The sequence below is a fragment of the Oxyura jamaicensis genome, chromosome 5 (assembly GCF_011077185.1).
Source record: "Oxyura jamaicensis isolate SHBP4307 breed ruddy duck chromosome 5, BPBGC_Ojam_1.0, whole genome shotgun sequence".
Classification (NCBI taxonomy): Eukaryota; Metazoa; Chordata; class Aves; order Anseriformes; family Anatidae; genus Oxyura; species Oxyura jamaicensis.
The window spans coordinates 9,561,700-9,674,298 of NC_048897.1; the positions used below are offsets into that span (position 1 = coordinate 9,561,700).

Below are 112,599 nucleotides of genomic sequence, written 5' to 3' on the forward strand. Positions count from 1 at the left end.
AGCGCAGGGGCCCCCTCTCCAGCCCTTCAGATGTCATTTTGCCACCACATCAGCTGCTATTTCAGAGGGACAGAGCTGGCACCCTCCTAGAGCGCTGCCAGCAGTTGCAGTCCCCGTCACAAGAGCTTAGCCCAGTGGCCTCATATTTTGGGTCGTTGTTTCCTAACACGCAGAGCACTGCATCCCTGAATGGGCAGCAAGAAATCAAAGTGTATAAAGCGATGTGAGGGAAAAAAACAGGCAATAAAAGCTGCTTGGGAAGGTTACAGGAGGATTAACCAGGCAGCTCTCTGAGGAAAGAGAGGAGGTTTTATCGCAGCTGAGATATGTGCCGGGACTACAGCAGGGGACAGCAGCATGGATGCACCCACCTCCTGTCACCAGCGAGGTGCAATTAGGGGCCGGCTAATTTGTTTGCAGCTGAACAGTCACGGGGCAGCTCCAGGTTAATGAGGCTGCCTTGGTCCCTAGCTAATCCCAGGCTGGGGAGCTCGCAAAGCCTCTGAAGGTGACGTGGAGGCACCAAGGGACATCTCTGCTGGGAAGGGAGAGGGCCCTGGCTCTGGAGGGACCGAGCATGTTTGCACTTCTGGGCTCATCCCTAAAGGTGCCGCAGGATTTCTGAGCCAAGAAGTAGAAACCTGTGTCCCTGTGGGTGGCGTGAGGATGGAGGCACTCAGCCTGCAGCTGCCCAGGCATCCCCCAAGAGGACAGGGCAACTCCAAATATCCTGGAGCTGCTCCACAGCCCTGCAAGCATCTGCCCCACGTCCTCTGATGCCCACCAACACTCACCAGTCAGGAGCTGAGGAGCAGCTTCGAGCCCACCTGGGGCCCCTCCTGTTGCCATTTGTGGGGCTCCGATGTTTTTCTACTGCTGCAGGATCAGTCCCTGCCAGGGCACGGGGCTCTGCAGAGGCAGGACTTGTAAGACAGGTCACCACTCAAAAAAGAACAGAAAAAAGCCTGGAAATGCCTGATGCCCAGCAGCCCCTTTCCTGCAGGGGGAGGCTGTAAGTCAGACAGCTGCTGGCCCCAATGGCCTCAGCGCATGCAGCACCCTTTGGGCTGAGGCAGGCAGCTGGGAAAGCAAGCCGCCTTTGCAGCAAGGACTCCAAACGCCCAGCACACTTCCCGAGCTGCTGTGACTGAGCGATTCACTCACCGGATTTGCTGGGCACTGGCATCCCTGTTGTCTGTATGGTTATAGCTCATTTAAGAGCATCGCCCTCCCCGCAAGTTTAACTTTTCCAGAGGCACCACATAAATCTCCTCCCTGTTGCTGCCTCCTCTCCAGCCTCTGCCCTGGCTTTTTCGGCACACCCATGCCTCGGTTCAGCATCGTGCCGCCTGAGGCATCTCTTGTCACTGCTGTGACAGCAGCAGAGCTCCCAGGGGTGCGGAGTAGCCGGCGTCTTCTCCCAGGGGTGCAGGCACCCGCCACCACGGCAGCACAAAGCAACCCCGTGTGGGATGGGGGACGTGCTGCGATGGTTTAAAAGCGGGATGGGAGCTCGCAGCCTCCTGCACCTCCCAGGCAAAGGGGGGGGCTGTTGGGAGCCCTGGGTTTTGGGGAGCAGGCACCAGGGGTCAGAGCTCAGCAGCGAGCTCAACACCGGCACGAGAGCACTCAGGACTGCGAGGTCCTTCCTGCACCAAGGGCGACTGAAGCAGGGCTGTACCCATTAGGCTCGTTTTGTTCTGCTGAGGGGGCCGCTAAGTGGAGGAAGCAAGCAGGGAAGAAGGGGAACAAATCTGCGGGCTCCCAGCAAGGAGCGTGGTTTAGTGCGTGTCCTTCTGGGGAGGCTTCACAGCAGGAAAGGGGAGATCATTCGGTCCTCTTTGCCATTTCCCAAGCACAGCGTGTCTGTCGCATCCTGTGATGGAGGATATTATCATTGCCTGTCCTCCGCTCCCTCTTCACCACTGCAGCCTTGGTCAGCCCGAGCCTGGCAGGGAAACAAGGACATCACAACCCCCACCAAAGGGAAGCTTTTGAAACAGCAAGATAACATGGCACCAAGACTTTTCTGGGGGAAAATTCCTCCCTGTTAAGTGGAAGAAACAGAAAGGGCACATTTGTGAACTGGTTTGGGGTTAGATGCAGCCCTGCAGGGGAGCATGAAATAACTCAGGCTTTCTTGAAAGCGTGCAGAAATGGAGTGACTGCTCCTAAGCTGAACCTTTACAGAAATTGTTGTATCTGTTTTCCCCTTTACCCTCAGCACATTGCGCTGGCCCCCACATCACACTGGGAGAGCAGAGCGCCAGCTGAGCTAATTGCTGTGAGCAGCAAAGTTGTGCAGCCCCAGTCTCCAGGAAGGAAAGAGAAACGGGAGCTCGTGCCTCAAGAGGTGGCAGCACCCAGGGGCCCGAGGCTGCACAGCCCGGGGGGAGGCTGTGAAGTGGTGGCTGCAGCCCCACCACAGACATTGCAGAAGCCAATTCAAACAAGAACACACGAAATGGCTTTCAAGCAACTGCTTTGTGCTGAAAGACACCATGCTGCAGCCTTCCTAGGAGCCTCCCCACAACAGCCCTGCAGAAGGGGGGCTTCAGTTCCCCTTGGGGGAAAAGAGGTGGTTCCTGCTTCAAGCCAAGTGCATTCAGCAGGGCTCTGCCTCGCCGCCCGTCCCAGGGGCAGCCCAGTTAGCCAGGGGCCAGCAGCGACAAGGCTGAGGCTTGGAGCATGAAGGTAAGCAAGAGGCTCGGTGGCACAGGGCTGGGCGACACCGAGGGAAGCAGCCTGAATCAGAGCCACCTGAATCACAGGAGCTGAAATCACAGCTGAGCCCTGAGAGCCACCGAGTGGCCGTGCCCATCCGCTGCAGGCAGACATTTCCACCTGGCTGGATACAGCTACTTTTCAAAGGTGCAACGAGTAATTCAACCTTACATCCCAAAGGACAGCCCAGGGCAGCTCTACTCCCTTTTTCACACATCTGTCGTGCAGGGTAGGTACAGACAACACCACACCGTGGAGGGCAAACACCCAGCAGCACGGAGCACAGCACACCCAGACATATCGTTCATCCCGCAGCCAGGTCCTTGAGGAACTGAGGAACCCACAAAACCCACACGGCACACATTGTCCCCTTCATTTTGCTACACGGAGTAAGTACAGAATCGTAAGCTTTATTTTCCTATTGGCCAGCAACTTAAACTGGGTTAAAAAAAAAAAAAAAGCAATGAATATTATTACACAGAGAAAAAGTATAAAACGACTCAGTAGACACACGCCAACTTGCTGTTTCTATCTCATTCTTCCTGGCCTCTCCCAGCCCTGTACAATGTATTTCAAGGGAACAGGCAAAGGCAGCTAAGAAGATATGCTTAAGAAACTAGAAATATTGCTTCAAGCAACATGCTCAATATTCTCCTTGTAGTTAGTAGTCAATACTTGTCAGGAACCTGAATATAAAACAAGAAATAATTTAGAGGTTTCTCCTTTAGATCATTACACAATAATTTAGATTTCTTTCCCCTCTTTCCCACTGCTGTGGGACCAAGGATACAGCTCAGCTCCTCCACTTCTCTTTTTGCATTAGTGTTAAGGATTTCACGGTGCCAATGTTGATGGGGGAGTTTCAGATTTACCTGCTCAGAATTTTAACTTGTCACCCTTCGCCCCCCTGCAGGAGCCAGTCCTGGATTTCTGCTCTGTGAATCAAAACCCCCAGAACGCTGCATGACCCTTTAGGGGTCTGGGTGATTTTGCAGGTGTTAACTGCCTGCTGCCAAGGGACAGGGCACCACCAAAAGGCCAAGAGAGTGAATAAATTACTTTGCTCATAAAAGGGCTTGTCTTCAGTGCCTAAAAACCTCAAATCCCTGCAGCCTTTTCTGCTTCACGGCTGTACCAGGCCTATTGGGATGGTGAAAACAAGACACTGCTGCTTTACCAAGCAGACTTCCCGATGAGAACCCTTTCCAGGACAATTAGGAAGAAAACAACCCAAGCCCCAGGACAGGGGAGACACAGAAGACCCTATGAATTCAGGCTAAGACCCTGCTGGCATGACAGTGGCACTAAGTCAATGGCAAGTCATGTCTATGTCCTGTATGCATCCAGGATCCCAGTGCAAAAATAATAGTTAAATGTATTTAATTAATCAGACAGTTAAACCCAGCACTACCAATTTACCAAATACACTGGGGTGACTGGGTGAAGCTGACTCTAATGGTTGCTGCTGAGATGGTCTGGAAAGCTGGCTTCTAGATCTCATTACAGCCAGAAAACCCTCATCTGATTAATGAGCTCCTTGGAGGCTGCTACAACATTTGTATATATTCATTTCCCACCCAAGAGAGAACAAGCCTGGAGGTTTTAATTAGACCGTCGAGCCCAGGGTGTGTCTCAACATGCAAGAGACGCGATAAGGTCTTTGCACTAACCAAACAGGCCAAGTGGTAGCAAGACACCTCAGTTCCACAGACAGACCAGTTCTTCACCAAATCTCGCAGGGGGTAGGCAAGAAACAACCGTGAGTTTTCTCGTTCACGCTGGAAGCCATTACCTAAACCAGACTAGACCTAAAAGAATTAGAAAGCAGTCCAACATCTTTGATCTAGAAGCACAAGGAGGCAGCAGGCTTCTTGTGGTTCCCGATGGCAATGTGTTGCAGGGAAGCTTCAAGGAAGAGAAGGAAGGATTGCTGAGAAATCCTAAGGCACCCACATTGTGGCAGCATTGGAGTTGTGACAACATTTCAGCCGCACCAGGTTGTGTTCCCGAGCAGCAGGGAGCGCAGTTCCTGCCCCAGGCAACCAGACGGGCATCCTCTCATATGGAGATCAGCTGTGTTAGGACTTCAGCACACACGCAAGGGGGGAGAGAGAAATCTTCAGTGTATGAGAGACTCAGCTCTGGCTCCAGCACAGCGCAGAAACATCATCTGTCTCCTCATAGTCAATGCCCGGTGCTGCTGAGCCACTTCTCAGAGAGCAAACCGTGGTTCTTGCGTAGCATCCCGATACCTTCGTGTTGGCTCAGGAAGAGCCCCAAGAGAAATGGCCCTAGATAAATCTTGCTTTGTAGTTATAATCAAGGGACTGTTTTGCTAAAGCTTCCAGCAGAAGACCCGCAGCTCTTTTGTTTCTTGACAATGAAGAGGACCCGCTGCACTCCCGGCTGCCTTGTACACAACGAGGAGGGTGACTTTCCCCTGAAGGGGCAAGTAAGGCTGTTCGAGAGGCATTTAATGGTAGAGCCAAGTCCTCATGTTGCAGACTCTTCTGTGGTGATGGTGGAGGGTAGTGAGGTTGGCAGGCACTAAGGGAGTGGCAGAGGGGGAGCTGACAGAGTTCCCACAGCTATTAATATGGTTCTGGCTTCAAACTCCGGTACAAGCAGCAGGTGAAAATCATCCCAAAGATCTACAGGGTAGAAGGAGGAGAGAGGGACGCATGAGAAAACAGAATGGATGCAGTGGAGGCAGCAGCTTGCAAGCAGTCTGGCCCCGGACTGGAGTGGCAACCTAGCTCTGGCCTAGGGATACAGCTCTCCAGCTTGCAATGAACAGGAGAGAACATAATTGGTGCTAATTCTCATAATTAATCACCAGTAGCTTTTCTAGGATGTAATTTGGCTACTTGCCAGGACAGAAAGGAAGATGAGCAACTCCCAGACACATCTGCATCTGGAAGAAGATAATATTCTGGCTGCCTTCCCCCCCTCAAACGGAGTGGCAGCATCCATGTCCTACCCCCTTGTCCTTCACCTTCTCCCTAATCATTCACTGACCCACAGTGCCACTCCTCAATACCACAAAGCCAAGGGAGGAACTCTGGATTACTTAACAAGAGCTAATGAACTGGGGTAGGAAACTCCTCCAGCTCTTTAGCTGCACGGGCAATCATGGCACATCCCCACAAGAGGTCTCTCTCAGGCTGCCAAAGCACCAGCCACAGCCAGCACTACATTTCTCACAGCCCTGGAGCAGAAATCAGTCTCTCCTGTGCCAGAAGTATCACAGACAGGCAGAAGAGGCTCTTGCTTTGGAGCTACTGAATCCTGGGGTCACTGAAGTACCTGGCAACTTCTCACATGGCAGCTTCTTTTTGCCAGGCAAGGAAAAACCTGAAATGTTCAATTTTATTTTTTTTTCCTTCCCTCAGTTCTAGGGTTCCTTTAACTTCAGCCCAGCGACCCCAAAACTCCATGCGATCCTTTTACCTGCACACAAGCGATGCTGATCCCCACTGCACCGATAATTTTCAGATGCTCTTGAATGAAGTTTTCCAGCTTGGTAATACAACCGCTCTGCGAGGAGAGAGAGGAGGAGGGACAGGGAAAATCATCTTTAATTTAACTTTTTGTGCCTCACTTTAAGATAGCAGTTGCAGCCCTTGAAAAGCACCCTAATTCCTCCTGCTGTTATTTGTGAGAGCCATGAGTTTTAGCGTGGAGCTGGAAAGCCGGCGCTGCCTGCCTCTGCCTTTCACTTGCATCCTTGGCTGGCAGCGTGGTCTTACCCTCCCAGTTTAGCCCAAGTTTTTGTTGTCATAAGGCAAAAATAAAGCAGTAAGAGATTTTTCTGGAAGAGTTCCCTTTAAATAATTAAACTGTTTAATCTAATGAGGCAGGTTTTCCATGGTAACATCAGGGGGATTTATTGTGTAGGCTGCAGCAGTGCCCCAAGGGTGCTGGGGGCCCTCCAGCCCCAGGAGTTTACACTGAACACGGACACCTACACACGCACAGGCAGAAAGGGAAGGAGCGAGCATGCAGCTCTCCGGGGAGGGATGGCAAAGGCCTCTCTTTTCCCATGCCTGTATTAGGTCAAGAGTCAGCCCCAGCTGCCCTGATCTGAAACAATCGCTCCTGCGTCCTGATCTGACCCTCTTCTTCTTCCCCAAAATAAAATCCGTTCTGAGCTCTGACTTAGACATTGAGCTGCCTGGCTTAATGGCAGATGTTGTTCACCCTCCTAACTTCCGAGCCATGCTCAGAGCACAGACTGTGAGAAGAAATACCTGCTCTGAAGGGACCATCTCTTCACCCACAGCCCTCCTCAACTGTAGGGAGAAGCTACTCAGCTCCTCTGGGATTCAGTTTGCTTCTTCTGGAAGAGAAACAAGCCCCTCCAGCCCAGCTCCAGCCTCTTTTCAGTCCTGACTGCAGTCCACTGGAACTGGCCTGATTTGTCTGCTAGGGAGCCCTCTTCCTTCCTCACATCCCGTTCCTGCATGCTGTAGGTCATATCCCTGTCACATTCAGGGAGCAGAACTATCTCCATTTGCCCTGACCAAGTAGCCGCTGTACCAAATGGAGGGCTCAAATCCAAGTCTCCTGCCAGAAGCAACAACCTCTCCCAGTCCCCTGTCACCAGCATACTCTGTAATAACAAATACAATCTACTATTTTTCTCTTTATCTAATAAAGCGGTGCAGAACATATCCTTGCTTTCTTTCCCAATTCCCAAAGTCTCTTTTCTACTGCCTTTGAAATCCTCTCTTACAAATTAGGTTCCCTGCAAAAGCCAAAAGCAGTCCTGAGACAGATTTGAAATATTTCCCCTGCCCAGCCCACGGCCCCGCCTGTGAAATGCAGACCATTTATCCCGTACCATATTTACTGGGCATTGGCTCTGATCCCATGCTGGCAGCCATGAACACACATTTCTCTAGGAGCAGCCTGCATGCAGGAACCCAGACACTCTGACTCCTCTATTTTATTTTCCTCTTCCCTGAAGCTTTTCAGATTGAGCCTGGAAGGCTGAATGCTCAGCCGGAGAAACAAATCACCAGTGGAGTGCAGCATCAACCCAACGCCCTCGCTTCCAGCCCACCACCTTCGTGTACTCTGTGACAGGAGGCTCTGAAGCCCCTTTTGATTTTTACCTCTTTGTAGATGTTGGAAGGATGGTCTCTTCGGCCACACAGGTCGGTTATCGTCTTACAGCAGCTGTCTGGGACTTTCCGTCCACTGGCCTCGGAAGATCTGATCCACACGCTGTCAGCCCAGTCCGTGTAGTTGTTGCTCCCACAGCATTTGAACTGCAAGCACACAGAGCACAGGCTGAGCCTGCGAGCACTGCAGCCTCCTCCTCCCTTCAGCCTCCCCACATCAAGCCCTGGGCTTCATCCTTCTTTGTAGACTTTGCTGGAGCCTCCAACAACCTCACTGGCATGGGTTCTTTCAGACTGCCGTAATTATCAGCGGCCTTTGTTTTAACTGTTGCCCAAATGGCCATTAAATAGCAGCTTCATCCATCTTTCAGTAGCTGTGACTTTTTGTTGCTGCTGGGATGTAACCAGAGGGCACCTGCAGCTGCCTCAGCTCCTAACTACCCGACTGGAGAGTGCCAGCAGTGACAACAGGGCAAGTTTAGTTACCAGTTACTATCTCATATGCACCTGGTCACAGGGCGTCGTGCACAGCAGGCCCCACACTTTGAAACTGCTGCACCCATGCCTGCCCACAAGCATCCTTTGTGTGAAAAAGCCTGTCAGACCTGTGACAGCCCTAACCTGAGCCACCCCTGAGCCAGGCACAGCTAGCAACAGCAGCAGGAATGCTCTTCTTTCATTACATCTTGTTCTCTGGGGTACTGAAGAGCTTAATGAAAAATGTCAGCAATTTTTCCAAAGCTTTAATGTGGGAAGTCGAAACAGCTGTCAGAGTGACTTGGCAGCTCCAGTTCACTCTGGGAGCAATTCAAGTGTAGCTTACATCCTAGTGGGGGTCCAATTCAGAGATTTCCCCCATGCAATTCTGCTGGTAGGGCAGCCCAGGCTCTGCACCGCACCCAACCTGTCTTCAGGCAGAGGCAGCAGCCTGTGTGCTGGATAACGAGAGCTCACAACACTTTCTGTGGATTTGGTTTGAAGCCCTGCAAATGCACTCATTCTCCCCACCCCTAGCGACACCCACCTCCTGCTGCAGTTTGTCCACTGCGCTGGTAACGCTCTCTTCTCCCTCTTTGCGGTACTTCTGGGTCATGGTGTTCTTCAGATTTTGCTTCAGCTCCATACTCAGCTGAACAGAAGAGACAAGTGGGATAAAATCACCAGGCAAGCTCAGCACCCCTCAGAGAGACCCAGAGCCCTGCACGTTTCATTGCCTCTGGTCCAGGAGAGCAGAAAGCCTCAGGGAAGCTACAGCTTCCTTCAGGGTCATCCTCAAAGGTCGGACTGGACTGGTTTCCAGGAAGCACATGAGCTTCTTTCCAGTGGATTAAAGATCATGCCTCCATTTTTGTGACTGGAAGGAGGTGCCTCTGGGACAAATTTCAGCCTGTGCTACACATCACCATACAGGTCCTCACCTTGCATACGCAAGAGAGATTGCCAAGACCTGCTTGCATCGGAACAGAATACAAAACTGTGCCTGCTTGAATACAAATGTGCCCGTGAGATCCACGTGCAGTCTTGTCTCTGAAGCTTGTGACAAAATACTAAAACCTAATCTGTCTATTCAGGAGCAGGAAGAAAGAGTCCTGGGCAGATTGGACTGAAGCCATGTAGTCTGAATAGCTCTTGCATTGACATCAAAAGGGATAGCACAGGAGGGGATTAAGGGTGTGATTGCAAGAGTATTCCAAGGCATTTCTTGATAACAGTGTCCAATTTGTAAAGCCAGACAGATGAAGTCTGATTTTTATTTTTTTTTAAGTGCACCATTTCTGAAAACACTCCTATCATAAACCACAGGCATGTTCAGGGGATTGGATTCAAACACTTCTTCCCGTGGAGGCTCTTAACCTAGCTAAATTCTTCTTTACAGAGATAGCTTCTCTATACACCTTTTATGCTCTATGGTAAGTAGTAAATGAAAGGTCAGGCATCTCGTTATGCTGAACCACGCAAAATACAGTCTGAAGTTTATTTTCCTTTGGAAACACTGTTTTTTCCAACCCCATGTGTCAAGTGGGGACAACACCTACCTCACAGAGATGATATGAGGCTTCATTCATTAACATTTGCAAAATGCTTTGAGATCCTGGGCTGGGAAGCTCTACAGAAGTGCAAAGGACTTAATGTAATAAAGAGAAAGCAAGAGGTTCAGCGGCTGGAAGGCATCAGAAGCAAATAAAGAGGAGAGTCCATTAGCAGAATTATTACTTGGGAGAAAAGTGGTTACCTGCAGGCTCACAGGGAAGAACTGCAGCATGGAACAGAAACAACAAAAGAAAGGGAGTTTAGACACACACACGCAAGCCTTAGATACCAAAGCAAGGGCTAAAATAAAAACAGTGGCAAACAGCAAGCAGCCTGCAACCAGGAAAAAAGAGGCATTTGTCAGCCAGAGGGCAAGGGGAAAGTGCAGCTATTGATCAGAGATGCCCCTGAGTGAATTAAAGCACTCAAGGCTACAGCTCTGAATGTCATCCCTTATTTCAGCCTAACAAGGAGGATCAGCTCCTCTTCATCCTTTGGCATACATGAACCTAGTGGCTTTGCATAGACCCTGGCTTCCTGCCATGCCCACAGGATTGATCTTTCCCAGTTAAATACGTACACCTGCTCCACTGCTCCTTCTTGGCTACCATCAAACAAGCGAACCTACAGCTCCCTTTTGCTTCTCACAAAGTGCCAGTGCCCATCTTGGTGACACAAAGCACAGGAGTCCCAAAATAAAAAGGAAAGGCACGGAACCTAACAGCAAAGCCAGTAAGATGGCATGTCCAGCTGCTTTTCAGACAGCCACTTGACAGCAGTCCTAATTCACCCTTTCCAATCAATTTCCAGACATGAGAGCGATTTCCCAGGCTGTTTGTGTCCTGGTGGCTAAACCCCCTTTGAAACTGAACTGATGATTTAAGCCTCTGCTCTCTGCAACTGCAACGCTGCCAAGTCAGAACTGCAGCTGCTGGGAGTCCATGCTGTTCTCCAGCCCCTCAGCTGGGCTGGTGAAGTAAGGCTCTCCAAAACTTCATGACCTGAAAGGACCCATCAGCTGGACCACCTCTGCCAGTTCAGGAAGGAGCTGAGCAGCAAGGCTGAGCAGCCTCCCAAGTATAACCACGACTACTTTGTCAGAAGCAGTAAATAATCCAAGGCCATCTTTTGTATGGGGTGGTAAGTGAGTACAGACAGGTAGAAAGATGAACCCCAGTCAGACCCTAGGTCCCAAGCCCCCAAGCCCAGTTCTGGCTGGAGAAATGGGACGATGATCAGCTCTTTTCTGTCCCTACTCTGAGTCTCCATGACCCGTGCCCACTCACCTGCTGGTAGTAGATATAAGCCAGGATTCCAGCAATGATCTCCAGGAGAAAGATGCACAGCAACAATATGAAATACTGTAAAATAACAGGAAAAGCAAGACGTTAGAACAGAACGTGAGGAGAATCTTGGAGCTGGCTTATCACTAGCTGGCAAAATGCATGACACTGTCTTTGTTGGTGCTTTTCTGCAGGAGCTCTCAAAGGCACCAGCTGGGACTAGGACCTCAGTAGGGTAGAAAGGCGACAATCCCACAGATGAAAAGAAAAAAAACCAAACACATGATAACTGAAGACAGGCAGAAGCAAGCGCGAGTTGAACTCGTGCAGCCAGAGGGATGCAGAGAATGGAAAAGTGCAGGCAACTGAGATAAGATCACTGGACAGAAGAGAGTGGTTGCTGGATAACCTGATGCATATATTCAATGTCACAGAAAATATCTGCTTCAGACATCAGCACAAAAAAATCTGAAACTTCTGCTTGTTTTGATACTGTTTAGGGCATTTCATTAAGTTACCATGGAGAAGCGTACGTTACAATGGTGATTCAATAAGCCAACAAAGGGCCCATTTCACCAAGGATAAGGCAGACCGAGTAAGCACAAGTTTAAACCATGGATTTGTGTTCCAAGTGACTTCTGTGAGACTCAAGCACTGGCTGAAGTGCACTATCGAAGTGGATGGATTTATGCTAGAACTAGGCAGTCACTTTACAGATCCAGGCTGTTCTAGGACTGCCACTAAATTCATCATTTTGAAGATGAAGCTAAAGGGGCACCAGTTCCAGCCATAACGAGGACCTCGTGCAAAGTGCCTGTAAGACTTGTCCCGTTCAGGACGGACCAAACACATCTCCCATTTTCTGTTTTACCCTGAGCTTAGGAAATGGTTCTTCCCAAGGGGTGAGGCAAACAGCTCCCCATAAGTGTAGCTAGGTGTGAAACTGTCTCTCCCTAGCACACAGAAAGGCAGCTAAGTCCTGGTCACTGCAAGGTAGATTTTTGTCACACAAGGGTTACTCTCTGCACTGCGTGCCCCTCTTCACCTGGTAGAGGCAGGTATTTCTGAGCTCCTTTGCAGGAGTGAAATGACAGACAAACGCAGCTCAGGTTTCCTCTTTCACCCCTGCTGGGATTCCGCAGCTGCAGAGGAAGGCCAGCTGGGTTTTATCTGCAGGCCAGGCTTTAATCTGAGCACACAATCTCGAGCTTTCACTCCCCAGCCCCGCTCTGCCCGCGCTGAACACTGAAAGTCTCTGCATACCCTCGTACAAGGTACCCATTCATACCAGGGGAATGAGTCACCCAGCAGCGTGTGGGATAGCTAAAAGCTGGTCCCAGCACTCACAGGAGGCTGGAAGGGGCAAGAAAGGATCGGGGTGCTTGTCACAAAGGCTTCCTTTCTTTTGTTGGGACATGGTTATGCCCTCCTGCCCTGACATCATCTCTCTGCCATGGAAGGAGGGCGGCAGGGTGCTGAGCACCACCAATGAACTGCAAAGCTTCTTTTAGATATTCCTGCCTACTCTGTGTCGTCACGTCAGTGGCATTCAGGTGGAGCCGAGCTGCGGCACCACAGCTCAGCTCATCGTGCTGGCTTACCCTGGATAGGAACAAACGCATATCCAGCAGACCTTAGAGAATTTGAGTCACGAGGCCCCTGCAAACCCTTGTGAGGGAGGGCAGTGCATCTGCCACCCACACATCCAACCTGTCTCTGCTGATACACTACATCATTAGCCTTATCTCAGCCCCGTCTCTCCCTCAGGGCCCCTTTCAGGTATCTATTACACTGTGTCATGCTGACATAAGGGAGCGGCAGCTTTCACTCTGGGGACACACACACGCAGCACAGGGCTGATCTCCCTGCTCCTCACCAGGGATCACGGGGCTTTCCTTACCAAGGGCTGCTCTGACAGGAGAAGTACGCCTGCTCTGGTGGGGCGCTGCAGGGACATGCCCTGCTCCCTTCCCAAGAAGCTGGGAAGCCAGTAAGAAAAGTGGGATCACCCAAAGGCCTGTAGTAGACCTGGCTGGAACCTGGTTTTTGCCTAACAAAGCTGCTGAAACGGCAGGGCAGCAGCTGAAGTTTGAGCAGGTCTGAAGATCACTGCTGCCTCTGCCACCTGGGAAACCTCAGCGTGAGGAACTCCCTGTCTGCTGCCCGAGCCTCAATGCATCACCTGGCTGAGGAGGGACACGAGGAAGAAAAATGAGCAATGACAAAGAAGTAGCACAGCTGTGAGTGATGAGTAATGAAATGCTCTGAAAAGCTTTTAAGCGAGCCCTTAAAACTCCGTGTTAGGTAGAAAGGCAGCTAACAAAATCCCAGGTTGCTGAGGCTCCAGCAGAACAACGAACCAACAACCAGACGCACATTTCACACGCAGCAGCCAGAGCTGTCAATTGATGTTAAAAGCACTGAGGAGGCACTGGGGAGAGGAGAGCCACTTACAGCATTCCCTCCTGCATTTACATGGGCCGCTGGTACCGAGAGAAATTGGGACAGGCTGGCACAGCCCCCGGAGCACTGAGCGTGAAGCTGTCAGGATTGCTGTCTGAGCTCAGAGCTGGCACAGGCCCCCAGCCAGGCTCACCCAGCCCTGGCAAGCACGGCCCTAATTCTTGTGCACATTACTCACTGGCAACCAAAGCAGAGCGCGAGCAGGAAGAGACAATAGGCCTGTCAGAGACAATAGGCCTGTCGCGACCAGCCACTCTGAAAGGACGCGTGGTGTGAGGACTCAGAGTGACCTTTTGTTCTCGAGAGACAAGTATTAGTTTTCTGGGGCAGAGTAACAAAGAAAACCCCACCGGATTTTCATCTGCAGCTTCTGGCTGAGGCAAAAAAAAAAAAAAAAAAAAAAAAGACAAAGGGAAATCTCTGGCATGGAAAGTAAGCAACGAAAGGCCAAAACGGACTGCTACAGACCAGGAGCCCAACGAACAAGCACCAGCAAAGCACTCCCTGTGTCCTTCTCCATGTTTTGTTTTCCATTCCTGGCTCTACTGTGCCTCTCGCAGGAATTACTAAGCCTTCAAAGCAGCGGTACAAGTGTCAGGATTTCTCATGGCTCTTCTTTTTGCTCCTCTTCCAAACTAAAGAGGGGAAATGGGACGGTCAGGTAAACAGGGACGTGCAAAGCTGAAGGAGCTGGTGAAGGGTTACTGCAGCATCCTCTCATTACTGTGAAACCAAAGAGTCACTGACTGTTATTTCAGTCGCTGCGCTCACCGCTGTAGCTCAGCTACTACAGAATGCTGCATGCTTCAGACTGAAAAGGAGATTTGTGAGGAAGGAAGCAGAACAGAAACCCTAGGGCTGGTAAAAACTTTTGTGTAGGTGGGTGAGCAGGGAGCCGAGAAGTAACACAAGGAAGGGCATAAAAAAGAGCCAGATTATCAAAACGTTATGGCTTTTTTTGAGGAAGCGAAACTAAAGACTTTTTTTTTTTTTTTGCCACTACAGAAAATTTTCAATTAATACTTTCTTATTTTTGGCAACACAATGAAAAAGCATGTTAATTTTGTTTGAGTTCAGTGTCATGAAAGTCAGTTTTCTTACAGGTCCCTCATCTTTTCCTTTTCTTTAGGAAAATGGGAAGAGAATATTGGAACAGGCAGGGAAGAAGGAAGAGACAAAAGCCACACTATTTGAAATTGGCCAAATCCAAACAGACTTTCTCACATACAGTATAGGCATTGTGGCTACGCTTTGTACTTCTGAAGCACGTAGTGGTAACTGCATTCTTTGGGTTGATGAAAGGAAAGGCTCTGGCAGTAGACCCCGCCACCTGTGACACAGGCAGCAGTGCCATTAGGAGCTGGAAACCTTACTGGCATTTGGACAAATGAAGAGGGTTAGGGAAGAACACAACCAAGGTGTTTCCCCACCCTCCCAGCACTGCTCAAGAGAAAACGAGGAGCACCTTCCACCCCAGCCCCCAAAAGCAAAACTTACCACTCTTAGCAAATTCCGACGCTCTTTGAAGGTGGCACAGCAGCCAAGGATGCCAGTAACCATCACAACCACCCCTGCCACCACCAGAATATAAGCAGTTGCTGAATACGTGCTGGAGGAGAGCAAGCTGATGTAGTCACTCTTCTCAGCCAGGGTCCAGGTGCCCACTGCCATCACAGCCCCACCAGCCAGCTGCGTAAAAACAGAGGCAAGAGAATGAGGGGCATCCAGTGCATGAACTTCCTCGCCTCCAGAAGCGACTGAGATTTCAGAATGTGCCCCAGCTCTGCGACCTGAGCCAAAGACAACCCACAGCAAAGGAAGGACCCCCCAGAGGTCTCCCTGGGATGGTGAGCAGTGCCCCGGTGAGGGCAGAGCTTCAGGGAGGCCAGTTGTGCACCCCAGGCAGGAGCAGGAGGTGCAAGCTCTCTGGAGCACTTGCCCATGCGCAGACTTGAGCCTTCCCAAACAGAGCTACACTGCTCTGGGCAAACACGAAAAGGTGCCACATCTTTTGGTGTGACCTACTAGCAAGCTTTCCACTGCTCAGCAAGGAGCAATATTGACCTCCACTAAATGACAACTGCACCCCACAGCTCTTTCATACGTTATTCATCTAGGGAGAAAGCAGGCAAGGAGCTCTGAGCCCAGCTGGTTAAACTCTGACCCTTGCAGGGAGTGAAGACGGAGAAACCAACCCAACTGTTAGCAGTTATTTTCTCCCTTTGCAAGTGTCATGTTTTTGCAGGGTTTTATGTTGCTTCTGGTGAGCTCAGCCAATTCTACAAATGCTAGCTAGGTGAGAAGAAAGCAGGGAGATGGTAACTTTCAGGCATTATTTTCTATACTTTGTAAGGAAACCTATAAACAGCCAGAGGCCCTGGTGTCACACCACAACTTCTGCAGCTTGGGCTGGCAAGTCCAAGGGATGAGATTTCATCCCACCAGAAGAAGCGTGGGTGCCACTGATGTCAGAGCTTTTTGCCAAAGACTTCAAAGCCAAAGATTCTGCACTCTTGCCACCAAAACCGCAGCGCCTCCAAAACAGGCTGGGGCTTCTTACCCAGAAAAAGAAGTTGAAGATGAAGAGCAAGTACTTGAGACAGATGGTCCCGCATGTTTCCTTCTTTTCAGTGTACTCACGCATCTTTCTGTCTTAGATAGCTCCTGGGAAGAAAAAAAAAAAGTTTGAGAAGCCAGTGCCAGTCAGTCATCGTGCCCCTCCTCCCAAAAGGGCAGCGTTATTCTCCTTCTGCAGAGACCTCACACTTCCAGCCTTTAGCTGAACTAACACAGCGAGCGAGCCGTTCAAGTGACTTCAGGGATGCTGGGCAGTGCTCACTCAGATGAAGAGCTCTTGTATCCATCTGAGTGACCTACGCAGCACGAGCCCTCACAGAGTGTGAAAGAGAGGCAGATGGTACCAGCATGTGGCCTTCCTGTGCTGCCGTCCTCCTCCTTCTGTCTCCCTGTTCTGCTGTCACTTCTGGAGATTCATTTTCCTTAAGATTAATACTTGTGGGGGAAGGATCGGACCTACCGCGGTGCAAGCCCAGCACTTGCTGCGACCAAGCCAAAACCATGACTGGGTCTTTAGCAATTCTGATCACGGTTACTGTAAGGGAAGGTCACTGTAGTCCATGCTCACTTCCTCCTACTTAAAGTAAATGAAATCCCAGAGCTGTTACCCAGCACGCCCCAGCACCGGCCTGACTGCAGCATCGCACTGTTACTTCTGAAGGGGGGGACAGAAACTCTGTCTTTGGCATTTACGGAATAATCCATCTCCACAGAATTGCTTTTCCTCACTAATGCTCGTTACAGTTGCCTTAAATAGATCCCCCTCTAAGTTCTGGGTATTTTTAACCTTTACGACTGTGACTGGGAATGTTCTTGTTGTCCACCCCAACGCCCTACCCTTTTTGAACCCCAGCTATACGTTGGGGTAATTAATCTCCATCTTCTCTCTGCTCATTTCTCAGTGCCCTGCTCACCAACCAGCAGACTCCTGGGGTAACACTCCTGGCTGCTCAAGAGGAAGCAAAACAACCACCGGCTTCAGATGATCTGAGTGTATAAAACAGCACTGCAGGTACCAAACCACCCCCAGTCTGTGGTGGGGCAGTCCCCAGGCAAAACGACACAGAGGTGCTGTGCTCTGAGCTGGTTTTGCCTAAGGAGGTCTGCAGCAAGTGCAGCTCCACGTCCCTCCGCTGCCTCCTGTTGATGCAAAAACAAATAAATAAAAAAGCTAACCTCCCCTTGCCTGACTGGGCATCCAGGACAGAGGCACTGCCCAGAGCATCGGTGTCAGCTCTGTGAAGCCTGAAGAAGTACAGGCGTATACTCACCACCTCTCCCTTCCCAAGAGCAGCGTTCAATCCAAAAAACCATCCTCTTCCTCCCCTCCCAGCCAGTGGGGAATGATACGGACACGTTGCTTTCTCTCTTTTTGAAGGCCCTGCACCCCTACCAGAGTAAAAGGCTGTCCTGGAGCAGAGCTCCCCGGAAGCAGGCAGGCACAGAGCCGGGCTCCGCGTGAGCCCCGCTGCTGCGTTCCTAACATCTGGCTTTACAGCCTGGCTTGCTGCTAGGAAGAGCAGCTGCCAATTCTGCAGCATAATTGTATTTTGTCTGCAGGAAATTGTTTCCTTCTGCTTCACTCCAGCCCACTCAGGTCTGTGCTTTAGAAACTGCTAAAGCTAGCAGGGAGCGTGAGGGTGAGAACATGCCCGGCGGTCCCACCTGTGCCCCCTCGCCCTCCGCAAGGAAACATTTTTCTCTAGGACGGTGTCTGACAAACCAGTTGGCAACAGAAAGGACTTTCACTGGTGAAGAGAGCAGCTCTGAGCTGGTGGCACATATCAAGGCGAATAACTCCCGGTCCTCTGGAAGGATCAGGAACTCCAGCAATGCTCCGATTAATTACCACGTTGATTAATTACCACGTTGCAGCACAGAAGCCTGGGGCAGGGGGAAGGAATGGATGCTGGTGGCACCGTGTGCTCTGAACAGACTTGTAATTCTCAATGAGAAGCTGCCTTGTTCATGAAAGGCGACAGATTTACAGCTCCCAGAGGCTCCATTTAGCCACGGAACAGGAACGGCAGCAGCCAGACAAGCTCCCACAGCTACGCGCACCTCCACAGCCCAAAACAGGTACCCCTCAAAGTATATGCCCCCCCAAAAGAAGTCAGCACAGGTATTTTCATGTATGATCACACAGCAGGTGCTGGGCGCTAGTAAGGAACAGAAACTTGCACCTCTTCCTGATCTGAGACCTCAGAAATCTGACCGAGCAGCATCTCGCTCTGGGCGAGGACTGGGCAGGCTGACAGCTCAGGTTATACTTGTAGGCAGATGACAGCAAGCCTGAAATTTGCCTCCACACCGCAGGTCCTGCTCCACTGAGCACTGCACACGGTGCCTTTCAGGTGGCTCAGCATCGCTGCTGGGAGGAGGGGATCGATCTGCTTCCAGCATGCTGGCAGGGAACAGCTGCAGGTTTACAGAGTGCAGCGATTCACACAGGGAGGGCAGGCCGTGAGTCAGAGAGCAATCAGGGCTGCCTCCTGTTGGATCTATCCTTCCCAGCCCCGAGCAGAGCTGCTGGCACTGGCTGTCCCTAGCAAGCTCACCGACTCTCCTGGCGAGCTGCTCCCTCACCACGCTCTCCAGTTACAGCTGGGGTAAGGCTACAGGCGCTGAGACCCAAAAAGCACCCTGGTGAACACAGGGGGCTCCGGGCCCCGTGCAGCATTCAGTGGTCTCGGTCGTCCTGGTAACAGACCCTTGGAAGTGATACGGAGCACTCTTGAAAGCGGACAAGAGCAAGCAATGTTAATTAACACACACAGCTGCGTTCTATTTCAAAACACAGAGGCAAAGGTCTGTTCTGAATCACCCAGATCATTACAAACGAGCTCTCCAGTGAACAGAAAACAGTGAGGCTTGCCACAGGGGTGTATTTACAGATGCATAAAAACATATTAATTAGACATGAGCTTGATAACAGGAAATGTTTTCTAATTGAAAAAGTGGCTAAAAGACCAAAAGCACTTCCATAATGAAGTCCATTTGCTCCAATCCAACAGATAGTAGCTTCATCAGGAAGCTAAACTTAAAAAGAACTCAGGGAAAAACACACAGTGTAATTTAGTCACACAACAAAAAGAGGCATTTTGACGTTTATTTGCCAGAAATCAAGAGCAAGTTCCTACTACACACATCACAACGTAACTGTCAATGAGAAATAATGCTCTAAAACAAAATGCACAAAGGTGGGAGGAAAAATAAAACAAGGAAAAAACTCAGCGTGCCAGAAACCGCCCATGAAACAGAGGGAAGATTAGCTCAGAAACCTAGGGGCTGAACAGCTCAAATGCAATTCTCTGCTCTGCCTCCTGCACAACCTCAGGCAAGGCCCTCAGCCTGTCCCTTGCCTCTGCTCTTCCTCCCCAGTGCAGGAGGCCCAAACTTCTCTAAACCCAGAGATGTAAGGAGGTGAGAACCCCCACAGCCAGAGGAATGCCAGCTGTGAGCACGACAGGCTCCAGGCAACCGGCGTAGTGCCAAAAGACCTACTTGCTTCAGAGTGCTTTTGCCAGTATAGATTATGTTGGGCAGTGAACAGAAACCACCTCTTCTGGAGCTAGTAAAATACATACTTACAATAAGACTGTATGACCATCTTAAAAAGCAAGAAGAATTAAAAAAAAAAGAAGAAAACAAGAGTATGTGCTCAGCCTGCCCTGTCTGACCGCAAGCCACAGCCTCCCAGGTGGGTTAAGACCATGCGGTGCACAAGGGCAGGGGGCACTTCAAAAGTTAAACCCTTCCAGGGCCTGATTTTCTTGGGCTCTCACCTTACTGATCCCGACAGTAAGGACAGCAGTTCTCCCTTAGGACAGACGGGACAACAGGAACGCACCAGAAGCTGAGCACGTCGCCTCCAGCTCTGGGTGCTGAGCTCTGCACAACACAAGCACCGCACAAACGGCTGTTCGGCTGCACTGAGACACCCAAAATCTCAACGGCAGGGGTTGCTCTGCTGTCCCACGTCAGAGCACTGTATTTTTACTCGCAGACCCAAAGGCATATACAGGCACGCACCTCCATCTCAGCTCAGCAAGCACGTGGCAGGCACACACGCACACTCCTGCTGGCTAGACAATCATTTAGTCATCGCAGACTCTGCTCGGTACATCTGCCTCAACTTGCACAGGTACAGCACTTAATTAAACAGCAAAGAAATCCAGGGCTGCAGGCTTCTTCTGCAGACCCTGCCCTACAGCAGCATCTGATGGATGGTAAAGAAACGATGCCAAAGCAAATGAAATAGCTCACAGGCCATTAAAAGCAACCAAAAAGAAAAAAGAAAAGAGAAAAAAAGTGAAAAGTAAATCAATACTTAGAAATAATGAAGAAAAATGGTATCTGATGCATCAGTGCTGTCTCTTTTATAGGTAATTGTTATGAACTGGCGCAAAACAGAAGGTCCTACACCTCGCACTGCACTCATCCCCATAACCAAATGCCAGCAGTAAGCCAAGGTGAAGCGTAGCCCATCGCGCAAGAAAGATGTGCTGAAGGAAATCCTGCTGCACCTACACTGTTACAAAAGCGCAGCTCCCAGATGGCTGCAAATCCAGTATTGTCTGCCTCCTGCAAGCACAGCCACTTACAGGCACGCTGCTGGCCTGGAGGGCAAGGTACAACTGCCCTGAAATCTATCTGAGCTGGGCCAGATAACTCTGGCCTTGAGGCAGCTCTCGGGAACAGAACAAGCATGCGCTCCTCAGTGCGTGCAATGCAGCTGTGGGCCAGCAACCTACTGTCTTCAGCAAACTGACTGAAGACCTCATTCTCCAGCAAGGCTGTGCTCCAACTGTTGAAAACATGACCTCTCCACCCAAGTTCCCTCTCCAAAAACAAAATTATTACCACTGCAGCTTCACCTACCCGACGGGAACATCTTTAGAAAAGGCCTCCAGCTGCTTATCATCTTGCCAGCTCATCTCGCTCAGCCCAGAGAGCAGCAAGAAGCCATTAGATCAAACCTTCCCCGCGGAGGAACTCCAAAGCTTTTAGTGAAGCGCTCCGATTTACACAACCGGTCAGGGCCATTACCCACCCCAGACTGGCCAACAGGGGACAACAGCCTTGACACTGACCTCTCCCCACTGAAGCAACACACAGCTCAGTGTAAATCTTCAGTTCTCTTCAAGTCCTTTTTCCCCCGCCCACTGGCTGGCTCTGGTCCTCTGCCGGATCTGGGAAAGCTGAAAAAGAGAGGAAGAGAGATGGAGAATCATGAATTACGTGAAGGATTATTATGGGAATTGATGTGTGGTGAGATGCTTTGCCATTAGGCACTCCTTTGAACACAGAGCATATGGTTTCGGAGTACACCTTATGAACGCAATTGATTAAACTGGCAAGCGTGCACTGGCAAATGGGGAAGAGCCAGACTGCACCGTGAAGACCTTCTGATGGTAGGAAGCTGCCAGAATGGGTCTATGTTCGTGTCTGCTGCATCCTGTAAATGCTGCCACTGCTTCTGTCAAGGCTGTGTAGGCACCACGGTGACAGCTCGCTCTGGTCCAAAAGGCCCAGGAGAAACTCCACACGAAAGCTCAGGAAGAAGACCCGAAGGGAGAAGAGGGTGATCTAGCTGGGGTGAAGTGCTTTTAAGTGATCCCTCCTAGCCCTGGCACCGGAGGCGTTTCTGAACTGCCTGGGAAGAGGAAAGAGGTGGGCAAACAGCGCCAGACTTCACTGCACCCATCGGCACTCTGCTCCCAGGGCTCAGGAGCCCCAGAAAATGCGTCAGGAACCACAACTGGGCCCCTACAGAGAAAAAGGGTGCTGAGAAGACACTTGTTTTCTTCTGCTTCACTCCATGAAACGTTATCAAAACGGGCTCTGCTGGAAACAGCTCCCCCAAATTCCTCCACCACTGCCAACCCTCCCAGAGCACGGCTTCCCCCTCGCAGTGTGAATGCACAGTGCCTCCCTCAGAATGGATGAGCAATAAGCTTCAGGAAGGTGCTTTCAAACCTAGCAGAGTTATTTCTCTACAGCCTTACCATGTTTCTGGTGGGCAGCTAGGCGGCATGTGCCTGCTGCACTGGAAAACGGCCTCTAATTGTGGGCAGCAGGATGGAGAGGAGAAGCAAACAGCAATTCGTCTGCTAGCCTCTCTATCTGGATCCTGAATTAATGATCTTTTGACCTACAGCCTGACAGTAACTCACTTCACAGCCTAAGGCTTCAAGTCTTTCATCTGTTGCCCCTCTGGGAAACGGAAGCAGTAATATTACCTGACTTGCCTGGGTGGGATAATGAAGTGTTTGCAAACCATCTGGGAAGAGAAAAAGGTTGCTTATTATCAGCTCACACAACTCATAACCATTTTAACTTATTATTATCTTCAAGGGAGCTTCCTGCAGGCCTTTTTCTGAAGTAGCACAGACAGCACACGCTCACTTATGATCAGCTTGGTTTACGCCTGCTTCCATTCCCTAGGAACAGCAACGCTCTGGTAAAAGCTAGAAACATGCTAATTCACTTTGCCTCTAGACCACGGGAAAATCTCTGGAGAGAAATAAATAGATAAGGCTATCTGGTCCTAGAAGAACACCTACAGCTAGCCTCAGAAAGGCTGTGCAGGTCACTGCTCCCAGAATTTGATAACCTGGAGAAAAAATTAAAATAAAATAATAAAAAAACCCAACCCCTCCAAATGCACAGGCCCTGGCAGGAGCTGGAAGGCAGGCCAGAGGCCGGCACCCAGCGCGTGATTAATGGGAACTCCTCCTGTGCCCGACAACATCATCGTGTGCCCAATAAGGCCCCCTTTATCCCAGAGGATCCCCAAACACTTCACGCTATTTATACGCAGGAACCACTTCACCCGTCATTGAGCTGAGGAGAGGAACAATAGCCCTCTCTTTGCTTCCTCGCGCCAAGTGCCAGAAGCGAGCGCCTGGTGCGTGCCAGCAGAGAGCTGCCCACAAGGAGGGCCTGCTGGGACGAGGAGCAGCAGCTCAGACAGGTCGGGGAGAGCCACGACAAGGCAAACCGTGCTCCATACAGCCTGCTGGTCTTACGAATTCTGTTCTCCCATCTCTGTTCACGGTGCTTTGCTTTGTTTTCAAAAGCAGGGCTTTGTCTGCACCAGAGAATTTACCAGTAGCATTCAGCCACGTTTCTGAACAGAACAGTTTGTGCAGAATCAGCCCTCCTCCTGATCCCTGCCTATTAATTACGCCGGCACTTTCAGCTCGGCTCTCAGAAGCAAAGCCACCGGGTCCTCGGTGTTTTCATGCAACACGCTCAGAACCTGCCCTCCCTGCAGCCACGCCGGTGCTAGGACCAACAGCACGCAAGTTATAATCCTCCCAGCTCCCACGAAGCGAGGCAGGCAATTCTGTACATGAATTCAAAGCGATTTCCAAATAATGCAGTGATCATACCCATTTGTTCTCTCTATAAATAGGTGTATTTTTCAAACGGGTTCAGTGCAAAGACTAACCTGAGGACATGTCCCACGCTGCAGCTAGCACACGGTTGCTCAACACTTGGCTGCAGTCCCTTTGCAGAGGTGCTTTCAGTTTTATTCCCTACAAATCTCAGCAGTGAGAGGGCAAGTAGCTAGAAGCCAGTAGATTTTCTACCCACCCAGAGTACTGTCACCTTCACCTGACTTGGCTCACAAATGAATGCTTGGGTTTTAAATCCCACCACCAGAGGTCTGTTTGGCCCTTTTTGGTGGCTGGCGTCACCGTGGGGCAGGTTTCTAGCCTCTCCATGAGATGAAGTTCAGTAACCTCACAGCCTGAAAGGCCCTTTACCTCCTCAAGGCAACTCACCAAAGAAAAAGGGCAGCACAACAGGAGCACAGAGAGACTTTTGGGGAAGCGGCTTCCCCAGAGTCAGACGGGACACTGGCAGCAGAGAAAAGCCGTGCGTTTGCTCTCCTCGCATCTCTAGATTCATCCTCCATGTGCCAGGCTGTTCTGTCCCCTAAGAGACCTCTGCAGAACATGAAGCTGTAGAACACAAAGCCTCACAGCTACCTGAGAGCACTTCCATGCCTGAGACACCTGACTGCAGACAGCGCAGCAGCAGACAAGAGGCGCAGGAAAAGCTGGCCACCTTTAATTCCTGTGCAAAACTTGTTCTGCTTTAACCAGGCTGTTCCTGTTTGCACGTTGTGGTGGAAACGAGCAAAGCCAAAGTCCTTGACATCAAAGCACGGATCTGTCCCAGGCAGCCAGCCGCAGTTGCAGCTGCACAAAGGCTGTATTTTAAAAGCAGCCGAGAAGGGCTTTGACAATGGCAGCTGGGGTAACAGCCTTGCCACTTCAGACAGGTTGCCAATTAGCTCGGTGCCGGTGCCAGCTGTGCCGGAGCCAAGCTCTGTGTGTCGGCGATGGGTCCGGTACCTGCAGCACCAGGCATGGGGCGATGCTCCCCGCACTGTGCTGAGGGAAAAGGGAGCAGCACGAAGCCAGGGCCACAGAGACTCTCACCTCGTTCCAGGGCTGCTGGTGAGACCTGCAGGAGCTTCCCCTCGTGCCCACGACAGCCACCTCATGCAGCAACACCCTCGCACCTGGAATTACCCTCTTCTCTACAGGCACCAGCAGGAACGGCCGAGATGTCTCTTCTGACCACCAGCCCTTACACATCCCCCGTGTCCCTGTCTCCGAGGGGAATGCTTTGCAGCGACCATTAAATGCTTTCAGGAGCTGTGTTCCTCTCCAGAGCTACAGACGCTGTAGTAGAAGCTGGATCAAATAGCAAGCACAGTCAAGGCAAATTAAGTGACATTTCATTTTCTGGAGCTGCGAGGCCGGTCCATCGGAGCCGTCTCCCTCTTGCTGCTACAGGAGCAATACCGAAACCCACACCCAAGCTGTGCTGCACGGGGACGCCTTGGAAAGGATCGTCCTTGCTAAACAACCCCCAGCCAAAAATAAAACGTTCCTCCCCCTTCCTCAGACTGTAGTGATCCCACCAGAACCATTTAGGCAGCTGTTTTTAGACCAGCCTGCAAGCTTGACAGGAAGGCATCAGCATGTGAATAAGTAACTGGAAGGCAAGGGCTGGCCTCAAGGCAATTACTCGCTGGCCCTTTGCCAATGCTGCGGGCAGGGGAAAGAGCAGTCCCTGACCCCAAAGCACACTCCGACAGGCTCTAAGGAAAGCCCCCAGTGACCAACCGCTTCCCAGAAACACCTCGCTCCAGCGGTCTCTGCTGGCAGAGCTGCCCCCAGCAGCACCAGGAGCAGGGCTCGCACGGGTGCTCCTCGCTGCTTGGAGCAAGTCACAGGCGAAGGGCACGAGCCGCGGCTCTCCGTAAATGGGAGTGAGCTACCAGCAACACAGATGTGTGCCAGGCTTCCCCGGGGCTCTCTCAGAGCTCACCTGCTTCATTTGGAGCAGGCAGGAGTAAGAAAATGGAAAAGGGTTGCTCTGACAGACGCCAGCACAAACCAGCTAGACTCCAGATGCAGCTGAAAAATCCCACGATGGATTTCTTCATCGATGCACTTTCATGTTATCCAAGCACTGTATGAACAAGCCTCACTACAGGAAAGCTTAAAAAGAGTTTGTAACTTCCTCCCACCCCAAACCCCGAGCCATTTTTCAAGTCAGTGGGGACCATATAATCTCATTTAATCTCCTGCTATTTAAAAGGTTAACATTGTAAAAGCTTAAAGTAGCCCATTCTTCTTGTCTGGGACACCCCAGATTAACTCCCAAATACCAGGAAGTCTCAAAATAGACTGCAAGAGATGGGAGTAACCACGATTTCCTTCCCTCGGGAGCCTCTCCAAATGTTACCAGCACATGCTCAGCATGCAGATAACCACTGTGAGCTCAGCAAAACACACCAGGGCATTTTCCTCCCTGTGTAAAAGATGGGCCAGTGCTGGGCAGACTCATTAGCCATCTCTCAAGGCACCATTAGCGAGCCGAAGGGGAACAGCCATCCACAGCAGGGTTCACTTGCAGGTTACTTAAGACCCTTCATCAATCCTTAATCATCGAAAGCAAGAAAGACAGAGAAAAGCAAGGAGCCGCAAGGTTATTTGATCAGCGTGCTAGATGGAGAAGGGACCTGGGCTAGCCAGACACAGTTACTGAAGTCAAAAATCATCAGGATATTGCTGATCTGCAGCAGTTAGGCCCTTCGTAACAGGAAAACAGCTTCCCACGCACACACCTATAAATATCTTGATAAGAGTTATGTTGATTAACCACATTGGGATCTTCTCACTGCTCTTATCTCAGTAAGCAGGCTTTGTTCTCTCATTTTGCTTAAGAACTTGTTCATATTCCTGATGAGTTAGTGAACAATAAACACGTTTACACGTAGAGACGGATGCAGTGCTGGATGCCCTATGGCAGCTACGCTGAATTTAGCTCCAGTCCCAGAGGACAGCTTGTGAAAGCAGAATTTTCTCCTCTAGCTGTGTCTGCTTTTCCCTTTCATAGCTGTGCTGTCAGAAGCCTGGAGAGCCATGAACCACGTTTCCCAATGCCCTGACCAACTCTGAGTGCAGATGGGAAGTTAACAGCCAGGATTTTTAACAGCCTGGTCTAAGTGCGGTGGCTTAAATTCCCTTTTTTTTCCCAGTCTGGGGACACATCCCACAGCAGGGGAAAGCCCTGGGGGGTGCGCAATGCACACAGCAGGCTTTGCTTAGGCTCATACTCCAGGCATAGCACAGGAGCTCAGCAGCAGGCTTGGATCCCTCCCCTGCTCAGCAGGAGGAACGAGACAGCAAAACTCAAAGGTGAAGAAGCCAGCCTGGTGGTTCCTCTTACCTCAAACACAGAGAGAGGTCCTGCTGATGAAAAACAACAACAACAAAAAATTGGACAAAGGAAATTGGAGACTACATGAGGCTGTGGCAAGTAATCTCTTCTCTAGCAGACCTCTCAGGGCAACACTGGGGGCACACAGGACAAGAATTCCTCCCCTCCGGACTCCACTAGAGCTAAGAAGAGATGCTGACATTCACGAGCCGTGACTCACGCCGGCCCCCTCCAGCACCCCACGCTCCCTGGCTGGCATGCCGGACATGCCGGCACGGCTGGCATCTGCAGGCTGGCTCAGGCAGTGTGTAAGGTTCACTCAAACTGTGCTTCCCCCATGTTTTTCTCGAATGTTTCAGCGTTGTGGTCACCGAGGATCAGAGCACTCCCTGAAAACCACCACGCTGGCACCACCGCTCCGGCACATTAGCAGGTAACAGGTCAGCAAAGCCCAAAACGTGATCCACTCGACACACCACAGAAACGCCTTCCCTGACGTTCCTACCTCGGACCTCTCTCGGCTGCAGTTTTTAGTGGGGTTCGTCAGTGACAGAGCCAAAGAGCCAAAGCTTTTCGCAGCCCAGCTGCGTCCGCGAGTGACCAGCCTGCTGGGTGCTGGACGGAGCCGCGAACCTCAGCGCACAGAGCTCAGCCTAAATAAACAGCAAAGAGTCAGTGCAGGTCGAAACCTCTGCAAACAAGGGTCCTAAATCATCGTGTGTCTCTAATGAGCTGCCAAGGACCCCCTGTTACCCTTCCTGATGCCCCCTCCTCACCCTGCCAGGCCAGCATCCCTCTCACAGCCCTGTAAGGAGCCGCCTGCACCTCGCACGTGTCCGGCTCATTTCACTGCTCCCTGTAACTCACCCACAGCCCTGCACCAGACTTCTCCAGCAAGTAGAGAGCCATAAGCACCCGACCAGACTGAGGAATTTTGCTTAGAAGCATAGACCAAGCTGGTCATAGCCAAACTTGGTCCAGACCCCAAAACACATCCCTCTACCTGACACACGATACCTGAAGTGAAAACTAGGAACCCTCCTCCTGGCCCTTCTCCTGTATATTTCTCCACCACGAGGGGGGAAGCATTCCGGGGTGAGGGACCAGACCTAATTTCACCTCACCCATTTGTAAAGCACAGCCAGATCTTTCTCCTGCAGCATCTCCAGGTGTTTCTTCCTCTCAACCTCTCCCTCTGCTAAGGGGGCAAAACCACTTGGGAAACTTGCTGCAGGCTTAGGAGATGCTAGGAGCACGCACCTCTCCCTTGTAGCTACAGGGACAAACTCCATCCGAGCACAGGCACCTGGGCAAAGCCTCACAGCTCTTGCCCCAGCTCCCCACAGGAACCCAGGCTGGAAACGTGAACTTTGCTCCTGTGTTCAGATCTGCCTCTAGCAGTCGATAAGAAACAAGGCTCAGTGCCAAACGTTTGATGTCGCCTGCTTCTGGCCCAGCAATAATGAGTCTTTGTTGGGAGAACCAGGAGCGACCCGTGGGCCCGAGCAACATCTCTTTTCGCACCTCCCACAGTTCTCTTTGCCGGCCTTTCCCAAGATTGTTTTGTCTCCTCTCACCTTGCTGCTTCCCACATGCTCCGTCCAGAAGTTTCCAAGACCCGTTTTATACTACTCCCAGCTAATGAAAGCTGCAGCACAGATCTGCAGGTAGGAAAAGCACCCGGGTGGCAGCCCACCGAGGGGCAGGCGACTGGCACTGCGTGGTTAAAGCTCTACTCGGCTGCCTGCTCCCTGCTGCCAGAGGCTGTGGGTCAACACCCCACTGAATTTGAAGACCTACCAAGTACCCTTCCACTCATTTCCATTAATTCCTGCTGCTCTGCCTTACCCCACTAGGCCAACAGCATACACGTGCCTCCAGCATACACCTGCATGCATACAAAACAGAGATACCTCTAGCTTCAGGAGGACCCCAGCACGTGAAGTGGCAGCTACTTATGTTCATCTTCTTCTTACCTCCAGCACTTCTCCATGAAGAACCCACCTAGCAAGAGGAATTTAGGTGAAAAGCATGGACCCAGCCAGTCGTACTGGCCCTGACCCCTCTTATTCTGCCATGAAGTGCAAGCCAGCAATTATCCTGCTGCTCCTTCTGCCGGGAATTTTATTACCCTGCAGCAGCCAGGGCTAGGGACTAATAGGACTGATTGAATTCCCTCCCCGGGATGCCAGGCTGTTGAGATCACAGGCAGAGGAGTCTGGCAGGCGGGACGGAGCAGAGCAGTGGCAAGGGGAGACGCTCATCTGCAGTGCTGCTATCACAACGCTGGTATTTGCCAAGAGGGCCTGGCAGCAAATGGCTTTGTGCCGTAGGGAGGGATGGCATGAGGCTCTCTGCAGACCTGGCAGATCATCTGCATCCTGCAGCCCTGCCGCTCGCCTCTCCCTTTGCACTAACAAAGTGCACGTGGAAGGAAGAATGGGAAAACGGGGGAAATTTCACAGTTTACAAATGGTGACACCATTCGTTTCACTCCAGCTTGGCTGCCAGAGGAAATCGGTGTCCAGACTTTGAAAGGAAGGAGGAGCAAGTGGGATGGAAGGAGGCCTGGCCTTCACCTTCGGGATCTGGAGGTTTTCCAACAAGCAGGAAGACTAGGTTTCTATTCCTCGCAGCCAAGGAAGCTGGGATGTGCTGTCATTTCCAGGAGTCACACTCCCTCCGGCTTTCCGTGATCTCAGCTGCTGGTGCACACGCTCAGGAAGCAGCTGGAGATAACCTAGGGTCAAGCCCAGGAGCAGAGGGGAGAGGGGAGAGGTACAAGAGGGTCTTTTCTTGAGCTTTAAAGGGCAGGACTGACAAGGCCACTGGGGACAGCAGCAGTACACTGGGACACGAAATAGCACAACTCCCCTTTTTGTTTTTTCAGGGTCAGTACACCCACCTTTTATCTTTCTAAGCTTCCTCCTTAGATGGAAGGCACAAGAAAAGCACAGGGACAGTACAATTGCTTTACAAGGGACCTGGAAACGCCAGACAAAATAATTCGTCACATGCGGGTATACACAGTGATTATAAAGATGTTGAGTCCCACCTCAAAACTCCTTGAGTCCCCCAGCAGTTTTTGTGCAGTGCCACAGAAACACACAAACATACCTCGCCCTCCTATGCATAAAAAGTAGAGAAATGCATTCCTTAGCACAGAAGCCAAACTTCATAGGAACAAGTGAATTTACCCATGGGATGACCCAACTGAGAGACAGAGCTCACAAGTCAGCCCCTTCAGGGTTGTCTCAAGAGCAAGAGAATCGTTGGTATGGGCCATGTAGGCAGCTGCAGATTTGTGCCACAACTTCTATTAGATGGGAATAATATAAAATGTGTCTTGGAAACTTCTTGACATTTAGCTAGCATGCCATCAGCCACCCCCACCTAGCATTTTTGCTTGACAAAGGGATACAAGCAGCTTTTTTCCACCCCCTTGCTGAAGAATGTCTCACGCCCAATAGCTCAAACTTGAGGAGGCCACACCAAAAATACCTTCTGCAGAGCCCAGATTTGGCTGTGCAAACCTTACTGTGCTGAAAGAGAAGCAACATCAAGCGTAAGGCAGAACAGTGGGAGACTGGCAGAGCAGCGCACGAGCACTCACGTAGGCTGGGTTCATCATTTGCAGTCTGGAGGAAGAGAAGGGCAGCGGGAGAAGAGAGGAACACAGCAATCCTGCAAAAAGTGCCAGACTGCACTAGCAGGGCTCACAGCCCCGAGTCCTCGCGTTGGTCAGCAAAGCTGCTGACACCACGCAGGCTGCGAGGGCTCAGCAGCCAGCAGGAATGAGGCAAGGCAGTTCATCTCTCCCGTGCCATGCTGCAGCCTGGCAAAACGAGCCTTGTTTTATATCTCGTAGTACCACCTGGCAGCAGCAGGATGAGCAGTGCCACAAAGGGCTGCTGCTCTTCATCTTAGCCAGCACTAATGACAGCACAAGTCATTGTGTGAAGCCCTGGAGGGCAGGAAATGTAGTCATGTTTATCTCAAACACAGACCTACAGCAAACCACTCTGACTCCGTTTCCTGACCACTTTCAGACTGGCACGGCACCTCCCTACTGCACAAGGGTGGGAAGCTAAAGCTTCTGTGAAATACCATTTAGGCTGGTATGCCTTGCTAACTCCGAAGATGGGTTGTGCATTAGGTCCAAAAGGAGGGCCACAGTCCCAACTGGGCTATCAAACTTTCTCTTACTCAGTGCTCTTGGCAATGTCCCTAAGAGCAAGCCCTCCTATTACACACCTGCCTTGAGACAGGAGGAAAACATTGCTGTTAAGCACCCAGAAAACATACAGCAGGAAGGACTAACCACCTCGGACTCCGGAGTGAAACGAGAACAGCTGTCATACACGGGACATGGCCTCCAGCTAACAGAAAAGGTACGGTCTTATCGGGCAACATAGCGGAGGGACTGCCAGGACTTTCACCAGGCAGCTGAGGGCTGGGATTCTCCTCCATTGCAGGAGTCTACCAAGAAACTTTAAAAGAAGCCATCAGCCGCCCAACATATGTGGCGGTTTTGGAACAAAACATGCTTTTTGCAGAAATATAGCACATGGACAGAAAGATGTTCAGATCAGGAAGTCAAGGACATCATCAGGACACTACAGAGCAAGGGTGTAAGGTACACACAGGAGCCCTGAGCCTGCTGCCTTCTCCTCCTGACAACCCAAGCTCTCAGGAAGGATACCAGGCTTAAAATGCTGGAGCTTTTGAGCAGCTGTAATGAGCCTGAGCAGACACTCATACACGCAGGGCACTGTTAAGTCTTTGACCTGTCACCAGATGCCTCGGGTAAAACAAGTGATGCTGCCCCAAACATTGCCCAGCTTCCAACAGCGTTCAAATCGGGCTCTTCTCATCCTAGACACACAAACGCTTGGCAAAGAGTGCAGATGAATGACAGGCTGCGTCAAACAAAGATGTAGCTGTACTTTCCTTAAAGTCATGGCTTTTATTCATACAAGTCTGAGGTTATACTAGGAATTTTGACCCAAGTTTACGTGAAAGACCATTAGGCTTTTACAAAATCTGCTTTACATGAATTCAACCGCTTCCCATGCGTGCTAAGCCCTGCTTACCCAGCAGTTGTCACACTGGCACCTATTATCGTCCGTGGTCACAGTCAACATCCCAACTGGTGGGATGCAGAGACGTTTTACACAGCTCCTTTTCTCTCCATCTCAGCCCACAGCAGCGCAGAAGAGACGGATGCTATGCTCTCCCCATCACAAGTCGTTATCTTTGGCAGCAGACAGAGTCGAACAGGACCAGGATGGACTTTTTTCTGAGTGACAACACGCTACTGACACCCAGGCAGCATCCGACACACCAAAAGATCCCCTAAGAACCCAGGCAACAGCCTCACAGACGGCAAAGGAAACCTATTTTGGCAAAAGGGACTTGTTTCAAAACTGGTTCAACAAAATGGCAGCCCCTGGGCATTACCTCTGATGGGTGATGACATTTAAATTAACCCCTGCTCTAGCAGACACAGCCCATGCTCTCAGAGCAAAAAAGAAAGCAGTTCAGAGGGATGGAGGTAGCACAGCAAGGTACTTTAAGGGATGCTATAGAGTAGCCTGAAATAAAAGGTAAATAACTTTAAAGTCCAGCAGGATACTGCAACAGGTTAATCACTCAAGACCTTGAGAAGTCAGATTTTAATTTCACATTAAATTTACAGCAGTTCACATTCTTCATAAGATGACCTGGAGCAAAAGGCTAGTGGCAAAGACCCCTCACGGCAAAGATCCCTCACTGCAAGCAGCGCTACGGGACAACAATAACCCACCGCTGGCGCTGGTTCAGCTTCTGCAGGAAAGCAGTGGAACAGTGCCTGGGTTTTCCAGTAAGCCTCTCTCCCCCTCTTCTGCCTCCCACAGCCCTGCAAGTTTAACCTAAAGTCCAAGCCCCATTTTCACAAAAGGGTACCTTAACTAGAGAAATAAGTATTGTTTCACAAGGTTACAGCAATGTTGAGCACCGTTCCTAACGCACAGACCGTGCAAAGCTCCTGAAGCCCTCCGCAGTGAACAAAAAAAAAAGAAAGCACCTTGTGAAACACTGCGGAGCACAGCGTGCGGGAAGCCCCGCAGGGCTGCTCCGCGCTCAAGCAGCAAGCGAAGCAGCCCCGTGCCTAGCGCTGACTTTTGGCGACCACCGGCACGGCACACAAGCCACCTCCCCGCCTGGTGGCCCGAAAACTCTGCCCCAATTCCCCCTCGTCCCCGTCCCCACCGCGCCGCCCGCCTCCCCTCAGCCCGCCGGCCGCCATTTCGGGCCGCCCCGCCTCACCCCTCAGCGCCGGGCCGCGGAGCTCCGCGGCGCCTCACGGAGCGGGCAGGGAGGGAAGGGACGGCGGCAGGAAGGAGGGAAGGAGGAGGCAGAGAGGGCGGCCCGGCCCGGCACGGCTCTGCCCGGCCCAGCCCCGGGACACCCAGCGGGCGCCGGCGCCCTAACAGGCTGTAACACCGTGCTCTGGTAGCAGCGACCTCTGCCTCTCGCCGCCTTTACCTCAGCCGCCGTTCCCATTGCCGCAGGCACCACGTTGCAGCGAACTCCAGCTCTTCCTCAGATTTTGATTTTTTTTTTTTTTTTTTTTTTTTTTTTTTTTTAAGGCGTCAGAGCTGCTCGTTAAAGAGTTTTCCGTGAGACATCCTGTACATCAAGCCCTGACTGGCACATTGCCTCATCCTCCCATTACCTCACTTCAACTTCAGTCCAAATACTTCTCCAGTAACAGTCCCAGAAGATCACCCCCAGTAACAGCCCTTCTGGGACCCCTCCCAGATCCTCACCGCTCCCTCGGTGGCCGAGGGGTCTCACGTTTTTTTAGGGGTGGGTGGGAAGAGAGGGAGAAGAGGCCAGGTTCGGGCCTCCTTGGGTGCTGGTCTGTAAGCTAGAGACCCGTGTGCCCGACTAAACAATTGCTTCATCCCTCCCAACAAGTAAAGCAATTAATAAACTGATACCACACTTCTTCTAAGGCATGAGAACAAGACAGCCAGCTGAAGAAGCCCTGTACAGACCACTGCGAGAGACTTACTCCACTGTGGTTTTGTTCAGCATTACTTAGCATCATCCAATTTACAGTGAATCAGAGGGTAGGGACGGGTTTAAAGAATAGGGATCATGTCACACCAAAACCAGCAGAGAACAGCCTGCTTCACACAGAGGAAAATATACAGGGATGGGTTTTTCCATGCCTCCGAAAGTGCAAACAAAATAGCGTGAGAGTTACGTGTGAAGTACAAGCAGCATTATAAAAAGACTGCCAGAGGGGGGAAAAAAAAAAAATCTCCCATCTCCCCTCTGCCCACGGGATCCTAAGCTTTAGTTTAGAGCTCCTGGAGAGCCAAGTGATTAAACAGAGCCCCAGGGGATGAGCTCACGCTCCGACATCAACATTTCTTGCAGAGGGTGTGCAGCAGAGGCAGGAGGCAGCAACACAAGCACAGGCACCGACCGCAGCCCCCAGCCCTCCTCGGTGGGGTGCTGAGCGTTCCTGCTCTTGGCTGCTGCCTTCTCCCCGTGTTCCTGGAGATTTCATGTGCAAACAAGAAAGAGATCAGCCTCCCACCCTGGCAGATTTGGGTCAGCAAGTGGGCATGATTAGATACAACTGCTGTCTGTGTGGCAGTGGCGTGCTTGAGGAAGCCTGCCCGTAAAGGCAGAATCCCCCACAGAATCCCCTTTTCCCCCGGTTCCTCAGTTCATTATGGGAATGTGCAGGAGCCCAGCAGCAAGGTCACATGCAGGGAACAGCACTGCGGTGCTTTTCTGTAGCAATTTGCCATTTCAGCGCTCGCTGTGGTTGCTGCTGTCTCACCTGTAGGACCCACCACCGCTACCTCTACCCAGAATTGCACAAATATAATCCCTGTAAACATTTAATTATATATTACCCTTGATAAGAAAACTTATTTTACTGTGATTTTCCTAGTTCTTCCATAGCCTAGTCACTTCAGAAGAAGCAGGCAGCTACTCTTGTGCTTGCAGGATCAGGGCCTTATTAAACTGCTTGGCTTGATACGCACATAAAGCATGCCTTGCGGGGCTGGGGAGTCTGGAGCCGGATTACTCCAACTGCACCAACTGAAAATTCACCGCGCCTCATAAAGAGGTAAGTAACGAGCAGGCTGAGCGAGCTAACCAAGCTCTGAGCTGCAGCACTGTGGATCTTACTGGGGCTGAGCAGATTTACAAATAGAGTATTTAAAGGTAGATAGCACAAGCTACAAGATACATTTAAACCCAAAGCTTAAGTATTTGTTCTATATATATACGTATATATATGCATGCACTAAGCAATTAGGAAGTAAAGAGTGTGAAAGTATGTGAACAGCAGATGGTCAGAAAATAATCCAGGAAGAGACTGCATGGTCCCCATAAGAACAGATTAAATGTGTTTAGGTGGAAACTATCTCTTGGAGTTCAAGCTGCTGGAATAAAGCAGTTCTACAGCGGCTGGTGAGCCAGTGTGAGCAGTTGCACCTGGCATGCCTCGGGGTGCCAGCAGCACCCCAGGAACAAGCTGCCTGAAAGGAGCAGAGGCACTCCACAAAGCCAGCTGCATGTGCTTAATCGCCGATGGATGGTGCAAGCCTTTGCAAGGGGAGCCCTGCATTGCTCAGTTTCTTTTCACCCTGGTCAGCCCCCCAAAGGCCTCCAGTCCCGAGACAAAGGCATGTGAGGTGGGTGGAAGCTGCTGCATGTCTCCTGTTTGTTCAAGTGGAGGTGACAGCAGAGAATCAGGATCCTCATGTGCCCTCGTGTTTTTTTGTTTTGTTTTGATTTGATTTTTTTGTTTTGTTTTTATTTTTTTGTTGTTTTCTAGCAATGCCCTTTATCATTCCCCAAGCTGAGTACATTTCCCATTTCCCCCCAATATCTTACCCCATCACAGACATAGGCAGAAGAAAGCAAACATCCCAAGCCTTTGGGATTCCTGCATTTGTCCCATGGGAAGGCTTTAAGCCTAGTCCCAGGGCTTAGTGCGCTCTCTTCAGCCCTGTTTTGGCTTTTGAAATAGATGCTGTCAGGCTAATCCTGTTATGCTTATCCTTAGCATATGAACACAAAAGAGAAAAGTGAAACACAAGGCAGAGCAGGGTCCCTTTGCCTGCGTGCAGGGCTTTGTGGGACTGTGGCTGCTTATCAGAGCAGCTGTTTTTTTCTCCTTTGCTCCTAGCTCTGATTGTATACACAGCTGCACTGCTGTTTGTGCCAGGATAGGCTTCTCGGGCTGTGAGCGTATTTTCTTGTGATAGGATTCCAAAATGCTTTACAGATTATGTGCAAAAAGTCACCTGTCCACTAAGAGACCGCAGCCAATGCAGTGCAGGAATAAGCCCCCAGGCAGAGTCTATTTTTCATCCTCCCTTGTCTCATACCACCTTAGGGTATCACTATTACTTGCTTTTTGTTTATGTTGGAGTTTCCATCAGTCACCTGCAGAGTGTGGCTGCTCCCAGGGCTTCCGTTCAGAGGCAGGAGAGATTCTGATGAAAGCCTGTTTTTGGCTGGGATCGAGTTAATTTTCTTCATAGTAGGTATGGCACTGTGCTTTGGATTTAGGATGAGAATAATGCTTATAACATGCTGATGTTTTCATTGTTGCAGAGTAATGCTTACATAGAGCCAAGGACTTCCCTGCTTCTCATGCTGCCCTGCCAATGAGGAGGCTGGGGGTGCACCAGGAGATGGGAGGGGACACAGCCAGCACAGCTGCGCTGGAGTGACCAAGGACCTGTTCCATACGGCATCATGCTCACCAATAAAAGCTTGAGAAAGGAAGGAGGAAAGGTGACACATTAGGAGTGATGCTGTTTATCTTCCCAAGAAACCGTTACGTGTGATGAGTCCTGCGTTCCTGGAAGTGGCTGAACATCTGCTGCTGATGGGAGATAGCATGGGTCTGGTATCACAAAGGTTTAAAAACTAACAACGTGCACCTCCAGAATGTAAGGATCTAGGTCTTCCAACAAGAAATTTAAACATTGTCCAGAAAAGCAACAGAACAGCATCCAAAATAAACCCCACCCTGGTGCTTACTGTTGTCCAAGGGCAACCTGCTCAGCCTCTGTGCCACTTTGTCATGGGTGAAACAAAACTGCACCTTGTCCCCACTAAAAAAAGTTATAGTTAACTACTCCCTGTGCTGGTTGTAGCAGGAGAAACAAGTACTAATTGCTTTGGCCAAAGCTACAGGTAGACAGTTCTGTAAATACACAAATGTATCGAAACAAACATAGGGCACAGGGATTAAGAACTATGAAATTCCTAACTCTGGTGAACAGGATGTATGGGATATTACCAAATACATCTAGTTCTACAAGTATGGATGCAAGGAGACAATGTGCCCTCTCAGAAGGCTCTGCAATGGCCCCAGTTCTCCCAGTTCCCTCTTCCCTGCTCTGCCTTCCCAGCAGCCAGGCTCTGGCTGCTTTAAAGAGAAAAAAAAAAAAAACAAGACAGGAGACAAATTGTTCCTGTGCTGCCTCTGAAACAAGGGGTTCAGATCAACTCTCTCCCTGCTTTTATAACTTATAAACCTCCTGTGGGTGCCACCACCGGGGACAGAGCGCTCAGCACTTCCTGAGCGCTGTATGCTACAGTGGGCAACTAAAAAAGGCAACCGAATCTCCTGCAGCTCCTGAAAAAAACCTCTTTCAACACAACCATTTGCAAGACAGCATTTCTTTATTGTCTGCACTCTGCTTGCACACTAAGAAAACATACTTAAGGTTGTACACCAAAAAAAAGGGGCGTAGTTCTTTGTTTTTACTGTAGTATGACAACACCGATGACAGTAATACACAGTGTCCCATACTCGTGTGCCAGCTATATTTCTACTCCTTTATCTTTCATGTGCTTTGCATGCAGTGTGGGAGGTGCACATTCAGACCACGTTAGCAGCCTGGATACTGCTCTCTTCCTTCTAGCAGCTTCCCAAATCCTGCCCAGGATGCAGCTGCAGGTAAGTAAATGTTAGCGTTATTGGTGTGCCTGGACCAAAGACACCAGTTCTCGGTGCTGCTCCTTAGTAACCTGCGACTGGAGCATGATGCAGATGGATCACTGACAGCAGCTCCTCCAAGTCAGGCAGTGGGTTTGACCCATTTAACAGGGGATAATATCTATGCTTCTTCACGGCCACATCAGCTAGAACACAGCAAGTCCACAACTGCACTGTCAGGCAGTCTAAATATTACAGGTGATTTCTCAGATTAGATTTCCCTTCCCAAACATCCTTTCTCACAAACACAAGCAGTTCCACTGTGCTACCCTAAGCTCCAAACCAGCAGCTTCGGTTCCTTCAGGCCTCCCCTAACTCACTGCTTCCCGGTCCCTGCAAGGCATTTGTGCAGTTAAACCCACCAGCTCTACAACAGCATGAGCCCCAGCCAGCCCGCAGCAAGGACTGAGCAGAAACAATACATGTAGCTACTCCTTTTAATCAGGAATCCGGCTCTTTGGAGAGAATCTCCCTCTTTCCTATCAGGATTAAATGGCACAGGGAGGAACCATGGAAGTTCTTTGTAATGCTGATGGGCTGTAGATGACTCAGAGCACATCCCTGCCTGGGATATTCCCAGAGAAAATTGTGCCATAAACAGACATTCGGAGTCAGAGTCAATGCCTTATCCCCAGAGAGGAAAGTCAGTGGATATAGATAGGCCTTCCCTACGCTGCGAGGTTGGGGACCTGTTTCATAGCTGCGTTATCATGTCGTGTGCCCAAGATTTCACAGTCACATGCAGAAACGGGTTCAAGGAGAAACTCACACGGCATTAAGAGCAACCGAGCTGTGAACAGAGAAAGCGTCACACCCCAAAGGACACAGGGGCTCCGTGCCCAGGCACAGCAGCAGCTACGCAGCGTCCTGCAGAGCCAGAGCAGCCGAGAGGGGCACATTTAGGGCCAGATCCTACCTCAGCCCTTCTCTTGCTTGGGCCCTTCATAAGGAAAAGGAGGAAAAGTTCCAGTAGGTACGTTTCACAGCTGAGGCAGCTGCCTCGTGATTCCAGGCCATGTATGTACTGCGGATATGTCAGCTCCTAACTGCTGGAGACCTTTCAGGAAAGAGTAAGAGAATGGGAGGAAGCAGGCGGCACGCAGCCTTGAAACAGGCTGTGTATGGCCCCCGGTAGGTACAGCACAGCGCCTGCAATAGGTGCCAGCACCATGGTCACCCGCGAGTCTCGGGGCAATGCTCTGTGTCCTGTAAACAGCACGAGAAGGAGGGTAACAAAGTGAGGAACGGCGTGGGGATGAATGGTTTTATCAGTATGTCCACATATAGAATCAGTTAACTGCAGTGTTGGCAAGTTAAAGCAAATTTCCCAGCAAGTGCAGGGCCCGATTCAGATCTTACAGGGACTGACGGAGGCTTTCCCGTTGAGAGCAAGCTGTCAGCTGGGCTCTGCTCTACAGAACCGAGAGGAGGAGGATGCGCTTTGAGACAGAAGGATTACTACCTGGAGATAGCCCAAATTTAAAATTCTCTCTTTATTTCTTACACTAAAATAATGTATTTAACACAGCTCCCACTGCATCCTCCGTGGTGTTGCTAGGCCACTGTGCCAGAAACAAAAGGAAACGGCATTTCACAAGGAAGTGACCACTCCGGACAGAAGACGTAGTTTGTGCCAGACTAGCCCAATTCCCCCAAGAAAGCAGAGACCAGGGCTGTGTGAGAGGTGGGAAATGGAGCAGTACAGATCACACGTACATTTTGGCCCGATTTAGTGCCTTGAAGTTCCCAGATGGGGAAAAGCTGCGGCTTCCCTAAGTCTCTGCAGACCCGATACCATCGGATTCAGCTTGCTTCAAAGGAATCCCAGCTTCACGAACTGGTGCTGACAGGCGTCTCTTGCTGACACATCGATGTGCCTTACGTGCAGCACCCTTTCCTCCTGCTGACATCTTCCAGCTGCAGGGCATTCTCCCTCTGCCTGTCTTCTTGTGCTGTCAGCAACCTGGAACAAGCAGCACAGATCGAGAACACAAATCAAACTACTCAGCTACTCCTGCTGTGGCACCTGACTGCGCTCTTTGTTCTCCCATCATCCAGGGCCAGTCAGGATTGTAAGAAGAGAGTGGACCCAAGACTGGGCTTCTCTGGGAGCTGGGCTAGATAAACCACACACACAAAATGAGCACGAAGGTGTGCGCTACGGGACACATCATTTATCTAAGTAAATCATCCCAGTTAATAAACAGCCACGTCCTGCTGTGAACTTAACAGAGGTGTTATAGCAGGAGAGGAAGGGATAAAAGAAAACAAAAGGATATTTTTCTCGCAAGATTTCAAAGAATTTTTCAAAAACACTTGCTTTTTTAAAAATGATTAGTGCAAACCTCCTTCGGCCTTACAAAGTGTCCCCCCTTATCCTTAGCAAGAAAAATATTACTCCCAAAATATCACAGTCTCTGTAACGCTTAGTAGGGAAGAACCCCTCCACCCCCCCAGAAGCACGTGTAGCTTGCAAATTGAAAATGCCAACTTAAAATCTGGGATAGCACACCCAGTTCTTGTGATGCAATGGTCAAATTCAGCTCCTGATTTTTCAACAGACAGCTCCACCAGAGGAAGATGTGCATGCGACGATGTCCAGTCTATGCCTGGTGCTCTCCAGCCACAGAAGATTAGGGCCCTGGAGTCAGTGGGGAAGAACCCATTGCTCCAGGTGTTTTTAGTGACATGGCAAAGTCCGTCTGACAGCGCCTCTTCTTGCCCATTCCCTAGGAGAGCCCACGCCAGTGACCTACAGCTGGGGATATTTCCTGCTCCCGTTACTGACCTGGCCATGTGCAGCATGGGCTCCATGATGTTGTAGCCGGTCATCGCACTGCACTCATAGAAGACAGCCTTGTATTCCTGCCAGAGAGCACAGCACGCACCCACCTCAGCTGCCAGCTCACCCCACCACCCACCCACACCCCTGGGAGCTGGCCCACCCTCACCACCAGGATGCATCGTGTGGGTCCTTGAGTGGGAAAGCAGACCTGTGCTCTCCCCTCAGAAAAAAAACTAAGCATCCTTGCAGGCAAGGAGGCATCGAGCCTCCAGAGCAATGCATGAGCATGCCCCCAGGGCTGTTGTCTGCCACGTGCTGGTCCCCACCTCATCTTCCCTGGTACCACGGGGACCTCGGTACGTGTTGGTGTTGGGGTGGGGAGGGAAGGTACCACACTGGGAAATGGCTCCAGGTTGCTCTGCTCCCAGCTGGAGGGAGGCTGCTGGGCAGGTGGAGCAGGGGAGCAGAGGCACACCTTCGCCAGCCTTTCCCCCTCTGCCCTGGGGACATGCCGGGTCTCTCTCTGCGCGGCATCCATTTTATTTCCAAGCAGAAAGACCACAGCTCCATCCTCGATACCTTCCTGCAAAAGAAACAGAGCAAAGCACCCTAGGGACTCAGCTGAGGGACAGAAATATCTCAAAGCAGATCCTGTTCCAACTCATGCAAACAAGAGCTCTGCCACTGATTTCAGTGGCAGCAGGATTAGGGTCCCTCAAGAAGCTGCCAAAATATTCCCTTCAAGTACATTAAAGGGCTGTTCCTCAAATAGCCCGAGGGGTTTGTGGAAGGAAGCTTAAACCATGGGAATATATTTCAAATGTCTGGTGTGTGCAGCTGGGATGCTGAGAGAGGGGAGGCAGGGAATAAATTCTTCTCTGGGAAATACAAAGCCCAAAGAAAAGTCCAGCAGCCTATAGGGCACACTGCATTTAAAACCAGGCAGGACTTGAGTTCTAATTTTTTTTTGCTGTCTGTGTAGTACTATTTGTCTAAGGTGCTGTTCTAAACTGCGCCATCCCTTACTGAAGACCCTCTGGACAAGTTGTAAGAGGCCGAGTAGCTTCCAGCTCTTACAGTCTCTGCAGTAACTTATTTCTAGGCAATTCCTGGAGCCCACTACCTTTGGTAAAACTCCCTACAGCTCCACTAGAGCATCACCAGAGTAAGACTGCAGGATGGGGATGGAAATTATTTCCAAACTTGACTGCCCCGGATGACTTACAGTACCTGAAGAGTTTAGGTTTCAAAGCAAAAAAAAACAAAAAACAAAAAACAAAACAAAACAAAACAAAACAAAAACTAAGATGCGAGAAAGAAAAGAAGGGAGATTATTAAAGGTTACAGATCTGGGGTGCTTTGATTTTCTGCATGCTCAGTTTAACCTTCCTGAAAGAAGCCTGATTTTTAGAGGCTAGTTTTGAAAATCTTAACCTTTGATTTTTTAAAATCCAAAGAAATAGATTTTTTTTTCTCCCCCAACAGGCCTCCAACCTATATTTATTGCATTTAGGACTTGGTTTTTGAGACTCAACATGGTGGAAAAAAAAAAAAAAAAAAAAAAAACTCTTGACTGTTTCCCATCAACTTTGAGCCATCTGCACACAACATATTTAACTTATACAGAGGTACTTTTGTCTCTGCTTGCAGAGACGAGCCACAGATGAATGCTTCTTGATGAGAGTTTGCAGGTAAAAATGGGTGGGATTACCAGAGTACTGAAACACAAGCTGCCACTAGATTTGTGGTACCTTCAACAAGCCCCTGGTCCCACACTCACCACCGCAGTCAGCACCTGTAACATCTGCTTCCACAATTCCTCTTCCCAAGGCCACCAGGACCTCCCGAGGCCCCCAGAACATCGCTCCCTCCCTCGCTGGAGCAAGAACAGCGCCAGGCAGAGGCAGCACCGCCAGCAGGTGAAAGCCAAGGCCCTGCTCTCACCTGGACGCTGCTCATCCAGTTGCGCACCGCGGTGAAGGAGCACTCGGCCGTGACGTCGTACATCACCAGAATGCCATCCGCCTTCCGGAAATACTGCTTGGTGACGCTCCGGAACCTGAGCCCCAACAGAACCAGAGGCACCCTCAGAACCACGAGGCGTGCAACGACAGGAAACAGAAGGAGATTATCTGACGTTCAGCACAGGCTCCCTGCACGGGCTGGCAGCTCCTGCACGTGCGATGTGTCCCCGTCCCCTGGGGCTGGCGCACACGGACTGGTGACAAATAGGTCAAATCCGCGGGCCTTTGAGACCCCAACTGTGCAGCAGGCCAGGCAGCCACGAATAGCAGGAGTCTTTCCAAACACGCTGTGCTGAGAAAGCAGGAAGGAAGGCCTTTCCAGATTGGGAAAAGAAACATGGAAGAGTCTGTTTAGGTGGGATAAGAAGAGGTAATAACCTGTAAAAAGGGAACTGGGTGGAAAAAAACGTGATCTTTCTCTGAAGTCTGGAAGAATCTGCAGACTAAGCTGTGCCATAGAATAAACTAGGCGTGCATAGTGTCTGCCCCAGTGTTGCCAAAACAGCAATTAAGATCTCAGCATCAGTACAGTCTGTTTCCAGTTTTAAACCTACAAAGCGATGCTGCCATACATAAACTCCGCAGTTAGACACAATTTCCAGGAGAAACTCCCACCAGACATCTACTTGGTCCTGTGGGTACCTGTTAGAACAACAGACTTGTATTTTGGGAATAAACTCCAATAATAAATAATAATAATAAAAATGCCTAAAACCTGCAAGCAGTTTGTGATAGGCCATGACATAACATCACATTGCATGGAAACGGATGGAACTGAACACAGCGCAAGTATGGGATCTCAGCAGGCAGCTGTGTATTTCTGCCCTGCACAGGATAACAAGCTCTCCTATTCTATTAAGAGCCAAGAAAATGCACAGCAAGTAGTGACCCTCCTGAACCCTTCAGCCGATTGCCTGAAGCCTGTCCTGTCTCCCTCCGCTAAGGGCATGGCATTCTGGCAGCTGCCCCAGCTGAGAAAGCGCAGCCTGTGTCTTTGGCAGCCAAGGTGCACCTCTGCAGCTAGAGGATAGGTTAAGTGCTCCAGAAGAAACATAAAATGCAGCATGAACCAGTTTCAGGGGAGTCACCAAGGAGCTCTCTCCTGCCCGCTCTGAGGAGTTCTTCTGTCTCATCCGTAGGATACTCAGTCAGGCCCCTCCAGTTAGAAGTAATCTGTATTTCTCTAGAGGTAAGGAAAGCTTTGGCTTCTTTCCAAACCTCCTCTTCAGTATCAGCGCTGAGCCAAGTTCTTTCCTGCAAGCACACATCTAAGACCTGCTAACGCTTCAGGGGCATACTCTAATGGTTCTTCTGCAGAGCCAATATATTGAGTTTGGCCTCTGACGCAACCTGGCCTCAGCAAACAGCCACGTTTCATGTCCTAACAACTTCCTGCTCCGCTTCAGCACCGAAAAACCCCACAGTAGTCCCCTTAAATAGAAATCTTGATCTCTTCAGTGTGAACCTTGAGTTTGGAAGAAGGAGTTCACTTTTCAATAGAGCATCCTACTGGTCTAGCTGGCTGAGGCAGACAGCATCGCTATTCTGTCGGCACAGCTCAGGATTGCCACATTCCCCTGACTTTAGCTGCCTCCCAAAGGCCTGGTCCATCTTTAGCATGGAACACCCAACACTTCTTTTTGCTAGGCTCTGAGGTTAGCAGCCCCCTTGCAAAAGCTTTTGATCTTAAGCTTCAAAGTACATCCTAAATAAAGTATAATTTACACAGAGGTAGTGGTGGGCCTGCATGTCTAGCAGGTGAGAGTGAAGCGTGTCCTCTACTACTCTGACCCTCTCCAACAGTGCTGGTGACATCTTCTAGTGATGACCTATGCTTTTGAAATCATTTCTGTCCTATGCTACAGCCCTGTCCTGCAGCTCTTTCCAGAAGCAGGCTGACACAGGAGAGCTTTGTGGACTGGAGGAGCTCTGAGTCCTACCACACAGTGATTTATGGGCAGACTACCTGAAGCCACAGCACATATGGAAAATGATTCTTCTGTCAGTCCCTAAAGCCATCTCTCCAGGCCTGCTTTGCAGCCACAACTTCGAGTGTCTCTGAAGAGACCTTTGCTGCAGGTCCAGCACTGAAACAGCTGCTGGGCACTCCCTGGTCCTGAAGCTAGTAATTTTCCTAGGGACTGAATCCAGGCGCACACATTCCTTTCCCTTTCATCCTCTTTTCTACTCTGAGCCTGGCAGTGGGGAACCCTCACAGTTTGCTTACCTTTCTTGTCCAGCTGTATCCCACAGCTGTAAAGCAACTTGGGTGTTATCCACCATCAGGCTCTTCACCTGGTAATCAATACCTGTCAGGGAGGTAACAACAGTCATAAGACCGGATGGGGAGAGAGCTGCTTGTCGTTGTAAGGCCAATAAGCAAGATCAATACTAGTTCAGGGAAACTGCCAGTTTGACTCAAAACTGGGAGTGGCACCACCCTTACTTTTAAGGTTAGAAGTTGTCTGGGCTAAAATGATGGAAAAGAAGACCATCTCCAGGCCAACTTCCCCATCCTTCTTACTCAGATGAGGCAGGAACTCTATTACTTACCGATGGTTGCGTTGAGCTCAGCCAAGAACCTGTCATAGCAGAAGCGGTGGATGAAGGAGCTCTTGCCAACGCCGGAGTTCCCTACAAACACCACTTTGAAGATGCGATCTGGGGAGCAACTGGCTGGTTCCAGCACCTGGAGCTACAACAGAAGAAAGGGATGCACTTTTGAAAAGCCCAGCTACGGACTGTGCTTTGGTTTAGGCATTAAATCACAAAAAACGTGAACTGTACTGCAAATTTACAGAGGCTGAACCCCAAGTAATCAGACTCACCCTGGTTTCAGTGCCAACGGGCTGTCCTCTAGGAGGCAATGGAGCATCATCCAAGCCATCGGCATTTTTTCTACATTCAGCATCACCCTTCAAAGTCACCTTCAACCTCTCAGCATCTGCTGCCGCTGGCCACCTCTCCTTGGCTCTGCTGTTCTCCCCAAAGTTTGTGCTGCCTCCTTCTCCTGTCTTCAGCCACGACTCGCTGCCTGGGAAGTATTTACAGCTCTTCCTGTTGGGTTCTTCCATGGCCATATCCGCTGGGAAGGCGATAGGAAGGTCCGCAGAGGCCAGTTGTCTGCATTAAAGCCCAAAGGCACCAGAAACGGGGTTTGGAGGGGAGGGAAGAGAAGGAGGGGGGGGGGGGCTGCAAATTCCCCAAACAACCAGTACGATCCAATTAGTGCACACACTGCTTCCAGAAACTCTGCTTCACACACACACACACACACCACTTTCCCTGGGACTAAGGCACCAGCAGCACCCCTGGGGGAAAGAGGCACAGCTCACTTGAGCTATGCTATGCTCAGATGTGCTGACATATATTTCATTAATTTTAATAAAAAATCCCCACCTTCTGGATTTTTCAAGGATCCCCCAGTACTGAAAAATGAGGCAAAGTATACAGAGGTGGCAGCAGAAGAAAGGCTTAAACACAAACATAGAAACAAACCAAAAGCTCTTTGTACACACGTTACTGCCCTCTGCTGAAGGCCCACAGCCGTGCTCCACAAAGCGAAGCTCCAGGACTTCCAAACACTGCTGAAGCAGAGCCGTGCTGAGGCCAGGCAGCAGCAGAGCACACTCAAACTGTTCCCATGTCGCTCCACCTGGCATTGGAGTGCCATCAGGGAGCCAAGATCCACCTCCCCCCCATTTTTTTTCTTTTTTTAAAGCTTCCTGCCAGCCATGCTGTGCTCTCAACAGCAACAAACGCCCAGGGCTCCCCTGCCCAAGAGGTGGTGCTGGGGAATAGGTGCTGTGCCCGTGCCTACACAAGGGCAGGCTGATGTCACGCAGTGGGGGCAGAGACATGGTAAGGGGAGGGACAGCCTTCAAATCACAGCTAGGAATTGCAGACCTAAACTACTGCAATCATTGCCAAGGAGCGAGGAAGCATCTTCACTCAGCCTTGGCTTTCTGTGGTTAAAGGACTAGAAGGGAGCGAGAAGACTCAGAACTCAAAGGCTTTATCCACCAGAGATCTCCGTTACCTTTGCTGGACACCAGACTGCACTTGGAAGCAAAGAAGAGAGAGCCCAAAGGCTTACTGCAGCCAGTCTGTAAGAGAGGCAGCACATCCCACTTCTATCTGCAACATTTCCCCCTTCCTGCTGGTACAGAAATCAAGGCAACAACTCCCTTCTCATGCCTGTGCCCACACCTCACCAGGGCTGCAATATTCAGCCTGGTCTTTAATGGAGCTCACGTCCCTGGTCATCCTCCCTGCATCTCCCCAAATCTGGAGCTGGGCAGCTGGAACCTCTGCCCATGGAGAACAGACACATCCTCCTGGGCTCAGGCTCCGGGGAACGGTCCCTATCTTCCAGGCCCAGCTGGAGAAGCAGCAATGAGAGGCTGAGACTCCAAAGCCTCTTCAGGGAAGAAAGGAAAAAAAAGAAAAAGCGTGTCTGGTCCCACAGACAGCACGCCTGCCAGCCGCCCAGCTATGAAGGAGCTCTGCCTCAGACCGAGCCCAGCAGCTCCCAGCCAGGAGCCCGCTCCACAGTTCACCTGGCTTGCCATCAATCCATGAGCCTGAAGCTCAGTTCTTACAGAACTGCAAGCACTGAGGGTGAGTTAAAGCTGGGAGAAATTCTGAGCCTTGACCCGTGTCTCTGGCTGGCACCAGGAGCAACTGGGAAGGGACGGGAGCTGTCTGCAGAGACCTGGTACGAAGGAGGGAAGCGTGCCACCTTCAAATCCTGTTTGGGGCTGCCAGATGCAGGGGAGATCCAGCTCCAAGCCAGGCTCTCTCTTGCAAACCAGGCTTTTGGCCAAACCAGGCGTGCTTGGCACACGCGGCTCACGAGGGCTGGTGGTTAATGCCGGCACAGCTGAGGTGACGCTTGGTGCTTGAAGTGCTCCGAGTGCTGCCCTGTGCCATGCCCCAGTGGGCAGGGTTTCTGCCTGAGGAGGAGCAGGCACGCCAGCGAGATGATCCAATTTTAATGCATCCACCCGACTCGGAAGCAGCCCCCTTGATTCCCATCCCACAAACACTCCCATAGCTTCTGGAGGAGTTAGAGGCTGCCCCCACTGCTGCGTGCAGAAGCGGCCACCACCACGTGTTTGTGTTCACTGACAGCACCCTCAGCTTCGTGCCGGGCCCACAGCACCTCGTGCCAGGAGCCGGGCCGCGTCTCCCCCATGCTCCCACAGACAGACAGCGCCGGGCCGTGGGGCCAGACAGGGCACACGGACGGACCGACAGGGTGCTCCAGCGGGCACAGGGCGACACCACGAACACGACACAGAGAGGCCCCTCTAACCGTTTGACCGGCTTGTCGTCCTGCAGGTAGCTGCCTAGCACTGACCCGTTCTTCAAGAGGGGCTTTTTGCTCTGAGGCGCCTGGAAGTTGAAAAGAGAAGGGGTGAGGAATGTCACTGCGGCCCAGCAACCTGGGCGGCCCCAGTTTAACCAGTTGCTGCAGCTGCAGGCCGCTTCGGGAGCGCAGGGCTGGAACAGACACAAGCACAGGGTTCACTCCACTCAGCTCAGCTCACTTAACTCATGCCAGAAAGCACCACTTTCCCCTTCGCAACAAAGTCCATCAGAAAATGACGGTGCCTCAAGCTGTAGTTTTCCTCTGCCAGCCAGAGCTTTCCTTTCTGTGGCTCGCTCACCCCTGTGCATCACGGCTGATTCTCTCTTTCCCCACCTGCCTTTTTATAATGCCGGCATTTTGTGGGACAGACCAGCCCCCTGCTCCACGGGTACTCACCCACAGCCACACAAGTACCACAGGAAAGAAAGGAGACTGCTCTGCCAAGGGCAACGCACGTGCTCTGCCTCACGCACACATCGCCACGCTTCCCTCCTACTTACCTCCTCTCGTCCCTACAGCCGGCGCTCAGCACCTTCCCCGAGGAGGGGAAAGCAGAACAGCTCTCACAGCCCTCGCCTCCCAGCTACAGCAGCTTTCTCTTTCCCAGGGTCAAAGAGGAGCGATTTGCTGAGATCACACAGGGGAGCCTGTGGCGGAGTGAGGGCTGACCCACCAGCTCTCCCCAGAGCCACGGGAAAGCCTTGTCCCCTCCCTCATGCTCTGTCTGAATTGCTCTGTATACCCAAAAAAACACCAAGCAAGAGACAGTGCGACAGGGTGCCACCACCCTGGCACCAGGAGCAGGGAGAAGTACTCCCTCTGGAAGCCTGGACACATCCTACCAAGTTATTTTGGGGTAAAGGTGGGGAAAAAAAGAGGAGTCAACAGCCTGCCGGATCTGCAGCAGTTCTGAGGCGACCAAACGCTGCAGGCAGCTCCTGCCAGGCCTGCCTTTGTGCTGCCTGCAGCCCAGGGGAGGACTACAGAGATTATTTCTTCAATAATCCCAGGTTCATTTTGTAAGGCAAAAACTGAAGAAGCTGCTTTGTGGGCTAGAACCCCCAAGGCACCTTTACCAGAGTCCAATTCAACAAGAGGAGGCACTCCGGACTCCCCAGAGGGCCTCACCCAACTGGGAACTTAAAGGAAAAAGAAAACATTACATATAAAACTGGTGTTTAGGAACAGCTTGAGCCACAGGAGCGATCCAGCACAGAGAGCCACTGCTCTGCAATGGTGTTTCTGGTCCAGCCAGCCAGTGGTTCCCCAGCAGGGATGGAGGAGGAACTTTTCAGGGTCTGTGCTGGGAACAGCAGGTGTGCTCAAGGGCACTCTACACCCATGGAAATGAGGAAATTGCATTATGGCCCACTTGAGGTTCGGCTGAGTTGCAGTCTTCAAGCCACCTACAGAGCAAAGGGACACCCAGGCACCTGCTACTGCACTGCCCTACCGAGAGGGGAAGCAGCCGCCTGCGGAGTACGTACCTGGGGAAGAAAGGAGAAACAACGGGGGGTGTTTTGCCACTGGTTCTGCCATGCTTTATTGGCCTGCCAGCTTTATGGAACATTTGGCTTTTCACAGTGATGGTACAGGGACAGGCGCAACATCACAGCTGTACAGCACACAGAGCGGGGATTCCACAATGGAACAGCACACATGAAAGCATTTTGGATGGGAAAGAAAAAAAAAAAAAAGGCATCTTCTGGTTTATCAGTGAAATACAAACGTATGTCCAGTGCAGTCAAAGTTCCAAAACACTCCTCGCGATGAGCAGACATGGAATTTGCTCATTCAGGGCAAGACATCTGTGAACATGCAGCACGCGAGGGTAACTCCATAGCTGGGTGGGGGCAAAACAGAACCTGGGTCTTAAAAGCACCCAGCAGCGGTTTGCACACAGGCAGAAATAGCCACACGTTGCTATCTGTGACCTAGCCACTGGGGCGAAACCGTGCCTCACCATGCTGTGGGGCCAGGTCTGCCCACCCCAGCAAGGCCAGAAACTCTTATGAAGAGCAAGGTATTAAGCTGGGCACTGAGAAGTGCAAAGGAGCAGCAGCTGGGTTGCTGTCAGCCACGTGCAGCCCAACGCCTCCTTCCAACCACTTCAAAGTCATTGCTATGAAAGAACCACTGTCATACCTTCATCTCAGAGAAATAACATAGCTCTTTGCAGCACTAAGAAAGGATATTAAAGACCTTATGTTTCTTTTTAGCTCGTGAAAGCACCAATACTCTGTGCCAGAGAGTCACGCACTAGGGATCCACAGCAGAAGGCTGGACTCTCCTTTTTGCTGCTGCAAGAAGGATTGCTATTTCCTCTCCCTCTGACAGCGGGACAGGCTGGACAGCGGATCTTCTGCAGGTGCGTGACAACAACAGCATCTCTGCAATCCCCTGGAGCCCTGCTTTCCTGCAGACTGAAACGAGAATGGCCAACGAGATGTCCTGGCTGACAAAGGAAAAAACCTTATTCCAGTACAGGCTTCGTCTGCCCAGCATGACACAGCCATGCAAGATGAGCAAAGGTGGTAGCAGGAGTTCACCCTGCTGCTGCATCCCTAGTGCCAGCAGAGGAAGGAGAAGGTGGTTCCTCTACACCACAACTCTCTGCATGGCCCTCTCTTGGGTCCGCCTGCAGCTGTCGTGTTTCAGAGCAGCCCCAGGTGGGGCATAGCAGGAAAGCAGAGAAGAAAAGAGAAGCAGACAAACTTGGCACACACAGGCACGTACCTGAACCATGGTCTCCATGGGGCACCCACGCACCCACGGGAACCCAGAAGCTGCTGAAGCATTATACATGGCAAGAGGAAGCCCTGGCACAAACATACACATCACACACACTCATATATGCTTACTTAGCAGCTTTAAAAATGAAGAAAGAAAAAAATTCTTCCCTCAGATTTCAGAAACACACACAGGCACATGCACACACACCTCACCTCCATCCAAAACAGTTACTGGAGTTATTTTCTACAGGCGCTTCTCTACTTGGAGGTGAACTCCAGCCTCTCCCCCAGCAGCTTCCCCTCTGCAGCGTACTGTCTCCTATCCAGGCACTCTCCCTGTGCTTCCTTTCTCGTTCCCTCGCACACCAGCCAGAAAAGTCTCTCAGCCTGCTGCTGCCTCTCATCACTGCAAGACAGCTACTTCCAGGTCTTCAAGTGCAGCATGGTGGCACAGCCAGGAAAGGCGCACGGCAGCAGGGAGGGGTCCAAGATGGGCACAGAGCAGCCTCAGCAATGACATTTGTGAACAACAAGACTTTTTTCATGAAAAACTAATAATTCAAAACAGATCATGTATTTGTACTCGTCTTGGAGTCTAGGAAAGGCCAGAGATGGCACTGCCGCTCCAGATGTTCCCCAGGGCTCAGAGGCCCCCTGCTTTCTCCTAGCCCTCTGATACAAGGCTCGTTGCTGCACCTCCACCACAGGGCCGGGGAGCTGCCACCGAGGAACATCTGAACACATCTACTACGAACTCAAAGAGTCAGAGAAATTCTGAAACCCTCCCGTGCCCCTCCACCCCGGGTCAGCAGGCAGCACACCTGGGCATCCATCTTCTTCCTCACCACCCAGCTCCAGGAACGCATGCAGCTTCGCTCCCCTCCTTGCACGTGCCCAAATCCTGCCCAAAAGCACAGGCCCAGCACGTGCAGCAGGCAGCACGCGTTCAGCCCTGCCCGCGGCTGCGTTACAGTCACAAGCTGACATGCCTTGGGTTACACCCGGGCAGCTGGAAAGAGCAACCAGCAGAGCTTGTCTCCAGAGGTGCCAGAAGTCTGTATAAGCACCACACCAAGACTCGTGAGGTCAGGTCATTGTCCCCCGTGGAAGGGATAGGCCCCCATATGGTGACAGCAACAGCAGCAGATGAAAGGAGGGTGGTTGGGAATTGGGGTTTTCTTTCTTAGACTAACCGGCTTCTTGGCTTCGAAAGTGTCTCGCTCATCTCGAAGCTTCTTGTTCATCTCTCTGCTCCAAAGAAAGACACACGAGAGAGACAATGAAGCACTCACCAACAATGCAGTAAAGGCTGACATTTGAAAGCTAAATGGGAAGGGAAGTTGGGGCACAAATACAGATGCTCTTTATTGCTGAGTATGTTGGGATTTCCAAGTATCCCAGCTCAGGTAACAGGCTCTGCATGCTACCCTTTAGTCAGCAGGGAAAACTAAATTCCTCAACTGGAGGGATTACTCAGTAAAATAACACAGCCCATGCCCTGCTGGTGCTGACCAGATTCCAACTGCTCTGTCTGGGCCTAGAAAAACAAGCAGTGTGAGCACTATTTGAGTACACTCCCATAGCTTTCTGTGGGAGAAACAAGCCCTCAGCACTGCCAGTGAAGCAGGCAATGAACTTCACAAGAAAGGTCAACCCTCCACTCCTACCCCCAAGCTGGCCATCAACCATGCCAGCCGTTTGGGCTCCCCCAAGGAAGGAAGCAGGGTCTGGTCTGAGTCCCTGACGTGCACGAGAGCTCGACATCTGTCTCTAGTTCTTACCTGAGGAGCTCCAGCTGCCGAAGGAGGCTTTGTTTCTCTTTCTGCATGTTCTTGGAGACTCTGAACACATCCCTGGGTGAAGCGAATTTAAAAGAGATAAATCAATAGGACAGGAGATGCAAAGATCCCTTTCTCAGGGACACACGTGATGTTCACAAAGATAAGGGCCTGTCCAATGCCTGGATGACTCAGAGGAAGCAGCACTGCCGTGGGAGCTGAGACCACAGTTCTCCCACTCTCCTCCAGCATGAGGGCAGGGAACCCATCTCGCCCTTCACACTCCAGGTTCCCCAGCTGTTAGGGATGGGAAGGATGCTCACTGCCAGCTGGAAGCGAGACATGCCAGTGTTGCAGCTGAGTATTATTACATTAAGCCCGGAAACAGGAACACAACTGGTCAGCATAGGATCTGTAGGAACTTTACAGAGGCAATAATGAACCTCTCTGCCTCAGGAAGAAACAGACAGTCTTCTGGCAAGGCCAAAGCTTCTAATTAGACATCCTTATTCTTTAACTACTTGCACACCTTTCCTTCTCTGCCTGGGTTCCTGCTCAGGCAGCCCACACAGCCCCTTCCCTGCCCACTCCTACCTGTCCTTCTGCTCTTGCTCAAGCTGGGCCTCTTTCTGGAGCTTCTGTAGTTGCCCCTTCACAGCCTCCAGCTCCCATTTGCTTTTCTCCAGCTCCTCCAGCAGGTTTTCGTTCAGGTGCCGGAGCCTTTCATTCTGCACACGGGTCTCCAGCTGCTCCGAGTTCAGAGACTGCAGCTGGTGTTCCAGCTGTAATGGGAGAGGAGGAGGAAGAGGTGTTAGATACAGAGAGGAAGGGCTCTGTGCTGCAGTCGTGACTGTAAAAATAACCTGAAAGAGCAGACGTAAACAAGGCAGAAGGGATTAAAACACAGCTCAGGTCTACAACACCACCAGGGGTATCAAGAAGGTGAACTGGAAGCAATTATGTCTCATCAGTGCCAGCACTGGGGAGCAAGCAGCACAATTAGTTGGGCACAGCTGAGGAAGTGCTTCAGGGTGAGGAACTTGCTGCTATTGGGCACTGCAGAAATCAGAGTGCAAATGGGGGCCAAAGGAGGACTGGCAAAATAAGGGTGGAAGCAGGGGTTACTGAGGGAAGCATAGTTGTTGAAATGCATCATCTCGTTTAAGGATTTCCTAAGCCAAAAAGGGGATACATTGAGGTGTTGGGGCATGTCACGCTGCTGACATAGGGGAAGTTAAGTGACTGGGTGCCCTTTTCTACTGTTGGAGACAGAACCTCGGGCTAGAGGTGTTGTTGAAGTGCCACTGGGGCACAGTTCCACTCCAGACAGCACAACACACCAGCACAAATAACAGGTCTGACTTGGGAAGTTCAAAGCCTGCTGCCTCTAGTGATGTGCTTCCTCACAAATGGCTGGTATAGTCTGGGAGAGAGTCCAGGATGGATGCAGCAGTCAAATTCTCTCGTCTCAGATGAGTACGGCATCACTAGGAGGAGCATACTGACACGTCAATATCCAGTCAACCACACCAGCTAAACAGGGCCCTCTGCTGAAGCTGGTGCTACGCAGGAATTGTGGTACCCACCACCTGAACTGAATGTTCTGCTTCCATGCTCACAGTTACCCAGGCTGCACAAGCTGTCTGTTACTAAATGTTTTGCCCTCGCACACAAACAAGTTTAGCCCTTTGAACACCATCTGTGACAACTTCTTACCACATAGACAGAAAGTCAGGCACAGTGAGATGCGATCTCACCACAGAGCAGGTACTCTTACGGAAACAGAAATCCATGCGTGCTTTAAAGCCTGCCTTTTCTGCACCTTCAGCTAGGCTCTCTGAGGGAAAGGAAAGCAGCACACTGTGGACAAGATAAAGTGCTCTTTTCCTTCCTGCTGCTCTCTGCAAATGCGTATATACAACAGTCATGATCAGAGCTCACCTTTCCTATGTTCCTTGAAACACAAGCCCCACATCTCTCCCCACCGAGGCTTCAAGCACAAGTCATGCCCAGCTTTGTCTGGAGAGTTCCAGTCCTTTGGACATCATGGAAAATTTGAGCCCAGCCACATATGCTGAGCAGTCAAGTTCAGAGTAAGAAACAGCAACACCAGCCCACGGCCTCTGGGTCTTTCAATAAGCCAGAGGACAGGCTTTAATTAAAAAACCTGCCCCTCCCTAAGAATTCTCTGTCAGAAAGAACTCTCTGGCTTTATGTTGTCTGTACTCAAACAGTAATGCAGAAGAGCATGATCACAATACTGGCCATACACCACAAGAGGGACCTGATTATCCATGTAGCTTGGTATGAGCCTTGGAGTTAAAGGCATCAGAAATGCTCATTTGAGTAAGAAAGTCTCCACATAGTCCCACATTCTGCCTTCATCCATAACACAAGGAGATACTATTTAGGAAGAACATGCCTAGACAGCCACTACGATCTCCATCCCCAGCACCTACAGTACCTGGACTAGGGATGATGAGAATCTCCATCCCTGATTATTTCTCCTTTTCATGTTTACAGACTCCTATCCATTAGTTTGTCCAATCCATTTTTGGACTGCTGATACTGCTTTCCTCTACAACCTCCTGTGGCAAAAAAATGCAGTTTGCTAGTGACTTGTAAAGAAGTACGTTCTTCTCGACCAGTCTCATACTAGTCTCACTGAGTGTCCTTCACTTCTGCTGTTGTGGGATTTAGGGAGTAATAGTTCCACGTGGATCTTATGTTTTATATATAATTATGTAACAATATGTAATTATATATAATACTAACATGTTTTATACACTGCATTATACAATATAACATAGAGTAATAATAATTATATATAATAATATGTAACACCATCCTGAGTCCGTAAAGCTGTTATACCTTCCCTCAGCCTCCTTCTCTCCAAAATTAGATTTAAGTTTTCCTAGTTTCTCTTCTTAAGGCAAATGCTCCATTTCCTTAATCCTATTAGCAATTGTACCTTTGTGTCTCAAGATTAATTCTCAGGGGCCTGTCTCGGGACTGGTGCTGTTTCATGTCTTTGTCAATGACATGGACAGTGGGACCAAGCACTCCCTCAGCAAGTTTGCAGATGACACCAAGCTGAGTGGTGCAGGAGATCCAACGGAAGGAAGGCATGCCATCCAGGGGGACCTGGACAGGATGGAGAAGTGGGCCCAAGTGAACCTAATGAGGTTCAACAAGGCCCAGTGCAAGGGTTAGGGTTAAGGTCAAGTCATTGAGAGCAGCCCTGCAGAGAAGGACCTGGGGGTTCTGGTGGACAAAAAGCTCAACACGAGCCAGCAGTGAGTGCTTGCAGCCCAGAAGGGCAACTGCATCCTGGGCTGCATCAACAGAGGGGTGGCAGCAGGGGAGGGACGTGATTGTCCCCCTCTGCTCTGCCTTTGTGAAGTCCTCCTGGGAGTGCTGCGTCCAGGTCTGGGGTCCCCAGCACAAGAAGGATGTGGAGGTGTTAGAGCGGGCCCAGATGAGGCCACGAGGATGCTCAGAGGCTGGAGCACCTCTCCTATGAAGAAAGGCTCAGAGAGCTGGGGATGTTCAGCCTACAGAAGAGAAGGCTCCGGGGGGACCTTTTTGCAGCTTTTCCATACTTAAAGGAGGCTCATCAAAAACACTGGAGAGCGACTTTTTGGTCGGGCAGGGAGAGACAGGACAAGAGGGGTGGTTTTAGACTACAAGAAGGGAGATTTAGATTAGAAGTTAGGAGCAAATTCTTCACTCAGAGGATGGTGAGGCCCTGGCACAGGCTGCCCAGAGAAGCTGCAGATGCCCCAGCCCTGGAGGTGTTCAAGGCCAGATATCCAACTTGGATTCCTCCAATCACCAGCACCTTCCAGGTACCTCCCATGACTTGTTTCTGCAGGGTTCTGTTTTTCAAGGAAAGGAAAGTCATCCAGAACAGACCATCACATACAAATGTACATAGCAGGGACAGAAAGCCAATGGAAAGTTTCTGCTTTGATCTTTTCATTGACTGATTAATCAGTACGTCATCAGATGCTGAAGTGCAAGCATGCAGTACAAACAACTCAAAGCATCACAGAACTGTTCTCTCTGGGTTATTCTGGAGCAGAAGAAAAACTGTAGAAATCTGGCTCTTGCATGTGCATACACAGCTTTCTTACACACTACAAAAGGCTCCAAACTCAAAATTTCCAAATCTTTACCCCATTTTCCTTGCCAAATAAAGGCAAGGCAAAGTACAAGAGAAACCCAACCAGATAAGAAGCTGAGCAGCCAAGATGTCACAGGATGACACTTCAGCTGAGGACAAACCAATCCACTTCAACACTTTCAGGGACAGGCGACGACTAGCTAACGCTAAGTGTCAGCTGATGAAAACCACCCTCAGACAGAAAAGGTCTCAACAGAAAGACAGTAGAAGGGGATATGCTTTAGAAAGGCTTCGGGTCCTGTTACCTTCTTCTGACGGTAGAGAATTTTCTCCAGCTCCTGCTCTTTGCTACGCAGTTCCTTTTGGAGCAGGTTACTCCTGTCATGTCTCAGTGCTTCCTGCAGAGGTAAAGACACACATCTGCTGATGTAACACCCAGCACAGTTAAGAGCTGCTCTTTGGCCAGATGAGCCACCACCCCTGCTTCAGACCACAGAAAGACCAGACTTCAGCCAAGAAAGATGAGGTACCTGGCATATTATCCGCTCCCTTTCTGCTTTGATCTGTTGCTCCATTTCTTCATAAAGGCACCTGACTTCTCGGTCATGGTCTGTCTCCTTCCTACAAAAGGAAGGGTACACTGTCAGGAGAGAGAAAGAGAATGCAGAAAGAAAATAGGAGAGGTGGTGGAAAGAGTTCTACTAACAGCTGTGTAGCATTGCCAAAAAGTTATTTGAGTGGGATTTTAACCAGACCAAACATTATGGGTGTGCACCAATGCAAAACAAACCTGTGGCAATTAAGTCGAGATAAAGAGTCATTTTATTACAGCAAGAAAAGAACCCAAGTCCTGTAACCCAGTCTACCCTTGTACTTGAGGAAGAACATAACACACAAAATTGCATCCAAGTACCAGCTGGTTCCTGACAGCAGCTGGCCATGATGTTCTCCTTACCGCTTCAATGCCTGCTCCATAGACTCCTTCTCATGATTCACCTCCTTGATGTACGATGAAACACGCAACAGAAACTCCTCAAAACTGGCTAAGAGCTCCGGGCGCTCCTTTCGTAGCCGAGCCCAAAGGTCCCGAACCTCACTTGGACTGGAGCAAGCACACAAGAGAGAAGGAAAGCAAATTAATTTTTGTCATCTTCTGGATTGTTACTCCAACTCTGATGCACACTCAGGGGCTGACAGCCTGCCATCCTCCTGTGACCTCCTCCATTACACCATACAGCAAAGAAGAAGGGCAGACAGTTTCTGAGTGTGCACAGGGACTGAGATCTACTGCGACGTTAAAATGAAAGAGGTCAGCTGAAAGAGCAAAGGAGTTGCCTAGAAAGCAGCTCTGGAATGATTATTTTCCCAGTACTCAGTCATAACACATTCAGTGTTTAAACGAAGATTGAAAGAGATAAACATTCAGCAAATTTGCTGTCAGCTGTGATCAAGCAGCAAACTCTTACAGCCAGCACACATCACATTGGTTTTATCACACCATGACTGTACTGGTGGATGCTGCTGCCCTTGTTTGTTTGCTTATTCAACAAATTTGGGAGCTGAGGCACAAACAAAAGAAGCAAGTTTTCCAAGGTGTTGCACTAGGATTATGGAGGAAGCCCCGGAAATCCAAAGTTTTATTTTTCTGAACCTGCAATAACCATTACATTGTTTTGGCATTTAGCTCATCGCAACTAGTATAGAGCACTTAGAAACTAAATCTTTCTCAAAGAGTCTCATAAGTCTCATGTTTGTTTTGGGAAATAGGTTTTTTTTTTCTTGTTTTTTTTTTTTCTTTTTCAAATCCATGGATTACTTTGGAGAAACTACCTTGAAATGTACAAAACAAACATAGACATTATCCAAATAGAATTTTTCTTTGTCTATGTATTTGTCTTCCTTAGTATTCTTCATGGAAAAAAAAAATACCAAAAAGCCCTTGATTCCCTCTGCCACCATCACAAGATAGCCTCCCACTTTTGTCTCAAGTTGAAAAAACTGAAGAACTGACAGTTCTTCAAAACTTCACATTTTAGATAACTGAAAATATTCAGCTCCATTAACACACAAAGCCATTTATTTATCTGTAGCAAAACCAGTGAAGATAGTTCAGATTCCTAATCTATCCCCAATTAAGTTCTGGTTTTTGTTAATTCCTTACAACTGGCTCAGCACAAAGGTATGATATGAAGTAGCTGTTGGACTCATTGCACAAAACTACAAGTAAGTGGTCAAAACAAAACTCAAGGTAAGTCCTAACACACTTTAAGACCAGATGCTTCACAAACAGCCATAGACAGCAGAAGCTACTCATCCAAAACAATAATACAGCCTTTCACAGTGTCATCCCATTGCTTGAGGCATAAAAGCTTCCCAGAAGTTTTCTTGAGAAGCTGTTTAGCATTAAAAAAAAAACAGGTAGATGTTCTGTATCACAATGAAAATGAAACAAAACAATCTGTTTCACGACAGACGATGCTCTACAAGCAGCAAAATCCTTTGCTCTCAGCTTCTGTCTCCAATCCCATCTGTCTCCTGTCCCTACTGGGAGCACATCTGCTCCCAGCAAACTGCTGACAACTGCTGTACTGTGATGTCTGAAAAAATCAAAGCCTGCCATGGATGCTGTCGGGCCACCCCAGCTCCAGCAAGTGTGCATCAGTACGAAGCATTTATAGAGAATGTTTCACTTGGGAAGGCCCTAAAAAAAATCTCTTGTGGTATAGCAGCTGGATGACACTGGGGTCAGCAGACTCTACCACTGCATGAGCGTTGATATCAATTTTTAAGGCACAGGTTTTAATCCCTCGCCCATTTTAGCCTCTCACCATTTTCAAGATCAGCCCAGTCCCAAGTGGCCCCTTCAGCACAGATCCTTCAGGCATGCTCTCAGAGCTAAGATTCTCTGAACATGTGTGAACAATCACACCCCCTTTTGGAAGAGACAGCACACACATCCTCCTTACCTTGTCTAACCCTCACAGGCTTCTTTTCATTTGCTGCGTGCAGATGAGTTTCCACATCAATTGCTACATTTTACAGCTGTGGTATTGAACTTGCAGTTTGGGAAACTGAGAAAAGCACTGCACTGAAAGTAATTTAGAACTGATGAGAAAGCCCAGACTTCACTGCATTTGTTACCAAGCATATACAAACACAAGAGAGCAATAGAGAAAACCTGAAGTGAGCAAGCTTCACCTCTTTGGTGTTCACTGGTACTTTTAAGTGTCAGTACTGCAAGTTGAAAACAGGGCAGAAGTAAGGCCATGAGGTTCTCCTACTTACTCTTCAAACACTTGGGCTGCTCCAAGCTGCTCCATCATGGAGCAGAAGCGTTTCTCTTCATCATCTGCCGGGTCCATATCATCTGACCAGCCTGACTCAAAGGTCTCCTCGTGACTGGAGCGATCTGTCCTTCCGCCCCCCTGACACACGTCAATCCCTATCAACTTTCCTGATGGAAGGAGAAGGGAAGAAGGAGAAAAAAGAAAGTCAAATTGGATGTCATTCAAGGAGTTGTTTTTCAAATGGCAGCTCAACACATCTCCCCATGAAGCTGCGTGCATGCTACTCTTGTACAAGACAGCTCCTGGTCAGTAAAGAGCCTCCGCTCGGATGTCCTGAACCATGTGTCCAGTGTCCAGTCTTCGATGCTGGGACTGAAGCTGGCTTCCAGCCTGACAAAGGGCTGCTATGGCTCTGCTCACATCTGTGCTAAGATGATCTACCACCCGCAGCCTTGGATCCTCTGCACGTGGAAGATGGCACTTGGTGATCTCACTCCTGCAGAGCGGTGCTGTGGGTGCATTTGTCAGTGGTGCCACAAACTCCCTCTGGGACTGCAAGCCAGGCACCAAATAGCTCTGTGCCTCGATTTCTCAGCTTATAAAAAGTGGTGGTGGGAGAGCATTACCCTTCCCTTCTCATGTGCTACATCTGTTCTGATTCAAGTGCTACAGGACGAGGACTGCCTCTTGCTAGGATTGCGTGGCGTGTCTGAACAAAACAAGCTTAACCTCTCAGCACCCCTTCCGGCCCCATCCCACGTATGTAAGGCTCCCAGCTTTCCAGATCCTGTTTCACGCTGAGACACTAATGCCATGAGAATTTCATGCTATGCAAGGCATGTGACAGGAACTGGTGCTGGGAACAAATTCTTAAAGAAACAAATCGAGTGAGCCTGTCCAGAACTCAGGCCCTCATCCTGCACACCAAGGTCAGGCCTCCCTTAGCAGCTATCCTTCCATCCCAGGACACATCTGCTTGGATCCAAAGGCAGAACTGACATCCCAGCCACAGGGCCAGGAGCCAAGGATGTTCAGAGCATGGCTAAGAACATGAAGCTGCTCTAAGGGGAAAACATCCAAAATCTGTGTACCTCACGTCATTTAACTCTACCATGTCTTGGCTCCCAATGTCTTCACCACATCCTCTCCGCTAACTACGTATAATAATACTGTGCGAATCTGTAAAAAAGAGTGCTGAGGTTCTGATGCAAGCTTCTTTTCCCTGTTGTCCCTCTGTGCTTGGGTGCCAGGGACTGTGTCCAACACATGGCAGCTTGCCCCACTGCACTTCCTCCTCCTCTTCCCAGGTGGTCACAGCTCCACTGCACCCTGGGCATCTGCTAGAAACCTGCCAAGCTTGGGGCCACTCCAGCCCAGCATAACACACATGTTGCTGGGGTCTGCAACACGTTTTTCTCCACGCTGTGAGCAATGCAGAGGGATGCAGAACCTAGGAGCTTCTCTCCCACTCTTAAAATGTGTAAAAAAACCTACAGCACGGACAGGCAGGCCCCACTCCAGCTTAAAGCTTTGGACAGTTAGTAAGGAGGTGAGCTTAGATTAGGCACTTTGGATGTCTACTTTAAAGAAAGAATCATTATCTCTCATTATCGGTCTCTTCGAGCTGGGAAAATTGAGGTACGGAATGATCGGAAGATTGTTTTGACACCCCAGAAGGATCTCACAGTGCTTTAAATTGAACACTTTAAATTGATGTTCTTTTTGTCGGCTGTGCAGAAACACCCCGTAACCTCTCAGACGCCCTCTGAAGAAGCAGAGCTGATGGCTGCACAGTTCCCAGCTGGAGGTCTTTCCCTTGATCTCCCCCCTGGACGTTCTGGAAGGACGACAGCAGTATGCCAGGGCAAATTCCTGAGTTAGAGGTCAGCCTGAAAAGGATCTCAGCGAGGCCAGCCCCAGGGAATGACCATAAGGAGAAGAAATGGAGAAATGAAGTGTTTTGCAATTAAGTGTTGAGCCCGGACTGGAGCAAGTGCCAGGGAGCCAGGCTGCCAAGACAGGGTGGAACCTGACAACCTGCTCTGTTCCAGGCTGAGCCACAGCAACCAGCCAGGGTGGCCCAAAGGAAAATCTGGCCTGCTCTACCAGCACTGAGGCAGGTACCCTCATGATGTCCACCAGCACCCCCAACCCAAAAAAAGCCCTGCTCAATCAGGATACAGCTACTCCTCCAACACTTCTGAAAAGCCTAGACCACCTATGTCCATTCCCTTTGACCTGATGCCAAGGCCAGCAGCACCTCCACATGTCCCAGCAACCCAAGGAAGGGGCTAACAGGATGTAGATGTTCTGGGAGCTTACAACCAGCTAAAGCAGCTGAGCACACACAGCAGGGGCAATTAGTGCCACGCTCCATCCCTCCTCCTTAACACACGTACAGGCTGCAGGATGTACCATCTCCAGTAAGAGAAGCTCAGAAGCTAGCTCTACCAGGTAGGCAGATGACAGCAGTCTTGTAAGAAGGGGACACAAAGCCTCAGGAAGGGGTCAGCAGTCCTGTACACACACCTGCTCCAGTGATATTCAGGTAGACATGGGGCATTGCCACGCATAACTGGTACAGCTTCAGCAGAAGCACTGCACTTACAGCTTTCTTGCCAGCGTAAAAAAATCTGCAACAGATTTTTCCTTCCTCTTTCTCTGTGCAGTCCTTACCCAGCCCCATGCTGAACTCCACAGGCGTCAGGTATCCATTGTTGTTCTGCTCCAAGCTGTCAAAAACAGTCTCCAGCTGCTCAAGCGTTAGGGGGAGTTCACTCTGAAGCCGCTGCAGAGAGACAAAGAGCGAAGAAAATGAAGGCATGACTCAAGTCTTCCCCATGACCTGCTCTGTCTCTGGTGTACCCAGCTTTCTGTGCTCCAGCTGGGATGAGACAGTCTGGGGGTACACCTGAGTCACACCACAAACGCCTGTTTGAGACCACTGATAAAGCTTTCCACCACCTGATGATCCAACCAGGACTGTAGAGAGTGAGCTTCAGGTTCTTTTCTTTGAAGGGAGCTCAACCCTCTTCCAGCCCCACTTCAGCCTCCAGCTCACCGCCTGCCTCCACCCAGCCCTGCCCAGGCTCTACCCAACAGTGGCTGTGTCCTGGGGCACCGCCAGCCTCCTGCGGCCACTGCTGCTCCCAGGGGAGCTCCGTGGGCACATCAGGTACCAGCCCCACCTCTTCAGCCAGAAAGGGAGGACAGACTGGTGATCTAGGACTCAGAGTGTCTGCGTTCAGTTCCTCGCTCCTGCAGGAAACCTTGCAGATCATAAGCAAAATGTTTAGTCTGTAACAGAGAGTTAGCTTCCTTCTGTCATCTTCTGTCTGTTGGCATTGCATCTTATTCCTGCTACACAGACAAGGAACAGAGATTTCCCTCTGTAATACATGTGCGGAGTACACAGTGCCAAGGGGTTTCCAAAGAAGCTTCCAAATAACATGAGGTCTGGGCCAAAAACCCATCACCATTCGTTCAAAACTCAGCTCTAGATAAAGCTTAAAAAATATTTATTAATGTGAGTATACAAAATGAGGCATCATGCAACCCAGGAGTCAACAATTAAACCAGGGATTGTTTACTAAACTGGACTTGCCAAATGTTAATCATAGACTGAGAAAGAGATGGGACAGGAGAAAAACAGTCCACATGTAATCTTCCTGATAAAACATTAAAGCAAAAAGCACAAAGAAAACGAGATTCTGTTAACACATGCTGCTTTGAACGAAAAGCAGGAAAATGTATTATACCAGAGCAAAAAATATTCAGGCCTAAAGAGAATGCTTGAGATAAGGCTTCAGCTATGACTGAGACCAAAACAAGCAAACAAAAAGTTACAGAGTTGGTTTTGTTTGTTTGTTTGTTTTTTTGTTAAAGGACTGGTGGGGTTGTTGTTGTTTATAGTGGTGTTATTTTGTTTTTTAAATAAACCAAAGATTTTTTCCCCAGATTTCCCATCCATCGCATGCTTAACGTTTGTAGGATCTGTTGCAAAATTTTAATTTTATGCATTCCTTATAAATCTGGGATTGCAGTCCCCGCCTTGTCCCAGGAATTCCCAAGGGGCACACGGCTTTCCCAGGAGTTTTGGCAGCCGGCTGTGGCAGTCTGGCTTGCAGGGAGACAGACACGTGCACGCCCATGCTGGCCAAAGGATAAGATATGCCACATTCTCCCCTCTTCTGGCCCCCCGTGCCTTTACAGCTCCTCCCAGGAAATGGGATGGATTTCTTTCCCCTCACCTGCATGTCCAGCTTGGTGATAAAGCCCTTCTCATCCTTGTCACACAGCTGGAAGAGCTCCCTTGCCTTTTTGAGCATCTCCACCTCCACGTCTTCCAGTTCAGTCATTCGGCTGGAAGGAGAAGCACCAGGAGTCACCTCACCCTCCTCATCCCCCTCCTCGTCTGCTTCCCAGTGGACGTATCTCAAGCACGAACCCCTCTGCTTCTCCATCTCTGCAGAGCTTTCTCCCCCAGGGCAGGGGCAAATGGAAGAGCTGCGGGGCAGGAAAGAGAAAGCCCAGTCAAACGTCACCCTCCGCTTCTTACCACCGCATCACCTGGTTACACGCCTTGTTGGTCTGATGGTTGATATTCAGCATCTGTGTCTGCTACCGAGCGGAAAGCTGGGCTTCGGGACACAGAGAGGCTGGCAGAGGTACGTGCTGTACACGACACGGGCACAACCGGGCTTGCCACACAGCTGTAACCCTCCATGCTGTGTGCTGAGAGCAGGGCCGGCTCCCTGCACGCCCTGCCCGCGATGCTTCCCTCCGCTCCGGGTTCCTCTGGTATCACCACGAGCTCTTCCTCCTCCTGCTGCTTTTTTGTGCAGACCTGCACCACAGCTGCAAGAGCCCAGAGCGGGACAAAGGCAGCGAGGAGGAAGATCTGTGCAGGTGATGGAGGAAAGAGGAAAAGGATCACCTCTCCTACCCAGACCCCACGTCTGACTTCCCAGCGCTGGCATTTTCTTGTTAACACTTCCCCATTAGTAACTCCATCTTCTTTCGTGTTATCACAGCACAAAAAGAAAGGTCTGAACATTCCTGTACTGGGATATACGACGGGAAAAAAATAATAAGCTGGGCACTCCTGCCCTTTTTACCTCTGTTTTGAGAGCTCATAAGCTGCCAAACAGAATTTTAATCTGAAATGTTCACCTTTGTAGGAAGGAAACCACACAATTATGGAGACATTTCAGATGCCAAAGAAAATAATTCCCATTATTTACACGAACATGAAACAAAAAGGCTAAGAAAGAGAGCACCCCTGTAAGCACAGGAGGGCGATTGTAAAGATGCATACAACACATCCCTACCCCAACCCACCTTCCGACGCGCTGATCCCACCACGTAACACTCTCCAGACAGCTTTTCTTCAGCACCACCGCCACATTTTTAAGCCTTGTTGCACCAATTGCTTAAGGCTTCTCCCGAGGCAGCTCTGTGCTCCGCACTGCAGGGCAGAAGGGAGCTGTGCAAGCAGGCTGACAGCAGATTTAAACGGTGCTGGCCACGAGGGCTTGGGCTTTCTGTTTGTGAAACCTCCAAGAAATTAAAAGCCGCATACAGATGCAACGATAACGAGCGACTCGATTCTGTTTGTATCCTCAGTACGTTGGGACGATAAAGAACTTGATGGCCTGGAAGAATGTCACCACGCAAGAACTGTATGAAAGCAATACAAAAGGAGAAGGCGATTATGCACCCTGCTATTTGACTCCATTCATTACTGCCGCTTCGTGAGCCAGAGGGTTGTTCTGCTTCAAAGAACGAGCAGAATGCTTTGCTCCCTCCTTCAAATCGGTATTTTTTCAGGGCATCTCTGCTTGGTGTCACTTGAAACAATGTTTATTTGAAACCCTGCAGAAGACTGCCTACAGACTGGTAACATTAAATGTTTCTGGTCAAGCGGTCATCCCTGGCAAGCAGGGGACACGGAGCTGGACTCGAGCTTTGGGGAGCAGTGTTGGAGAAAGAAAGCATGAAAAGTTAGACCTGTAAGAGAAAAAAACTGGCCTAAGTATCTTCAGCTGCATGGATTTTACAGGTGACTACGGTGAGAAGTCAGAGAGCCACACTGATGAACTGTAATTGCTGGTGGCTACAAGCCACCTCCCTGAAACTTTTTGCCAGACCCATTTCTTCCACAAGGAAGTTCAAAGCAAGGGCCCTAACAGGACTGAGGGAAAGAAGGAAAAAGGAACAGAATATGGAAAAGCACAAATAAGAAATACATTTTCTAAAACTTCCCACTAGCTACCTAAGAGACACTGATGCCACCAAAAGTAAAAGGTTTTACTTTTTTGCTAGCAGCGCCGTGGTTTGTGTTTCAACACCAACCCAGAGCAACACAGCCAGACGACGTCTGCCCAGCCCTGCTGCAGCCAACAAAGGCCGCACAAGGAGGATGTTCTGCTCTCTCTCCGAGACTTGTCTGCAAGCTGAAATCAGAAACGTTACATCCCTACCTCCAGCATCTCCCTATTTTATCAAAAGCCCAGCTGTATTGTGGCTCCCAACTCCCAGTGGAGCTAAAAGCCTCTTCATTAGAAGAGCATGGACAAGAGTCTGGAAGGATTTGAGTCATACATGTGAAAAACCAAGCCCATTAATTCAACACTGAGAGGACAGAGTCTCTTGATCAAACTCTTTCAAGTGGCTTGAAGCCAGACGAGGCTCTCCATGTCGAGATGGCATTTGCAGAGGAAGAAGGCAGCAAATAAAAGAGTCCCAGCATGCAAAACACAGCGCAGCTCTCTGACGGACTTCTTTCCCTGAGGCCTCTGAGTTGTTCTTCATCTCCGTCCCATCTGTGAGGGCACCGCACAGTATAAATGCAGAAGAGGCTCGCGGCAGATCTCAGTCTAAGAAGTGCTGTCAGCCCTTCCTCAGCTACAGATCGTTGCTGCAAACTGCTGGGGAAGCAGCTTTACCAGCAAGATGCAGAGCATCAGCAATGGAGAACTCTGAAGGAGGCTGAGGTCACCAGAGCAGAAAACCTGGGTACCGGTGTCCAAAAGCCAGATTCATTTCTCTAGGTCTCATCTCTCAGGGCAAGACAGTCATCGAGACAACACCAGTCAAGCATTAATTTCCACACCTAGCTTCACATCGGGATAATCTCTGCATTTAGATAGATGATAAGAAGAGATAAGAACATCTGCAATGGCTCGCAGCAAAGTTCATCTAGCCCAGACCACCACCAGCTCCCCCAGAAGATGGAAGCGTTGGGGACCTGATGGCACCAACAACCTCCAGCCGCCCTGGCCAGCTGGTAACCACCTCTGCGTGTCACGTCCTGCAGCTTCCTCTTCCCTCCCCCACGGGGTTTGAGGTAGTCCTCAGGATCTGTGGATTACACCTGGAAAGCAAACACGGGTCAGCTCAGAGAAAGCACGGGAGAACCTCGGCTGACAGTACGGAAAACGAACACTGGGTGCTTTTCCACACACAGGCAACTCAGACCAGCCTTACACACATATTTTAACCACTCGAGGCATAAACTGCAGTTTGTCTCGTACAAAGCCGTGCCAGAAAATCAGCTGGGTCTGCTGAGCAAGGCCTCCTCTTGGGAAGTCACAGGACCTGAGTCTCAGTCCTGACTCAGCCTGCCATATGGCCCTGGGTAAGTCGTGTCACCTGCCCGTGCCTGCAGCACTGCCCTCCCCTCCGCTGCGAGGCCGCTGCTGGTGCTTTATTTTAAGACTGTTCCTGGAGATCGATGATTACACATGAAACTCAAGCAGCAGAACAGTTCCAAAGCCTCGTAGCTGAAGAAAAAAAAAAATGAACATAAAACTGGGGGGCCTTCAACAAACAGAAGAACAAACCCAAGGTGCTTTTCCTGGAGGGGGGAGATGCTCCTTTCAGGATATTTTTACAAGGTCCTGGTTTCCCATTTATTCTCTTGGAAAGCCTTTTTTTTTGTAGCAGTAAGCAGTGTTACAGAGGTAAAGAAAAGTCATTACTCAAACACCGTCGACAGCCAAGCCCTTATCTATGTGGCCATGAGGACCGCGCGCACATGACAATTCTGTTCGTTTTTCTCAGCCCGATGACAAGGAGGAAAGGAAAAGGGGGAGCACAGCCAAATTCCCCACAGCTGGTCCTCAGCTGACCTCCACCACCGGCAGGGCATTGTGCAGACACTGAACACGCAGCTTTCCTAGCAGCCCTGCCAGAATGCAGCGCAATGAATCAACAGTTAACAAAGGGAACGCTAAGGGCAACTGGGTAAGTGGCTTACCCAGGATTACAGAGCAAGTCCAGTGCTTGGGCCTGTGGAGCTATAAAGGAAAGCAGGGTTTTGTGTTCCTATACCACCGTGTTTCTTGGTGACACTGTGGCAGAAGGGAATTTTAAAGGAGATTCTTTATAGGTATGCAGTAGGCACCCAAGGTGTACAACAAAACAAGGCGTTCAGATACTTGCTGGGAAGTTTCTGAGAGGAGATCCTGTGTTCTCTGCCTAAAACAATATTATTGGAAACAAAAAACCCACCCTCATACTAAAGCCAAATAGCTACGCCAGTTACTGAAACAGGTCAGAAGAACACACACCCTTTCATTTCCACTCCTCATGCAGACAAAGAGCCCAGCAACTTTAAAGGAAGCCCAGCACCAGAAATGCCAGAAAAGTGATGTCAGGAGCAGCGAGGTGCTGGGGCAACGGCGTGCCACAGGCAGACCGCCTGTTCTCCAAGCACAGCCCACAAGAAGATGCTTTGCAGGATCAGGCCCATGCGAGGAGCCCACCCAGCAGCACACGCAGGCTTGTGCACGAGCACCCCAGCAATTCAGCCTCGCCCTTCTCCGGCTGCTCAGACGGGCACCGATCGCGCTTCCGATGCGTACGCTGGGTGAGATGGGCTTGCTCCCATGTCCTCGAGGACACTGCACAGAGAGAAGGAGGCGATGGGCCAAGGTAAGGGTCCCTGCAGCAGAAGCCCGTTGCTCCAGCATGCGGCAGATGCAGAGCAGGAGCAGACCGAGATGCCGGAGCTCAACGCCGTTGCTTGTTCATGGACCGGGAGCATCACTTGAGAGCAGCTGGCTAACAAGCAGGTTTCAAAAGAAAAGGTCAATAAAAGCTTTAGGGGTCCGTATATCGTTTGGTATCAAACACGTGCCGCTTGCTCTGTTTATTCTGCCTTCCCTTCCCTCCTTCTCTTTGGGAAGTCAGTAATTGCTATAAAAACTGTGCTCCTCGTAGGGCACAGTCCCCTCTGCAGGTGACGAGGCTCTCAGGTTTTATAGCACTGCAAGACTCAGTGAGCTCACATATTTACAGTGATTATCATTACTCACACACGTTTACAAGTATCCTCACTGCGTGCAAAAGGCACACACTCTGAACGGGCTGACTGAATTACAGCCAGACAGGTCACTCCGATCAGGCGAACGTGGGGGAGAAGCCCTGCCAGAGAACGCCACCAGTCCCCGTGTCGAGTGTGATCCCACGCAGGCTGAAATTTCCAAAAGCTGCTCCAAGGAATCGGGCGCCCATTTGGTAGAAACTGTTTTAAAAGGCTCTGCCACGGCCTCTGAAAAGGCTGGGAGGAGAGCAGGAAGAAAAGAGTTATTTCTCAGCGTACTTTGTACGCTGTACAAAATTAACTTTAGTCTTTCCCTTCTATAGGAAATTTGCTTCCATTGTTTGGGATCTGTTTGGGTGGTTGTTGGGTTCTCCCTTCCCAAAGGGAATGGCAGGAAAAGAAATACATTGAAAAATTAGAAAAACACCAATTGTTTTATGAGGGTTTTTTCTTTAAAAAACTAAGAAACCGCCACACACCCTGGGCCGAGCGCCTGCAATCAGGTGTAATATCTCGAGCTACACTTCATGCACGCTCTTTCTCTCTCTTTTAATTGCCTGCACTTGATTGTATCCCTTTAAGGAAACAGGAACGAATCCAGGAACCTTTGTGTTGTTTATTCAGCGGGAGATTAGCCCAGCCTGATAGCTCTGAGCTAACCCGGGCTGCAATATCGACGGGTGACTTCATTATGGGATGTGCCAGGAAGATAAGGAGGTATATCCCAGAAGCACCGACTGCTGGAATGGGCTCCGTCATTCACAGCAGCATCTTAGAAAACACACTCTGCTCCAGTTCAGCACTTCCCTCACCTCAGACAGGAACTCATTTTTTTATGACTTGACACGCCAACTTCTTGCACTTGGTCAAAGAAACCTGCTGTGAAGGAACCTGCTGGGTGCAGGCCGCCCGCCCCTGTCTGCACCCAACTGGAGCCGGTTCTCTGCTTCGTTTCAAGGCGTGAGCACTGATGAACTTCCTGAACTGCACTCGCTGCTGCCTTCTGAGCTTCTCAGTCCAACGCCACAACAGAAAGCACCGACACACGCCAGGAGTCACCGCAGCAACGTCTCCAAGACCGCCAGGTGTCCACGACCTCCCCAGACAATCTCCTTTTCCCAGGAGATCACCACAAATGCTCCGTCTCATCGCGCCCACGCACTGCCCCTCTGCCACACCTATCGCGAGCCGGGGACACTCTGCAGCTGTCACGCTGGCCCTGTCACCCTGTTGGCACCGCAAACACCGCGGGTGTGTGTTTGCTCTGGAACCGCTCCTGCTAGCCGGGGTTTTGGCTTTTGTTGGGTTGTTTTTCTTGGGGAGCGGGAGAGAAAGCATCAGTTTTTCCTCCAGCAGTATTTGGGCCGAGAGTTAATTCTCAGCAATTAAAAACTAAATCCAAAACACATTTTTTCCATAAACAGCTAACGGTCTAGGATGTGTCAGTGTAACTAGTATGCAGCTGATTTTCCAGAAAAAAAGAGCAAGCCTGCCTGCAACAAGACATGACAAACAGCAAGAGCTAGCAAGTCATTTTTAAAAATTTCTTCACTTTATAAAGTCTTTCAAGCTTCCCCAGACTTTTTTTTTTTTTTTTTTAAATGAGAAACCAGCACATTGCAACATCTCAAACAATGCAACGCAAGGATTCACCTCATACACCCCGACGGCAGAGGAATGGAAAAACCCCACGACGTTAAGCCCTTCAGCGTCACCAAGAAGTCACCGCACTTCCACAGACCGGAGATCTCGCTGCACATCCACAAAGGACACACTTATCCGGAAGAAAGTAAATATCACTCACTTAGTCAAGTGGAGAAGGCTCTGAGAGGGATCAAGTTCCTCGCTGATGCCACTGCTGTTAATGTTCCACCACAAGCATGTGGTTGCTAGAGGACAGGGGCAATCAGCAGGAGCCCAGCAATTGAGAAATTCAGGGTATTTTACCCGTGACGAGGTAACACAACCTTTATTCCCCGCTGAGCACTGCCGGCAGCATTGCGAAGCTGAAGGTCGGCACTTTGAGCGCATCAGTCGGGAGGCAGATTGCACCTCGGGGCTTTCAAAGAGTTTTTACAGGAGAAGACATCAATCCAGAGCAGCTCCTCGGCACCTTGAATTGAACATCACCAGCGATTTCCTCCGAGTTCCGCTGCTTTGAGCAAGGGGAGCCCTCAGTCCTCTGCTGGTGACGAGCCACACGCACCCTCTCGGTGTCCTCGGAGTACTTCAAGGGCAAAAATGTATTATCCGGAGACAGATTTTTGTTGAATAAATGGACGAAAGGTCCTAAAGGATACACAAAAGCTTTGAACGCAGAAATTTGTTTTTATGGAGTCATGCACGTAGCCAATTCCTGAAAGGCAGAGCCGGTAAACAACTGTCCCCAGTCACTGCCACCTCGGAGAGAAGAATTCAGGAGCCTCAGATAAAATTGGGTGGTGCACACAAAGCACAAGGAAGCACTTCTTCACGCGCTGTTAAAGCGTGGAACTCCCTAACACAGGATGCCAAGGATGTCATCCGCATCCACGGGCTGCAGAAGCGGTTAGTTTTTCCTTCCTGAGTTTGTCCATAAAGGCCTGTTACAAAAAATCTCTCTTCTTAGCTTAGAGAAATCTCTGAACCGCAAGCAACCAAATGAGCATACTAGGGACGTGCTGTTCTGCATTTATGATGGGAAGAGGAGGGTACCTGCTATCAGCTGCTGGTGAATACATGATGCTGGTTCAGCCTGGCCATTCCTCTAGCTGGATCCCGATCTTGTGCCACTTCTTCATTAAATTTCCCGATAGCTGTCCACTGTTCTGGACCCGAGCCCCTCCTGGCCAGCTGCAAGGTTCCTCAGCAACTTCAGTGCCCTCTTTGCACAAAGGCTAAAAATCCTGTGACAATCCTGTCCGAGGTGACTGGCACGCTTCTCCCCAGAAGCGGGGAAAGCCTTCATCTTTGTTTAACACCCTTCACCTTGAAATTATCCTTCTACAAACAAAAATAACAGCCTAATGCAACAGTTCCCTAACCACACGCAGATAAAACACCAGACCACAACATCAGACCACCAGGCCCCTTTTGAAGGAGAACCTCTACTCTACTCACACTGCTTACTGGACAGATTTCTTCTCCCTCTGAGCCGGCAAGCTCTCTGCAGCACATGAAAAACTCCTCCAGAGGGCTACAGCTGCAAAGGGGTGCGTGAAGTTCAACCATTTTTTCCTCATCCAAGGCAACTCATCTCCAGTCTCTTGAAATCTGGGCACGGCGATCTCACCACCCTAATCATTTCTGGCTAGCATGTTAACAACAGGACCAGGGAGAGAAGTTTTACCTCGCTGCGCTGAATCCACAAAGCGCACTTCAAGGACAAAAACACTTTGCAAAGATTAACGAGCAGGAATTAGAGGGTTTCTAGAGAGCACAGCCCCCCAGAGAAGCCTGTCTGTGGCTGGCACTGTATCGGTTTCGCCCACGAGCAATGCATGGGACCCACGGACAGTTTGACCTTCCTGCAAATGCTGTTAAAACAACAAACACAGCTGGGTGAAGCCGATTTCCGAGAAGCCCATTAACCCGTTCTCTGCCCCACCAAAACACCCGATCGCTGCTGCGTGACACTTGGGTACCGCTCAGTTGAAGACCCACGGGGATAACAGTGGGTATAAAGGTAAAGGCTCGTCCCTTTCTACGAGCTAAGGAGGTGCTGGCTGTGCTACACACCTTTCCTGAAATGCCACAGTAACCTGTGCGTTAGAAAAGATGAAACCTGTTTCCTGAGCACAGACACCTCTTGGCTCTCAGGCCACACAGAGTCTTGGATCCAGGGAGTCAACGCTCCCGCTTCCTCCCCCTAAAGAAGAGCGGATCCAGTCTGAACGCCCAGGAGCTCCAGGCTCTCCCACAAGGTACCAGGAATATCCTTTCCCTTTCTCACGCAGAAGGGACAATCCCAAGAAATTACGGAAAGCCTCGGATTGCCACGAGACAGAAACCCGGTGTTTTAAGCAGCTGCAAGCCCTGAACCACTCCTCCAGAACAACACGTGCAACGTGCACATGTTCCCCGCGCACCGGGGAGCGCAAGGAGCAAAAAACACAAGGAATGTTTCTAAAGAATAATTCTAAACTTTCACAAAGCATGCAGAAGAAAATCCTTAGTTGTCAATCCAGCCAGCTCACAACACCTGTTTTGTAAGGAAACATCACAGTCCCGCATATCGTAAACTCATAGTTCTTTTCCCTTTGCTCTGGAAAATGTAACTATTGCAGTGATTACTCCAAATCAGCAATTCCAAAACCATCGAGTCTCTAGAATTAGTTAAGTGACCTGCAGAACCTTATCAAAACTGAAAGCAAGTGCTTTCAGCCCAACACGCACAAAGACATTGGGTAATCTGAAAAAAAAAATGAAAAATTAACCATCTGCTAATTGTCTCCAACCCTTCCACACCAATCAATACATTTCCCCCCTGCCCCAGGAGCAGTGACCTTTTCCTGCAGGCACACGGTGTGCCCCTGCAGGCAGCGGGTCCGTCCCGTGTCCCGTTCCCTCTCTGCTTCTTTAAAGCAAAAGCAGGAAGTCAGAGCAGAAAGTCCCGAGGCAGAAACCGCCGAGACACAGCAGCTTGCAAACTCCTTCAGTCTTCCTTCACATAATTCCTTGCCTAAGAGAGCCTTCCTGCACCTCCTTTCCCCTGTTACACAGCCTCCTTTCCTCTCTCCTAGCAGCTGTCCCCAAATACCTCCAGAAGCAGGACGGTGTCGTTCCCCTTCCCTGCCACCAGCAGTATTCCACACCAGAAAGCCAGCGAAGAAATGACACCGCCACTGTAAACAGAGAATCAGAGCAGGTCCAAGCGAGGAGGTGTGGTTTGCAACGCTCCCCACGCATCTCATCCCCCTTCCAGCAGAGGCTAGCAGCAGTCGGTTCGGAAAGCAGCACGAGAAATCTTGCCATTATGTTCCCCTGGCAAATTCCTCATAATCCTGCCTCATGCAGGGCTTGTTTCTGAGCTGCCTAAGGCAAGGGGGGAAGAAATGGTAAGAAGCACTGCTCTCTTGTCCCGTGCTGACCTTACACATGCAGCTGGAGCTCCGCGGGGAAGGCACACAGCTTGCTGCCTACCTCCTGTCCCGCTTCAACAAGGACCATGCTGGAAACTGTCCCTGTGAATCCTGCCTTAAGTTTGATTCCACTTGTACATAGCTGGCTACTGCCTACTTCCCAAAGAGAGCTTGCGAGAAAGGAACAGCAAGGCAGAAGGCTACAGTGCAAGGAGCAGCTTCCCAAAGCACAACAGAACGTACCCCAGTGGTGGGACGTGCACCACGGGACTTCCTCAGCAAAGCAGCCTGAGATGCCACCACTCTGTATCCCACCACTAGCCAGAGCACTCCACCATCCCACAGCACCACCAAAAGGAACCAAAGCCCTCTGCCAGTTCAGGATGCTGAAGGAGGGTGTGCGTTTGTTGCTCAAAGGCAGCCCCAGCTGCATCACCTCCCCTTAGTGACAAGGGGTGACAAAGGAAGGAGCAGTGAGCACAGTGAGACCCCAGCATGCCAACTCTTCATCACTCAGCATGGTTTATCCCCTTTGCTCACCCCCAGCCCGAATGCCTCTTTGCACCAGCCTCGAGGACACTATCTGCCCAGCAAACAGCCTTTGCTGTGCAAGTCACCGCAGGGAGCAAACCCCATTCTTCCACCTGCTTCCCACTGAGAAGTCTCTGGCTGGCATCTGATCAGCAGAGAGCTCATCAGCCTACAGACTGCGAAGGGGGGAGCTCCAGACAGCCCCATCCTCCCAGCAGCAAGTAACGAGGGGATCCACGGGAAGCAAAGTTAGAGGTGGGTCCTTCCTCGTGTGGTTTTCTTCCCTTAGAGGAGGCTAGGAGCACAACCAGAAAGAATGCCTCCCTGCATTCCCAAAGATGAGATGACAAAACAAGGAAGAAAGGCTCCACACGAGCCATCACTAAAGCATGCCAGTTCCTCAGCCCCACAGCCCGAACCACCACAAGGCCCCTTCCTTCCCTACAGCCAGCTCTCCCGAGACATCTGAGAGGAGGGCTCTGTGCCGCAGGATGGCAGCCCTGCTCCCTCCAACTTGGACCTCCACAGCTCCACTCCTCTCCTCCCTGGCTTCGCCTCAGCCCCAGGACCACGCACCCTTTGTGGCGGGCTCTAGCACGGCAGCCAAAGCATAAAAAAATCAGACCAAGTGAGTTACCTGCCTCTGAGCAGGGGAATTTACTCACCGGTTTGTTTACTGTTGGTGCAGAGGAGACGCTTAACACTGAACCGTGGTCCCAGCTTGCACGCCTCCTGACAGCTGGGGCGCTGCTAAAACAGCACCCAGAAGGCACCTCAGGGCCTGCCTCCTCTCTAATCTCCTCCTGGAGTCCTTTATAAAGCCGCTTCTAGTACTGACCACAACAAAAAGCTTATTAAACAACAACAACAAAAAGCATTTTGGAGCCACATCAACAAATCTTTAGCATTATACAGGTAAAGGTCAGGGAACACAAAAAGTTATGGTTCCCATAGTAATGCTAATTCAACCATACTGCACATCCTGTGCATTCAGTTGTACGCGTTGAAAAGAAAAAGCCTTCATCCACTGCTGCCAGGAAGGTTTCTCATTTCCTAAAGACACTTGAATACCACCCCACCACACGTCCGTTGTTCAGAGAAGTGGATTTTCAGATCGGATCGGATTAAGCCAATCTAAGCATCGTTGCAGCCTCCCCATAGCTGGGGCAATCCAAGGGCTCTCGAGCACAAGTACAGACTGAGTGTTAGTGTTATTCGCCCAGCCTGAGGAGAAAAGAGAGACCCAGGCGTCAGAACAGCGTGAGTCACCAAACCATAGCCTGCACTGATCCTGCACCTGGACGGGGGATCCTGCACAAGGAGGGAGGGGAGAGAATAAATAGCCAACCCCCAACGCACCTATAGCTAGGACGTGGTAATCCACTTCCAAAAACACCAACTTCTTGGACATCAACAGCTTGACACATCCCCCTGCCTAGCGTCCTGCCTCACAAGTTCAAAAACGGGAGGCGAGCAGCATCACCGCAGGAAGGCAGAAAGAAGGGGACCAACAAAAGAGAGAAATGTTTTTTCCTTATTAATATCACTCGGTGAATCCTACTAGCCAACGCTGTGTTCTCCCAAGGCGGTGCTCTCCTCCTGCAGCAGCTGTTTGCTCAGTGCAGTTTCTCTCCCCATGTGCAGGTGATGTGGGAAGGGAACGGTGCGCACACCTCAGCTGGATTAGCGGTCTGCAATTTACATCAGCTAAGGAAATCGTGTTGAAAGCAGGACTGAGTTAAGTGTAATAGGAGAGGCTTGTTCACTTCCCTCTCTGTGGATCTGTCCTTTAAGACCAAGGGAGAGCAGGCCCATACACGCATCACAAGGAGATAATGATACACCAACCCTAAACTGGCAAGAGCTATTTATGGGATCATCGTGAACGAACCGCTGCCACATTGACCTCTCTCCAGCACAAATCCATGTGTTGCTGTGCCTGCTGACGAGCTTCTGACATCTTACCATTATATTTTACATAAAGCCCATACCGCTCTTCCCAGAGCGAGTAACTACAAGTGGTGCATTTGCATTTAGCGGCTTAGAGCGAGCAACCAGATTTGCATTGGAAGCAAAATACTTTTTTGTGCCATAGGAAACGCATTAAATCAAAGGGTTTTGTGCATCTGTGTGGAGCAGAGGATTATTCCTCTGGCGCTGTGTCTAAATGTCAGTTTGGGAGGGAGGGAAGGAGGGTGGAAGAGAATCCTTGCAAACCCCTCCTGTAAGAGGCCAAGAGGGGGAGGAGGATGGACGGCAGCTATCATGCACAGTAGCAAAGCATCCAGAAGAAGCATGCATTTGCAGGGGCATCTATTTGTCCTTTTTCCCTCCAATAAATCCAGATTCTTTCCCGAGTTCCCACGATACAAGGCAGAAGGGCACTGCTCAGGACAGCTGACACCCTTGAGCTTCAAAACCCAGGCAGCTGAAGAGAGAGGCTCTGCCACGCGCTGCTGACAGAAAACCCCTCAGCCCTGTCAGACACCGGGGCACCTGCACAGCCCTGTTCAGAGGACCCCAAGCTCTGCAGGCCCACCGCTCACAGAGCTGCAACTCCAGTCTTCAGCAGCACAGGAGCACACAGCACAAGTCCTTCTGCCTGCAGAGCCACCGGGTGGCTGTTCCTTCACTCACACCCTCCGGCCTTGCTGTGACCGTCCCTCGGGGCACAACCACACCACCGTCACACCCACCTTCCCTCCTGGGCTCCAGCGTCAAGTCTCCACATTTCACCGAGGCGAGGCCTGGCAGTTCCTCGGGGCTGCATGAACCCCGGCTGGCGGTTAGCCGTGCCTGCCAAGGGTAACAAGGATTTATTTGGGCACGGTTTATCTTATCTAAACGATGACGCTCGCCTTCCTCCTTGGGCAAAGCTCAGGAGCTCTGTGTCTGCTCCAGGAGGGCAGCTGGACACAGGCCAATATCAAGGAGGAGGCCTCTGGTGATTCACAGCAGAGAGGGAAGGCCAGCCTGCTCCGCAGGGCAACCTGTCCCACCTGCAAAACAACACGGATATTTGCATTTGGCCCACAAGTGAGAGCGAGGTGGAAAATAAGTCTCGGCAATATTTACACACCTCATCCCTTCACCTCAGCTGCTCCAGGCACGGTCACGCAGCTCACTTTCTCTGGACGCAGCACAGCCACGCTGGTCCTCGCCGGTAGATAAGGCCTGGGCCGGCTGATGTTGTTTTTCCGGGAGTCAGACCATTTGTCTGGAGAGGAGATTTCCAAATCCGTCACACTGCCAACCCACAGGCCGCCCACAGCTTAGATGAGCTCAGTCTCCTCTTCTCCATGTTACAGAGGGAAAACTAAGCCAGATAAAAGCACTGCTCTGAGATGTTTTGCTGAATGTGACAGAGCATTCAGCATATTCAGCTACTGGAACAGCGAGGGCCATCAAGTTTTCCTGTAGTATGTACCAGATGTGCCTCCCTGCACCTCTCCCAAGCCCTCACATGGACTTTTTCTGGATTTTTCCCAAAAAGTTTTTCCTCCACCTTTCAGGGAAGCGTGGCAGATAGCAGATGTAGCACCCTGCACCTGCAATCCGCCAGCATGAGCAGACCCCGGCAGCACTCCTACAGCTCCCTGCACATGCCCTTAGACTGGCTCACACAGCTCCCTCCTGGCTAACTGCTTTAATTACACCTTAAGAATAGGTCAGTAACACTGCACAGCCTAAGCATGTCACATTTTTATTTTTTACACCACATGGACACCAGTCTTAGACCTCCAAATGCCTACAGATATATCCTACTTGTTATTTGTTTGAAGAGCATGAGGTAGGAATCAGTGAACGGCTGGATATTGTTACCTTGATTGCACAGCTACAGCAACAGGAGTGGATGTTTTCAAACCTTCACAGCATCGCTTTGGCCTTCAACCTGCACACAGGCTGACGGCTAATTCTTTCAAAGAGCTGCAGAAGAGGTCTTAAGAGCTGCCCTTATTCGTTCTTTCATTTCCTCTTCAGAACGCAGGTTGCCTTGCCCCACATTACATTACGTGCTTTGAACGCTGACATCTTCCCACCTGCCTGACCTTTCCAGCATTACAAGCTCAGGCCAGCCTGCCACAGCAGATGTCAGGAGGTTCAGGACTCCTGGTTACATATATAGAGGTCTCTTGCCATCCTCAGGACTACACCAAGTGTACCTGTAGGACTTTCAGTTTTGTGTAATTGTTACACATCCTCCCAAATCAGGCAGTCTCTTCCATGTTGACAGGACCATTATCTTGTGCAGAAAAGCAATACAGTCTTGTACCAGCACAGAGATTAAGACTATAAGCAGACACACAACAGCTCCTCCTTTGGATGACATCTCTGCTAAAGGGATGCTCTTCAAGCACACACTTCACTGCCCATTATTCCAACTGTAGCCCAAGTAGACAGAAAGAAGGGATGTTACAAGCCTCTTCCTTCTCGATTTCATTACTTGGCAGATTTTCCCCTAGTTATGCCAACCAGCTAAGACCACTGTACCCTGCATCATACCACACTTCCTTCAGAACAACCCTACAATTAAAGTCAGTCTCTAAAAACACAAGACAATCCTTGCTCCCACTTTAGTGCTCTATGACACAAGGTAAGAGGAAAACCCTTGGTTAAAAAGTCCACAGGGCTTCCCAACCATTTTGCCCAACCTGAATGAAGCATGGGAAAGATAACCAAGGCTCTAGACATCATTTGAAAAGTCACAGTATCACAACCCATAAGAGCCATTAACATCAGGTTTGGCATCATTTTCTCCCAAAGCTTACACAATTTGTTATTCCACTTAAAGGGCTTAGGTCCTGCAGTCAAGCAAAAAACTGAGGTTCACGCATTCCTGGCAGCTTATACAGAGACACAGAAATATCCACAACAACCAGAAATATTTAAGGCAGATCAGCATGAGAAAACAAACTAATAACACTACCTTCAAAAAAAAAAAAAAAAAAAAAGCCAACACTTAAGTCATCCCATGGCACATTTTTTTTTAATGTCTGCCTGGTGATTTTCAAACACTTAGGGCTGCCAAACTTTGCGAACATATGGCCTCAGAAGGGCACATTGTGCTTGTTACTGCAGCAGAAGTGTACAGGGAATGTTTAGTGAACCCACCTCAGTGCTCCCTGAACAGCTGCAGAGGTCAGGTTTGCTTAGCAGCATGTGTAATTAGGTCCATGCTTAGCAAAATCCATCTTGAGATCTGCCAAGAAATTAAGGTTTTAGACTGCAGGACAGGTGAAAGAGAAAACTGTTAGAAAAATACTAAGAGAGGCAATTGGAACAACACTGAGCAGGAGTATCTCCATTTCAAGCTGCTGGGCTGTGCTGTATCACAAAGGGAGCACAGCGACAAAGGACATAGAGCCTTACTGTTTCAACACTGCTCTTTGGATGCTACAACAAAACAGATCATTCAGGATTCAGATTTGTGAAGTAAAACAAATATTTCCACCTTAGCCTTTATACGGACAACAAGCAACAGTGTCTGGCAGGAACAGGGAAGACGCTGCTCTGCTCAGCAGAAGAAAACACACTACAGCTGAAGTTTCTTGTCACTGTCTTTAAAATCAAGATGAGCTCCTGCAAGCAGGCAAAGAGAGGTGGGAGGATTCAGTCCCCAGAGCAGCCTTATCAAATCAAAAAGATTTAGGCAGTGAATAACATGTGGGCTATATTATGGAAACCAAACCTAGTTTACTGAACGTGAGGATCAATATCTGCAAAGCTCTCTGACCATGAAGAACGCAGTGCCGGGAGCTGTGCCTATTTGATTTATGTTACATGTCAATCGAACCTCATCCCATTAGTTTATTCTCCGAGGCTGCCTGGCAAAGTCACGAGTAACAGCAGAACCCAGCATTGCCTGCAGACTGCTGAAGACAGCCACACACGGAGCCCTCATCTGCAATACAACTTTCAGACCAGTAGATGAAAGTCTTGATTGATTCTATGCACCAAACTGGATGTCCTACTTGACAAGGACAAACAAAACAGGCAAGCAGACTTTCCAAAAAGACACTTTACAGCACCCAGCTTAGCTTGCCATTGTCAGCAGAAAGACAAAAAGAATGATACCCTGTAGAATGATACCCCTCTCTGATCTAGCACAGGGATTCCCATAGCTCTCAGCAGATGGCTATGCATGTTTGTAAGTATACACCTGCTTATATGATCCTCAGAAATAAATATAGCTTTAGAATATGAAAAGTAAGGTTAGAATTGCTCCTGAACCTGCATAAAGTAAGCCTAGAAGCTATCAGTTTTCCAAGAGTCCCAACAACCACCGTCTCCCTCAGAACAACCAAAGGATTCAATAGATCACATTTAAACAAGGAAACCATATTTTGATTATCATGTCTCCTCAGGACATTCCTGAGCACAGCCATTTCTCTCTATCTGAGGCTGGCAATCACCGGCCTCTTTTTCCTCTTGCTGTTCCAGGAAGTCCTACAGGAAGGATCTGAGGTTTAATACACAAGTTCACTGAAGTGCATCCCATGCTCACGGGACGTTAAAGGGAAAGATGCTGCAGTCTGAAGGCAAGGCTTTCCCTTATGGGTGGGAAAGCTCTGGAATCTCTTCAAAAGGGAAGGAGAAGCACTAACGTAGCTGCTATAGAAACCCTTGGCATCAGTGCTGCACAAGAGCCACAGTGGCTGCTACCACATGCCCAGTGTCGCCTGCACCTGGATCTTGGCAAGAAAGAACAGAGGGTGCTGGAAAATATGTATATATATATATATATATATAAGATAAAATAAAATATCTTTATTCAGTTCTGCCACTTGCATACAAGACCAAGGTCTGTGGACTGTCAACTCCTAATTTCTAAGGAGCCTGCAGACTACAGAGCAACAGAGGGGGGAGAATGAACAAGGGAGAGCAGCTCCCAAGCCCAGATGCACCAGGACTGTGCTCCCATCGCCCAGCCACGGCTGCAGCTATGCCTTCAGAAGCAGCATTTGGTCAGGGAAGAGGCTTTGTGAAGGAATGCGAATCCATACCCATCTTTTGCTAGCGAGAGACTACTGGCAGCTGGGGAAGAGGCGGATATTTAGCTCTGAGCGAACAGGGACATTCACAGCAGACAGAAAGCCCTCGGCTCACAACTCCCCTCTCCTTGCTGCCTCGTCAACAAGCACACCGCAGAGCCGGCCAGTGCAGGTAGGGAGGGCAATGTGATGAGGGGACAGCACGATGAGGGGGTAACAACACGAAGAGGGGACAACAACACGATGAGGGGATGGCACGATGCGGGGCCATCAGGTCAACCTGATGGAGGGGGCAGCTGCCCACACCCCACATTTTCAAACACTGGGCACCGCCAGCTCCCATGGGACGGGGCAGATGGACGGGACGAGGTGCTCCAGACGGGGACAAACACCCTTTATTCCCTCTCACCGGCCCGGCCGACCCCCAGCAGCGCCTCGCTGCCGGCTGTGCCCCCCGAGGGGCTCCCGCCCAGCCGCCATATGGCAGCGCCCACCTCGGCCGCACAAAATGGCGGGGCGGGGGGCGGCCGCCCCGGCTCGGGGCAGGCACCGGCAGCTCATGGGGAGACGCGTCCCCGTTCACCCCCTCCCAGCCCCGCAGAGCCCCCGGCTCGGAGCTCCGGCCGAGGAAGGCACCGGCGCTGCCCGCCCCCCCAAGCCCCCCGCGCCTCGCCGCTTACCGGGTCCGGCAAAGGGGGAGCGGAGCGGGCACCTGCGGCGGCTCTGCCCGGGGAGAAGGGAGCCCAGGGCACCGCTGGGGGCCGCCACGACCCAGAACCGAGCGGGGCCGCGGGCTGGGGCTGCCCCTGCGCCCTCCGAGCTGCCCCGGGGGGCGAGCAGCACCCCCGGCCGCCGCCAAGGGCGAGGTGGGGCCGGGGCTCGCTGCCCTCAGCCGCTCCCCCGCCCGGGCACGGAGCTGGTTTGCGGAGAAATAAAAACTTGGTAGGTTAACGGCAGCGGGTTGCGGTGCTGGGTTTTGCTGTCACTGAAGGCGAGAATGCTGTTTGCTTCGTCAGCTGCACGCCGTGGTATTAATTATGATAGTTTAGTCTGGCCTGTGCTACCACATGAAGTGGCTTTTAGCACTTCACTACGCTCAGAAGGCTGGGAAAGCTAAAAAGAGAACGAGCCCTGCAGCCCCTATCAGGCACCTGCTGTAAAAAAACCACCCCATGTGGGTTTTGTTCCACCGTCAGCGGGGCTGCAGCCCAAGCCGAGCAGCGATGCACACAGAGCTCCTTGGGCTCGCACCGAGGAGAGAGCCCCCGGCTTGCCCAAACTCCAAAGGTGTCAGCCGCTGCCTGCCCCAGCTGGGCACGAACCAAGGCAGAACACGCTTCAGTGCTCCAGCCCTTCGTTTTCCTACAACTGGGCACATAGCAGCCAGTGCTGGAAGCTTTCGCTGCCATGAAAGGGAAATCAGAGATGTGAGACTGGGTTCAGTTCCTCGAGGGAGAAGTTTGCATTTTAGACCTGTGCAAGGCCTCCTTTCACGTGCATTGAGCACCTGCAGCTCCCCCAGGATGGTGCTTAATTCCTCTTGAGAAGCAGGAGCTACCCAGAACCCCCAAGGAAGCTGATTAACAGGGTCAGAACTGGGCACAGTGCTGTTTTTCACCTCCAGGGCAATGCCCCCCTCAGCACATGAGAGTATCTCAACTCATCTGAGAGTATTTTGAAGGAGAGAATAGGGCCCAGCAAAACAGACCCACATAGTACAGCGCCTCCAAAACTGTTTGATAAGCCTTTAAATGGCAAGGCAAGCAACCTCCCACAGCCAGGTGACTATATTGAGAAAGTTTTTATTAGAAGATATATTTCTGCCAAAATAAATACTTACATTTTCTTCAGCAAAACATTAGAAAAAGGGAAACAGGAGGAAAAAAAAAAAGCATCAACAATTTAATACTGAACTTTTAAAGTGACTGTGAGCACTAAAGACATTGCTATGTAAGTAACATCACTTGCATATACTATTGCTGGTCAAGTTGCTGCTCTGACATGAGTAATTCCCACAGGATTTCCACATGCGTTGTGCTCTTAAGGGTCTTCTCCAACTCTACAACAACAGCAGAATCCCAGGATACATTTAGCTCAAAAATCTGCTTTAAGATGCTGTTTCCCAGAGCAAGAGAAAGCCCCCTAATTAAAATGTGTTTATTTCAAAGTTACGTTTTTTGTCTTCTGCTTGGAACTACAGGTTCCACCTCCCTTTGCAGGAGGGCTGAGGTGGATCCACACAGGAGGATGGATGCAGTTGGAGACTGTCCTAGTGGAGCCACCCACGGATTGGGAACAACATCCCATGGAGGGGCAAGGGGAAGGAGGAAAAGGGAATGAGTACTGCTGCATTCAGAAAGGCAGACACCACAGGGACACAGAGGGCAGGCAGGCCAGAGCCCACTGTAAAGGCACAAGGTGAGTTTGGCACAAACTAACTGGCTGACATGGCAGCCAGGTACAATGGTCCATTCTCTCGTCAATTTAAGGGGAAGAGGGAAACAGCTTGAGAGAAGTGTTGGCAAGACCCCTTGACTTTGGCAACCCACCACCTCCACCAGGTATTTAGCAGAAATGGACCCCTGAGGAAAGCAGACACACACACAGGGAGTTGCAGATATTTCTCCCCCAGCCACTTTGGCGAACGTGAGGGCTCTTCTCTCAAGGGAAGGAGTGAAAGTTTGGAAAATGGATTACTAGATTAATTTTAAGAAAATGGACAAAACAGTAGGGGATATGTAAGTACTTGGGGGCAGACAGCACAATTCTTTTATTCTTGTGGTCTGAGTGCTGCAGGTACACAGTCCCCCCCAGGAAGTCACGAGAAACCGACTCCTAGGTCCTACAGACTGTGGTCAGAAATATTTCCTCCTACCTCTTGAAAAGTCAGTTTGCAAAAATATTAAGAGTAGGTCAAGCAGCAAACCAAACCTAACACACCACACATGCATGGTGGCTTACAGAGCATGCCATAGATACACACTGTTGTGCACAACATCAAACAACTATGGTGTTGTATAGGTTAGGGACTGGTTAGATGCACAAGAGGTTCACTGTTAGCCTTGTTAAAATCAGCAAGTAGTAACCGTGTCACAGGAAGGAGAAAAAGAAAGTGGATTCCTGAATGTACAGACCCTTTATGCGAACCAGTGGAAACTGCAAGGGTTGGGACTCTTGCAAAGTTCAAGTGAATGTTACACGGATTTCAGATGTGGGCTGCAAGATGAAGTTTTGGTCAAGGAACCTGACCTCTCAAATACCACGTACAGGAGAGCACAAGCCCTGGCCACCACCCGCTGGGCTTCCCTGCCACACATTCTGTTGAAGGACTGACTGCTGCAGATGATTGCCTTGTTCAGAGGAACTTGATGAGTGCAGGTTAATCAGCATCTGCTCACCTGAAGATAACACATGCCATGAGGTATACAAAGAACAAATGCTTGAATAATTCAAGTTAGCAATATCACAATAAACACCTCCCGGTCCAATACAGAGTCTAGCAAGAGGTTTCCAGCTATTTCAAAGCGGGGTCTGATCTAAACAAGGCAGCACTGGATAACAAAATGCTAATCTTCAGAAGCAGCCATGGCCCTTTTTCTACATCAGCTAGCTAGAAGACCTTTCCTAACTTCATCCTTAGCAATGTGCAGCAGTGAGCAGCAAGAATTTAAAGCAAATGCTTGAAACTTCTCTTAAGGAAGAGGAGGGTAGTACGGGGTATTTATTTTTGACAGATCTACCTTTCCTATATCAGAGCTTAAATCTCTAAAGCCAACAAGCTATTGCACAACAGCCACTGCATCACTTGGTGAATACAGGCAAAAAGAGGGTTAATACAGAGTGGTACTTTCCCAAGTATCCGTTCACACCCTGCAAATTAGCATAGGGAAAGCAGGAGTTTCCTCCCTGAGGAGTTAGACCTTTACAATTAAAGTCAGGCTTTGGTTTGAGGTTAAATTCGGCAGTGCATAAGAGCTTCTCTTTGAGAGGTTAATATAATAAACTAATGACAGATGAGGTGAAACAGAACGAAGTTCTGGCCCTTTACCAGCCACAGCAGGTAGTCTGTTGAAAGGCATGGACCAGAACCAACAAGCCTCCTGGATCAGAGTGCTAGAAGACAGGGCCACCAGCCGAGGTGGTTCTGATATGCAAGAGGAAAGCTGAGGAGATGCAGGGAACAAGGGTGCCAAGCTGTGATTTCTTTGCATACGCTACTGCCAAGAGAATTTGGTTCACAGTTTAGTGGTTTACATAATCATACAGTGGTTTTGCCAGTCCAGGAAGAAGGGATAAGAGAAATAAAAATAGTTGCATCATTTTCTCCACCCATACGTTAACACAAACCAGGCAGAGTCAAGAGGGCAGCAGCTTCTAGACACAAGATTTTCTCATCTGACTTTGCCCCTCACAGACGTTTTGCTTCTGGATGAAATTCTTTAATTTCATGCCACTAAACATCTATGTGTTCTTGCCAATTGCTCAGTGTGCATTAGGAACAAGAGATAGGCATTCAGCAAACTAAGAAGGTAGTCCAGAGCAACAGCAGCAGCAAAGTCCCCACAGCAAAACACAAAATAACCCCATTTTCTTTATGTCAATCCTCAAATTTATCCTTCTCTCACAAACTGACAGTAGTTTGTTGCTGGTTCACCTCCACTACAGTTAGGTCCATCTGGCAGTCAGCTTCTCCCACAAGCTTTAGGAAATTACAGGATTGATTTGCTTTGTAACCCAACATTCCCATTTTGGTTTCAGAATCCTATTTCTTTTCTCTCCCCCCCATAGTAACTCCCCTGTTCCCCAATTGCCTTAACTATGTGAAGCTTAAGAATAAATCTAAGTGCAGGCCTGTTCCACGAGCTATGCAGGCCCTTGTGTTACATAGGTAGGTTACATCCAGGAAGGACAGTGGGGTGATATTCTAAGTCACAAATTCGTCTTTGCACTGGCGTCTTGCAGACAGTCGCTCAGCACCACAGCTGCCCAACCTATTAATTGCCTCCCAGCTTGCAGTAGCCACTGCGGGAGAGCCTTGATGCTTATCAGCCTCTGCTACAAACACTCAAACCCACACCCAGTGCACAGTTGTGCTGGTAGGAAACAGCACCCACCACCTCACCCACACTGCTCAGGAAGATGTGATCGAGTAGATTCACTACTTTCTCCAGCTATTAGTAGAGTTTCTGAGGATATTTTCCCTTTTCACATCAAAGGGGGAAATGAGAGTGTTATAAGTGAGTACTCCGCACACAGGCTATGTATCAGCTTCCAACGCTCTGCCCTGCTTCCCAGGAAAGAGAACCTAAGTTTGCTTTGGCCAGTTGCATACTGTTTGTGCTAGGAGAGGTAGAAGACGCCTCGTGCAGCAAGATGCTGCAGAAAAAGCTATTGGGAGCTGGTTTTGTGTCATAGTGCAAGGAGTTACATTGAAGTATGTGCAATCCCCACAGGAAGCCATATCTCACCCTGGGAAGAGCAGAGAACATTTTTGCACAGCAAGTCACAACTAGACCATCACTGAGAAGGCAGAATTGTGCAGAAGGCAGAACCATGCAAGGCAGAGTCTTGCCCTGCTGTACATCTACTAACTCTGGTCTTTTAAGGGACAAGACAACTGCAGCCAGTTCCAAGAGGGCTGAACATGCAGCAACTTCACTTCTTCTTGTGTTCCTGCTATTGCTATGTGTGCTCCTGTATAGCCTGTAAGCCACAACGCTAACTGCAAGTCAAACTGCAAGGCTGATGTAACTGCAAGCCTACATCCTTCTCACCCCAAATCCTCAGAGTCAAGCCCCAGCTTGGCAGGAGATTCCTTACATGGCACCCACTTGGAATTTCCTTCAGTTGTATGGTCCCTTAAGGGGCAAAGCCCAACCCCTGTCAAAAGGTGGCCACTTACCCAACACTTGCTGCAACACTCCACCACAAACCTCTCAAAGATAACATGACCCACACCATCTCACCTTCCTACAAACACTTGACATTCCTTCCCCAGTGTCAGCTGCTAAACTAATCCTGAGACAATCAGACTGAGCTTTTCCAGCATGATCCCACACTAATTCCATTCACAGTGACAGGAACAGGGCCTCAACCTCTATGAAGAAAAAACCTCAGTCTAAATTAATTCTTTCAAATAAACTTAGTGACATTTAATACTTCAAGTTCAAGCTGCAAAAGTTCTGTCAGGATGAAAATCATATAGGGAGAGTAAATGATAATACGAATCAGGGTGAATACACAAGTTTTCTACATTTCTGCAGTCCCAGTGCAGTCTGCAGCAGGGCCAGCTCTGGCTTCCAGTGGGGATGCAGTTAAGGGACAGAAGAAAGGATCTGGCTTCAGCAAAGAATAAATTCAAGAGGAGATTTGGAAGCCCTAAGAAAAACTGTTTTGGTAAGAGGCTACCTCATCTTCCAGTAGCACAAAGAGCTAAGGTACGTCAGACAATTCAAGAAAAGCAGACCAATGTACTCTAAAAATCCAAAGGAAACTAAAAGCTATGTGAACTTGAGAGCGTCATCTACGTCCTGATTATTTGGCAGTAAAAAGCCAACGGCAATTCAAAGTGCATTATTTGGGATAGCCCAGCTGGGCCAGCATCAGCATGGCCACGGGCAACAGCCAGGCCTCAGCACAAGTCTAGAGCAAGGAATCGGCCTCTGCATCCTTGAACACAGAGATTCTCTTGCCTGGCCCAGGGGGCAACAAATGGCTACAGTCAATTCCACCAGTCTCCATCCCGGGGAAATCCCCTTTGCAGCATACTCGTGAGCACAGGGCAGCCTGCTGCCAAGGGATGAGACTGGTCCCACCCTACGTGTGCTTCCCTTCCCACCCACTCCCATCCCCGCAGGGCAGCAGGCTCAGAAGAGTGGCAGGCACTCTTTCGCACAGTCTAGAGGTGGAAATTTTATCTGAAATCCTTCCCGAGGGAAGAGGGAGGCCTGCATGTCCACGTTGATGCAGAGTAAGCCCAGCATGAGCTGGCGCTGGTACTCCTCCCACTTCAGCATGACATCGGACAGGGAACGGTTGCTTCTCATCCACATCGGCATTGCTTCGCCACAAGCAGGTGCTGAAGAAATTGGCAGACTCTGGGGCCCTCCAAGCTCCAGGTGATAGTAAAGCCTGAAAGACAAAACACAGAGAATCAGGATGTGGGACGCCTTGAGCAGATCACCAGAGCAGAGCTGCAGAACTGCAGAGCTGTTTTGGTTCTGCCACTAACTGGCTGCAGTCATAGCCCCCCTGCTCACACCTCCTGTTTATACAGACCATGAGCTCTTGTGGAAAGAATCACCACCTCATACCATCACCTCAATCACAGCTAGGACCCTCTGCCCACAGCTGTAATACAGTTTCCTATTCTCATCCAAAAAAAAAAATAAAGAAAAAAAAAGAAGTAATTTGAACTCAAGAACCCCTACGAAGGAACTTTTAGGGAACCTTGGTCTCGCAAATGCCATGCAGACAAGCACCTGTCTTCTACAAAGGGAGAGTGGAATAAGCTAGCATATAGTTTTAGTTAGACCTCCATCTTTTAACCTATTGCAATAGTAACAGCTTCATCACAGGCGCTGCCCTGTAATGGGAAGACCACATGCTGCATCTGTCCAACAGTTAAAGAAACCAAGAGACCGTGGAACAGATTTGTGTCTGAAGTTAGGCAGTAAATCCTTCTGGTTAATCTTAGCTGCTCTGTTCCAATGGAGAAGATGCCACCTTTCAGAAGGTGGAAAGGGAAACAGTGCTCCTCCAAAACAGGGCTGTGGAGAAAGCAGCCATACCTGGCTGAAAGATGACTGCCCAGTTTCTTCTTGGCTTTCTTCACAAGATAGTTGCAGATTTCAGTCATCTGCTCCCTCATCCATCTAATATCCTCAGGGATATCTGGAAGCCATTCCAGCAACCTGGGAAGAGACAGGAGACAAACCTAAGTTGAGCTTGAACAAAGGACAGGACAGAAAGAAACAGTTTTGCCTCCTATGAACAGTTACTCATTTTTAGTGACAACTGCAATATGAGCCGTTTACACAACCACTCAGAGGATTAAGGGGGAGAAGCTGTGAAGGATGAAAACAGCCCAGGATTTACTCTAAGTTTTGAATCTGCTCTTTCTGTATTTTCCATCCATTTTCAGATATGGAAAATGTTTTTTCTCCCAAGCCTTCCTATCACAATCTCCTTCCAGAAACTTTTTATAGAGTGCTTTGTACTAAGAACAGGTCTGATGGTCTTGCCTTCCCAGCTGTGTAAGTTTAGGGCTGAAAGCAACTGGAACTACTCTCAGTCCAGTGAGGAGACGCCGCTCATAAGATTCCTGGCTGCACGGGGGAAGAAAACCACCGGAGGCAATAGCTGAAGGCATACCTGACAGTGAAAGAGACTGCAGACTCCAGGGGCAGCATGTAGGGGACCATCATTGCTGTGGCCACACGTATAGGCAGCATGTTGGTGATACCAGTCAGGAGACCTCTTCTTTCCGCACAAGCCTCCATAAGAGCTGAAGGCAGAAGAGAATATGGCTGAATCCCTGCAGTGGGACCATCCCTTTCCTTGCCCTATCCCATGAGTTACCCGGCCTCTCTCTCCACCTCCCACTTCTTAAGGGGGTCTCGCTCAGGATAGAAATTCTCCAAGCACAGCTGAGGAACAGCAACTTTTAATTTTACCAGGTTTCCAAAGGAACAAGCATCAAGATCCTATCCTTGAGCTACCATGCAGAAGCATCAAATGAGAATCCTCTCCCAGTTCAGCCTCCACACCTTTATCTAAGGGGTTCCAACTACAAATAAGCACCCGTGTGAACCAGTTCAATTCCTGGGTGCAGCCAAATAACCACCACAAGCAATACCCCACATCCAAGCAATCCTCTGACATGGACCAGGCAGTATAGGAAGGGCTTTCTTCCTTTGGATCATACCTTGGTTCAATCTGGGAGGCAAGTGTTCAAAGATGTGGTCTTCAACAACAGCAAGAGCTGTATTGTCCTCTGGCTGGTCCTCGGTTTCTGTTTCTTCCTCTTTCTTCTCTCCTGGGGGAGCTTCTATGGCAAGGAGAGGACGGGCAGGACTCGGACGATGAAGGAGACCTGAGAAGTCGTATCATAAGGACAATACAAATTAGCTGCCCTTTCTTGCCTGGCCCTTAAAACGTTAGTCCTCACTTCACTCATCACCCAGACAGACATCACATCGAGCCTCTTTAGCCTGTATCTATTGTGATGCTTACCACGAGTTAAGAACCGGCTGCTTTAAGCCCATCTTCTCTTTACCCACCAGAAATTCTAACATTTCACCTCCGCATACTGCAGGGTGCTCTTTCACGGGGTTTTGTTGCTATACACTGTGCCAGGAAGCAATCTCGATGCCCCTCCTGCAGCTTAATCCGGAGGTGCATGACTGCTCTTATCCCATAAAGTATGCACCACAAAGCAAACCGTGCCTGGTCTGCTGGAAATTGACACTAGGTGGCATCAAACACACAGACTGCAACAAGAGGTCAAGGAGATGAGGAAGTCTGGGGTTCGTGTCTCAGAAGGTCTAAGAGCAGTGTCAAACTGCCAGGCTCCAGACACTGCTGAGAGCATGCCTGCACTCTGCACCGCTCTGCCTCCTTACACATACCCTGGCTGCACATGAGAGGGTGTAGGGTATCTGCTGAAGCTCCAAGTGGCACTGGTGACCAACAACTTTGCTGTAGCACTGCACACACACTGTGTAATTTCAACTGCATTGCGCTGAAAAGGCATCCACTCCAACTGCTTCCTGCAGTGCTAAAATATACTTACAGATGGAAATCCCATATGCAGGTATCTGAGGCACGCACCTTGATCAGATCTACCCTCCCACATTTTATACACACACTAACTGGCCTCAAAGCCACGCCACGAAGCCTGGCACAGAAGCAGGTTAGTGCACCCCACAAACACTCAGTGCCTTACCATTCTTCTTCAGGAAGTGCAGCGCATCCCGATAGCCCTGCTTGCACATATCCCGCAGCACCTGTGGGTAGAGGCAGGCAAGAGCAAGTCATTTGGGGACTGCCTGGCTGAGCAGAGAGAGCACTCAGCTCAGTGCTGACTTTAGAGAACTCTGGCTTTGAGGAGAAGAGGTGTAATGTGGAAGCTTTGGATATGGGGATCACGGGATAACTCAGGTTGGAATGGACAGCTGGAATCCTACCCAAGTACAGGCTTAGAGTCGCAGCTACTTCATTTCCCCCTCTAGAGCCGACGCTGCTGTAGGCAGCCTTCTAGGAGTCACTCTGATAAGCAGCCCAAAATACTTTCCTGCAGTTGCCAGGAAGGGCCACTGTGTTCATAGATAAGCCAGCTAAGACTAGGAATGGGGCAGCAGAAAACTTGTCCAAGTGATTCAGGACACAGATGCATGTTTATTATGCTCAAATGCCAGGGCTAAGGTTGTATCTGCTCAGAAGCAGAAGCATGCAAAGCTGTCTGCAGTGCCACCTGCTCCAGTGGTACTTTTTAGGAGAGACAGTCACGGGCTTCAGGCTGGCAGCTCCAGTGTGACTTTAAAAAAAGTCACAAGCACATTGGTTCTGAGGGCTGATACATCCTTGTTTAGAAGCGAGCCCGGCTTCCTGGCAAATGCCACACAGCCATGTGGGAATACTTTCCAAGCAACTGCTAGCACCTGAGTTCCAAATCTTACAGTATCAAAAGAAAACCAAGCCACCTACGTGACCTTGTGCAGATGCTCAAGGTTTGCCAGCTCACTAGGTTGCTAAACGTCAAGGTGAAAAAAAAGACAAGAGATACGAAACTAAGCGTCTGCAATCCTCCTCTGCTGAAGAGCAGAGGACAGCCAGCATCTATCCACTGTCCCCAAGTTTGGGCACTGGCAGGAATCTCACCTGTGGCTCCGGAGGAAACAGGGCCTTCGAGAGGCGGTAGAGGTTGCGAAGGTTGAACTGGATGCTTGTATTGGTTACTCTCAGCTCATGCATGTTGGTGGAGCTGTCCCGAGGACAGATGTCACTCTCCCCTGAGAATGGAGACACCGTGATTGTGTTCTTCAGCTCATATCGGGGCAAGTTGTCTGAAATCCCTCCATCAACGTATCTCTGAAATAAAGAGAAATGAATCACTCTTCATTCTTGTAATTGATCAAGCGGCTTCAAGTAGAAACTCTGCCCCAATGCTCACATCTGTGCCAACAACTTCAGGCAAGAATGGGCAACAGCCACCAGTGCCAGAGGAGTTTAAAGTAGCAACAGCACAGCTCTGTTATTTATAATCTCCATTTGCTACATGCCTTTCTTCCTTGGATTGAGTGCTTTGGTCACAAAAGTTCAAGGAGAAAGGCAAAATTCACTTGTGTGACTGCTGACATATCTGCTGTGGGGTTTCAGTGCCATCCAGTATGACACACCAACAGCCACCTGCAATGCAAGTTAGCACCGGTCTAAGCTGTCACACTGCCATTAGACTTGACATGTCTTTAAAATGAATAGTTCAGACACAGGTCCCCCTGTCAGAAAATTGGTTAACTAAGAGCGAAAGCAGCTGATTTGTTTCTAGCAGGGTAACTGAGCAGCAATCCCAACACACCTGGAACCTGCTAGCTGTGGTGTGATAGAGTATAAGGGACTCGGGATTGGTCCGAACAGGCACCCTCTTATCAGAGAACGTTCTGTATGTACATACTGTAAACATGGCAGCATTCCCCTTGCAGGAAGGACAACCAGACAACTAGAGAAGACAGACAGACACCCCCGCAAGGAAAGGCCACGCTATGCAGAGTGGCAGAGGACAGAGCAGAGCAGGCAGCACAGCTGCTTTGTTTGAAGAAGATTCAGGTGAGTGTTTAGGCCACTTAACTAAGACACAGCTAGTTTGTGGTAAAGACGCAGAAACCTGTGTTTCCCTGAGGGTGGCAGCATGAGTTAACGTACTGTTAGAAGCCTACAACAAAGCTGGCAAAGCAAAGCCTGTGTGGAAATCAAGGAAAAAACATGCAGACCCTGCTTGCTGGTCCATCACCCCCCAGGCAATGCAGTTTAGAGCTTCTCACTCAAGATCAGCTGCCACTTATTTGGATTTACCCAAACCTCCAGGCAACCCAAGGCTGATCACTCTCCATCCTCTCACCAAGCCCCTAGCAGCATCAGAACCACAGGCTGGGGCCTTGAGCTCCAAACTTGAGGTGTTAAATCCTCCCCAACCCAGGAATCCCTTTTAAGGGTTCACCTCACTCACATGCCACAGACAGTTCACAGCTGGAAGACGTACTAACAGGTCAGTTACCGACCCGTTCATTTCTCAGTATTTGAGAATTCATTTTTCTCTCCCTCCCACCCATTTATTTCATCATCCCCTCCACGAGACTGCTAGAGCTCAGAGAAGTAAACACAGCAAAAAGATGAGGAAGGCAGGATTTGCATAAGGACATTATACCTTTCACAATCACACTGCCTTGAAAACTGGTCCTCACTATTTGAGTTGGCCTGTCAGTATGTCCTGTGGCAAATACAGTCATCACAGGTATGCAGGAGTCACGCAGTCCCATTTCAAAGCCCTTCCTAAGCTCGTACCCAATCTACTGTAGCCTCTCCCTTCGCCATACGCCCTTTCAGAGTCAGAAAGGATCATTATTTTCTGGGCAAGAGGTAAATACTAATTTCCTCACACACATACCCCCACTGCAACCGCCGTTCCCCATGAGGAAACTCAAGAAGTTGGGCAGCTGCAAATTCCAGGGGCCTGACATTGGACACTGGTTTGGAATTTTGTCATTTTGCCTGAGCCAGGCTCACCTCGATTAGCACCAAGGAGTCTCACGCAAGAGCTGCTGCTACATTCCCACCAGCTGTGGGACAAAACCCCAGCCCGTGGTTGTTGAGCACACGCCAGACCAGTACTGATTCTGTCACTTTGAAGGGATGAACGTTTCCTCTAGATCATTTCCCTGCCCAACATGCCTGCACAACACAAAAGCAGCCTGTTTGGATATTAGGCAGGAGCAGAACCGACCTCGCTTTCAGGACACTGGTAGCAGAGGGAGCGAGTTAGATGCCCTGTCAGACTGAAGCACCTCGATCGGGTCACTTGTGCGAAACCAAGGCACGCAGATGTTAATAGCGGCTCTTCCTTTCGGCTGTTGAGCTTACAAAGATTTAGCTTACACTAAATGCCATTTAGTGTGTGCATTAACCTACGCAGCACAAGGGGAGTCCAAGCTCAGCCGAGACCCTCAGCCGTGACTCCTCTATCCAGAGATGCTCCAGCTCTGTACAGCTTGAAGTGCTTTCATTTTTAACATGAACGTACAAAAAGGGAGAAACTGCTCTGAACATTCCTGGACAGGAAGCTAAAAGGAGCTCCTGCGGGCAGCAGAACATTATTCTCATAGGAAGGACAGGAAGAACATCATGGAAAAGAGGCCAAGCATCAGCACCACTTGTTAAAGCTCTGCAAAGAGTATCAGGCACGTGGAAGAGGGACTACAATCATGATTTCTACCCTGTACCCAGGTTCTTTCCACATGCACACAGGGTTGGAGCGTCAGTGCTGGTAAGTGTTGTAACAAGGAGCCAGGGGAACCATCTGCTAAGTCAACCAGCGCTTGCCCAGATTGCTCTCTATTTCTATCCTGTTAAACCATCAAGCCTTTGGGACATTTTTAGCCAACTGCAGGACTGGAAAAGAAGATATATCCACTGCTGAAGTTGTTTACTTGGGAATTTCTCATGCTTCTTCACAATAGTTCCTGCTAGCAGACGGGCAACAGGACTACCACAACTGAGTACAGCATTTCTGCCTTCTTACTCATCAGTGCAGGATTTAATGAAGAAATATCTTAAGAGCCTTACCACTCCACGCAAGGTTGGAGGTATCAGCCCACAGTAGACAGGGATGAAGGTGCTGCAAACACAGGCCTGGGGAAGAAAGAGATCCAGCACGTAAGAATCACAAAGCCTACTGAGTCAGTCCGAGTACCGTACTGGCATGTGCTGAGAATTAAGCTACATTACAAAGGACGTTTGGAGTCCAAGGCAAAACAAACAAGCTTGCAGTTCTTGCCCAGCCCTCTGCAAGAAGTTTCCAGTCACCTGGATGAGCTCCTCCTTGGAATGGAAGTCTGACAGTATGACGTTTTCTCCATCAGACACCCGCGTGAGGGAAATACCCAAACGTCCTGCTGCAACCTCGTGCCCATTCTCCGGCACAGTCTTGGACAGGCAGATACGAATGATCTTCACCAAGTTGAAAGATGGGTGGAGTGGCCCCAAGAATCTCTTCCGTGCTTCTTTTGACACTCGAATAATGCTGGCACCAGCCTCACCTGCAATGATAGAAAGAAAAATGCCCCATGAAACGCTAGCAAAACCAGCCTTCTTCACAAAATCAGGCGTAGAAAAACCTCATGCAGGGCCTCACTCAGGGGTTTCTCCCTACTTGCCGACATAGCTCAAGATGAGCGGCTATTACAGGCACTGAGGGAGAGTTGCAGAAGCTTGCTGCATTGGCACTCTCACTCCCACACTGTAAACAGCCACCCTCATCTTACATATGTTATATGAAGTCAGGGAAGATCACATGCATCCTGGTAAGGCCTCACGCTTTCTCAGGAGGTCCTGCTTGACTGGCCTGTGAAGGACTGGTGAAAAGACACTAACAGAAAATAGGTATTTTCTTTTTTTTGTTGCTGTTGTTTTATAATAGACATTTGTCTATAAGCAAAAGCACCAGGAAACAGGAATCTCACAGCTTTCCAGCTGATCGATCATCACAGCCTGCTGGTAGCATCACTCATGTCTCAGGCAGCAAAACGGACACTATGGACAAGGGGGGACTTCGAGCCCCCTGGTTAGGTTTTGGTTGGTGTCCATCCTGCCCACGTCTGACTCCACAGCACTAAACGAGGCCCCGATGGCAAGGATTCCCAAAAGCAGGCCTGCTTTACACTTTCACACAGTGACCCAGCTGGGTTTGGAGGGGAGAAGACGTCCCCTCAGCACAAAAGGGACATCTGCACGTCTGCTAAGCCCATTATCTCACGGTCACTAGGAGCCCAGCCTGGCAAGAGCGTCAGGGCTCCGTGGTGGGAAAGGAGGGAAGGGAGAAAACAAAACAAAAACATCACTCCGAGCCAAACCCTCCGTGCCCAGTGCGCTGCCCTTTGCACACCCTGACTGCTGCTTCCACATGCAGCCCGAGCTGTGGTGAGACATGGGGCAGTGACTCCTCTGAGCACCAGTCGCTGCAATCCCAGAGACACAAGGAACACACGGGTGAGGAAAGTATCCGGGCAAGAATTAAAGGAACGGGGGGAAACAGCCACGCTTCCACAAATTAAATCTTCTCCCCAAACTGCAGTTTGGTTCTTGGGCAAAGATGAAAGCTGCTGTCAGTTCCAGCCCACTTGAAATCCCTCTGGTTTGCTCCCCATCCCTCTCAGCCCTGTGACTGCAGAAAGGAGGCAGCCGAGTTAGGCTCAGGTTAACAGCGAGATAAGAGAAACACCACCCTCAGCGCACTGGGGGTGTTGACACATCCCATTCTTTTGCAATACACGTGTGCCAGCAACATGTTTTCCACTAAGGCAGCCTGTTAACGTGATTGTGTGCGTAGGAAAGCCAGCGACACCAGCAGATCAAGCGATCGCCAAATGAGACCCTTGACCACGACCAGAGGCTCTGGGGTCAGGATTTGGGTACTGTGAGGTAGCAACTGAGCAGAAAATCCAAGTTCCCCTCTCCAAAGCAATTTTTAGCCCTGTAATCCCAGTCTTCTGCTCTTTCCTAAAGCAATGTTTAGCAGCCTAATTCTGATCTTACTTACTCAATTAGCAGTAAGCCACTGAGCCCAGCCTGTTCCAGATAGTGGCTGCATGGTTCAACATCCTTCCCAACACAAAGGACAACAGCCAGAAGTGACAACTTACTAGCACCACGTTATTAGCATTCCATGCCTAAGACACCTTTGTGCCTAGCGAGAGGAAGAAATACACACAAAGAACCTGCAGCAGAGCCCAGCACCTTGGCCACGCGAGCCCTGGAAGCCCCACTGCATGGAGTGCATCACAGAGCTGCTGGCCTTGCTGAAACCCCAGTAATAAATAGGGTGGGTGCTGAGCCACAGGGACACCCCGCTCGCAGGGCCATGCTGGGGAGGGTGGCTCAGGGATGGTGCTTAGAGAAACTGGCCTTCAGACTTGGCACCTCGGTGTGCAGAGATGTGACAGCAACACTGGGAACAACTGCAATTATATGGAGCATATGACTAACATCTGAGCACAAAATCTGAGCTGGGAGTTGCTTAAGGAAAACAAAACAAATCCCAAATATGCCAGGAAACACTGTCTCAGCATCTGAGGAGGGACTTGAGCTCCAGCTGCTTCTGTCATCATTACCCAGCCAAGCAGGACAGGGGGACGTGGGAGAACTGGGGACAAAATAAGAATTATTGATAACCAGTAATCACATTTTTTGAATACTTTGGGTTTGTGTTTTTTTTTTTTTTAATGTGTGCATATAAACAGATTGTGCAAAAGCAGCTTCTCAGGTATTCCAGTTTGAGGGCACCTCTGATCTTGTTGGACTTGTTGGCTCGCTTGCACCGAAACCCGAGTGCAGAGGAGCTCTGTGGGACGAGGAAGGCACAGGGCGATCTGCAGCACCGCCGGCTTTCCTGGAAATAAAGGCCAGCAGAGGGTTCAGCCAAAGGAGTCAGGTTTACGCAGCTCAATCCATGACAGATGGCAAGCCCTCCTGGAAATAAGTTTGGGAGGAGAAAGGAGAGGTGAGAGAGTGAACAGAATTTGAGCTGGTTTTCCTGGAATAGCTTTTCTGGTAGTAAGGGGATTAAAAGGGTCTGCCAGAGGGAGCAGCTGAATGAGAGAGGTGGCAGAGAGAAAAGTCCTGCAGGAGTCAGCCACAAACTGTCTGCCCCTACTGGGCTAATCCTGTGCCAACTCCTGTCCACAGAAAAGCTTGGTTTTGATGGATCTGATGATTCAGGGCACAGGGTCATGTGGAAAGCCACGTTTATTTTCCTCTCTTGGGGTACATCCCAAGGAACGCTGCCAACCTCCCATAGCTGGCACCAGCTCTTCTCCCACCAACCAATTTATCCAACGCTTCTCCCCACACAGACTTAACTAAACCATTATCCTTCTAAAACAGCCTGTATCAACGCGAAATATTTCACCTGGCACAAGGGAGGCCAGCTGGGCCACCTGCGGCCTGGGATCCCTCTGCAGCAGCCACAAGCAGCAAGGGATGGCTGCCCAGGGAAGAGCCCTGCAGGCAGCTGCAGGATCCCAGTTCATTTTTAAGCTATGCCAAGCCAGCTTTGCATCAGCTTATCGACCTGGCGAGACTGGTTTCCTTAAAGAATTAGCTCTCGCTCCCATCGGTCGTGCTCAGCACGCCTGCTGGGTGAGGGCAAGCAGCCCAGGGCCTCTCCTGACCTCTGTCTTTTGCACCAAGGGCACCTCGGCGCTCGCCTGTTGCCCACGCTGGTAACCATCCTGCAGCCAGCAGAAGGACGGCTGACCCACGAAGTATTTCAATTGGAAAAAAGAGCTTAAGGCAGACACAAAAATAGGAGCAGCGCAGGCTGAAGAGGGAGGGGGCATGCTGGACATTCCAGCTCCTGTGACTCCCCGTGACACCACGGCTCCCCCTGGAAGAGCTCCACATGGGCACAAAGATCACCCCCTGCGCCAGGGACATTCCTGCTCCCAGCTAGTAAACAGGATGCGGGCTTCAGGAAAGGCATCCAGACAGGAGTGGGGGACAGCGGACAGCACGGACAGCAGCAGGATGGATGCAGGGACAGCTCTGAAAGGAAGACAACCAGCAGAAAGAAGCGCAGGTGCTTTTGACATCCCTCCAGCACCATCCGCTCAAGAGCGAGGCTCGTGGAATAGATGCTCCCTGCAAAAGCCCCCAGCTGGAATCTTTGCAGTTTGCTCCCAGAGCTGAGCACCAGTGGAGCTCTCACGTTTCCCGTTGGTAGGTCCCTGTTCAGACCCAAATTTAGGAATCGGAAGGAATTTACCAGCATTACCTCCCTCAAGGCTAATTTAGTCTGGTTGCCTGTCTACTGCTGCTTCAGCTGGTGCGGTGCCCTGGAGGAGCGAAAAGCCAGCCCCTCGTGACGAGCACAGGTTTCAGGAGAGCTGCCTCACATTCCTCCCGCGCTCAGATCCTCAGGCTGCTCCAGCTCAGCACGCACAGCTCCTGCACCTGCCCAGCCTCTCCCTGGAGAGGGTACAGCCCTAATTACAGCCCAGTCCCGTCACCAGCCTAAAAACATTAAGCTGTAAACAAGGGACATTGAAAGAAAAGTCTGCAGGCTGACAGCTAGAAAATAATTAACCGAGAGAGCTTTATTGGACATTTCCCCAGCGCCCATTCGCTCGCCAGAAGGACCAGCAGATAGCAGCGAGCAGGTGATCCAAGGACACCTCCAGTCCTTGGGGGCACCGACCTCAGCCTGGGAAAGGTCTGCCGCCACTGTGCCTTACATGGCTGAGTTTGTATAAATGCCACTATTGAACACACACGAAGAGTCCCCTTTAAATGCTTGGGGCTGAGAGAAGGCAGCCAGCACCAGAACCCCCAACAGCACTGGTCCTTTTCCCCTGTGCACATCGTCCTGTAAGCTGGAACACTGAGAAACACGAACCAGAACAAGTCATTCTCTGGGGCTTCCCGCATTTCTGTTGTTGTGAGCAGTATTTGTGATTTACAAGTTTCCACTCATTCCTTCTCTCCCACTATTTTGTCATCAGCTAACAAGGAGCAGCTCGGCTGCCCCTGCTCCAGATAACAGACGGGAAGGAAGCTGTTTCTTTTTTGTGATGCAGAGGTAGCAAAAAATCAGAGTAACTCCTCAGGCCCCTTCCAGGCTGGCAAATAACCCCTCTCCTCACCTCACAGATGGGGCAAGTGGAGACAGCGAAAGAGACAGCTTTTCGAGTAGGGCCGGCTCCTGCAGCCAGAGGCAGCTGCTGCAGGAAGGGCTCATCCCACAGCACCTTCTGGCCCAGATTCTCAGAGCTCAGCATTGCAGAGCCCAGATGAAGCCCACAGCAGGAGGCCGCTGTGAATCCCCATCGCCTGCAGCTGCTTCACAGCCACAAGCCTCCCTCTTCGCAACGTGCCAGTCCCCAGGACATTTGAGGTAGGTTACTTCATTTAGGGCACAAGCAAAAAGGCTTCGGGAGAGTGGGCACAAGAGCTGCCAGCCTTGGTTATGCCTCAGCTGAACCTGTGCACTGGCATTAGGGAAGTGCTGGCACACAGCAAGGCCTCACCAGGCAGCAGATGTCCGGCAAGCCAGTGCCCACTTTGTTCCCACAGGCAGGGCCGGAGCGCTTGCTCTTGCGACACAAACCAGACAAGAGCACGACTCCTGCTGGGGAACAATCAATAGGAAGGCTCAGCTCAGGCAGGCAGCCAGGATTATTGTCTGGCACAATCACTGCAATCACCACTAGCCTAATTTTTCCCCCCTGTAATTCCCTGATACAAGGATTAACGTTGCATTTCTGCTCATTGCCATAGAGAGAAGTGAAGCTCAGATCCCTGCTGCTTGCCCTGAGCCAGCACAATGCTGGGCTTCATTTTTTTTTATTTTTTTTTTAAAGCAAGTACCCAGCAAGAGAAAGCTAGTGGAGAAGAGAGAGAATGGGAAGCAGAAAGATGGACCAAAAAACAGCTGCATGACTGTGAAGTTGCCTTTCTCCTCTGCCCTGCACGTAGGCAGGAAGGGAACCACATCCAGTTCTTGCCTTGTTCATCCAGGTGACAGCCACTAACACAAAGCCTCCTGGGGTTATTCCCAAGAGGACTTGGTGCACAAGGAACACCTGCACACACGACATTGCACGCTCCTTACTTGCTCATCAGGGCCAGTTTGCAGGATGGCAACTCACACCCAGCAGATGAGGGCGGTTCCCTCACTGAGGAGGTGCCACCAGGGGTAAGATGCTGTGGAAGAGAAAAGAGCCGTGCTACAGGGCAGGAGAAGAGCTTTGGCTTTTCCTGCACAACAGCACGAGGCTGACCCTGTGTAAACCTGCATAAAACTTCCAGTGGATTTTTTTTTGGTCTAGCCCCTGCTGCCAGTTCTGTGCTCAGAGACGTGGCTGACCATCCCCCAGAAAGGGCAGCCTGTCTCCCTTCTCCCTGCCCACTGTACACTCGTGTTGCTACTAGAGCACCGTCCTGCCCTGGCAGGGAATGAAAGGAATAGCTCTGAAGTCCACCCCTGGCCCTGAGCCTGCACCGTGCGCCGCCCCTGCCGTCCGTGCTGCCAGCGACTGCTCCGTCCCACGCCAAGCACCTCCCCTGCTCGCCGTGCCCGCTTTGCCCTTCCATCGCATTCGGACGCGTTCGGTGTCACCTCACCCTGCTGGGTGGCTCCCCACCAGCCCCAGCACGAGCAGAGCAGGTTACCCCCAAGCCAGGGGCACAAGAGGTGCTCCAAAGCACTGCTCAGGAGGGAGGCACAGGCATCCTGTGCTGGGAGGGATCTCAGTCTGATCAAAGTTACTGAGGAAGCGATTTGGGGCAGATGGCATTCCTTGGGAGCCACGACACAAGAGTATCTGGAGGCTGCAGTTACCTTTATTCCACAGACAGCAGCAGCAGCCCCAGGCACTGCTCCTGGGCATCAGGACTCGGGGTCGGAAGCAGCCACACAAGGAGGACAGGAGCTGCTTCCCTGCAAGGCAGAGGGCACAGGAGCAGGCCCGGCAGCAGGAGGTGCAGCAACATCCCCCGACGCTCACACACACCCAAGCTTTTCTACACTTTTAAGTATGGTGAGAAGCTAAACGGCTGGTTTGGTCCCTTAAAGTGTTTAGCAGTCCCACGATGTAACACGGCTGGCCGGGTACACAGATTCATCTCCTGTGCTGGCAGCCTGCTCTGGGACAGGGCTCGAACTTTCTCCGTGCCTGACATAACCTGAGCCCACACCCTGCACACGATGCGCAGGAAGAGCTTTCTCACCAGGCCCAGCCCTGAATCAGCAACATTCAAATAAGCCAGCAAGAGCAGCTCTTGTGATTTACATATGTAAAGCACTCCTCGACTTATTTACACCCCCTGCTGCCACCTCCCCTGTCTCAGGACAGAGAAGACAACCCACGGGAGTGGCAGCACAGAGCCACTGCCAGGTCTGACATGAAAGCAGCGCTCAGTCCTTACATCTTTGGTTTCCAAACCCAGCATCCATCCTGAGACTGCATCCTATCAAGAGGAAGAGGAAGGTTTGTTCTCGGGAGAAACACTCCAACCACAGCACAGCCACGAGCTGCTCAAGTCGCTTCAGGAAGCTTGGTGGGGGTTTTGCAGGCAGAAGGCACCAGCGCAGACCCGGCTCTTGGTGGCACCACGAAGCATCGCGGCCTCAGGCCTGGGCAAGCACCAGAGGGCAGCACACAGCCCGCTGTCCTGCCAGGATTACCAGGCAGGGAAGGACCAGGAAAGAAGCAGGCACGTCCCTGCAGAAAAACGCAACGTGAAGGAACCAAGAGAGCCCTCCTCGCAAGAAGCTGCTTCCTCTGCCCCTCCTGCCCAGCAGCTCCTACTCCCTGGGGTGTCTCATCCATGCTCGGCGAGGAAGGCAGCGCTAGGAAAATACACGTTGAGCTCACTGGGCCCCCACGTTCTCGAAGATACCTTGACACCTCAAGTCCCAGGAACTCAAGCAGAAAGCAAGGCAGGGTGTTAGAGCCGGACAATGGAAACGGAGAGGTGCAAAGGATTCACTTGGGAAGCGGTGGCCTGTTGGGAATCCAACCAGCACAGCTTCCTGACGAAGAGCACGGCAGACAGGAATCACCTGCTCAGAGCAGGAGATTGCTGAGCTCCTGCAAAGCCCCTGCAAGAAGGAGGTTTGTCCATCTGCAGCTCCAGAAAGGAGCACCAACCGAAATGCCATTTCTCCACCCCTTGCACGATCATCTTCATGCACAGAACACGTCGAGCGTAGCAGAGTTAAGAAAAAGTTTATCTCCAGCCACGTTGGGGAATATTTCATCCACATCTCAGTGCACGCAGCCCTTCTCCCACTGAAGAGGTGAGACCCACAGATCTCTTCCCACAGCCACCCGAGGCGGCACCACATGCACTTCCCTACAGCAGACTCCACGATTCACGCTCTGGCCAACATAAACGGGCAGTGCTCTGAGGGCTCCATAGAAACTAAGCTGATTTGTTTCCCCTCAATCTGGGATTTGGCACTAGACTCCACACACGCAGAGAAAATAACCTCTGCGATCAGGCTTTAAGCCTCTGCACGCACCTAAACTTCAGCAGCCCATCATTAACAACGCCTGCTGTTCATTGAGAGAGGTTTCCATCTCTAAAGGCAAAGGAAAGGGTTACCCCTTCCTCCCCCCTCCGCTGCCCAGTGCAAAGGGAACCACAGTTCTGCTCCCGGGGCCATACGGTGACAGGCAGAGGGCAAACCTGGCTGTCAAATAACGATCGCTGCATCATGGGTCAAGGCTGGGCCAGAGGCCTGGCCAGATACTAGGGGAAAAGAAATATAAATGTTTGTAATCAGCCTAGGAAAAGCTTTCCAAGAACCCCCCAAGCAACGGGGCTCTGTCTAGCAGAGATACAGCCTCCTTGCTGCCTTCTCAGTGCTAGAAGCATCCCCTCAGCTCGCCTCACCCTTTTTGCTGACACTGCGATGGCGGATCCATGCCTTAGGAGATCAGGATTCAGGAGAACCACGCTTCAGGAGAGCTGCTGACTCCCGCAGATGGGGGCAGCAGCTTCTTCTGTGTTAAGGATGAAGGCACCCAGCGCTGGTTACATTTTGGCATTGCTGGTGGCTGCCTTGCTGTGCCACATGAGCTGCTTGTACTCATCCAAGCCCAGCAACCTCCGGATTTATTTGTCCAGGTGAGCTCCAGGCTCAGAGCTTGGGAAGAGCTGCAGGATCCGAGGCACACGTAAGGAGGAGGCTGCAGAGCCAGCACCAAGTTCTCACTGCTTGGCACACAAAGGTGCATTTCCTAGCGGGCCAGGCTCCAGCAGCCCCGAGAGCCAACACAGAAGCCCATTTCGCAGAAAACCCTCTGGACAAGAGTTGATTCATGCTCCAACACCGTAGCATGCACGATCAAGCACCTTGTAAACACACAAGTGCACCTCCGTATCCACACACATGACCAAGGGAAAAATAGCAGTGTTTTTTCCTGGCAGCAAGCAGAACCTCAAAGCTGGAGAGAGCACTTCAAACACGGGTCAACACCCCAGCTGCTGCCCTGGAGAACACATCCAAGATCCCTACAACCTGTAGTAAAGTGCTTAACAAGAAGAAAAAAGCTGGAGGAGGCACATTAAGTGGGACCCTAGGCTCCGAAGTCCATGAAAGCCTCTGTTCTCCCTGGTCAGTGTCTCAAAGGATCAAAACCAAAGAAACCTAAAGGAAAAGCTTTTTCCACTCCTGCCCAGGAACTGCTTCTCTGCACAGTGGAGTCACAGAGGTCACAACCCAGGACAGATTCAGGCAGGCACTAACCTTATCTACACTCAGCCAAATAAGCAAGGCTGCTGCACAAGTGCCCGGTGCTTGCCATCCACCCGGAGATACCCTTCAGTGTTCCAGGGCGATGGGCAGGGCAGCAGAGAGCACAGGGCACGGCTGCCATGAGCCTTAAAGCTCGCAGGCTGCTAGGAAGAGAAACTAGCTGCACGAACACATCCTCAGGATCCCTCAGCAGCCTGCACTAGGATGAACTGCTCGGCCAGCACAGGCTGCAGCGGTCCCTCTTCTTCCCCATGATCTCATCCCAACCCCTGGACCTCGGCCTGCACTGTCAGGGTGGTTTACGGCAGGGACAAAGTGCAGCGATACCATGCCCCAGCTGGGCACCCCATCTGCTTTTACTTTCACAAGTCAGCTCTGCTGCTTTTCTGCTGTTTTTTTCTACCCAAGACATATGCCAGCCACATGGAGAGCTAGAAAAAAAATAATAAAATGCCTCAGAGCACTCAGACTTGAGACATAATTTGAGCACCCAAGATCCAAGCCTTTGGTGGCTTGAAACAACATCTCTCGCCCTCTTTCAGGAAGGGGCAGTTAACACTGCCCAGAAGGCAGCCCTGTACTCCGTCCCCTTATCCTGCCTCCCCTTACACCTCACAGGGAGCGAGAAAAATAATTCTAATCCCAATTCACAGAAAGCTCTCTACCAGGCTGGGTGTTGCCCTCCGCGAGGCTGTGGATGCTCCGGACGTATAAATAGCAAAAACAAGGCAGACAAGATAAGAGACTTGCTCAACACCGTGCTGGTGTCTGGGCCAGGCGAAGGATTCGGGCACTGCTGTCAGCCTGTCTCACGTCAGTGCCACACCTGACAGCAAGCCGGGGCCCTCCCAGTTAGGCTAGTTGTGCTGCCACCTCTTCAGCACAAGCAACAGCAAGCAAAGCAGCCAAGTCCCTGGCAGCAAACAGACCCCTGCAGGAGAAGGGATTAGAGGAGGCCTATTCCCTTGCCCTGAGGAAAGCTGGCACCGTGGCGTGGCTACAGCCCCAGAAATCCCAGGCTGAGCTTTGAGCAGCTGGTGAGAGCTCCCCGTCCAGCTCCAGAAGCAGCGGCTACACTCCATCGGTTGTTCCTGCAAACAAAGCGCTAAGGAGGGGGAAAGTTCAAACCTAACCACACAGATAACTTTTGCTGCGTGAAGGCTACATCACAAAACCCTACCTGTCCCCAAAGAACAGGGAGTGCCCTGAAACATCAAGGCGAGAGGAGTTCAAGCAGTAAACAGCTCTGGTTTCACTTTGCTCCAGGAGAGGCTCGTACGTTCACTTCAGAAACGGCCCTTCCGCTGATAAATTATTTGAGACTAAAGAGATGCACCTCATTCCCTTGCATCACGTCCCTCATTTCACATTTCAGGTGCTTGCCTGTATTTGCTGTTCTCAAAATAAAAATAAAAACTTTGAGGGCAACAAGCTCTGCTGTGTTTGTTGGCTTCCCCACCCCCCATGCGTGAGCCAGCTGAACTTGACAGCCAGCAGCTTTTTTAGGCTGCCAGGCGAGCAAAACAACACGAGGCCCCACACACCTTCAGCTGTTTGATCCCCGTTTGTACCAGAAGCATGAAGAACATACATTGTGTGCCCACTTAAAAAAAATAAAAATTATTCTGTAAGTGAAGAATGTGGATAATGTTTAGATAAGCTAAAGACCTAGCTCATGCAGAGGACAAGAAAATTCCCCAGCGCCTCGCAGTCCTGGGAATAGCGCTGTTATTTCTGGAAGAGGGCTAAGAACAAAGCGAGGCTCCCCGGTGCCTCGGGGATGCTGTGCTTGCAGACGTTCGGCCGTGACCCGCACACGCTGCCCGGCGGCTCCAGCTGCTCCGCTTCCTGCGCACAGAAGCCCGCAGCCACGCAGCGAGAGGTCGACCTCTCTCTTCGCCCCACGCCTCACCAGGCCAGGCTCTCACGCAGCCGACCCCAAAACCAGATCTCCCCTTACACCAGGGGGGTCAACACGGGACCGCTCGGCTGCCTTCCTGCCGCGAGGAGCCTTCTCCAAGCGCCCTCGGCAGCCACCTGCTCCACAGGCAGCACCCACCTCCTTCCCCGCAGGGGGCCCGTGTCAGAGGGCTGCTTTTACCCCTTTGGCCTCCGCCTGACGGGTGCGGAGAGCTGACGGCGCGAGTGGTGAGTAAAAGCCCCTTAAAAACAAAGCACCACGCGCGCTTTGAAGCAAGCAGCAGGAAGGCAGAGCGCTACTTCCATCCCTGCTGCTGGCGTATGACAGGAACAATAAAAAACAATAGCGATGACGGGGAAGGGAGGGAAGGCTGCAGGGTCTGCCGGCTGGCCTCGCCAGGGCGGCTGGTGCACCTCAGGCAGCCCTCGCACCCGTGGGCACCCCACAAGGGCCCCCCAACGACTCAAGGCCACCCCCAAAGACCCCAAAGCCACCCCCAAGAGCCCCCCCCGGGCCTCCCTTACCGAGGCAGGCGCCGCTGACGAGGGCGGTGGCGGTGAGCGCCCCGGCGGAGGCACCGTAGACCTTCCTGGCGTTGGCGACGAGGAAGGGGGCATGCTCCTGGAGGCAGCTGGCCACGCCGATGTGGTAGACCCCCAAGAAGCCGCAGCCGGCGAAGGAGATATTCCAGGTGGAGTCCGTGGGGAACATGGCCTCCGCGCCGGGAGGGGGGGACCCGCTCACAGCCCCGCCGCCGCCGAGCGGGCGGGCCGGGGGGAGAGAGGCTGGAGCTGAGGAAGGAGTAAAGGCTACCGGCACCCACCGGCCTGCCACTGGGCTACCGGGGGCCGCCGTCGCGGTTTTATGGGGCGCCCCTTCCCGGCGGCCCGCCCCCGGGCCGCTGAGGGGCGGCGCTGCCACCTCCCCTCCGCGGGCAGCGATGGGAGGGCAAGCGGCGGCTCCTCCTTCCAACCCTTCCTCCGGTGAACCCCCCTTTGCCCCGGGGACAGCTTGAAGTGTCTCCCGGTGAGCCGTGGCACGCGTCCCGGAGCCCCCCCGCCTCGGTTCACCCGTGGAGATGGGGGGGGGCCAGGGCTTAGCGCCCCAGCCTCGGCTGAGGCATTGGGTCTCGGAGGTCTCTGCTCCCAGCTGGTGGGATGCCAAGCTAATACGGTGTTGTGCTTTCCCAGAGCAAGGTACAGGCAATAAACGTGAAAGGATGGGAAAACGCTGAGCTTTTCTCCTTACAGAGAGCGCAGGAACCAGAGGGAGGCTTCCACAGCGCAAGAACGGAGCAAAGCAATCCTAACAGCTTCCTGAGCCTGCCTCTGAGCTCACCAAAACACGGTCGCTTACCTTCTGCCAAGGGGGCTGCAAGTTTTATTAGTGCTTCCAAACAAGCCGGTGTTATATCAGCTCACGGCAGGGCTGCTCTGTGTTGTAGGGCATCGTGTTCAGGTCAGCATAGATCTCAGAAGGTGGCATGGTCCCTTCGCCATAGGGAAGGCAGACTTCAGTCATTCAATTGATTAGATAAGGGTGAAAGCTTACAGGGACATGAGAAGGTTCAGCACAGCAAGAGAATCAGCTGCTCAACTCTAAGTAAGGAAACTATTACCAGGAGGGAGGCTTGGAGGTACAAAGAGCATAAATAATTTCTTTATAGCACCAATATAAGGCAAAGGCATTTTCTATCAAGAGAAGGACCTCTTGATAGAGGTTCTGGGTTACATCTGTCCTTAAGAGCTCTCAGACTAAGCCTTCCTCCCCCTAGGAGTTTCACTAATTACGTTAGTGAAATTCATCAAGGTGGCCCCACTCCTGTTCCTTCCACTAGCAGCAGACTTTCAAAGGTCTCAAGTTCCCTGTTTGTACCCCATAACCCTCCCTTGCTGACTTCCTCTCAAATCTCTACTTGTTCTTACACTTTCCTTCCTCCCTTATGTTGGGTGTCTTTATATGACCCTTGTCAACCCTCATCTCCTCCACCTGGAGAGGTGAGCATTGGGACACCTGAGCCTTATCTCTCTATAAGGCCCTGCTTACTCCTCAGTACCAAGACAATCATAGTGCTTTCACCTTGTTCTTTTGGGGATGCTGAAAGATGTTTTCCATGTAGCCAAATCCAAAGAAAACATTGCCTTGTCCTTTTCAGAACTTTGCAGCTGGACAACTAGTCACTGGTCTGTGACTTTAGAGGAAAACTGTTAAAGCTGAACTGAACCTTGTTTGCAGAAACCTCCTTAACACTGGCAACCACAAGAACAGCTTTGTTCTCAAGCTAAAATTGCTTCCTCTTTTGTCAGCGTTTCACAAAACGTAAGATTCCTACTGTGTCTGGAAAATAAAAAACAATGCTGTGACAATAACGAGGTTAGTTTCTCCTTAGTTCTCAGTAGCAGTCTCATTCTGATTTTTTTACACCACTCTGCCTCGAGTGGTTACCTCTCAGGGTTACCTGTCTGAGGAGGTTATTGCTGCACTATTGAAACAGGTTGTTGAAATAAGCCTTGTGAACAGTAATCTCTTGTTGAGTGCTTCCTGGGTACTGGTGCTAGCAAGCTGGAAAAAAGCAATGGCGTTTTCCTCCAAAATAAATTATCCCCCTAAACTAATCTTTTTCTCCTCGGTAGGAAAGTACAGCCAGAGAAATGTTCGTAATCCTGCAATAAACTAGGTCAAGCAGATTTTCCTGTGTATTAAACTCCTATCAGAACACTGCAAGTTCATTCCTGCCCTTACGTGTTGTGATAGAACTGAGAAAACTTCCCGTGCAATTCCTACTTGTCACATTGGTTTACTAGTTATTTTATTTTATTATTATTATTATTTTCTAGTTTTGAATAGTGAGCAGTCAGTAGGTTAAGATAATAACATACTACATACGAGGTAATTACATACAAGCAAAGTCTCTGCCGCTGTTGTGTTGTTTTGTTTTCAGGCAAGACCTTGGTTGTTGGCTGGCAAAAGGGAATTAATTTTAAGTGGAAGCTGAGAGTCTGTTGTATTGTTGTTTTCAGGATGTTACTTTCTTTAATACTGTGGCACTGGTCATGAAGTCCAACCCCAGAGGCTGTGAAGGTCGGTGGAAAGCCTGACTTTGATGTCTTTTTCTCACCTGTGAGATGTATCAGACCAATCCACGGCAAACAGGAGCATCTCCTGATGCAATGGGGCAGTTTGTCCTGCTCTCTGGGGACTGGATTTTTCCTTCTAGAAAAGCTGCTTTAGATATCACTACTCTACGTAAGTGAAAGCTACTGCGTTTGGGATGCATGTAACAGCTTGCAAAATTGGGCCTTGGTAGTAAGAGTAAAACCAGCTAATTTGACAATGCCCCCGGGATCCGTTGCTTATTGCTTCCCAGTTGTGTCCAGGACGTTCTCATTGCTTTCCAAGTAGTGGAGATGTCATGTCACGCTCCCTGGCCAGTGGTGTTTTAAGGATGTAAGGAATGGTTTTCAGGCAGAGCTGATTTGAGATGGAGCAGTCCCAGTGAGGAAAGCTCACGTGTTTCAATGTTAAGCCTATGACTACATCACTCTCCCCTACAATCAATTTAGTAATAATCAGTTAGCGGTGTAATCTCCAGGCCCAAGGTTGTCCTTCCCTTTCCCTTCGATGCCTTTGAGGTTTCTATATGGAAGAAGTCAGGAAAAACCTGTTTTAAAACTGATTCTGCAGGGGGACAGACCAAGCCACCTCTCTAGGTCCTTACAGGCACTCGTTCTCTCCAAGAGCATCCTGGAACACAGCACACCTATCCCACTGCTATCCCTGCTGTTGGAAACCATTGATAAGCCCGGAAAGGAGACAGTGATGCTTGAAAACTTGGAACAGTATCCAAAGAGCAGAAGTAGGGGTCCCAATTCCTTTGTAGGTGAAGCTTGTTGAGATCATCAGTGGTGAACTCCACCCAGAGCACCAGACAAGCCTGCAGCAGATTTCCAGGCACACCAGGTTCGTGTACAAACCGATCAGGTGGCAACCACCTCGTAACAGGTACAGGGGAAGAAAGCTTACAACGCTTTGATTTTGCACTTGGAAGAAACACTCACCATGCAAGAGGTTGCACCAAATTCTGAAAAACGTGTGAAATCTCTGAGTAGGCCTCTTCTCCAGGCTTCATAAGGAAAACCTGCAGGGTATGATGTAAAACATATTGCCTCCCCGTGGCAGTGTGATAAATGCTGTATTTTCAGTGTTTTCTCCCCCACACAGTCCCTCTCCTCAAAGCAGATGGAGCAATGATTCTCATCAGAACGATGCACCTTCAGGAAGGTGCTTAAAGATGATAGTAGGACACAGCACAAGATCACATCTGTCACTCAAGGTCTAAGAGGTTGCAAGGAGAAGGAGTGTAAGACAAAGAGGAAGGAAGAAGTTAGACTGGGTGTAGCCGGAGTCCTCCCAGGATATGTTCCTCCCCTCTCCCCAGCAGCTGGCTGCTGCAGTAGCTAACCGCAGTAGCCAGTGGCTGGCAGGACAGGCTTCAGCCTCATCCTGCAGCCCTGGGCACAGCTCAAACCCATGGAAGAGCCGTGCCACTGGAACAGATTTATTTGTGCATGGAAAAACCCTGCTGAGAGGGATGACAGGGCTTGTAGCATGACATTCACTCGTAGCAGCCAAGAAAGGGAAGGAAGCAGGTCGGGGGAAGCTCTCTGTAAAACCACAGCCAGGAACCGCTGTTCCCCAGTGAGCCGTAATGGAGAAATTGGTGAGGAAAGCAGCACAGGTAAACCTGCACCCTTTCCAGTATCAAACCACAGCCATTCTTACAGAGAACTTGAGCAAACACGAGCAATTTTCATTACTACCACACAGATCACCACGCTAGGACTTCAGAGGTTGAAAATCATTGGTGTTGCCTCCTGCAATTCCTCCTTGCAGCACGCACAGGTCAGGAAGGGTTAGTTGCTTAAATTACAGCCATTTTGAGGTCCGAGGATCAAAGTTTCAACTGCCCTCTCCCTTGGCTGCTGTGAAGGAAAGGGCGTATTCTCTCAGTACACCAGAGGGAGATAAAATAGTTTTTCCTACTTGGATTTCACCCATCTGCCCTCTCAGAAGTACTTGCCATGCTTTGTCCAGTGACTCATAACCAACATAGCAGCAGCAGCTAGTGCCTGTTTTTCCA

At 50.4% G+C, this 112,599-nt stretch overlaps 3 protein-coding genes across 17 annotated transcripts; all 3 read right to left on the reverse strand.

Moving 5' to 3' along the window:
* Positions 1–3,090: 3,090 nt before the first annotated feature.
* CD151 (CD151 molecule (Raph blood group)) lies at positions 3,091–33,503 on the reverse strand. Of its 6 annotated transcripts, none has more exons than XM_035327316.1 (9): positions 33,485–33,503; positions 21,325–21,405; positions 16,188–16,293; positions 15,125–15,316; positions 11,168–11,242; positions 8,875–8,979; positions 7,842–7,997; positions 6,175–6,261; positions 3,091–5,375 (listed from the first exon to the last, which is right to left on the reverse strand). In XM_035327316.1, the coding sequence occupies exons 3-9, from the start codon at positions 16,269–16,271 to the stop codon at positions 5,316–5,318; spliced, it is 759 nt and encodes a 252-aa protein (XP_035183207.1). In that variant the 5' UTR covers positions 16,272–16,293; positions 21,325–21,405; positions 33,485–33,503; the 3' UTR covers positions 3,091–5,315. The 6 variants fall into 6 exon arrangements, with proteins under 6 accessions (XP_035183207.1, XP_035183205.1, XP_035183206.1 ...); XM_035327314.1 differs by having other exon boundaries at positions 16,188–16,291; positions 21,298–21,405; XM_035327315.1 differs by lacking the exon at positions 33,485–33,503 and adding an exon at positions 33,266–33,422.
* Positions 33,504–39,461: 5,958 nt separating this feature from the next.
* Positions 39,462–82,760, reverse strand: CRACR2B (calcium release activated channel regulator 2B). Of its 10 annotated transcripts, none has more exons than XM_035327267.1 (19): positions 82,686–82,760; positions 64,345–64,600; positions 62,771–62,882; positions 60,093–60,261; positions 57,763–57,909; positions 57,338–57,428; positions 57,113–57,205; positions 53,276–53,463; positions 52,685–52,756; positions 52,097–52,151; positions 48,115–48,194; positions 47,018–47,178; positions 45,626–45,924; positions 45,351–45,492; positions 45,025–45,106; positions 42,718–42,832; positions 41,249–41,356; positions 40,777–40,853; positions 39,462–39,951 (listed from the first exon to the last, which is right to left on the reverse strand). In XM_035327267.1, exons 2-19 carry the CDS (start codon positions 64,555–64,557, stop codon positions 39,867–39,869), a joined length of 2,289 nt encoding a protein of 762 aa, XP_035183158.1. In that variant the 5' UTR covers positions 64,558–64,600; positions 82,686–82,760; the 3' UTR covers positions 39,462–39,866. The 10 variants fall into 10 exon arrangements, 9 of the variants coding, with proteins under 9 accessions (XP_035183158.1, XP_035183155.1, XP_035183152.1 ...); XM_035327264.1 differs by lacking the exon at positions 82,686–82,760 and adding an exon at positions 82,428–82,432; XM_035327261.1 differs by lacking the exon at positions 82,686–82,760 and adding an exon at positions 77,710–77,775.
* A 1,031-nt stretch (positions 82,761–83,791) lies between these two features.
* On the reverse strand, positions 83,792–108,312 carry PNPLA2 (patatin like phospholipase domain containing 2). The gene is made up of 9 exons (XM_035327268.1): positions 107,984–108,312; positions 96,085–96,317; positions 95,845–95,910; positions 92,887–93,096; positions 91,952–92,012; positions 90,932–91,099; positions 90,379–90,511; positions 89,796–89,918; positions 83,792–89,136 (listed from the first exon to the last, which is right to left on the reverse strand). The coding sequence occupies exons 1-9, from the start codon at positions 108,168–108,170 to the stop codon at positions 88,872–88,874; spliced, it is 1,446 nt and encodes a 481-aa protein (XP_035183159.1). The 5' UTR covers positions 108,171–108,312; the 3' UTR covers positions 83,792–88,871.
* Positions 108,313–112,599: the final 4,287 nt, after the last annotated feature.

What these genes read in the sequence shown, in the direction of transcription:
- CRACR2B (XM_035327258.1), bottom strand. Translation starts at nt 74,375, where the DNA reads ATGGCAAGATTTCTCGTGCTGCTTTCCGAACCGACTGCTGCTAGCCTC. An exon ending in GGGAGCGGATAATATGCCAG is followed by an intron (nt 57,206 to 57,337) that starts GTACCTCATCTT and finishes TTACCTCTGCAG; the next exon opens with GAAGCACTGAGACATGACAG. An exon ending in GAGCAAGAGCAGAAGGACAG is followed by an intron (nt 52,757 to 53,275) that starts GTAGGAGTGGGC and finishes CGCTTCACCCAG; the next exon opens with GGATGTGTTCAGAGTCTCCA.
- PNPLA2 (XM_035327268.1), bottom strand. Translation starts at nt 108,170, where the DNA reads ATGTTCCCCACGGACTCCACCTGGAATATCTCCTTCGCCGGCTGCGGC. An exon ending in CGTCAGCGGCGCCTGCCTCG is followed by an intron (nt 96,318 to 107,983) that starts GTAAGGGAGGCC and finishes CTATCATTGCAG; the next exon opens with GTGAGGCTGGTGCCAGCATT. An exon ending in TGTTTCCTCCGGAGCCACAG is followed by an intron (nt 92,013 to 92,886) that starts GTGAGATTCCTG and finishes CTCTACCCACAG; the next exon opens with GTGCTGCGGGATATGTGCAA.
- CD151 (XM_035327316.1), bottom strand. Translation starts at nt 16,271, where the DNA reads ATGCGTGAGTACACTGAAAAGAAGGAAACATGCGGGACCATCTGTCTC. An exon ending in GTCGGAATTTGCTAAGAGTG is followed by an intron (nt 11,243 to 15,124) that starts GTAAGTTTTGCT and finishes GTTATTTTACAG; the next exon opens with TATTTCATATTGTTGCTGTG. An exon ending in CTTATATCTACTACCAGCAG is followed by an intron (nt 8,980 to 11,167) that starts GTGAGTGGGCAC and finishes TCTTCTGTTCAG; the next exon opens with CTGAGTATGGAGCTGAAGCA.